Source organism: Eubalaena glacialis, chromosome 4 (assembly GCF_028564815.1).
Source record: "Eubalaena glacialis isolate mEubGla1 chromosome 4, mEubGla1.1.hap2.+ XY, whole genome shotgun sequence".
Classification (NCBI taxonomy): domain Eukaryota; kingdom Metazoa; phylum Chordata; class Mammalia; order Artiodactyla; family Balaenidae; genus Eubalaena; species Eubalaena glacialis.
In genome coordinates, this window is record NC_083719.1 from 113,858,152 (window position 1) to 114,001,989 (window position 143,838).

The 143,838-nt window shown below is 45.2% G+C and overlaps 2 protein-coding genes and 1 pseudogene across 6 annotated transcripts; 2 read left to right on the forward strand and 1 right to left on the reverse strand.

The window, feature by feature from the left end:
• Positions 1–40,487: 40,487 nt before the first annotated feature.
• SLC25A48 (solute carrier family 25 member 48) lies at positions 40,488–90,123 on the forward strand. Of its 5 annotated transcripts, XR_009700770.1 has the most exons (9): positions 40,488–40,667; positions 45,105–45,148; positions 48,609–48,680; positions 50,670–50,928; positions 66,066–66,323; positions 68,858–69,016; positions 85,120–85,249; positions 88,415–88,886; positions 90,065–90,123. XR_009700770.1 is itself a non-coding variant. In XM_061188203.1 (8 exons), the coding sequence occupies exons 1-8, from the start codon at positions 40,574–40,576 to the stop codon at positions 88,428–88,430; spliced, it is 1,032 nt and encodes a 343-aa protein (XP_061044186.1). In that variant the 5' UTR covers positions 40,488–40,573; the 3' UTR covers positions 88,431–89,507. The 5 variants fall into 5 exon arrangements, 4 of the variants coding, with proteins under 4 accessions (XP_061044186.1, XP_061044188.1, XP_061044185.1 ...); XM_061188203.1 differs by lacking the exon at positions 90,065–90,123 and having other exon boundaries at positions 88,415–89,507; XM_061188205.1 differs by lacking the exon at positions 90,065–90,123 and having other exon boundaries at positions 68,858–68,991; positions 88,415–89,507.
• Positions 90,124–105,932: 15,809 nt separating this feature from the next.
• On the reverse strand, positions 105,933–108,999 carry IL9 (interleukin 9). The gene is made up of 5 exons (XM_061188206.1): positions 108,886–108,999; positions 108,731–108,766; positions 108,613–108,645; positions 107,246–107,377; positions 105,933–106,043 (listed from the first exon to the last, which is right to left on the reverse strand). The coding sequence occupies exons 1-5, from the start codon at positions 108,997–108,999 to the stop codon at positions 105,933–105,935; spliced, it is 426 nt and encodes a 141-aa protein (XP_061044189.1).
• A 9,180-nt stretch (positions 109,000–118,179) lies between these two features.
• LOC133090566 (small ribosomal subunit protein uS2B-like) lies at positions 118,180–118,935 on the forward strand (annotated as a pseudogene).
• The last annotated feature ends 24,903 nt before the right edge of the window (positions 118,936–143,838 follow it).

Here is a 143,838-nt window from a genome sequence, read left to right on the forward strand (position 1 = left end):
GCCCAGATCTCAGAGAGGGCAACGTGTCCAGAGACCCCCAGACTTGGCAGCAGAACTGCTCTCTGCTGCTGACTTTAGTGTCCTTCCACCTAAACCACGAGACCCCTCCTGTGACCTGAGAGACTTGTGTGACTGAGGACACACCTACAGAGGAGGAAGCTGGCTCTCATGGGAATCAATGTCCTTGTGACCCCAGTATTTGCTGTCAGTGGTACTCAATAACAGTGGTTTCCTCAGCTGCTTTGATGCCCAGAGAAAGTTCCATAACACCTTTGGTACAGGTGTCCGTCTGGCCCTGCACAGCCCAGCCCCGGCACTACCCTGGCGGATCCTGGTCTCCTGATTGCCTGCCACAGCCCATTGCACAGAGATGCCAGGGTGGGGCAAGAAGGGAAAAGAGGAAAATCCTAGAAACCACCAGATTTACACCAACAAAAATGGGGAGTGGAGCAGGACAGTGTAGGGATGGGACAAGACTATTTTCTGGGCTTTTCCTGGTGGGAGGGGTGGGTCCTCCAGCCGGAGTTATAGCACACCCAGGTTCTGGCTCCATCTCTGGCACTGACCCATGTTGTCTTCGCATTCTTGGGCATATCAGAGTGCAAGTGCTGCCCTGACGAAGGGGTGCTCTTAGGGGTAGCAGAGAGGGACCTGGCCCGAGGGCTCTGAGCTCCTGTTCCCGTTTCAGCTAGCATTGTTCCACCTCTGTCTGATTATACAAGGGCGCCCACCTAAGATTGCTGTTGAGAGGATTCCACACCTGAAGCTGGTTGAAAGCTACCAGCTGGGTGGTCTGAGTGCTGCACGATGGCAGCAGACCTCTGCTCTCCAGAACCGAGTGTAAGAGCCAGGAGAAATAAGAAGTAAGGACAGTTCCTGCAGGAGGAAGAGACTTCTAAAGGGGGAGTGGGTCAGGGAAAGGGAGAGGAGGCGACAAAGAAGAACTGTGTGTCCACAGAGGCTGCTGACAGCCCTGATCACTGACTGGACTGGTGCCAAAGCTCTGGGAAGATTACCTGGCCTCAGCCCAAGGAAGACGTGGTCGTGATGCCCTGGACTTCCTCTTCAATTATCATAAGATGTGCTCTGGTGACAACATGTTGCTGAAAACCAGAAATGACCAGCAGAGAGGGCCTGCAGCCCAGGTATGTGGGACTTCTCCCAGCCTGGGCAGAGTGCAGTCTCCGTTCTGCAGGCTCCAGGCGCCATGCTGGAGGGAATGGTACAGTGTGGTTTTGCCTTTGTTGTGAACAATTTCAGAAGGCCCAGAGCAGAGCAAAGGCTGAAAATCAATTCTCTTCTCTTCCGAATCTCTGCGTAAGCATGCTAATTGAGCGGGCAGGGATCAGGAGTCTGTTTTTCTCTTTTAAATTTCTAACATTTCTCATTCATGTTTGCTCGACTTGAAGACAGCACTGTGTCGGGCCCGACACAGTGCTGTCTGGGTCTGTCTGTCTGTTGGTCCATCCACCTGAAGTTCTATGCTGCCTGTCCCCAAGCTTCTCGTGCTGTTAATAGCAGTTGGTACCTTCTGGGCAGTTTGACCATGTAAACTGGCTGTCTAAGGGATCCGTCGGTTGGTGTGTGAGCACAGAGGGAATTTTGTTTCCTTCCTCTTTCCAGGCACTTGGCTGCTCCTCCACATTTTCATTTGGGCAGATAGTCAGGAACATGGTGTGGATTTGCATCACGCTGTCATTTACAAGGACATATGGACTTGGACCTCGGACGAGTTACTTGTTTCTTTGGAGACTCAGTTTCCTCACCTGGAGAGATGCATTCCAGTTTATGGACTGCCTGGGAAAGGCCACAGGAGTGGAGAGCCTGAGCCCCATCACAGCTGAGCTGAGGTGTGGCCTGGCCCGGTCCCGAGGAGGCTGGCATTCCAGGGCACCTTCCAAGATCCCCGACTGTCAGGACAATGACGGGAGTCATTGCTGTTGTTCAAACATGAGTGATTATTACAGGTACTGCATCTCTCCACCCTGGCCACCCACAGGGGTCACCAGACAGGGCCAGAGCACAGGGGCCTGATATCCCTAAGTGACCCCTTTGCTCACTACACAACATCTGCTTCTCTTCCAAGAGGCCTGTAGGGCTGGGTATCTTATGGCTGATGAAGTAGCTGGTCCTTGTGGGCCTCTACCTGAGGGTTCAAGGTTTCTTGATTCACAGGCTCCTTGCAGGCATGGGTTTTCATGGTCTGGCTCCCACCAAACTTTCCCTTTGCCCTTATGTCTCTTTAACTCCCCAATGTGCCAAAAGTCTTGATGACAAAGCCCAACAATGTTTTTTCACTGGCCAGTCGATTGGCTATTATTTTATTTATTTATTTTTTTAAGATTTATTTTATTTATTGGTTGATTGATTGATTGCTATGTTGGGTCTTTGTTTCTGTGCTAGGGCTTTCTCTAGTTGCGGCAAGCAGGGGCCACTCTTCATCGCGGTGCGCGGGCCTCTCACTATCGTGGCTTCTCTTGTTGCAGAGCACAGGCTCCAGACGCGCAGGCTCAGTTGTGGCTCACGGGCCTAGTTGCTCCACGGCATGTGGGCTCACGGGCCTAGTTGCTCCACGGCATGTGGGATCTTCCCAGACCAGGGCTCGAACCCGTGTCCCCTGCATTAGCAGGCAGATTCTCAACCACTGCGCCACCAGGGAAGCCCCTGGCTATTCTTTCAGCTACTGTAAATTTGCAAAATTCCCTCTTCAATAGGTCCTTTTGGGCCTGGAGCCATTTTGAATGATAGCAAGTGGGAGAGGTGGAATATCAGAGAGAGAGAGAGAATGAATGAGGGGGACAGCTCTAGGGGTGGCGCCAGGGGCCCCTGAGCTACACATGCTCCCTTATCCTCCCTCTCTCTCCCTTTTTTACTTAAAAAATGGGACAAACCACAATGTAACAACCATAACAAAAATGTTGCTTTAATCACTCCTAATCCCATCAGTCAAGCAAATCAACTGATTTTAATTTTCGCTTCCAGAGCTGGTCTGTAAGTAGACATTTTTCTAAACAGCTGTAATTGGAACACAATTTTGCATTCTGTGTTCCCCTTCTCTGCTAAGCCTGGCCTCACATTGCTACACAGTCTTCATAAGTATCATTTTTAATGGCGCACTCAAATGTGGCCTCTGGAATTTACTTGCCGTCCCCATAAATGGCCATCACGTCATTACTTGTAAGAGCTAAAATTATCTGGGAAACAAGTATCTAGGTTATTCTATAATTTCTCAATGTAACTGAATTCTAGAAGTATCTGGCCTTAACATGCTTCTTTGGGAAGGCACATCGCTGTTCCAAGCCTGGAGCTGTTCTCCGTGCCTCCTGTGTAAATAGAAGGAGGCTCCAGCCCAGACCCCTTTGTCTGTCAAGGGCACAACCACAGGTCATTCTTTTCACGGTGAATTTTTTGAGTATGAATTCACCTTGATGGAAGAGAGATCTTCCATCAACATTATCATCATCATCATCATACTAAGAGCTGCCGTTTATTGAGCATTTACCCTGTGCCAGGCACTGTGTTTTACATCATTATTTTGTTTAATCCCATCACTTGCTACTGCTTTTATCCTCAGTTACAGATGAGCAAACTGAAGCTCAGGATGCTGAAGTGGTTTGTCCGAAGTCTAATAGCTCTCAAGTGTCAGAGGCCTTGTCCAGCCCCACACCCCCTGGGAGGCATCCCTCCAGGATGGGTGAGCCTTTGCACCATCTACCTCCTCACGTGAGGGCCTTTCATCCAGGGCAGAGTTTGTCTAGAGCTCCTAAGGTGGGCTGCGGGGCCCAGGGAACCTACTGTCTTAGTCCATTTTGGCTGCTATAACAAAATACCACAGACTTGTGGCTTCCAAACAACAGAAATTTATTTCTCACAGTTATGGAGGCTGGGAGGTCCATGACTTATGGCACTGGCAGATTCGGTGTCTAGTGAGGGCCTGCTTTGGTGTAACCTCACATGGCAGAAGGACAAGGGAACTGTCTAGAGTCCCTTTTGTAAGGGCACTAATCCCATCCTGAGAGCTCCACCCTCATGACTTAATCACCTCCCAAAGGCCGTACCTCCTAACATCACTTTGGGCATTAGGTTTCAACATATGAATTTGGGGGATGCAGACATTCAGTCTATAGCACTTACTATAATGAACCTTTCTCTAGAAGGGAAAGGAGACCTTCTCCCACCCCACAGGAGCTCTGGGCGGGATGGAGTGCCTGGTGAAGATAGAGCCGGGAGGCCATGTTTACTTTACAGAAATCGAGGCCCAGAGACGCCCAGAGCTGGGAAGGGCCTCACCCAAGGTCACAGGGTGAGTCACTGGCACAGCCAGCACCCACAGGAGCTGGATCTCCTGACTCTGTCCTCCTCACTGGGAAGTGATTTCAACAGACTACACCTCAAACTGAAGGAGAGGCTTTGGAATAGTCTAACCTCTCAGTTCTCAGAACATGCTGGTGCTGTCACATAGACAGTGCAGGGCAGGAACAGGAGAGAAGGCAGTGACTGGTGGCAAACAACATCGACTCAGATATGTCAGAAACACAACCCTGACTTGACTTGTCAGACTTACTACAAAAGCTCCAGCCGAAGGGATTGCCAAAAAGGTGGGACTCTTTGCTCTTTTGAGTCTTCCATAGGCAGCAAAACCCCCTGAGAGGGACCTTTACTATGACCACAACCTTTCCTGGGCAAAATTAAAGCTGCTATAGGAAGAGAGACAGCTTCATTCACTGATTCTTTCAACACTTATTTATTGAGAGTTTCTGTGCCAGGTAATGGGGATAATGGGGGAATAAGACCAGCTTCCGGTCCTTATGGAACATCCTTTTTGGTGGGGAGAATAAACTAGTAAACAGGATACTTCCTGAAGATAAGTGCTTTGAAGGAGGAGGGAGGTGTGGTGAGGACAGTGGGTGGAGGTGAGGGCAGGAAACCAACTTGGAGGGAGTTGTCAGGGATGGACGGCCCTTCTGGGGAAGAGGCATGTGTGCTGAGACCCAGCAGAAGCTGCTCAGATCTGGGGGCAGAACACTCAGGCTCTAAGGTGGGAAACAGCTGGGGGAGTTGCCGGAACAGAAAGAAGGGCAACGGGAAGAGATGTTATTTTAGGTTCAGCATTAGTGCTGTTTAGAGCAAAGAGAGAACCCGCTGGGATTCCTGGCCTGTCTCCCCTTCCTCAGTCATCCACCTGGGCTGTATTCCTCCCTTGCCTCTGTACGTCACTCCAGATTGTTCCCTCATGAGCTCTGTGTGCACGCTCCAAGGAGCAGTGTGTGGCTGGGCGCTAGTGCAGACAGTAGCCCTTCGAGATGCACTGCTCCCTCCAGATTCTCAGTTCTCTCAGTCTGATGGCTTGTGTACATCTCTGATTGCTGCCTCCTCATTAGAAGGTGTTAACAGATCAAAACAGCTTTTCCTGGACTTTGTAAAGTAATAAGTCATGTTATGTTTACCTTTTGGTTACTAGGCAGAGTGCTAGGGTTTGCAAAAAGCCTGCCTGTGGTTATTTAATTGGAGAAAGCTGCTCTTGTTAAGGACTCAGCTCAACAGCCATTAGTTCCGGGAGAGACAGCCCTGAACAGGCCGCGCCTACTCATTTGCTGGTTCCTGATGGACACTAACTGACTCCCAGATCTCACTGCCCGTGGGCAGGGCTGATCCAGGTGTGCCCTGCACTGAGGCTCTGCTGCTGGGGTCTGGGCCTGGCTCAGCACTGACTGAGGAGAACCCCTGCCATCCCATCTCCTCTTCTCCTGAGGCTACAGACAGGGCAGGAGAAGGGAGTGCCCTGGGGGCTAATAGTGGACCCCCACCCCCATGGCTCTGACTCTGTGCTGCCGCCTCAACAATGAGGCTCTCCCAGGTATAAACGATATGCCCCATCTGTGTCCCCTGTGGGATTCGAGGCCTTTAATGAAGCCCACAGTACACAGCCTCGTGTCTGCCAATTTTCTGGGTATGGTCTCATCTACTTCTTTTTTCTTTTTTTGCCTTGTTTCAGATTTTTTTTTTTTAATAGATCTTTATTGGAATTTAATTGCTTCATAATACCGTGTTAGTTTCTGTTGCACAACAAAGCGAATCAGCCATATGCATACACATATCCCCATATCCCCTCCCTCTTGAGCCTCCCTCCCATCCTCCCTATCCCACCCCTCTAGGTCATCGCAAAGCACCGAGCCAATCTCCCTGTGCTATGCTGCTGCTTCCCGCCAGCCAACTATTTTACATTCAGTAGTGTATATATGTCGATACTACTCTCACTTCTCCCCAACTTTACCCTCCCACCCCATGTCATCAAGTCCATTCTCTATGCCTACCTCTTTATTCCTGCCCTGCAACTAGGTTCATCAGTACCATTTTTCTTTTTTTTAGATTCCATATATATGCATTAGCATATGGTATTTGTTTTTCTCTTTCTGGCTTATTTCACTCTGTATGACAGACTCTAGGTCCATCCACCTCACTACAGATAACTCAATTTCGTTTCTCTTCATGGCTGAGTAATATTCCATTGTATATATGTGCCACATCTTCTTTATCCATTCATCTGTCGATGGACACTTAGGTTGCTCCCATGTGCTGGCTATTGTAAGTAGTGCTGCAATGAACATTGTGGTGCATAACTCTTTTTGAATTATGGTTTTCTCAGGGTATATGCCCAGTAGTGGGATTGCTGTATCATATGGTAGTTCTATTTTTAGTTTTTTAAGGAACCTCCATACGGTTTTCCATAGTGGTTGTATCAATTTACATTCCCACCAACAATGTAGGAGGGTTCCCTTTTCACCACACCCTTTCCAGCATTTATTGTTTCTAGCTTTTTTGATAATGGCCATTCTGATGGGCATGAGGTGATACCTCATTGCAGTTTTGATGAGCATTTCTCTAAAAATTAGTGATGTTGAGCATCTTTTCATGTGCCTCTTGGCCATCTGTATGTCTTCCTTGATGAAATGTCTATTTAGGTCTTCCACCCATTTTTTAAATGGACTGTTTGGTTTTTTGATATTGAGCTCCATGAGCTGTTTGTATACTTTGGAGGTTAATCCTTTGTCTGTTGTTTCATTTGCAAATATTTTCTCCCATTCTGAGAGTTGTCTTTTTGTCTTGTTTCTGGTTTCCTTTGCTGTGCAAAAGCTTTTAAGTTTAATTAAGTCCCATTTATTTATTTTTGTTTTTAGTTCTGTTACTCTAGGAGGTGGGTCAAAAAAGATCTTGCTGTGGTTTAGGTCAAGGAGTGTTTTTCCTATGTTTTCCTCTAAAAGTTTTATAGTGTCTGGTCTTATATTTAAGTCTTTAATCCATTTGGAGTTTATTTTTGTGTATGGTGTTAAGTAGTGTTCTAATTTCATTCTTTTACATGTAGTTGTCTAGTTTTCCCAGCACCACTTATTGAAGAGGCTGTCTTTTCTCCATTGTATGTTCTTGCCTCCTTTGTCATAAATTAGGTGATCGTATGTGCATGGGTTTACCTCTGGGCATTTATCCTGCAGCATTGATCTATATTCTGTTTTTGTGCCAGTACCATACTGTCTTGATTACTGTAGCTTTGTGGTATAGTTTGACGTTCGGAGCCTGATTCCTCCAACTCTGTTTTTCTTTCTCAAGATTGCTTTGGCTTTTCAGGGTCTTTTGTGTTTCCATACGAATTGTAAGATTTTTTGTTCTAATTCTGTGAAGAATGCCATTGGTAGTTTGATAGGGATTGCATTGAATCTGTAGATTTCTTTGGGCAGTATAGTCATTTTCACAATATTGATTCTTCCAATCCAAGAACATGGTATATTTCTCCATCTGTTTATGTCATCTTTGATATCTTTCATCAGTGTTTTATAGTTTTCTGAGTACAAGTCTTTCACCTCCTTAGGCAGGTTTATTCCTAGGTGTTTTATTCTTTTTGTTGCAATGGTAAATGGGAGTGTTTCCTTAATTTCTCTTTCTGATTTTTCATTTTTGATGTATAGGAATGCCAGAGATTTCTGGGCATTAATTTTGTATCCTGCAACCTTACCAAATTCATTGATTACCTCTAGTAGTTTTCTGGTAGCATCTTTAGGATTTTCTATGTATAGTATCATGTCATTGGCAAATAGTGACAGTTCTTCTTTTCCAATTTGTATTCCTTTTATTTCTTTTTCTTCTCTGACTGCCATGGCTAGGACTTCCAAAACTATGTTGAATAATAGTGGCGAGGGTGGACATCCTTGTCTTGTTCCTGATCCTAGTGGAAATGCTTTCAGTTTTTCACCATTGAGTATGTTGCTTGCTGTGGGTTTGTCATATATGGCATTTATTATGTTGAGGTAGGTTCCTCTATGCCCATTTTCTGGAGAGTTTTTATCATAAATGGGTATTGAATTTCACCAGAAGCTTTTTCTGCATCTATTGAGATGATCATATGGTTTTTATTCCTTAATTTGTTAATGTGGTGTATCACATTGATCGATTTGTGTATATTGAAGAATTCTTGCATCCCTGGGATAAATCCCACTTGATCATGGTGTATGATCCTTTTAATGTGCTGTTGGATTCTGTTTGCTAGTATTTTGTTCAGGATTTTTGCATCTATGTTCATCAATGATATTGGTCTATAATTTTCTTTTTTTGTGATATCTTTTTCTGGTTTTGGTATCAGGGTGATAGTGGCTTCGTAGAATGATTTTGGGAGTGTTTATCCCTTTGCAATTTTTTGGAAGAGTTTGAGAAGGATGGGTGTTAGCTCTTCTCTAAATGTTTGATAGAATTCACCTGTGAAGCCATCTGGTCCTGGACTTTTGTTTGTTGGAATATTTTTAATTACAGTTTCAATTTCATTACTTTTGATAGGTCTGTTTATATTTTCTAATTCTTCCTGGTTCAGTCTTGGAAAATTGTACCTTTCCAAGAATTTGTCCATTTCTTCATGGTTGTCCATTTTATTGGCATATAGTTGTTTGTAGTAGTGTCATATAATCCTTTGTATTTCTGCAGTGTCAGTTGTGATTTCTCCTTTTTCATTTCAAATTTTATTGATTTGCGTCCTCTCCCTTTTTTTCTTGATGAGTCTGGCTAAGGGCTTTTCAATTTTGTTTGTCTTCTCAAAGAACCCGCTTTTAGTTTTACTGATCTTTGCTACTGTTTTCTTCGTTACTATTTCATTTATTTCTGCTCTGATCTTTATGATTTCTTTCCTTCTACTGACTTTGGGTTTTCTTTGTTCTTCTTTTCTCTAGTTGTTTTAAGTGTAGGGTTAGATTGTTTATTTGAGATTTTTCTTGTTTCTTGAGGTGAGATTGAATTGCTATAAACTTCCCTCTTAGAACTGCTTTTGCTGTGTCTCATAGGTTTTGGGTCGTCGTGTTTTCTTTGTCATTTGTTTCTATGTATTTTTTAATTTCTACTTTGATTTCTTCAGTGATACCTTGGTTATTTAGTAGTGCACTGTTTAGCCTCCATGTATTTGAGTTTTTTACAGTTTTTTTCCTGTAATTGATTTCCAATCTCATAGCGTTGTGGTCAGACAAGATGCTTGACACGATTTCGATTTTCTTAAATTTTCCGAGGCTTAATTTATGACCCAAAATGTGATCTATCCTGGAGAGTGTTCCATGTGCACTTGAGAAGAAAGTGTATTCTGCCACTTTTGGGTGGAATGTTCTATAAATATCAATTAGATCTATCTGGTCTATTGTGTCATTTAAAACTTGTGTTTCCTTATTTATTTTCTGTTTGGATGATCTGTCCATTGGTGTAAGTAGGGTGTTAAAGTCCCCTACTATTATTGTGTTACTGTCAGTTTCTCCTTTCATGGTTGTTAGCATTTGCCTTATGTATTGAGGTGCTCCTATGTTGGGTGCATAAACATTTATAATTGTTATATCTTCTTCTTGGATTGATCCTTTGATCATTATGTAGTGTCCCTCCTTATCTCTTGTAACAGTCTTTATTTTAAAGTCTATTTTATCTGATATGAGTATTGCTATTCCAGCTTTCTTTTGATTTCTATTTGCATGGAATATCTTTTTCCATCCCCTCACTTTCAGTCTGTATGTGTCCCTAGGTCTAAAGTGGGTCTTGTAGACAGCATATATATGGGTCTTGTTTTTGTATCCATTCAGCCAGTCTGTGTCTTTTGGTTGGGGCATTTAATCCATTTACATTCAAGGTTATTATCAATATGTATGTCCCTATTACCATTTTCTTAATTGTTTTGGGTTTGTTTTTGTGTGTCTTTTTCTTGTGTTTCCCGCTTAGAGAAGTTCCTTTAGCATCTGTTGTAAAGCTGGTTTGGTGGTGCTGAATTCTCTTAGCTTTTGTTTGTCTGAAAAGCTTTTGACTTTTCCATCAAATCTGAATGAGATCCTTGCTGGGTAGAGTAATCTTGGTTGTTGGTTTTTCTCTTTCATCACTTTAAGTATATCCTGCCACTCCCTTCTGGCTTGCAGAGTTTCTGCTGAAAAATCAGCTGATAACCTTATGTGAATTCCTTTGTATGTTATTTTTTGTTTTTCCCTTGCTGCTTTTAATATTTTTTCCTTGAATTTAATTTTTGTAAGTTTGATTAATATGTGTCTTGGTGTGTTTTTCCTAGGGTTTATCCTGTATGGGACTTTCTGTGCTTCCTGGACTTGGGTGACTATTTCCTTTCCCATGTTAAGGAAGTTTTCCACTATAATCTCTTCAAGTATTTTTTCAGACCCTTTCTTTTTCTCTTCTTCTTCTGGGATCCCTATAATTCGAATGTTGGTGCATTTAGTGTTGTCCCAGAGGTCTCTGAGATTGTCTTCAATTCTTTTCATTCTTTTTTCTTTATTCTGCTCCTCGGCAGTTATTTCCACCATTTTGTTTTCCAGCTCACTTATTCATTCTTCTGCCTCTGTTATTCTGTTATTGATTCCTTCTAGTGTATTTTTCATTTCAGTTATTGTGTTGTTCATCTCAGTTTGTTTGTTCTTTAGTTCTTCTAGATCTTTGTTAAACATTTCTTGTATTTTCTCAATCCGTGCTTCCATTCTATTTCCAAGATTCTGGATCATCTTTACTATCATTACTCTGAATTCTTTTTCAGGTAGATTGCTTATTTCCTCTTCATTTATTTGGTCTTGTAGGTTTTTACCTTGCTCCTTCATCTGTGACATATTTTTTTGCCATCTCTTTTTTTTTTTTTTTTTTTTAATTAGTGGGATTATGTTCCTGTTTTACTGGTTGTTTTGCCTGAGGCTTCCGACACTGGAGTTTGTAGGCTACTGGGTAGAGCTGGCTCTTGGTGCTGAGATGAGGAACTCCGTGAGACCTCACTCTGATGAATATTCCTTGGGGTCTGAGGTTCTCTGTTAGTCCAGTGGTTCGGACTCTGAACTTCCACCGCAGGAGCTTCCACCTGACCCCCAGCTCACAAATCAAGATCCCGCAAGCCACGTGGGGTGGCAAAAAAAAAAAAAAAAGACCAATAACAAAGTAAAAAATAAAATTAGACTAGGAAACTAACAGATATGTTAGAAAGAATGTAAAAATAAAATATAGATGAATCAACAACTGGAAGGTAGGTCTTGGCTGTGGAGAGCGGGGCCTAAGCAAGGGCGAGGTTTGGGCGGTGGGTGAGGCCAATGCTTAGGACCCACAGGGCTGGAAAAGGCCCTTGGGGCTGTGGGGGGTGGGACTTAGGCTCAAGGAACAGAAGGGGCCCAGGCGTGCCCCCCACCCTGGTCTCAGATGGCAGGGGACCTCACCTGGGAGCCCATCAGGCTTCCTGAGCTCAAGAGGGTGGGGCAAACGCCCTCCTCTCCTGTCCTGCTCCTCCGGTCTGGGGTCTGGGAGGACCCCTCCCGCCTGCCTCTTCTGATCTCCCCGGCCTCCCTCCTATGCCTCCAGGTCCAATGTGGCTGGTGGGGGGTGGTGGTGGAAGGGGGGGCCTTGGAGGGCAGGGGACCAGCCTGGGAGCTCAGCAGGCTCCCCGGGCCCCAGTGAGCAGGGCAAACTCCCTCTGCTCCTCTTCTGCTCCTCCTGGATGGCCCCTCCCGCCTGCCACTCCAGATCTCCCGGCCTCCCTCCTATGCCCCCAAGACCCACGAGGCCTGGATGGGGCTTTGGAGGGAGGAAGCAGCTTGGGAGCTCAGTAGGCTCCCCTGCCCTAGTGGGCCAGGTGATTGCCCTCTGCTCCTCTCCTGCTCTTCCCAGAGAGTCCCTCCCACCTGCCTCTCCTGATCTCCCTGGCCTCAGGGGCGCTGATCTTGTCTGGCCTCCACTTCTCCTCTGCCCTTGGTCCCCCTACATCCTACCGGTTCACTGTGGGGTTCCTCCCATCTCCTTGGGGGTCAGAGTCCCCCACCAGTGGCCAGCAGGCGCCCTAGTTGTGAAGAGATGCTAACTCTGCGTCTTCCCACACTGCCATCTTCTCATCTACTTCTTATTCTAATTAAGCCTTTTATTTTGAGATCATTGTAGAGCCACATGCAGTTGTGACAAATAGTACAGAGAGATCCCACATAGCCTTTATCAAGCCTCCTCCAATGGTAACGTCTTGTAAAACTCTAATACAGTATCACAACCAGAATAGTGACCTTGATAGTCAAAATATAGACATAAGGATCCCCATGTTCCCCATAAGGATCCCTCGTGTTGCCTCTTTACAGCCACACCCTCTCCCCATCCCTCTACCCCTCCTTTACCATTTGCACAACCATTAAACTGTTCTCCATTTCTGTAATTTTGTCATTTCAAGAACATTATGTAAATGGACTCACGCAGAATGTACCTTTGGAAGTTGGCTTTTCCCACTCAGTGTAATTCTCTGGAGAGTCATGGTTGTTGTGTGTATCAATAGTTCCTTCCCTTTTATCATCAAGTAGTATCCGTGGTACGGATGGGCCTCTGTCTGCTTAACCTTTTACCCATTGAAGGACATCTGGGTTGTTTCCAGTTTTGTGCTACTCTGAATAAAGCTGCTATATACATTCATGTACAGGTGTTGGTGTGAACATAAGTCTTCATTTCTCTAGGATAAATGTCCAGATGTGAGATTGCTGGGTTCTGTGATAGTTGCATGTTTAGTTTTTTAAGAAACTGTTTTTTTGAGGGACTGTTCTATTTTACATTCTCACCGGCATTGTATGAGTGATTAAGTTTCTATATATTTTCTCCAGCATTTTGTGTTGTCACTATGTTTTATTTTAGCCATCTGATAGGTACACAGTGATATCTCATTGTGGTTTTAATTTACATTTCCCTAACAGGTAATGGTGTTAAACATCTTTTCATGTGCATATTGGCTATCTTCATATCCTGTTTGGTGAAATATCTTTTCTTGTCTTTTGTCCACTTTCTAATTGGATTGTTTGGTTTTCTTTTTACTGTTTGGTTTTGTAATTTGTTTACTTGCAAAGGATACTAGTCCTTTGTCAGATATGTGGTTTGCAAATATTTTCTCCCACTCTATAGCTTGTTTTTTCATTCTCTTAGCAAGGTGTTTTTCAGAGCAAAAGTTCTTAATTTTGATGAAGTCCAATTTATCAATTGTTCATTTTATGGATTGTGCTTTTGATGTTATATCTATGAACCCTTTCCTGGCCTTGAAGACTTTCTGTTTTTTTCTAAAAGTTTTATAGTTTTAAATTTTACATTTATGTTCATGATACACTTTGAGTTAATTTTCATATAAGAAGTGAGACTTAGGTCAAGGTTCATTTATTTTAACCCACAGATGTCCAGTTGTTCCAGCACCATTTGTTGAGAAGATTATCCCCTCTATTGATTTGCTTTTGCACTTTTGTCAAAAGTCAGCTGGGCATATATCTGTGGGTCTTTTTCTGGGTTCTTTTCTGTTTCATTGGTCTATGTGTGTCTCTACCAATACCACACAGTCTTGATTGCTGTAGTACATAGTAAGTCTTGAAATCAGGTAAAACGATTCTTCCCATTTTATTCTTTTTTCAAAGATTATTTTAGCTATTCTAGTTCCTTTGTCTTTCCATATAAATTTTAGAATAATCTTGCCTATATCTACAAATTATCTTGCTGGGGTTTTGATAGGAATTTGGGGTTCTGTCTTTTCATAAATAACTTTTCTGTAGCTAGCATATATTTTGTGTATTATTTTTAATAGGATGAAAAATTTTAAATTAGCAAAAAGAGAAACGATAACATCTACAAGTCTACCAATATATATACATCCTGCATAGTCTATTTCATAACCAAGCTGTCTTTCAGTTAATATATTATGACTCTTTTCCCATAGCAATATACACATTTCTATGTTATAATTTTAAATTGTTTCATAATATTTACCTGTGTGGATATAGCATCCTTTATCTGATCAATCCCCCATTGTTGGATATTTAGGGATTTTTCTTTTTTTAATTTATTTTTCATTTACTTTTTTCTGTTATAAACAACACTGTAATAAGTATCTTAAAGCCACATCTCTGAAAGTATCTTCAATTATTCCCGCAGGAAAAACTTCTTTGAGTAAGTAGCTGGTGTTGTCTAGACTCTTATGTTTTTCTGAACTTAGATGGAGATCCAGTTCCTGGAACTGAAGATAATTTGTTTATTTATTAGCTCAAAAAAGGATTGAGCATCAAACCGCTTTTCACCTCTGGCTTGCCTACCACCTCGGTTTCATCCTCTTGGAATGCCCCCACTGCCACCCCACTCAGGCTTGGATGGGAGAGGGGACAGATGAGAGATCCAAGTTCTCCACAACTCTCTGTTCTTAACATCTTCTTTGAGGCTCTCCCTGTAGTTCAGAGTTCTGTGTCCTATTTCTAACCCCAGATGTAAAACAGATGGGAAATGGATCCTGTGCTTTACTCTTAGATTTCCCCCATACCCTTGCATTTGCCCAGTGATTCTCTAAAGCTGGTTCTGCCTTTCCTGAAAAAGGTACACAGGGACTCATGGGCCCTGCTTCCACCTCCATTGTCACTTACAAGCCCCTCTCCCCAACCCTGAGTAGCGTGTGACTATTTTCAGAAAACTCTTTAAGGGCTTCAAAGAGTAATAGGATAGTTTTCTGGGGTGCTTGTTAAAATTCTTGAATATATTTAAGGGATTTACATTTTCAAAGAGAGAATGTTTTCTGTTTGATGTTGAGAAAAGATGTTTTTTCTTTCCTGTGAATTTAAATAATTTGCTTGACTTTCTAGTGGAAAGACCACAGTGTTCTTACATTCTGGATGTGGCATTTGTTAGACTGCTTAATGACTGACTGCAGGGAGAATGTGTGTGTAAATCATTTTGAAATATGTTTTCAAACCAATGGCCATCTGTAAGTTGTCAGCTTTAAAAAAAAAAAAAAGGCATCTTCCATGAATAGAGAAGTTTCATTTCTTTGAAAGAAATAGTCACACAAAAAATCATAGTAGTTTTAAATGATCTTTAATGATGACCCAAAAGGTGCCTTCCAGAAGAAATGGAATAAGTCTTCCCCCTTGTGGATAACTAGGAAAGTACCTATTTCTCCAACTAAAATTTACATGCAAGAGTTCTGAGGGAACTGTAGGGCATATGAATTTTTTTCCTTCTCATTTAAAAGTACATTTAAATAGTACATTTTATGTAAAATCTGTGTTGAAGTAACAAAATATCTCTGTAATGACTGATTGACTTTATGACTGGTATTTTAAAATACACACACAAAGTTAGTACAAAGGTTAATGTGAGATTGTATATATAATTTATACAATATTCCTTTCTATCTGTCTATGTATCTATGTATATATGTATCTATCTATCTGTCACTTTAGAGATTCCTGTCCCGCATCCTCAGAGCCATGGCATCCCTGTGGGACAGGTCACTCTTCATGTCCCCGTCTAGGTCTTGTAAGCTGAGAGGTTTAGGGTGCACCAGGAGGTTGTGGACTCACAGGAGAGGTAACAGTAATCATCACTGTCATCTGGTGGGGAGGTTACTATGTTCCAGGCACTATTCTTACCATTTATGACTGTTCTCTAAATTAATTCTTGTCACAAGCTTAGGCTGTTATTATCCCCATTTTACAGCTGAGGACTCTGAGACTCAGAGACGGCTAGAGACAAACTCCCTGCAGGGGACAGGGGACAGGGAAAGCACTAGAGCAGCTCTGGGCATTCAGGGAGGCAGAAGGAGGCCATTCTCTCTGTAATACAGTCTGAGAAAGGGGGACAGAAGAAGTATGAGGACGTGTTATAAGCTGAATTGTATCCCCCCAAATTCATATGTTAGAGCCCTAACCCCTAGTACCTTCAAATGTAATTTGGAGAGAGGGTCTTTAAAGAGATAATGAAGGCAAAATGAGGTCATTCAGAGGGGGCCTAATCCAATATGGCTGGTGTCCTTGTAAGAGGAGATTGGGACATGGACACGCGCAGAGGGAAAGTCGTGAAGACACAGGGAGAAGGGACCCATCTACAAGCCAAGGAGAAAGGCCTCAAAAGAAATCAACCCCGCCTCTACCTTGACTTCAGACTTCCAGCCTCGAGGACTGTGAGAAAATAAATTTGAGTGTTTAAGTCACCCAGTCTGTGGGATTGTATTATGGCAGCCCTAGAAGACTAATAGAGCACCGGGTGTGGCCACCCGGGAGGTTTCTTGGAGGAAGGCTACTGGCTTGCTCAGGTGGGAGTGGGGTTGCCGTGTGAGAGAAGGCACAGGGGGCAATGTGCCGGGTCTGTTAGGGGCAGCGCAAGTCCAGTGGGCCAGAGGGGGCACTTGCTTAGTGGAGAGAGGAAGCTAGATGGTGAAGGGCCTAGAATGCCAGACCAGAGAGTTTGGATTTGGTTTCCTAAGCAAGAGGGAGCCACCAAAGGTTTTTGAGCAAGGGAGTGATAGGATAAAATCCGAATTTTAGAAAGAGAAGTCTGGGAGCAGGTTAGGTTGGCAGGGGAGTGTCTGAGGTTGGGACCAGCTGAAAGAGGCTGCAGTTGCCTGGGGTGAGAGTTTTAAGGGTCTGAATGAGCATGACTGGGGAACAGGTCAGAAGTAGATCCCCAAGAAGCAGCAGTTCATAGGTGACATGGAGGCCCCACAGGAGGGATCCGCATGGCACTGTCTGATAGGTAAGAGATATGATGACCAGAGTGTAGGGGGAGGCAAGGGTCGGAGAAAGAGGAGGACTTGGGTAAGAGCCATAAACCCTTAGTGGCACCCGTCTGTTACTGTGACTGGTATGTATAAAAGTACGTCTTTGATTTGCCAGCATTGAAAAGCAGACAGTCCTTTTAGGTGAAATTTCGTCCTTCTGACAAACTTCTTATCTGAATTGGAAGAGGGGCTAGTTGAGCAGCTCATAGGGGGGGCCCAGCTGAAAGGGGAAATTAAACACGTCATCAGTCCTTTCAAAAAGAAATAAACAATGTTAAAGATACCAGGGGAGTTTCACACTCTTGAAAAGCTGCAGGTACTGTGGCATGCTCCTGCCCTGAGATGGTTTAGAGCAGGAACTTTATTGGAGCTTTTCCTGAAAAACAGTAGAAAGTAAGAAAATCCTGGGGGGAGAGAAGGAGGGAGACACCAGGAGCATGGGGGAGAGGGGAGAACACCCCCAAACGGTGGGAGGGAAGTTCTGCTCCTGGATGCACCCCAGGTGAGGGACTTAGGACCAAAGGCCTCAGTTTCTTCTGACAGAGTGACCTCAGGCCACCTAAGAGCAGCTTCAGGGTGATAAAGGTGTCACTTCTGGCAAGAGGAGGAAAACACAAAGGACAATTCTGACCGCCAAAGACACAAATGTGGTGGAGTATTTTTTCCAACAAAGAAAAATCAAGTTGGCAATTGAAACAGAATCCGCACTGTAGTTGAGCTCCAGGTTTTGAGCTGACATCTCACTGAGCATGGGCTACGCATGCAGGTCTCTGCACTCTGGGCCTTAGCTCTGCACCCCTCGCTCTGTTCCCTTAGCTGACCACTCCCGTCTTATCGAATCTCTGCTTTCTCCAAACTCCACCTGGACTTTAGCAACACAGGGACCATGTGTCCCTGCAAATCTGAATTTCAAACCGTTGCAAGACGGTCACATGGTCCCTGTTACACAGATGAGGCATGAGGCACAGGGAGGGCTGATGTCCCTCCCCGTCTAGACTGTAATCTGTCTGGGCAGAGACCACACTCTGCCTCCAGAGCAAGCACTAGAAGCACAGGCTCCGGAGTCAAGGGCCCTGGGCCGAGACGCTTAGCCACACTGACCTGGAGTGAGAATCTCCACAACTGCGCTCTGAGTCCCTGCCCCTGGGATTATGAGGGTTTTTAAAGTGCTTCCTCAGCACAGTGCCTGGTGCTGAGTCCTGGCTCTACCTGGATAAGTCAGTCCCCGTCTCTGGGCCTGATGATGCCCTGCTGGTCACGAGTGTGAGGATCCAGCGAGGATTCAGTGAGGCCAGGAAGGCCAACGCCTTGTGAACTGGCAGCAGCGCCCAGGGGGTGGGCCCAGGGATAGGGGCTCTGCTGACACTTGAGCTGCAGTTGGAGTACGCTCTGGCTTGTACAGTGAGTTAGATGCATCTTCTCCGGGGCTCTGTGTGGGCTGGGATGGCTGAGGGTTTGCCACAGAAATCCCGGAACCCCGGACTTGCACAGCAGCCATGGGGAGGTGGCTCTCTGAAAGTCACCTGAAATGTCTTACAGGTAAAAAGGGCATCAACCCCACAGAAAAGCCTGAGGGGCTGGCCTTAAACTGTCTATATTTATGGGTTAGGGCAAAGTCTAACATGTGTTATGAAACGAAGATAACAACTTGTGATACATGATTTCCTTTACGTAAAATTAGTTATCCTCATCCACATCGACAGATACACATGGACACAGGCCAGCCGGGAACCACATTCACCAAACCAGAAGGTACAAAGTGTAGTGTCTGTGTCTACAGCACAGACATTCTCACATCTCCTCCATGTTCTTTCCGCGTCTGATTACAACCTATGATACAGATATTTAAAGACTCATATTTTTATTGAAAGAAAATCTACCTTGTCCCAAGCAAAAATATCTATAAAATCATAGCTTTGATGTGATAATTATATTTTTTCTAATGTACATTAAATTAAATATATTTGCTATCAAAATAAGAACTGTTCCCCTGTGTGTCACCTGAAATCATTCTTCAATGGCAAAGTGATTAAGTACTTCAGCTTCGGAGTCTAACTGCCTAAGTTTGAATTCCAGCTCTGCCACTTAATACTAGCCATTGATTACTCAATACATTCTTAACCTTTTTAAACTTCATTTTCTTCTCTTTACATACCCGATAGGATTATTAAGTGGAAATAATCAATGAAAAATGATCAGCATGGTTCCTGGCATAGAATAACCATGCAAATAAATGTGACTATTGAAAATTGGTTCTCTTCATGCCGAAGTGTAACTAGTACTAGATTTGCCCTCCCACTGTGAACAAATAGGAAAGTGGATAAACCAGGAGACCACTATTTTAAGACAATGGAAAACAGAAAATGCAGGACAGTGATTCAGGCAAGAAAGGGAACAAAGGAGGTGAGCCCTAAAATCACCCCAGCTGTCCCCCTGAAGACCCTTTTTAAAATGCAGCAGGGAGGGGATACTCATTCAGAGCACAGTGCCTCAGTCTCTCTGAATCGAGAAGGCAGAGATGGATGTTCAAGAAAGATGAGATAACCAGAACTTGCATATGATTCCTTTTGTGTGATTTTAGGGGCAAGGCAAAAACCAAAGGGACAGATAACAGATCAGTGGTTAAATGGGGGTGAGGAGAAGGGGGTGCCTTCTACCAAGTGGTACAATGAGTGGTGGCCAGGAGGTACCAGGTGCCACCTCACAGGAGCCCAGTCTGCACCTGTCTTCCCAAGTCCACATTGAGCCGTGCCATGTTAGCATCTTGGAATCAGCCAGGTGGGAGTGTCTACACCAGGGAAATCAGCGGACACTCCCATCAGGGCTTGGTCGTGTTGTTTGTTTTTGAGAGCTGGTTTACCAGAATACCACCGGGCAAAAGGGATTTTGGGGGGGATGATTAAACTGTTCTGTGTGTTTTTTATTGAAGTATAGTTGATTTACAATGTTGTGTTAGTTTCAGGTGTACAGCAAAGTGATTCAGTTATACATACATGTATATCTTTTTTTTTTTTAGATTCTTTTTCCTTATAGGTTATTACAAAATATTGAGTGTAGTTTCCCGTGCTATACAGTAGGTCCTTGTTGGTTTTCTATTTTATATATAGTAATGTGTATATGTTAATCCCAAACTCCTAATTTATCCCTTCCCACCCTCCTTTCCCCTTTGGTAGCCATAAGTTTGTTTTCTACATCTGTGGGTCTATTTCTGTTTTGTAAATAAGTTCATTTGTATCTCTCTCTCTCTTTTTTTTTTAGATTCCACTTATAAGCAATATCATATGATACTTGTCTTTGTCTGACTTACTTAACTTAGTATGATAATCTCTTGGTCCTTCCATGTTGCTGCAAATGGCATTATTTCATTCTTTCTTATGGCTGAGTAGTACTCCATTGTATATATGTACCACATCTTCTTGATCCGTTCATCTGTCGATGGACATTTAGATTGCTTCCATGTCTTGGCTATTGTAAATAGTGCTGCAATGAACATTGGGGTGCATGTATCTTTTTGAATTATAGTTTTCTCTCGATATATGTCCAGGAGTGGGATTGCAGGATCATGTGGTAACTCTATTTTTAGTTTTTTAAGAAACCTCCATACTGTTCTCCATAGTGGCTGTACCAATTTACATTCCGACCAACAGTGTAGGAGGTGAACTGTTCTATATTTTGATTAAGGTCATGATTACATGTTGGTGTGCATTTGTCAAAATTCGTAGATCTGTACACTCAAAAGGGTATATTTTATTAACTAAAAAAGATATATATATATATAAAACTTGAAATATTTAGAAGTTAACATAAATTTATATGAAAATGCAAAGGACCTACAGTATGTTTTTATTTTTATATTTTAAAAATGTAGAATATTTTTTCAAATGACCAAAGCTGACAGACTCCTGTAGCTGATTTCAAGGAATATAGTAAATTTATAGCAATGGTTCACAACTGAAAGCTATTTTCCCCCCAGGGGACATCTGGCAATGCCTGGAGACATTTTCGGTTGTCGTAACTCAGGGGAAAGGGTGCTACTAGCACCCAGTGAGTAGAGGCCAGGGATGCTGTTAAACATCATACAATGCACAGAATAGCCCTCACAGCAAAGAATCATCTGGCTCAAGATGTCAGTAGTGCCAAGATCGAGAAACTCTGATCACAGTAATCAAGGTAGTGTGGTATGGATCAACAAAACAGAACAGAGAGTCCAGGATGTATGGACCCACACATCTATGACTGAGCTTTGACAAAGGTGCTGAAGTATTTCAATGGTGGAAAGGAAAATCTTTTCAACAAGTAGTGTTGGCGTAATGGATAGCCGAATGGAAAAATAAATCTTGATCCCCACCTCAAATCATGTCAATTAACTCAAAACAATCATAGATCAAAATATAAAAGCTAAAGCTATAGAGCTTCCAGAAGAAAACAGAAATAAATCTTCACAATCTTGGGATAGGCAAAGATTTCTTAGGATTCCAAAAGCACACATGAAAAAAAAATGGATTTCATCAAATTTAAAAACTTCTGTTCCCTAGAAAGACATTGTTAAGAAAATGAAAAGGCGAGACACAGCTTGGTAGAAAATATTCACGATACATATTTCTGACAAAAGACTTGTATCCAGCATATATAAAAGCTCTTACAACATAACAATAAGACATACAACCTTACAAAAAAGATTTTTTGAAAAGGAGTTTCCTTTTCTAGCATGATAGTGTAAGCTCACTATCGTTCATTCCTCCCATTGATTATGACTAAAGATTCTGAACAAGATACAAAAACCAACTACCTGAGAACTCTAAAAAGTAGATGAAACAGATTGTGGAGGAGAGTCAAAACTTGGACAAGTGATCCATGCAGGGGTAGTTTTACTAGGTTCCTTCTTTTTCCCTCTGTGTCTGTCTGTCTGTCTCTCTGCTTTGCCTAGAGGGCCAACTCCATGAGCACAGTAGCAAAAGCAACAGTGGAAGGAGGGGGACCCTGGAAGGACAGAGAGTGTGGGGGAAATCCAGGAGGAGAGAGAGCCAGAAAAGAGGTCCCTTAATTCTTCAAACCTGAATACAAGTGCTGACCTAACCCCTGAGCTACACATGAGTGGGACAGACCCAAACCAGCACAGCCAAGCTTTGAGAACCAAAATCAGGTTTAAACCGTGTGCATAAAAACTTTTTTAAATGAGTTGTATGATTTCAGGGACCCATATTTTTAGCCTAATCACTAAATAATGTAAGTTCAGGACAGACCCATACCACCACTACAAAACAGCAAAGGCTTAGAAAACTGAACTTAGATTTGAACCACTGCATACAGAAGGTAAGACAGAACTTGCAGCTTGAACCTAACAGAGTTGATTGCCTTCTAAAACAAAAACATCAACTGTCTCCAGAGGATGCTATACAGGACCCAAATCTACACAACATAATATTCACAGTGTCCAGGACATTTCAAAATTACCCAGCATACAAAGAACCAGAAAAATGTGGCCAGTTCTCAAGGGAAAAGACAAGAGATGCCAGCTTCAAGGTAACCCATGTGTTGGAATTATCAAAGACTTCAAAGAAGCTTTTATAACCATGCTCCATCAGGTTAAAAAAAAATTCAGAATGAATAAAAGGGGAGAAGTTCTCAGCAGAGAAATAAAAACTATAAAAAAGAACCAGATGGAAATATTAGAACTGAAAAATACAAAATCTGAAATTAAAAGTTCACTGGATGATTTCAACAGCAGACTGGTGTTGACCAGAGGAAAAACCTGTAAACTTGAAGAAATCAATAGAAATTACACAATCTGAGGAACAGAGAAAAAAGAAAATTAGAAAAAAAATGAGCAGAGTCCCAGGGATCTGTGGGAAAATATATATTTTAAAAATAACATATGTGTCATTGGAGTCCCAGAGGGAGAGGAGAAGTAAACTGGGGAAAAAATACTTGAAGAATATTTGGCCTAAAGCTTCCCAAATATGGTGAAAGACATAAATTGACATATTCAAGAGGCTCTACCAACTCCCAAAAGGGTAAGGATATGAAAAATAATCTATAGTGACAGCAGGTCATAGTTGCCTGGGGATGGACCTGGAGGGAGGGAGAGATTACAGAAGTGCTGGAGGAGATCTGGGGGGGATTGATAAAAATATTTGTTAACCTGACTGTGGTGATGGCTTCTCAGGTGTGGACATAAGTGAAAACTAATCAAATTGTACACTTTGAATAGATGCAGTTTATAGTACTTTAATGATAATAAAGTTGTTAAAATTGGCAAAAGATTTGGACGCTTGCAAATGAAGATACATAAATTGACAACGCGCACGTGAAAAGATGCTAAGTGTCATTAGTAATTAATGCAACTTAAAACCATAACGACATACCACTATATACCCACTAGAATGGCAAAAATTTTTAAATGATGGCAAGAATGTGAAGCAACTAGAATGTTCATACATTGCTGTTGAGAATGTAAAAATGGTACAACCATTTTGGAAACAGTGTGGCAGTGTCTTATTTAGTTAAACATGCACTTACCGTGTGATCAAGCTATGCGCATCCAAGGTATTTACCTAAGAGAAATGAAGACTATGCCCACATGAAGTCCTGTACCTATTCAGAGCATCTTTATAATGGAAATGACAGAAACGCCTCTACACAGATGACTGGATAAACACACTGTTATGCTATACGATGGTGTACTGCTCATCGATAAAAAGGAGCGAACAGTGCCACAACAGGGGTGAATCTTCAAATGTGGAATAAAAAGCTTCACACAAAAGAATGCGTATTGTGTGATTCCAAAATGAATCAGTAGCATCAAAAAGCAAATCAGTGGTTGCTTGGGGTTGGGAAGCAGAGAGAGGATTACCTGAAAAGAAGTACTTCTGTATATTAATTCTGGGGTTGTTACATTAGTGTATAGATTGATTGGTATTGGTGAACCATATACTTTTTAGTGTACGTAAAGTAGACCTTGATAAAGTTGATGGTTTAAAAGATGACTGTATAACATGAATTGAAATTAGGATAAAACTAAAGAGATCAAAACAATATGGTATTGGTACAAAGAGAGACAAAGAGAGGGACAGAACAATAAATTCGAGAAACTGACTTGTATTTGAAATAGTTAAGAACTTAGAATGTGGGTTTACTTTGGTATTTCAAATCAAGTTGGGGGAGAAATAAATTATTCATAAATGATGTTGAGTCAACTGACTAACCATTCAAAATATAAAGTAAAATTAGAGCCTTATCTATTATCACTTACAAAAAATAACTTCCACATGGATTTGAGAGTTAAGTCTATTAAAAGAGAAAAGCGGGCTTAAACGGCCCAGCAGTCCATGGGTCCCAGGGCAGAGAGATGGGGGAGCCCTGCCTGGGCCCCAGGGCATCCGCTGGGTCACGCTTTGCCTGGAATCCTGCACTGCGGAAGCCTGAGGTCCTGGAGATGCCCAGGCCTTGTGGCTCCCCCGTGGTAGGCTGGGGCTCTCCTGTCTTGAGCCCTCAGGCTAAAGACTAACTCTGAAGTCCTCTTCTCCAGCTGTCCTAGCGCTGAGGCTCAACTCTCCAATCTGTAAAATGGCCTAACAGTGATGCACTTTCTGACTTGAAAGTCTGTAGTGAGGACTGCATGTGGGAATCACCCAGCGGGTAGGACCCTTGGGAGGTGACGACAAATGCCAGTCTCTTCCCTCTGAGCAGGCGTACCAGACCTGGGAGAGAAGCCGGGGCTGCTGGCTCCATGGGAGAAAGCAGGCATTCGGCATAATCAGTCCTTCCACGGCCATCTCACTTCATGCTCACTAGTGACCAGGGAAGAACAACACAGGAGGGGCTGCTGAGATGGAGAGCAGAGACCCGGGTCTCGGCTGCATCCCCGAGGGGACTGAGGCCCCCAGGTAAGGAGACGTCCAGATGCCCTGGGCGGCAGAACAGGTCCTTGGGACTCCTCCTCACCTCCTGCCAGAGGCCCTGGGGGACTCCACGAGTCTCGGGGCACAAGTCCCTGAGCAAGCTCACTGGCCCCGTCGTGGAGAACTGATCTGATTCCAGAAGATGTCCGCCTTCCCTTTGTCCCCCGGAGTCTCTGGGGGAGAGCTGGATTAAGCTGAATTAAGAGGCAGGTGATGATCCCAGGTGTTGGGCGCTTGGGCAGGAGTCTCCATGGTAACAGAGCCATCTGGCTTTCTTGCCTGGCACCAGGCCTTGTGACTTCATGATGGAATCTTCTCTGACAGGCAGAGGGGGATTTGCTAGGGGGAAGAGGAGGTCAGGAGGAAGGCACCTGCTGAGGAGGCTCTGTCTTTTCAGCCCAACTCTGAAGATGAGACTTGATCTTGTCATGACTCGGGGCTACTGCTGACTCTGGAACGGCCTCTGGAGGCGGTGTCCCAGGGACAGCGCAAGCAGCATTGTGCACGTGCCATTTTGCCGAGCCCCTCTGGGGAATTGGAGGCACACCTGGCCTCCTTCAATCCAGGCCTGGCTGGTGAAGTGGAGCCAGGACCCAGGCGGGAAAGGCTGAGGTTCAGGAGAGCTGCTGGCCCACCACAGGGAGGTCCACGCTGGGCCAGCACTACCACATGGCAGGAAGGGTAAGGCCTAGGTGATCCCAGCCCACAGAGGGGGCTGCCGTCATGGCAATGGGCCTCTCCCCACAAGCTGCTCGCCAGGTGGGGCTGGGAGAATGCTGCCAGTCTTCATCCTTATGCCAGATCCCTTCATCCACGCAACCAGCCGTCCAGCCAACCTGCGTGAACTAGTGTCCTAGGGCTGCCGAAACAAGTCACCACAAACTGGGTGGCTTCACACAACGCAAATTTATTCTCTCACAGTTCTGAAGTCCAGGAGCCAAAATCAAGGTGTGGGCAGGGTTCCTTCTTCGGGGCTCAGAGGGGGAATTTGCTCCTTGCCTCTCTCCTGGCTTCTGATGGTTGCTGGCAATCCTTGGCATTTCTTGGCTTGTGGCAGCGTCGCTTCAGTCTCTGCCTCCATTGTCATGTGACATTCTCCCTGTGTCTGTGTCCAAATTTCCCTCATCTTATAAGGACACCAGTCATTGGATTTAGGGTCCACTCTAATCCAGGATGACCTCATCTTAACTGGGTTCCATCTGCAAAGAGCCTATTTCCAAATAAGGTCTCATTCACAGGTACCAGGGGTTAGGACCTCATTTCTTGTGGGGGACACAATTCAACCCACGATACCATGTAAGTCACAGTGAGAAGACCACAGGCTTCAGAGCAGGGCAGACTCGGGCTCAAACCCCGGCACTGCTACTAGTCTGTCTTGTCTCTTTAGCACAACAAATCTGGAAAGGCAAGTCTCTCCTCACAGGCCTCTTTAGGATTCCTGGAGAGAGAGGACTGCACAGCGCAGTGCCCATGGGGTGTCTGGGGAGTGGCAGAAACTCAGCAAAGGTGGCTTGAGCGAGACACGTGGAACTCAGAAGAGGGCCTGGTACCCACTCTCCAGGAAGTTGCAGTCAGTAGGACAGCAGGCATTTAGCAAGGGTTAAGACTTACGATGGGGACCGTGTGCTCAAGCTGCACACAGGAGTTGGGGTGAGCATGGACCACATGGCCTTTGGTGAGGGAGGGGCGCTCAAGGCCCAGAGTCCCCATCAAGGATCAAGAAGGCCACGGCCAGACCACAATAGGTCCCTCCTATTGGGAGGGTCCTCCAGTAGGGGCCCAGAGGCCACACATGTACCCCATGGACCCCACCATGTACCCATGGCCCTGATAGGCAAAGGTGGGGCATGGGCTGGCTTTTCACTGACAGGTGCTCTGGGTCCCTATGTTCCCTCAGGGCCTGGGAAGTAATTCCTCATTCTCCACCCCACCCTCCCCCCCCAAGAAATGGCTTCTCCCTCCTGTTGACATTGAGTCTGGCAAAGACTTTGTTCCTGGCCAAGCCCAGTTCAGTACTCTTTCTTTCTTCCTCTTTCCTTCCCTCCAACCTTCCTTTTATTTCTTCCAATATGTGGTATCTACTGTATGCCAGGGCTCTTCTAGGCTCCAGGGATATGGAAGACAGATGGGCCTTGCCTTGGTGGACTTTATAAATTGTAGGATGAAAGGCATTAATCAAGTAATCATGCAGATGAATGTTTCACAGCAGAGGAATGGGTGCCTTGAATGAGAGGAATCAGGATGGTGGGAGTCAATGGTAGAGTGATGCAACCAGACCAGGGGAGTACAGGAAGAGACCTTAAGCCAAGAGCTGGAGGAGAAGTCAGCTAGGAAGAAGGAGAGGGGAGAGATTCCAAGCAGGAGCATTAGCAAGTGCAAAGGCCCTGTGGCAAGAGGATGCTTGGCAAGTAAGAAGCACCTAGAGAAGGTCTATGTGGCTGGACTGGACAGAGTGAAGGGCATATGAGATGCACTGAGAGTCAGCAGACTAGACTGATCATTTGTTGGAAAAGTATAGGCTGAGTGCCTACAATGAGCCAGGAACACCAGACAAAGACCACCGCACACACGCTGCAGGCAGACCACTGACTAAGAAAAATGCTTCAGTGCAGAAGTGAAGGGCGAAGTGATCCGGAGTCACACGGGGGAGGCGGGGGCTGGAAAGGCTCCTCTGAGCTGAGAGTCTAAGAGAGTCTTTAGAGCACAGGCTCTAAAGTGGGACCTGCTTGGTGTGACTGAGGAAGGGCAAGAAGGCTGGTGTGTCCCGCGGGGAGCTTGCAGGTGAGGCTTGTGGGTAAGCCGACCCTGGATGGGAGCCACCCTGGGTTGTAACGAGGACAGCCACATTTGGAAAACCCCTCTGGCCTCCAGTGTAGGCAGGAGCTGGGGCGGGAGCTGAAGGGGCTGGGGGAGTTGGGTGCAGTGACAGATGGAACTCCCTTCTCTTCCCAGACATCCCAGAAGAGCTGCGAGGCTGAGCCCAGAGTCTTGCCCTCTCAGAGCCTCCTGCAGGAGGACGACCCAGAGCCCCCGTCCCGGCAACTGCAGGCCGCCGGTTCAAGGGGCAGTGAGCCCCGCAGCAACCTTGACCTCTCCCATGGGCCCCTGGTGGCCTTGGAGTACCTGCCCTTCTTCCGCACCTACGGGCAGCTCTTGGCTGAGGAGGAGTTGGCCCCGCGGCCCGAGGTTTGCAGGGACCGAGGAGGAGACCAGAGTATCAGACAGGAGGACTCAGAACCGCCCAGTGGCTTCTTCCCTCACTACTGCTCCAAGGAGGAGAGTTTTCCCAGCCTGGCCCTTCCTGGCAGGTGGTGTGCAGGCTCCCGTGACCCACCCACCAGGAGGGAGCTGCAGGCTTGCTGCTGCTGCAGGGTGACAGTCAGCGGCAGGTGTTCTGTGAGTTGGGGAGGCCACAGAGGGTGCAGGGGGCAGCACTGGGAGCCCTGGCAGACCTCTGTCCCGGGGCCCCGCACCCCAGGAGGCTTGACCAGGCCCCCGAGGTCGCTTGGGGCTCCTGGAGCAGCGTGTCGTTAGATAAGGGCACAGAGCCTGGAGGCAGGCTGCCTCAATCGCAGCTCGGCCACTTGCTCAGAGAGTGGCCTGGTGAATGTGTTTTAAGGCTCATGACCCTCAGTTTCCTTATAAAAGACAGAAAGTAGTAGTAGCTACTATTTGTTTAGTCCTTAGGCTCCCAGACAAATGATTCGTGTGTGTCATTTCATTTTTCCTAGTAATAGTCCTATGAGGTAGGTCTTGTTATTATTCCCATTTTATGGAATGAGCCTTGGAGAAGTTAAGCGACTTGGCCAAAGACACTGCTAGCAAGAGCAATCCTGGGATTTGAGCCAAAGCCCGTGCCCTCCAGAGTTACTAAAGCCACTGCAGCCCCACAAAGCTGGCAACTTGCCCTGTGACTGCAGGATGGAGGAGGTGGGATGAGTGGGCTCTAATCCCAGCTGGGAGCCCTGGGAGGGGCGAGTGACATCACATCACCGAGTGCTTCCCTTCTGTAGAAGGTACGGCCCTGCCTTCTTCCCCTACGCTGCTGTGGAGTGGAGGCACAGGCCAGTCCTGGGAGCCTGGCTGACCATCTTGTCTCCTGCTGACCCAGGCTGGCCCGGCAGGCCCAGACCTCATCTCTGGGCTCTCTCACTCACCGACTCGCTGCCCTATCCTGCTGGTCTCAGCAGGGCACTCCCGTGACAGCGGCCTGGATGCACCTGTCTCCAGCGACGTTGCCTTCGGGGGCCAGGCCCTTTGTGCTTCAGGATTCGTGCCTTACTACAGAACCCCTGAGGAGTGGCTGCACACGAGCCCTGGGCCTCCCGCCTGTCCACTTCGGAGCCAGGAGTCCACAGGGAAGCTGCCCACGCCTGGTGCAGCCTCCCTGTGAGGGAGCAGGAGCTGGGGGTGGCAGGAACCACCGGAGAACACCCCCCAGCGCCTGATGATCAGCACACAGGTGGTGAAATGGCTGGGGGTGAGGTTCCCAGAGCTCAGTTTGCCCTGGAACTGGAGCTGGCCTGGGACTGCAGCCTTCAGGCCTTCATTTTCCTTCCCGGCGGGAGGACCCCAAGCCCCGGCAGGCTCCCCTGTTGGGCTGGAAAGAAGACCCTGCACCCTGCTAGCCAGTGGCTCTACCCCGGGGTCTGACTCAGCAGAGGGAAGAGCTCAGCCTGTACCCTACGTTCAGCCCCACCCCCAGGAAGTGACCCTACCACCCCGGCTGCTCCCACTCATCTCTCCTAGCTGGGAAACCTGCCCAGTGGAGAGCAGCTGCCCCAAAAGTGCCTCCACAAAGCAGAGGGAGCAGGGCTGGCTGGACACCTGAGAGGCGCAGAGACCAGAGACGAGTTTGTAAATAAATCATTCCACTACAAGGGTTGGCGTTGGTGCACTAATTTGATGCTTTGAAGTAATACCTGTGGCTTCCGTTTATTGAGCATTTACTATGTACTAGGCACCTCACAGAGACCATCTCCATAATCCTTAGGGGCATACACTTGTGTCATCGCCATTCTACAGTTGAAAAAACAGGCTCAGAGAGGTTAAGTAACATGCCCAAGCTCACACAGCTCACCAACAGAGGAGCTGGGACTCACACCCAGGTCTGTCTAACCGGGGTGGGGGGGGGCCTGAGTGCTTGAGCACTTCCCCACATGCCCCTCCTCGGTGAGTCTTCACACGGCAAGGAGAGAGCCAGCTGCTGCCTGCCAGGCTCCCTTGGACCCACCCCCAGCTCTCCTTTCCTCACTGCCCCTCTGCCTTTCCTTCCCCAGCTTCCTGCTCTTCGGAGCAGCAGTCAGGACACGGCGACACAGCACACATCTGCCGAGGCCCTGCATTCTTGGACTCCGTGGACGTGCTGTCTGGTGCTCCAACTCCAGGTTCCCCCCACGCACCACAGCAGAGGGCCCTGAGGCTGAAGCACATGGGATGAGGACACATGGGTGTGTCCGCCCACCCCACCCACTCCTGGGACCGAGCACACGGACGTCAGCTTCTGTTTGAAACTGTCCTTGAGTGCCCAGTCATACACGTCATGTCCCACATTCACAGCCAGTCTGTCCTGCGGTGCTGATTCCATGACCCACACACCCCTGATGGCTGATTCCTGTTCCTGCACCAGGGGAATGACTGCACCTCCTCCCCACTCTTCCTGAGGATGAGGAAGTTGAGGAGGAGGGGAAAGAAATCAGTTGGTCACACTTCAGGTACATGGAAGAATTTCTTCTAAAAAAATCCAATTTTTGATATTTCCTGCGACTTCCCTTTGGGCTAGGGGACTTGGGGCTGGGAGTGTGATGGATGAAATCTAGGTGCCCTTGCTGGAAGACTCCTTGGCTTTGCTCTTGGAGTGGAGGAATTGGCCTGGTCCCTTGTGTGTTCCTCAGGGCCGAGTCTGGGCTGGGTCTGTGCTGGCTGGCATCCTTGAGCCCTCACTGCCCTCAAACAGTTGGGAGGTGTCTGGGTGTGAGTTAGAAACCAGGGGGGCCACTCTTTCTTTGTGCTCTCCGAGCTGGGTCCCAGGTACGGCTCCCTCGGTCCGTGTGTGGGGCTTGTAGAGCACAGGTAAGGCTGGGAGCCCTGCAGCCAAGTGCCAGGGCTGAAGAGACCCTGGAGCTTTTCAAGACTGAGAGCTCTCTTGAGGGAGTGGTTTGCAGGAAGGATCTGGGGCAGAGAGATCCTGGGTAAGGGGATGGGCTTATCTGCAAGAGCAATTTGCTTCTCATCCATCCAGCTGGCACTGGCGGGGAGCTGCTCTGTGCCGACACAGACATGAGCACACATGAGGACGCAGAGGCCGGAATAATGGTGAGGGTTAACTTTTGTTGAGTGTTTACTGTGCACCAACCACAGTGTTGAGCACTGTATATGACTTGACACATTGATTTTGACTTTGGTTAGGTACAGTTAGCAGCCCCATTTTACAGAGGAGGATGTCCAGCCACAGGGAGATTAAATGGCCAACCAAAGAATACAGAGCTGGAAAGCTTTAGAGCTAGGATCTAAACACTATCTAGCTCTGGAGTCCATGCTCTTAACTATTATGCTTGTATTAGATGTCTATTTCCATGTAATAAATTATCTCAAAACTTGGGGGCTTAACATAACAATAAACACAATTTCTCACAGCATTAAGGTTCAGGAATCTGGGAGCAGCTTGGCTGGGTGATTGTGGCTTGAGATCTCTCGTGAAGCTGCAGTTAAGGTGTTGGCCAGGGCTGCAGTCATCTGAAGGCTTGACTGGGCCTGGAGGATCTGCTTCCTCCCTCACACGGCTGGCAAATTGGTGCCGGCTCCTGGCAGGAGGCCTCAGCTCCTCACCTTGTGGGCCTCTCCACAAGGCTGCTTGAGCAGCCGCACAACATGGCAACTGGCTTCCCCAGAGCAAGTGATCCCAGAGACCAAGACAGAAGCTGTAATGCCTATTAACAACTGAGCCTCAGAAGTCACGTATTTTTACCTCTGCCATATTCTGTTGGCCACACAGGTGAGCTCTAATTCAGTATAGAAAGAGACCTCACAAGGGCATGAATGGTGAGAAGCATTGGGGACCATCCTGGAAGATGGGCTACCATGTGCTCTAATATAAGGTATAGTGCCAAATTCTGGGGATTCGTGGGGAGAGAGGGCTCATTCACCAAAGCAGGCCCTGGAGTTGGGGTGCGGCATCAGAGGGAAGTGACATTAACACTGTACTTGGGAGGGATGTGCTAAGATAACAGGGCTGTATCCCCAGAACCCAGCATTATGCCTAGTTCATGGGAGGTACTCAAGCATTCATTGTTGGATGAATGGATGAGGCATCAATAAAGACAGAAAAGGGGGCACATTCTGGTTTTATGGGGCCTAAACTTAGGGGAGGAGTGGAGGAAGGGGGATGGAAGCCACCTTGGTCATTCTGAGGCACCTTTGGAGGCTGCATGCAAGAGGAAAAGGGTGGAGCTCCTCAGGAGAAGGTGGAGAGGGGACTGGAAGAAGTGACAGGCAGGGGCAGATCCGGAGCTCGGCTGCTTTGCTGGGAGACCCGGCTGCAGCAGAACCATGTAAGGCATGGGGCAGTGGGCAATTTCCCTTCTGCACGGCCCTCCCCAGTGGACTTGTACCTCATTTAAGGCTGGTTCTCCTCAGCCTTCTCCCTGGCTACAGATTTGTCACTTAGGAAATCTCTATTTTGGAGAAAATTGAATCCACATGGTTTTGAGATTTTGTTCTTTTAAGTTTTTTCTTTGTACTTGCATCAAAAATGAGATGTCCTTGGAGTCCTTTAAATCTCCCCTCTCTTAAAAACAGGAAGTTGCTCTTTGCCATGTTCACACTGACCCTGGAGCAGAGAGCAGTGGTTTGGGGTGGGTTCCAAGCTGAGAGTTCTGTCACCCCGTCTCTTTCTTCGAGGTGTGGGGTCTTAAGTCTGGCCTTTCTTTTAATAGATGGAGAAACTGAAGTCCGGAAGGAAGAGTGCATCCAGAGACGCACAGCAAGTGGGAAGACCTGTGCTATCTCTGAGGACGGAACACGTTGCTGGTTCTCGTGCCCGCACCCCACCCTCACCCAGAGGCTGGTGAGTGTGCTGTGCGTGTGCTGGGGTGAGGGGAGTGAAGGGACACCACAGCCCTTCTGAGAGGCTGGACCAGCACAGGCCTCAGCCTCCCCAGGCAAGCCCACCAGGTTCCCACAGAGAGCAAGGCTGGTGTGCCAGGAGCCCAGGTCCGCCTCAGGGTGGGCCAGGGAGGTCTGTCCAGGTGAGATGCAGCTAGCCCCCAGATGGGTCCTCCGTCCACTCACAGGGGCAGCAGGAGGACTGGGGACCACAGATAGACAGCAGATGCCACCGCCCACAGAGTCACCTGGCCAGCCAGGGTCCTGGAGCTCAGACTCCAAGCCTTCAGCTTCCTCTCCCACAGCAGGCGAGCTCTTTTGGCTCCCGTGCTCTCTCCTGCCTGGGGTCACTCAGCTCTGCCCTCTGCCTGTGATGTGATGGATGTCCTCTCTACTGCCTCCGCAGGCCAAAATCCAGATCGTCTTTTTTAGGACCAGCTCCTTCCTGAGACTTCGGAGTCTGGCTCCTCTTCTTTTCAGCTCAGGCATGAGATGAGGTTTCCTGGTCTCCCTCGGAGTCCCGCAGCTGAAGTTTGAGCCGCCGGTGGAGGAGACTCGCCACACGGCGGCAGAGATGGGGCCGCCATTCCCGACACAGACTCCACTCTCACCATCCGAGTCACCAGCTCTCTGCACCCCAGGCAGTTCAGCACACAGCAGTGCTCAGCAGGGGCCGCTGGATGTGACCTCAGCAGCTGCGGTGGAGTCCCCCCGCCATCGCCCACCCCACGCCCCTCTTCTCCTGCGGAAATCCCTCAATCCCAGGTTTCCTGGTCCCTGACTTGCCCGGCCTCCGCTTGTCCTCAGCACAAGCCCGCTTATGCCCATCAGCTGAGAAGAAAAGGGCAGGCTTGCCTTGTTCTCAGATGTGCACAGAGCCATCTCAGCCCACAGGACCCTGGCAGGGAGGCAAGGACTGAGGGCAGCCCAGGGCGCTCCCCTTGATTCCCGAGACATCTGCTCCAGCAGCCCTAAGAATGTGAGCGTAGTTGGCAAAGGTTAATACCATCTCCCTGATGGTGGAGAAGCTGAGTCAGAGAAGTTAGGACATTTATGCACAGGGGCCAGGGCAGGGAGGGGGCAGGGCTCTGGGGAAAGTCACCTCCACTTTCTGAGGCTTGGCCAGGAGGCAGCACCTTGGTTATGAGCTGGGTCCTAGAGTCAAACAAAAGGTGTGAATCCTTAATCCTCCACTCACGGAGGTTTTGTGTGGTTTTGGAGAAATTGCTTAACCAACCTGAGCTTCATTCTTCTCACCTGAAAAGTGGGGAATTGCCTCACAGAATTCGATGAGCTAGTGTAGGAAGAATATATAGCACTGGCCCAGCTTGGAGCCCTGAGGTGGCAAAGAACCTGGTAAATCTGAGGCCTGGATGAGTCAAGGCAGGTGAAGAGATGGAGGTGTCACCTCTCCTTACTGGGGGCTCTCCCTCCAAGTACAGAGTCAGCTCCCAGGAAGCCTCAGATGGGTCCTCATCAAGGCCCTCAGAGGTCCGCTCTGGCACCCTCAGACTCCTCCTGAGCCTCCCGTGTCAGCGCCTCTTTCGTTGCCCAAGTGTATACTGGCTCTGACTCTGCCAGCCCAGTGCCAGGGAAACTGGGCCAGGAACCTCTTCTCCTGCTGCAGCCAAGCCTGTCCTTTCCTCCTGGGAGTTCCAAGTGCTGTGCAGCAGCGCCCTCTGCTGACATATCTTAAGAAGACACCCACAGCCAGCATCTCCATGGCCCAGAATTTTAGACTTCTCTGGACCCTGAGGAGACTCGTCTCTTCTCTACAAAAAGCAGAGGGGAAATTGAGCCCTGGACTGGCCCAAGGTGCCCAGTGAGCAGCAGCACCAGAAGCAGAGCCCAGGCAGCCCAGCCTCCCAGCAGCTGCTTTGTCCCCTCACTTCACAGCCACTCGCCTCTGTTACTTGACTTGGAGCATCAAATTGAATGGGCACTGGACCAAATACAGTCAGAACATGCTCTGAACAGACTCTCTCAAACAACTGTCAGTAAAAGAAGGAATCCTGCCCCAAATGAGAAACTCCAGTAGCACCTTCAAAATCACTCATCAGAGTCAGGGAAGGGACCCCAGAGCTCCCATTGTCTGAGGCCAGCACAGGAGTGATGCAGCAGGTACAAACACCCAAAGAAGAAAAACAAGACATGCATGTGTCCCACTTCATTCATTCATTTGCACTCAATCATTAGTCATTGCCGTTCATCTGCTCTGCAGCAGAGGCTTAGAATGCAGTGGCAGTGGACAAGGCGGACAGCTCCTACCCTCCTGGGCCTCCCAGGCATTGCACAGACTGACCAACATGGTGAGGGCTGGAAGGAGAAGCAGGGGGCCTCGAGAGGGGCAATGAGAGAGCCCTCTCTGCAGAGGATGTTTCAGCTTAGTCCTGGGGGAGGTAGAGCTGGCCTTGAGGATGGCAAGAGGAGGGAGCTGCAAGCAGAGGGAGCGATCAGTGCAAAGGCCCTGAGCTGGAAAAGCATCTGGAACTTTTGAGGGCCTGCAAGGAGCCGGGCTTCTGTGACACGCCAAGAAAGACCCTGGTCTCTTCTGCTCTGCCTTGTATCTGGACTCCCTCTTTGACTGCCAGCAGTCAGCAGGCCCTTCAGACTTGGTCTCCATGGCCTCCCTTTTTAAGGCCCGCTGAGCAGGGATGTCCACCAGGCCTCTGCCAGGCTGTGCAGGTCCAGAGGAGAATAAGGCAGTTCCCTCTTCTCAGTGTGTCCACAGTCCTGACGGGAAGACAGACTATAATCCATAGAGCGTGACGGCAGTGCTATGCATATGCCTGGAATGTTCTGGAAATACAGTTGAAAGATAGCAGATCCAGCATGGAGTGGGCCGTGAGTGCTTCAAGGAAGGCCTATCAGGAGAAGCTGTCTGAGTTGAGTTTCAAAGGAGTAAGGTGTAGGGGTTAGCTAGAGAAGAAGTGGGGAAAAGGGGGTTCCCAGCAAGGCAACATGTGGGCGGGCACACATGTGAAAAGCATGTGGGGCGTGGAGGACATACCACCCAGCTGGGGCTTTGGCCTGAGGGGAGGGCTGGGGTGGTAGGAGGTGAGAAGTGGAAAGGCAGCCGGACCCAGGCCCACAGACCCTCACATGCCAAGCTAAGGAAGTGGAGTTAGACTCAAGACCATGGGGAGTCATTGGAAGTCTGTCAGCCGGGGAGCAGGACCAGATTGAAGGTTTCAGAAGCTCACTGTGGCAGCTGCTGGAGGGACAGAGGATTGGGGCAGAGGGGCCCAGGGGCTTCTGTCCACCATGATCCAGGCAGGCAGAGGCACAGGGCTGGGCTGAGCCACACTGGGAGACGTCAGAGAGGGATGGATGTCGGGGCCGGGGAGGAGATGGACCCTGGACTTCACGGCTGATGGGATGAGACCTTGGGGGAGAGAGCAGAATCGAGGGTGATGCCCAGCATCTGGTTTGGGTGGCCAGCTGGGTGGGGCACTGGAGGGATAGTTAGAGAGTTAGTTAAACAGAGAGTCCATAAAAGGATGTGCTGAGTTAGAGATGACATGGGGCCATCCAAGTAGAGGAGTTGAGTAGAGGAGAGACAGGTAGGAGATGAGGTGTCGAGCTTGTGATCTGAGAGGTGACGGGTATGGCTGGGAGAGGGTCCAGGTGAGGGCCCTGAGAGTCCCCAAACGGAACGAGGGGCAGGAAGTGAGTACCGAGGACAGAGAGAAAGAGAGAGAGCGCAGTAGTCAGGGAGGCCGCCCCACCGGGTGAGGGCAAGCTTCCAGAAGACAGAGGAGAGCAGGGAGCAGGGCAGTGTCTCTGCCATGGGGTGTCAGGTGGGAGCAACTGGCCCAGGTGTAGCAAGTGGGGGACCTGGGCTTGGCCAAGGAGGTGGAGCCATGCGGCTGGAGAGACTCAGGGTGCAGCCAGGGGGCTGCAGGCCCGGGGGGAGTGGGGGGCCTTCCCTGACTGCTGACTGACACTTGACTCCCCTCAGTGCTCTCACAGCCGCCCCCATGTGGCATCTCAGGCAAATGGTCCCCTCTCTGCCAGAGACCTTCCCAAGAGCAGAGACTGACACAGACTAGGTACTTGGGAAACTGTTTACCTGAAAGGGCAAATGAGAAATGGGAAGTGGGCCACTCATTATCAAAGACTGTCAGCATCGCCCATCTGCTTATCCCCACTGCAGTGGAAGATGCTCTGGGGGTTACCTTTGGGGAAGGAGCTGAAGAAGAAAGGAAATTGGGTTTCTTTCTGACGCTAGCAACCCAGGGAGTTGATCTCTCTGTGCCTCAGTTGCTTTACCTGCTCTCTCCCAAGGGTGGAATACGAGTGTGCACGGCAGCGCTACAAATGCTGCCCCAAAGCAGGGAAGCCAGGAGCAAGTAGCAGCTCAGAGCCCTCCCCAGAGTCAGCATTCTGCTGGGTCTAGGATTCTCTGGCCAGGCCGTTGGCTGCCACGAGACCTGGGTCCTCCCCCTACCTCCGTCGTTGGTGTGCCTGCTGGGCAGATCTGTGGCCCACATTTGGGAATGGAGCACAGAGGTTCCTTCTGGAAAGGAGCCCACACCCTCCGCTCTGCTGCAGCTCATTAGCAGTTCAAGCAGCCGCTTTCTGGGCCCGGGAGGCTGTCCCAGGGCTCCGGAGCCTCTGCCTGCCAACTCAAGACTTTCTTACTTGGTGCCAACACAGGACTGAGGGAACGACAATCCGCCTGGCACCCTCTGGGTGGTCCTCCAAAAGAGCAGGCAGGCCTTGGTGAACTGGCAGGCTCTCCACCTGTGGACCGGCTTCAAGGTGAGTTCACACGATGACCACTCTTTGGAGACCTTTCATTTCTCATAACTGTCCTGGCACACGTCCCAAGCATGTCAGGGCACAGCATGGTGTGGGGGGAGAGGTGCTACTGGTAGCCCCACTCCTCTCGGCCCTTTTCGGATCAAGCCTCAGTGGCAAACTTTGTCTTGCTTTGGAAGAAGGAGCCCTGGGCAGCTGCCACACCATGATGGTCTTGATGATGTGACATAAATGTGCCAGTGGGAGAGGCCCAGCAGAGGCCCCTTCCTTCAGACATTACCCCTCACCATTTTTTGCAATCCCAGGTGCTAAGGCTGGGTCCCTGCTGGAAACTAGCAGGACACTGAGGTACACCAGTCCTCCCCTTCTTGGAGGGAGGCCAGGGAGCTCTCACTGGACCAAAAGCACCTCCACGTAGCCAGGTCACATTTCCCAGTAAGCATGGACCTCCAGCTGGGACCTGGCTGGGTGCAGGGCTGCCTACAGAGAGGGAGTCTGAGAGAGAGGTGACCACCCCTCTGCTTTCCGGGATGGCTCAGGCTGAGCCTGGGCCTGGAGGGAGCTGGGCCCCTGCAGAGTCAGACATGACCCTGGCCCTCCAGGTCTTGCTTGCTCTGGGGCCAGGGCCTGGGACATGGCTGGAATGGCAATAAGCATCACTGCCTGGGGGTGGGACAGGGAAGAGAGAGCCCATGGCTGATGGAGATCAGCACAGGCTCAGGGAGACACGAGCACCCCATGAAGCACCATTTCAGGACAAGGGGCTGGATAGGAAAGTGGAGGGCGGGGTGAGAAGTGTGTGGAGAGAGGTCAAGAGCAAAACTGTCCCTAGAATTCCTCCACCAGCTCACAGCTGGGGGGCATGAGACCCCCTGACTGGTTAGGGTCTCATTAAACCTCCCTGAGTCTCCTACGAGCCACCTCGTCTCTATTTTACAGGTGTACACAGTTAGGGTTCTACCAGAGAAACAGAACCAGAGGGAGATTCTATGTTACATAATTGTAGGGTCTGGCTGGGCAAGTGTGAAATCTGGAGGGCAGGCTGGCAGGCTGGAAATGCTCATTCCACAGGTGGCATTTCTTCCTCAGGGAAACCTCCATTTTGCTCTAAAGGCTTTCAGCTGATTGGATGAAGCTCACCCAGATTATCAAGGATAAGCTCCCAGACTTAAAATCAGTTGGCCGTCACCTCCACAGAATCCCTTCCCGGCAACACCTAGATGAGTGTTTGATCAAATCACTGGGTACCGTCACCCAGCCAAGTTGACACATAAAAGTGACCATCGCTGGGATGACCCCCAGTGCCTGCTCACAGCTACTGTGAGGGGGAGTGAGGAAGTAAGACTGTGCACAGACTCTGGCTTGAAAACATCCTCAGGGCAAGGCAGCTCTGGCTCTGTGTGCTTGTCTGGAGCGTGCGGGCAGTGCGTTTGCGGGCTGGTCGGAAGTGTTTGAGCCAAGGAGGCTGAGCTGGGTTTGGGTCTGCCTGTCTGCAGGGTGTGGGGGCCGGCTCAGAGAGCCCTGGGGGCATTGTGGGTGGGGCATCAGCGGCTTCGGGGAGCTTCAAGGCAGGCACTTCCAGAGGCACAATGTGCTGCCTGGCCACCCAGACCTCACGCCCAGGCAGCTCTCAGAGGAAATTTCCAGGCTAGCCTCATCCCTCCTGAAAGCCTGGCCAGGGGCAGGCTGAGAGTTTTCAGGGCTCTGGAAATTCCCACCTGGCCCGGGTGCTCTCAGCAGGGGGCTGTGTGCCCTCAGCCGGGGGTGCTGCAGGACCTTCAAGTATGGGTGGGGTCTCCCCTGGGCTCTCCACTGTGGCAGCCAGGTCTTCTGGGAATAAGCTCAAATCTGTCCTCACACAGCTAAACCTATAACTCAGGTGCGACAACTTTCATCTCCTAATCTGGACCAGTTTTCTAAAAGGTTAAAATCTGTGTGTCATACAATCATTTCCCTAGGAATGGGGATAATAATAACACCCATCTCACAGGGCTGCTGTGAGGAGTAAGTCCAGGTACAGTGAAGGGGGCCCGATTTCAGTGCCCAGGAAATGTTGAACATTATGAAGAGCGAGTACTTATTTAGCGCTGATTTGGAGCCTGCCCCTGGGCTAGGTGCTTTCCACACATTATTTCAGTAATTCAGGAAGAGATAGGGTTTTGAAACCGGGGGGCTGGATAAAGGTGTGGAGTGCAGGCGGGAGAAGAGCCCCTGACCACTAAAGTTGTTATGGAAAATTGTGTGTCCTTTGTATTTTATAGCGAAACTGTCCATGGCTTTCAATCAGCTCAAAGAATTGAGAACTGCTGGTTTAGTTGATAGTTGGATATTCAATTATAATTATTTCAGCTCTGTTTTAGCTTAAAAGAGGATGTGTCCACCCAGCTAAATAATCCTATCACAGAGAGACCTTGGTGTTTGTAATCAAATACTTCTGGACCTCGGATAAAGCCTTCCTCTGTACCTCTTGTCATGAACTTTGAAAAATGTCCCTGAAATCATTTCCAGTGTCTCGGAGGAGATGTGAAGAACTACCATAACTACCGGTGGACACTCCCTCGCCCGGCCCGCGCGCTGCGCCTTTAAGGTCTACTGGGGGCGTGATGTCAGCTGCCCGCGGGCGCTTGGAGCGGGACCCGGGCGGCCCGCGCGCTTCGGCGATTCCGAGCCATTCCGAACCCGACGTGGAGGAGGACCTGCCGGGAGCTCCGCGTCCCTGACTTGGCCCGACCGGCGCGCTCGCCCGTGGGCCATGACCAGCAGACCCTGAATGGGCACCGACCCGGCTCCGGGAACGCGAGGCTCCGCGGCCCCGGCCATGGGCAACTTCCAGCTGGAAGACTTTGTGGCGGGCTGGATCGGAGGTGAGCGCATCCCCGCATGGGAGGGACCCCCAGAGGTGAGTGCGCTGACGGGACAGCCCGGCCCGAGAGGAAGAGAGCGAGCCAGCCGGGAGTTGCGCAGGCGGAGTTGCCACGCCGTGCCGGGTCAGGGAGCTCCGCGCCCGGGCGCTGCCCACACGCGCCCTAGGTGCGCGCTGCCCGCCGCCCGGCTGGTCTTGCCGCTCCTCGCCTGCTGCCGCGACCCCGGGGGAGATTCATCCCGAGCCTGCGATTTGCCTCAAAGTTTGGGTCCGCGGAACTTGATCCTGTAATGATTAAACCGCTGGTCAAAGCGGACAGCCAATGGAACGTCCCGGCGAGTACACACCCTTCGGCGCCCTGGTGCACACCTGAGTCTGGGGACTCTGGGCTCACAGGAACTCGTGTGTGAGGGTGGCGTTTGACCGCCGCCCGCCCCCGCGCGCGGGATGCGGAGCCCGGCCTGGCGGTCAGGCCGACCCTTGTGGCGTCGGGCTGCGGGGAGCGGAGCGCAGAGCTGGGAGCCCAGCACCGGCTGCAGGTGTCCGCTGCCAGATAGGAGGAACCCTTCACGTTTTCAGCACAGCCAACTGTCACGCCTCTCCTCGGGCACTGTTGGGCCCGCCGGTCCCTTCCTACCACTCTTGGAGCCGCTCTCTGCTGAGCCTGGGGTGTGTTTGCTTGGGCGATAGTCGCATCCATTGCCTTGCTGCTCCATTCTTCTCTTTCCAATAGGTCTATCCCTCCTCTTTGCTCAGCTATTGGGGGGGGACGGGGTTGAGGGACTTTGCTTATTGTCAGATATAGCCTTTCTTTTGGCTCCATCTAAGAGGACCATCAGAAAAGAGCTGTTGGCGAATGCAGCCCCTCCCCAAAGTGAAATCCTGAGACACTCAGGTAGAGGCTATGGCTAGCGTGTTTGTGCCCCACCAAGTGTTCTAGGTATGGAGACCAGGAGATTTGTAGGAAAGGAAAAAAAAACAAAAAAAGTAACTAACCAGCTAGGATCCCGGGTGGTTCCCCTTCTGGTGGCACCCTCCCACCTCCTAGCAGGAGTCCATGTCTGTCCCCCACAGGTGACAGGTGGCTGCAGGGCCCCTGCTTCTCACCCTCCCAAGCAAAGGTGATTCCTCTCACTGGGGGCAGTTCTTTTGCACAGGCTCCCTTGGGTAGGGCTGAGACCTGCCTCTCCTAACTTTGCCAGTCAGGGGGCTGTGCCCAGGGATCTACCAGGCACATCCAGACCCTCTTTGGACAACCTTTCAGCCATTCGGAGGGAGAGGCTTTCCTCGGCTGCCCTTTAAATAGTCAGACCAACTTCAGTAGGGCTGCCAGGGGCTTGGTTTGAGAAATGTCCTGGAGGGTAAGACTGTCAGAGTAGCTCAAAATCTCTGATGACACAGAGACCCTCCCCAACTCACACAGCAAGTAGTGGGTTGTCCTTTATTCTGCGATTGCCCTTACTTTGTTGATGTCAACATGGTTTTGTTTGTTTTTGTTTTTGCTTCCATGAAATGAACATGAATATATAGTAGCAGTGAATACTTCATAAGTGTCAGGTGCTGTTTAAATGCTACATGGATACTTTTAAAGCAACTTTATTGAGGTTATTTTACATATCATAAAATCCACTCATTTCAAGTGTACAATTTAGTGATTTTTAGTAATTTTACCAAGTGGTGCAACCATTACCATAAACTAGTTTTAGAACATTTCATCCCCCGGTAAGATCCCTCATGCCCATTTACAATTAAACCCCATCCCCTCCCTCTCTCTCTGGGCAACCACTTTCAGGCTCTATAAATTAACATTTTCTGGACACTTTATATAAACAGAATCATACAATATGTGGTCTCATGTCTATGTATATTTCTTTATAGCTCTATGAGGTAGCTACTATCATTACATGCCCATTTGACAGATGAGGAAATGGATACTCAGAGAAATTCAATGACTTGCCCAAAACCATACATCTAGGATGAACACTAGGATTCCAACCCAGACAGTCTGGTACCAGGGCCATTTTAAGCCCTGTACTCATCTTTAGCTGTTTTCTCTCTCAATGACCTGCCATGATAAACTTTCACCATTACATCCTTCACATTTTGTTTGAAATTTTACCGGTCTGTAATATCCCAAGGTCTGGAAACCACTGACCTGATAATTCTGTTTCTTATCTTGTATCCCTGCTTTCAGATGGGTGGACTAATGAGTATGCAGGGAGATAATGGCCCAAGGCTGGGTCTGGGGCTGCTGCCCTGGGCTGAGGAATGCAGCCAGAGCCTGAGGACCAGAGATCCTTCCTTCCCCTGAAGGGAGGAGTTCCTGTAGAGTGAATGGCCTGGCTTTCCGCTGCCCACCATCTTTCTGCCTCTGCCCCGTTCTGTGGGAAGGAGGGGTTGAGAGGGGCCTAGAGGTTCTAGACCAAGGGAACATTTGTTCTGGAATAGCTGGTTTCTCTGCCCTGTAGATATGTAATATTCCAGGACCCCTGATCTGCCCTACCTGGTGCAGTCACTCCTGCTAGCAGAGACACTTCCTTCCTCATCAGCGCGATGGGGAATTGGTCTCAGAAGGATGGCTCCTGTTTCAATCTCACAATCACTGCCTTCTGTGGCATGGCCTCAGGGCTGTCTTGCTTGCCTCCAAAATCGTTCTGGCCTTCTGAATGTGTGTGTGGATGGGCATTTTTCATTGAAAAGATCCAGAGTATCCATCACCTTTTCAAAGAGGCCTTCTTAAGAAAAAAATCAATAGGGATGGCAGCCCCTTTTGAGCATCCTGTACGTGCCAAGCTCTGCTGGTACTTTACATTTTTTACTTCATTTCATTCTTAAAATGGAACCGTGAGGTAGGTGCTAATATTATTCCCACTACACATGCTAAAAGGGAGGTGTAGAAAAGCTAAATAACCTGCAGGTACCTGAAAAGTTTCTGGGTTTTCTCTTCATACCCTCCCTCTTTTTTTGAGGTGAAATTCACATAACATAAAATTAATCATTTGAAAGTATACAATTCAGTGACATTTAGTACAGTCACAGTGTTGTGCAACCATCTATCTAGTTCCAAAGCATTTTTCTCATGCCCAGAGAAGTTTCTGGACCCATTAAGCAGGTACTGCCATTTCCCCTCCTCCAAACCCTGGCGGTCACTAATCTGCTTTCTGTCTCTATGGATTTACCTATTCTGGATAATTCATATAAATGGAATCATACAATATGTGACCTTTTTTGTCTGGCCTCTTTCACTTTGCATAATGTTTTCCACATTCATCTACACTGCAGCATGTATCAGTACTTCATTCCTATTTATGTCTAGTAATATTCCATTGTACGGATATACCACATTTTATTTAGCCATTCATCCAGCAGTGGACATTGGGCTGTTTTTACCTTTTGGCTTTTTTGAATAGTGCTGCTATAAACATGTGTGTATATGTACTTGTTTGAGTGCCTGTTTGCAGTTCTTTTAGGTATATTTCTAACAGTGGAATCGCTGGGTTATAGGGTAATCCTATGTTTAACTTTGTAATAAGCCAAACTGTTTTCCACGGCAGCTGCACCATTTCACATTTCCACCAGCAATATATACGAGTTCCAATTTCTCTATATCATCACGAATACTTGTTATTTTCCTTTTCTTTCTTTTTTTTTTTTTATTATAGCCATCCTAGTGGGTGTGAAGCAGAATCTCACCGTGCTTTTGACTTGCATTTCCCTAATGACCAATGATGTTGAGCATCTTTTCATGTACTTGGCCGTTTGTATATCTTCTTTGGAAAAATGTCTATTCAAGTCCTTTACCCTTAAAACAATTTTTTTTTCTTTTTAGTTGTTAGAGTTCTTTACATATTCTGGATATTTGACCCTTATCAAATATTCGATTTGCAAATATTCCCCCCCGCCCCTTCTGTAGGTTTCTTTACTTTCTTGAGAGTGTTCTTTTATGCACAAATGTTTTTAATTTTTATGACATCCAATTTTTCTTTTGTTGCTTGTACTTTTGTTGTCATATATAAGAATCTGTTGCAAATCTACATTCGTGGAGATTTCCCCCTATATTTTAGCATATGATTTCTATAGTTGCAGTGCTTCCATTTAGGTCTTTAGTTTCTTTTGAGTTAACTTTTGTATATAGTATGAGGTAGAGGTCTATTTATTCTTTTGCATGTGGGTAGCCAGTTATCCCAGCACCTTTACCTCCCTTTTCTTAGGGTACTTGTTTCTTGAGGCAGGACCCAGGTTTTACTCCATTTTCTTTGCCTTCCTCCATGCGTGAGCCTGTGCCTAACACACTGGGGGGGGGGTCCCCTCTGGTGACTGGGCATTGACTGAATAAGTGAATGTAAGTGTCTGAGTCCTCTGTTCTGCCCTAAGAGCCAGCCAGTACAAGCGAGGAGTCCAGGGACTGAGTAACCAGGAAGTCCTCTTTGATCCACAGGTGCAGCGAGCGTCATCGTCGGCCACCCTCTGGACACAGTCAAGGTACAGTAGCCGTGTTGCCATTACCTTTTGGAAAGGGGCCTGGAGTGAGTCTGACTCCGGGAATGTGCCTGCTGTTTCTGACCCCCAGAAGGCCACCAGCGCAGGGCAGGCTCTCTGTGCCAGTCCACGGGGGCGGAGCGCTAGGAGGCCCGGTTGGAATGCTCCCCCCTCCTTGCTGGGCAGTGATTTTGTTTTTGTGAAGCTCCATTTCTGCCTCCAGGCTCTCATGAGCTGCAGGGGAGGGGTGGGGCACTGTGAGTGCTCTCCTGCAAGCCTCTATTGAGCGAAGGAACCAGAATCTGGGCCCATAATCTAAGGTTGGGCCATTGGAAAAGATACTCCAGGCACAGAGAACGGCATGGGCAAAGACAGTGAGGTGGGGACACCTCCAGGGGGCCATGCTTCAGAAGGGCCAACATGGCCACTTCTGCTGATGCATCAGGTTTCTGAAAGCAGCTACAGATCAGAATCCAGGAGAGGTAGGTCGGCACTCAATCCTTGGAGGCCTTGAACTTCAGGTTAGGACTCTAGACTTAGGTTGGGAATGGGAAGCCGTTATAACTTGACGGAGCCAGCAAAGCCACCTGGCATTGGGATCATCCACGCTTCTTGTTCTACACATGTGGAAACTGGCCCAGAAAGGGGAAGGGTGTCACCTCAGGTCATACAACAAATCGAAGCCTTGAGGAGTGAGATGTTACAAAGGGACATTCTTTGGGTCCACCCCTACCCCTGCCACCTGTCCCCATGGCGAGCAGCACTCGCAGCTGTACCCTGAGAACGTGGCCACAGATAGTGTCTCCTCACCCTGACTTCCACGTTTGTATCTAACGCTCTGCCAGGATCGTGCACAAAGAGGGCCTCCCAGGCCCTTCTCCAGTGGCCACTGTGGTCCGCTTTCTCCCCATCTTCCTCCCTGCGTGACCGTGGGCCCCTCCTCAGTCAGAGCCCAGGCCTGCTCTCTTCTTGATGGGGAGGTCAGCCTATGTGTCTAAATAGTTAAAGGTATTTCCTGGCTCCTCACATCCCTCACACAAGCCCAGCCTTTTGCTCATACATCAAATGCATCTTGGATGCTTTCTCTGTGCAGGCACTGTGGGGCTGGCAGGGCAGCAGTGGTGGACAAAGCAAGTCCAGTCCTTGCCCCGGCAGGCCTAACAGCCACATTTCTGACCCAGGCAACCAGTGTCTCTCCCTGGTAGAGCATCCTTCCCTCACCTGCAGCTTGGTTAGGGGATGGTAGAGCTTGTTGGAACCCCCATCCTCATCCCCTGCCCCTGGCACAGGCAAGCCTGGCCACTCTTTGCCTGGCCACATGTCACCTGTAAAGACCAGGACTCTCCTTCTTTTCTCCACTCTGCCCGCTGAGCCTCTGCAGGGAACCTTTCCTGATACATAAATTCTTGTCTCTGTTCAGCCTGAGAACCTCTCTGCTGAGGGTCCCAGCCTAAAGATGCTGGCTTACATGGCTGGCCTCTGGGTCCAGCCCGGGGCTGTGGCCTGGGGCCCTTGTTTCTCTACAGAACATCCCCCTTCATTCTGGCTGGTATTTTCTGTAGAGTTTCTGTTCACTGAGAAAGGTCTGGGTAAGAGCCTCAGAGTCAGAATAACCTGGAGTCCAGTTCCAGCCTCCCACATACTCTCCTGTGCCTAGGGCACAGCACTTAACCTCCCCAAGCCTCGGTTTCTTCGTCTGTAAAATGGGCAAAGAACACCTCCCTGGTGGGGCTGTCTTGAGGATTGTCAAGTGGCAGTGAGGATAGAGCAGTGAGCGATCCCCTCCTGTCCTGAAGAATACACACATTGGAGTGTGGGGAGGCAGATGAGTGACTTGTTCCTGGTTCCCAGGCTCGCCCCTGGGAGAGCCAAGCTAGAAGGATCCGGGCTGCTGACCTGGGTCAAAGACTCATTCCCTGCCCGCAGCTGCCTCACCACAGGTGGGAGAGCCAGCACTGGCTACTTGGTGGCAGTAGAGCTGGGGTCAGGATTCACTGCTGGCTCCCGGCACAGCTGGTGCATTTAAAGTTTATGTCTGATGCAATGTGACCAGGGTTTTCTACTCAGGGCTCAGCTCTCTATAGCCCAGCTAGAGCACTGTAAGAGAATAAATTTGCATTGTTTTAAGTCACTGAATTTATCATAATTTGTTACAGCAGCAATCGAAACATATACAGGGAATCAGCTTTCTTCATCTGTGAAGTGGGGATAGTATCCATGCCTCAGAGCATTTGTGGGATTCTGTGAGATAAGTTCCATAAGATTTCCAGTGTTTTCCCAAGTATGCAGTTGGTGCATACTAAATGCTAGCTCCTGTTGCAATTGGAGGCCTTAGAGGCTTGAGCTGTGCTGCTGACCTCGGTGGCAGCTTCCTCAAGAACTGACAGACTTTTGCTCTGGTCTAGACCCAGAGTGAAGTGTGCCCTGGGCTCTTCTGTGGCTTTTCTCAGACCCTCTGCCTGTCTACGGATGCCCCCAGTCACCAGAGCCAGCCTCCATTAGAGGATGCCACAGTTTCACCCTCCGGTCCCTCAGTTAGCCAGTGCAAAGGGCCGAGTGCCACGGCCACGCTCGGCTCCGGGGACGAGAGGGAAATACAAGACGACCCTGCCCCAGAGGGGGAGCCCGAATAAACCCTAAGTAAACAGACGAACAGATCACATCATTGCAGCATTTAAGGTCAGACCCAAAAGATGAGCAGAAGCTGGAGAAAGAGCCTTCCAGGGGAGGAACGCAGGTGGAACGTTCTGGAAGTGAGAAAAAACTGATGCTCCAGGGTCCAGGAATGTGCCGTGTGGCAGGCACAACGGATGCGGAGGAAATGACATGTGGGTGGGGAAAGCCACTCTTCTGGGTGCTGGTTAAGGGTGGAATTTATTCTGAGTTTGGTGGGAGGCCACTGGAGAGCTTGAAACAGCAGTGACAAACATTCATCGTTGTTTGGAAAAGATTAGTCTGACTGTTGTGTAGACACAGGTAAAGGAGTTGGGGTGGGGGAAGCAGGAGGCCAGCGAGGAGCCCAGCCCATCATTAGGGTGAGAGATGCAGGGGTTCTGGAGATGAGAAGAGCAGGTTGCTCCTGGGAGTATTTAGGAAGGCAGAGTGACGGACAGCAGGTGGGCCAGAGCCACGGGTTAGCTTTTTGTACTCAAGATGCAGCAGCATCATATGTCCCCACACAAGCATTGTTTTTGCACAACAAACTGGCCGTTGTTCTTCTCTCAGACCAAGGGGACTCCTGCTGCATTTAGCAAGGTGAGAACGGGACTTGCAGGGAGGCGGTGCAGGTAGAGGACGCAAGGCCAGCCAGGCCGGGACTGAAGTCCAGGCCTCCTTCCTGACGGGGTCGCTGGGGCAAGGGCTTCCCTTCTCTGGGCTTCAGTGCTGGGAGCCCAGAGCCGTGAGGGAGGTGGGGATGTAACCTGTCTCCGGCTGGCCCTCACGCCCTTGCCTTTCTCCGCAGGCTCGCCTGCAGGCCGGCACTGGCTACGGGAGCACGCTTAGCTGCATCCGCACTGTGTACAGGAGGGAGAGTGTAAGTGCTCCCGGGGTGGGGTCTCCTCCTGGGGACAGAGGTCACAGCCCTCACGCGGCACGCCCAGCAGGAGGCCTGTTCATTCCGTTCATCACCTTCGGCTCAATTTTCTCTCTTCATCTCACACCACTCCTCCAATATTATGTGTTACCTAAACTTAACCCTGCCCCCAAGTGGGATGTTATTGAGGAAAAAAACTGGTTTTGTGTCACCTCTCTGGAGAAATTCGGAGGCATTTAGAACCACAATGTGGAAAATTCCTACAAAAACAGGATGACCTGCCAGGTTTTCAAAACCAAATGTGTGGCGGTAAACCATGTGTTCACAGGCTCCCTTTCTCCCAGCATGGGGTGGAGGGTGTGGGGGGCAGGCTCTTCTGATCCCAGACACCCGGAACGGGCTTGTACCACAGGTCACTCCAGACCATGGGACCCAGGGGTTTTCTCTGCAAAGGGGAAATTCTGAATAACATTTTGTAGAAGAAGCATCAGGTGACCGTCTTGAGAATGAGTATGTGCTTTTGGAAGACTTTCCAAGGCTCCTCCTTGGGGAATTTAAAATAAATTTTAAAATTTAGGATGAAATGACCTGTTGGTTTAAAGAAATAGTCAGGTGTAAGCCCTGTGGCAGCCCTGGGCTTTTCCTTGAGTCACTGGAAATGTGGCCCCGTTATTGATTGCTGTCCCCCCCAGGCTCCATCCTAGGAAGTGCCCTGGAGCTCGGGAGCCTCCTGCCTGCACCTGGAGGTTCTTCTCTTGCGACAAAATATGTGTTGTGTCCTGGTGTTGTTCTGACTCTCTTGATCGTCTACTTTAAAATCAGGGTGAGCGCTGTAAACCCAGCACTCGTTGTTCCGGGGTAATGTTGTCCGATTCCTGCGTCCCCTGAATGACAGCTGTTGAGCCTCCTTTTTGGCACATGTTCTCCGCAGTGTCTGCCAGCCAGCATCTCCACTCTGGGGTTTCTGTGGGGACTGTGGGCGTTCCTCTGAGACACAGCAGCTCAGAGCTAAGTGATGTCTCAAGTTATCTGAGGGACCTTGTTGTAGAGGAAGAGGCTGAAGCATGGTGCGTGCGTGCATATGTGTTTGCGTGCACATGTGTGTGTGGACGCCTGTGTGAGGAGGTGTCCTGCCCCTTGCAAATAGGGGGCATGCATTCAGGTCAGGATTAGTGGGTTTGAGTACAGCCTGGAGTTTTTACAATGGCTTCTCGGTGCTTTTTCATCTTTGGTGCCATGTGTGCTGCACTGACTCCTCGGAAGAGCCTGTGGAATTTTCCAGTTTCAGTGGAGCATCTGTGGTGTTTGCTGAGAACGCGGTGTGTATGGACAGAAGCCTCTTCATGCTCTTCATCCGGGGACTCCCCCTCTGGCTTTTTTCCAATAGACTCCCATGCTCGGGGCACCCAGCTACATGCTGGCCCAGGTGCCCCTGGGGTGCTGTGGGACCCTTCTTACCCCCTCACTACAGGCTTAGCGCATTATATTTTAATTGCCTGTCAGTTTGTCTGTCTGGGTCCCCCCTCCCCTGCCCCCAGACTGTGAGCTCAGTGAGGGTGGAGAGTGTGTCTTTCTTGTTGTCCTCCAGGGCCTGGCACATGCCCAGAGAATGCTTTTGTTGGAGTGACACATGAGGGAAGAGTGTGTGGTGCTTGGTAAGCCCACTACCCACTGGGGCTCCATGGGCTGCCCTCGGCCACAGCCCAAGAACACTGCCACTCCAGTGACAAATGCAGGTTCCAGGCCCAGCCCATCACGGCTCAGGAACCAAAGCTTCATGCAGAGGCCGGTTCCTCCTCGGGTTAAGGATGCTCTCGCCCTCCCCTGTCTCTTCTCTCACATCAGCATCCTCTTTTATTCTTTCCACCAACGTACTGGTTTCCTTTTCCTATGGTGTCTCCCCCGCCAGCCCGCAGGCTCCAGGAGGGCAAGGTCTCTGCCAAGGGCAGCATAGGCCCTCATGCCTCCTCCCCCTGGGTCTCCCCACAGGTGTTTGGCTTCTTCAAGGGCATGGCCTTCCCCCTCGCCAGCATCGCTGTCTACAACTCAGTGGTGTTTGGGGTCTTCAGCAACACACAGAGGTTCCTCAGCCACCACCGGTGCCAGGAGCCCGAGGCCGGCTCACCCCGCGTGCTGTCCGACCTGCTCCTGGCCAGCATGGTGGCTGGCGTGGTCTCTGTTGGGCTGGGTGCGCCCGTGGACCTCATCAAGATCCGGCTGCAGATGCAAACCCAGCCATTTCGGGAAGGTAAGCAGCCAGGGGAGGTGGCCTGGTGTCTGGGGACCTGTGACCCATTCCTGGTTTCCCAGATCTGGGATTTGGTTAATAATCTTTTTATGGAGCAGGGCATCTATGTTGAATCATTTTATCTATAGTGGTAACTCTCACTGGTTAAGGATTTTCTACGCGCCCGGCGCTTGCAAAGAGCCCTGCATGGGTTCTCTTAATTCGTCTTCAGCACAATTCTCTGAGGCAGGTGCTGTGATTTTTTCCATTTTACAGATGAGAAAACTGAAGTTCCCAGAGGTTAAGATACTTATTCAAGGACACACAATTAATGACTGGCCAGTCAGGACCAGCTACATAATTTGCAGCCCCCCAGGATGAAATGAAAATGCGATCTCTTGATCACAAATTAGTAAGAATTTTAAAAGGGCAACAGCAGAGCATTGTCAAGTGAGGGGCCCTGTGTGACTGCCCAGGTCTCAGACCCACACCTGCCTCCCACACACCAGGGAGTGCAGCCAGGGAGGCCTCAAGCTGGACTGGCTGCAGGGCCATGAAGCGGGCCGCCCCTCCCTCACCCTTGATGTTCCATTAGAGCTTCATTTCTTATGTGCTACGTAGCTACTCCTGCGCCGCGAGCTGGAGCTGTCATCTCCTCCCTGCTGGGAAAGAGGTTTCTGACTCTTCTCCTGGAGCAGTTTTGATAAAGGAGGAGGGAAAGAATGGGAAGGCACTTGCTGTGCAGAGTAGAAAGTGCCAGCTCCAGAGGAAGGATGAGCTGGGGGTCTTAGACAAATTTTAATACCTTGGCGTTTGGTCCTTGGCTCTCATTTTACTCTGTCTCCTCAGGGAAGATACTATCCCTTCCTGGGCCTCAGTCTCCTTTTCCGTATAATGGAAGGATTGCATCCCAGGTCCTTCCTGTCACCTCAGATACATACCTGACAGATCTCATGGGTAAGACCCCTCTCCTTGGCAGCCTTCTGAATGGCCTCCATGTGAACCCTCTGCCCACAGAGGCAGGGGGTCGGCTCTGCCCCATGGCTGAAGCCCCAAAAGCTCACTCAGGAGCATCCCAGGCCAGTGCCTCTCCTGCCCCCAACCCAGGTTCCTCGAGTCAGCCTGCACTCCCTGCTCAGCCGGGGAGGTGTCTAGGGCAGGTCTGCACACACTCTGAGCACAATGCTGATGCCCCTCACAGGGGTCCCTGCTACCCCAAGAACATGAGTCACACCTGCTGGATGCTCGCGGTCACTGTCAGCATGCGGGGAGATGCAGGGCAACAAACGGGTTGGCTCACCCGGAGGGTCACAGAGCGTACTCCCATGGGGGCCGCCCAGGGAGATACAGGGCAGGCAGATCCTCACCTCCATCTACCTGACATACTGAATCGTGTCTTGGTACAGCTCAGTTTGACCAAGGGGTCACACCTCTGAGAAGAGATTGAAGCTCGCTGATCTGGTCCTATCCCAGAGGCAAAAGCAAAGATGCAGAGAAATGAAGGCCATCATGGACAGGCCTAGAACCCAGGAGTCCTGGCCCCCAGGCTGGTTTTTTGTGCTATCCTGTCTACTTCCACAAAGCTGTGTTAGTCTAGGGTGCAGAGGAAATCTCTCCATAGGCCTTAAAGCTCTTTGGGGTCCAGATGTTGCAAGAGTCTTGGTGATGAGGCTCCTGGGGGCAGCCCCACCTCCTTCACAACCAGGGCGCCTTGTCCATGGAAGGGGAGGAGAGAGGGGTAGGCATGCTTGTGTACGTGTGAGGGGGCCCTCAGCCAGCCTAGACACCAAGGAAGGTGTTTCTCAATAAATGCCGGGACATTTGGAGGCAAGTTAATTGGTAAACTTTCTCCACAGTGTTTGCTTCCATTCTCTGTTCTGTCCTCACCCACCTACACTTTTCCTGCAGAGGGTTCTAGAATGGTGGCTGACTTGGCAGGCTAAGGGCTGAGCTACAGGGGTCCTGAGGCCAGACTAGAAGCCTCCGGAGACTGGAGGAAGGATAGGAGCAGAACAGCCAGACCCAAGAAAGCCCCCAACGCTGGGCGTGCAGGAGCCTCACTTTTAGGGAGCTGAGCAGCCTCCGTTAGCAGCTGCCAAAGTTGCTAAGTGTTCATCGTGTCCTGACACTGTGTTAAGTGCTGTATGTGCATCATCTCATTTAATATCCACCCGACAGTGGGAGGTCAGCATGACTGTTAGCCCTGTTCATTTACCCAACACACCATAATTATGTACCTGCTGTGTGCCAGGCACAGGGCTAGGTGCTGGGGACACAGCGATGAACAAAAGACTCCATCTCTCTTGTAGTGCTCTGTCCAGCAGACGGGCAGACAGGAATTGGGCCACTCCAAATAGGGTGGGTGGCAGGGAGTGGGTTGGGCTCTCAGCCAGGCTGGGGGTCAGGAAGGGCTCTGGGGCAGGTGGTGGGAGGGGTGGAAGGAGAGCGTGGACGTCAGGACTGTGCACCTAGTTAGGGCAGCACTGAGGGCCACCCATGCCTGCTCTCCTGGGCCATGGGAGCCTGAGGCACAGCCCACCTGGGCTGGGACTCTCTAGAACTGCCCGTCCAGGAAGTCGGGACCCTTCTGGAGCCTTGTTTCCTGGATAAGCCCTCTGAGCAAGGAGAACATGGGGATGGTGTGCCCTCCCTGTCCTCCAGCATCTCAGGGCGGGAGGCGGTTCCTTGACCCTACTCCTGTACAGACGGGACCATGGCCTCAGGCTGTAAGTTCATCTGCATGGTGCCAGAAGGAAACCGGTTCTTAAGTAAACCGCTTGAGGCAGCAACAGAAAATAAAAATGTGTTTGTTCTGTCTTCCCCAGTGTGCCAGGAAGCTGACCTTTGGGGAGCTCAGGGAAGGCTCTTAATAAGAGACCAAGGGAGGTCCTGCACACAGATTTTTCTCAGCCCTGCAAAGCTCGAAGTCATTAGCACCTGATCGCAGGGGCTTAGCTGGCAGTGCAAACACAAAACGGTTGACCTGAGTGGGCGGAGGGAAGGTAGAAACCAAGACTGGAGGGTCCGCCTCAGCTGTGCCCCTAGAGCCTCTGATCTGGACTAACCCAGAATAGTCACAGCCATGGGGGCTGAGGAGCCAGTATTTACTTAGCCCTTACCATGTGCCAAGCACTGTGCGAAGAACTTAGTGTGTGTTTAATCTTCACAACAACCCAATTCCTAGACATTTACAAAGGGGAGACTGAGGCACAGAGATTCCATCACCTGCCTGAGGTCTGCCCTAGTGGAAGGTGGAGCTGGGATACAGACCCAGGCAACTGACTCAGAGCCCGCTGATGCTGTTTCTGCTTCTGCCCCAGGGTTTTGTAGAAGCTGAGGCTACAACAACTTTGGTAATATCTGGGTCTTTGCACAAAATCATCATGTACAAAACCAGCTGCAAACTTTGAGGGAGGAAAGGGGACTTGGAACATGTCTCCAAAATGACATTGTTCAAGTAGTGGGCATAGCTTGTGGGCTCCGAGGGATGGGTCTGAGTCCTGTGGCTTTGGGCAGCTCCGCTCTGCATGGCCCACTCTTCCTTACCTTCCCCTGTCCCCCCAGATGCATGGGGAAAGGGCTTTGGCGACTACAGGTGCTGGTCAGGATCGACTATTGGGGATAAAGCATGGGTGGCAGGCAGTGGGTCACCAGGCAGTACTTTCTGCCAGGAATCTCTCCAGAAGATGAGGAAGGATGTGGTTATCTTTCACTTGTTCCTCGGGAACCCTCTAGGCCAGAGATAGAAAACTCAAAGACTCACTGGGACCAGGGAGGTAACATAAGTAAGCACGGCTACCTGGAAAATGTACCCTTTTCCATTTTTTGGACACCTACAGCCCTCCTAACCTGTGTTTCGTTTTTCCTCTTTTTATTGAAACACAGAACATACTTCACTTTCCATATCACTCTGCTGTTAGAAACACAGCAGTTCAAGCATATGTGTCAGCCTTGGTGCTGGGAAGGCAAGTCGGGAGTGGTACACACGGTTGCAAGCTGCCCAGATCCTGTCGGAGGGGTGGCTGCAACCCTGCTCCGGCTGACTGTTGCCACGTGGCCTGGATCTTCTGCTTTTTAAGAGAAGGCAGAAAGCTAGATTTTCCCAGGGTCTTCCAATTGGAAATTGTCAGATAATTCAAGTAAAAACAAAACCAAACACAAACCAACGTAACACCATGCAGCCCAAAGCATTGTGTGGGCTGGACAGTGTGGGGCTGCGGTTGGCTGCGAGCTTGTGGTCTCTGCTCTGAGTCAGGCCCGCTCTCCCTGATAACTGGGCTGAGATGGGTAATTGCAGGCTACCCTGTGCAGGGCTTGTGGGATTGCTCATGGCTTGTGGCTTTACCCCACAATTGCCAGTCCACTTCCCGGGTGGTGACAACGGGCTATGAGAGACTAAGCCACGTACTGAAGGCAGGTGCCAGAGGCCTCTGGCTTCCCTGCTTTGGGGCATGTGTCAAGTAGAAAGGAGGCCATGGCGAGGTGAGAACTCAGCTCATCTGGTTGGAGACGTGCAAATATAAAGCCACTGAGTTCATCCTGACTGTCTGAATGTGGAGGGAGAAAGCGCCCATCCACCCAAATACAGTCACCGTTAACACATTAATATGTTTCCTTTTCCTGTTCTATGTGCATGGATTAAATGTTTTAAGAGGTTGTACTTATGTTATATAGACAGTTTCATATCCTGTTCTTAATTCAATGTAAAACAGAAGCATCTTCCATGTTACTAAAATAGAATTATAAAATTAAAATAGATGGATAATATTTAAAATAGATGTACAATATTCCATCAAATAAACACACGCACACACACACACATTTTGAGAGGGATGATACAGTATAGTAAGAATTCAGTTCCTGGAGTTAGGCCACCTGCTTCTAATCTTACCTCCACCTGTTGTTGCCAAGCCTCAGTTTACTCATCTGCATAAAAGGCGTAACAGGAGTAGCTCCTTCATAACTGGGATGGGATGGGATAACATGTAACACAGGAAGATCTTACACAATGTCTGGTACATTGAAAACACGAAATAAATGTTAGCTATGCAATTAAACTTATTATTTAGAAGTCTTCCTACTAGTGAACATTTAGGTTGTTTACAGTTCTTCCTCTTCTAAAAATAGTGATGTGATCAGCAAATTTGTCCATAAAGAGTTGCCTTCATTTACAGTCATTTCCCTAAATGTGTGGGCTCTTTGATTCGTGACTGGGTCAAAGACTACAGTCATTTTTAAGATTCTTGGTACGTATTGTGAAATTTGTTAAACAGAGGGGTTTTACCAAATTACATAGGCAGTTGCTAAAGTTTAAAGGGAGGGTCCGTTTGGCGCTGCCTACCAGTACATGCTAGACGGCAGTTATCCTCATGAAAACTCTTCCAGCTTCACGGAGGTTTTCTCCTGGGGCCTCTGTCACTTGGCCTGAATTCATTCAGATCTGGCCTTGACAGTAAGGTGCCTGTGAAGGTGCCGTTTTCAAGTTATCATAACCCTTCGCCCAGGCATGAGCCTCACTAGGCCCCCTGCTGGGCTCGAGCTGGAATTCAGGGGTGAGGTCCCTCTGCTGCCTGGGCCAAGTCACATCCTGGAGCCCGGTGGCCAATGGCACTCACTCCTCCCCCATCTGGGAGCTTTCAGGTCTGTGTTTTCATTAAGAGCCTAATTAATGTGCAGATCACAAAGCCCTCAACACCACAGGAGGCCAGAGTTCGGGGAATCAGAGGAGGACTCAGCATTAACTCTGTGCTGACCATCATAGTAGTTTCACCAGGCCCAGTTGGAGGCAAAGGGCTGAGGGTTACACTTGATTGAATTCACTCTTTGATTCATTCATTCACTAGCATTTCCCGAGGCCCTGCTCTGAGCCAAGCAGAGTAGGTAAATCAGGTATCAGACACGCACAGCCCCTGCCTTCATGGAGCACTCAGTCTGGTGGGGAATCAGGTGTGCACCAGAATGAGAAGGGCCCCAGGAAGGCTGTGGAACCTCAGAATCTGGCTCTGCAGACCGGGAAGGCTCCAGAGAGGAAGTGGCTATTGATTGGATGTTTGAATACTGGCTAGGATTTGGAGGTGGGGATGTAGGGAGGGAGAGGTGTTTCAGACTGAGAAACGATGTAAGGAAAGAGTCAGTGGCAGGGGACTTCCCTGGTGGTCCAGTGGTTAAGACTTCACCTTCCAGTGCAGGGGGTGTGGGTTCGATCCCTGGTCAGGGAGCTAAGATCCCACATGTCTTGCAACCAAAAAGCCAAAACATAAAACAGAAGCAATATTGTAACAAATACAATAAAGGCTTTAAAACTGGTCCACATTCGACGTGAGAGAGTGGCATGGACTTATATATACTACCAAATGTAAAATAGACAGCTAGTGGGAAGCAGCCACATAGCACAGGAAGATCAGCTCGGTGCTCTGTGACCACCTAGAAGGGTGGGATAGGGAGGGTGGAAGGGAGATGCAAGAGGGAGAAGATATGGGGATATATGTATATGTATAGCTGATTCACTTTGTTATAAAGCAGAAACTAACACACCATTGTAAAGCAATTATACTGCAATAAAGATGCTAACAAAAAAATGGTCCACATTAAAAAAAAAATCTTAAAAAAAAAAAAGAGTCAGTGGCAGGAAAGGCAAGCATGTGGCAGGATGAGGGGGGAGGGGTGGAAGATGCAGGGTCAGTTGTGAAGAGCTTGGATTTTTAGCCGAGTATGGGTTTCCTTTCTATTCTGCAGGCAGAGGAGCGTCTTGGACAGCAGCATGACCTGAGCAAAGCTGTGTGGTAGGAAGTGAACCTGGCCTTCAGAAGGGATGGAAGGGGGTGGGAATAGTAGAGGTGAGGAGGCTGATTTGGAGGCTTCTCCACAGACCAGGCAAGAGGCTGGGAACGCCGGACCCAGGGCCGTGGGCTTTGGGAGTAGAGGGGAACGGCAGATGGAAAAGGCATTGATGATGTAGAACCAACAGGCCAAGCAGGAGAGAGGAAAGTGTCGAAAATGCCCCAGGATTTCAAAGTTGGGTGGCGATGAGGGAGGTGGTACCTCCCACGCAGGGAATTAACCAGCAGATGAAGCACGCAAGACAGAGCTTGGCGCGGAGCGGGTGAGCACACATACTCATTGTTGCTGCTGCTGGTTTGGACCCTGGCTGGAGGGGTAGGCTCGAGTGAGAACGTGGGGACTTGACCTTGGTTCCTGTTGAGGGAGGGACTGCAAATGGAATGTCAGGGCTGGAGGTTTAGACAGGGGTGTGACAGACATAGAAGTGACAGCTGAAGTCATGGCGTTAGATGCAAATGCCAAGGTGAGCTGCAATAACCACCAGGGTAGATGTCAATGAGAAAACGCTGTAAAGGAGTTTGGGAGGGAGCTATACTGATGCTAATAGCTGTAGTTAACAAGTATTGCGCCCCAGCCATGTGCTCTGTGCTAACACAAATCCCGTGATTCAGTCACCACAGCAACTCTATGAAATCCGCACTGTCATTCTCTGTTTGACAGGTGGGGAAACTGAGGCTGGGCTTAAATGACTTGTCCATGCTCCCTGGGCTGTTCCGCCCCGGACCGTGCGGCTCCACACCCTGGGAACACAGTCCTGAGAGACTCATGTCACCAGCGTGGGGAAGGAGAGGGAAGAAGGGAGAGTTGCTGAAGTCAGGGTGACAGTGGGGACGGAGACCAATGGGTAAAGAAGGAAAAAGACTTTCTTTTCCAAGTTGGGAGGGGAGAAGGAAAGAGACAATTGTGAGAGAATTTTGAGGCAAGAGGAGGGAAGTTGAGGAAGCCTGACTCTACCATACTTAAGATAATCTGATGGAACGAAAGGGACAGAGTGTGGCCAGGATTCGAGGAGGAGAAGGTCCTAATATCTGGACATGCCGAGAGGAGACAAGCTGGACTGGATGGTAACAGTGGGAGTGCCAGCTGAGGGGTGATCTGGGCAAGTAAGATCATCAGCCACACACCTGAACACAAAGCCCGTTTGAGCTCAAGAATCTGCATGATGGCAAAATGGGGTGAAACCATTTCTCCCTGGATCTTCTGAAATGTCTGGCTGAGAAGGTCAACAACTGTGCCTCAGAGGCCCTGACTACATCAGTTTGTCTCTTTGGCAACACAGTTTTATTGCTCCCATAAAGATGTGTGGCTGCCAAGAAGCATACTTATCTCCAGGCAGGTTAGCCTTTTGATAGAGTGGACTTTCTAAGAATTTCCCAGTTCAGGGCAGGAATTAATGATGCTAAGCTCCGTAAAGAGATACACATTGCTCCATTCAGTTCCTAAAGAAGGAAGCCTCTGGGAAGGCAGGAACCCTTGGAATGTGATAAGGGGCACAAAAAAACCTGGAGACTAGCCAGGACCATACAGTTGGGGCCTTCTTCTCAAGTAGGCTGTGTGCCAGTGGGAAGTGAGGGCTGGAGCAATGGCAACCCAAAAGTGGAGGGAGGAGGTTTGTGAAGAGGCCAGGCATATAGCCATGCAGTTCAAGAGGCGCCCTTGAGTTCTGGACAGTGTGACTGAATATTTTTCAAACTGTGGTCCCACATAGCTTGCCAAGATTAATGAAGGTGTACACAACATAACACACCATTGTGTAAGTTACATACAGTGGGGACACATCCATCTGTTCTTTCAATCAATTGACAAGGGCAAATATTGTCCTGATTTCTAGACTTGACACTAGTGTTGGTAGTTCTCAGAGCTGGGTCGGTATCTACAATCTTTCCACAGCAGGCTTGGCAGGTCATGGCAGGTGACAGCAGGGCATGACTGCCTGAGATTAGCAGGTCCAGCACTTCCGGAATCTGAAGTCACATCAGGGCAAGGTAATAAAGACAGGAACGATAACTATTTCCCTCAAGTAAAGTACATTTGCACAACACATATTTTAGTAAAGTACATTTGCCAACATTCTCAATTAATTTTCACAAAAGCCAAATGATGTGGACAGGCCACTGATTCTTCGCCTTTTGTGTATGATGAGGAAACTGCAGCCCAGTGTGGTTGAGTCCTTTGCACCAGGTTGTACAGTAAATAGCAACTGAGCAACAGAGCAAATCCCAGCTGCTCCTAATCCAGGGCTCTTTCTACTAAACCATCTGCCTATCATGGACTCTTTAGAAACAGGAACTGGGCCAGAGCTTTCCAGTTGGTAATACCCTGGGGAAGTGAACTGAGGGGTCCCTCAGCTTGTTCAAACCCAAACCACAGAGGTTATACCCAACCTGTTTGTTGGAGGATGTCCATCCACATTACTGGATGCTTCCATAGCATCTTCGACAAGTGTGGCAGCTTATGATTTGGAAGTTTCTTTTAGCGTCTAGTCTCTGGCACAAGGACCAGACAGGGCTGGGCTTGGAGGAATGCCGAACACAGGAGGTGAAGCTTTGGGAGGCCCCAGTGCTAGAGCTGCCGATCAGATGCTCAAGTGTTCACTGAATGGATGTTGAGGCACATAAGGCCCACAGTGTCAGGCACAAGGCCACAGTGTCTGGGACAGGCCACAGTGTGTGATCCCTATCATCAGGAAACTCACTGAACCGGTTAAGGCAAAACAACATACTCAGAAAACAGCAGCAGCCAGGACAGACCATGATAGGGGGTACAGCCTTGGCATGGACTAGGGGTCCCAGCTTTTTCTACGAGTACCTTTTAAATATATAAAATGGAGTCCAACCCATAGAATAGCTGTTTACTTTGTGTCCAGAGATTAAGAAAACACATATGACAAGAAGCTACCATGGATCATCAGTGTATTTAAGTAATTGTTATTGTGTTCCCACAATAGTACCTACACATATGAGAAAAATGGCCAGACATGTATGTGAGATATTTTAGGAATTCTGTCAATCTATAATGCTTGTGGATTGGTGGGTCCCTTGAAATAACCCCATGCTGCCCCCTTCCATTTGAGAGCCTGCTGGCCCAGAGGCATTCGAGCACAGAACACTTGGTGAGCCTGCACATCGCTAACTGGGGACCAGCAGGGCCTCATCAGTGGGTGGCGGACTTGTTAAGGATTTTCTGGAGAAAGTGACCTGTTGAGAAATGATGTTGTATTTCCACCCCACCCTAACATAGGCACACAGAGGAGGACTGGTGGCGCTCTCCCTTCCAGAGAGGCTCCTGAGGCCTGGGCCCTCCTTACCTCAGTGGATCAGTGACCAGTCACTGTGTTTCAGCTGACTTTCCTGTTTCCAAGGTCATGACCCACTGAAGAAATTGAACAGCATTGCCTGAAAAAGGAAAGAAGTGAAACGTGTTCGTGTTTGTGTCTGGGAAGGGTACAGCGGGATGCAGTGGCAGGACCCTGGGTTCTGAGAAGAGGGGCACTAGTGGCAGATCTGTGGGGACCTCAGCCTGCATCTGGGCCAGTGCAGCCTCTCTGAGGTAGGAGGACACCCCCCAAGGAGTGGCTGCATGTGTACCTGTTAGAACTGGCCAAACCTGGACACCCGCACTTGCTGCAGAGCTCCCTGCAGAGGCACCTGCCTACAGAGGGACCTCCTGGCCCAGGCAGGAGCCAGCAAGCAAGGCACCAGACACTGCTGCTGAGCGGTGGAGCCAGACGGCCACAGTGTGTGGTCCGAGGAGCGATGGCGGGGACTGAGCTGGACAAGGCAGGGGAGCCCGGAGGAAGGGTCTTTTTAGAACTATGTAGGCCTTCCTAAGCTCCTAGGTGAAGGTTAGGAGCAGGGTGGGGGGCAATTTTATCAACTTTGAACATCCTGCTCGTCTTGGTGTAGGGTGCTTGAGTTGACCCTAAATGAATTTGGGAAAACAAAGAAAACCACAGGCATCCTGAGTGTAACTCTACCTATCATAGTAAAAGGTTCTTGATTTAGAGAGTATAGCAAAAAATGGCCTTAATGGTAAAGTGATAAGAAATAATCATGATAAGAAATAATCAAAATTTGATTCATCATCTTATCCTCATTTCAGAACAAAAAATTCTCATTAGAGAAACTAAATACATTTCATTCTAGAAGGAAATATACCTAATATGAACCCTTCACTTGCATGTGTACACCCCAAGCCAAAGCCCTGAAGGTTCCAGAACAACAGGCTGAGGGGCAGTGGTTCAGTGGAGCAGGGTGCCTACTTCCTTCCTTGGGTTCCTTGCACAAAGACAAATCCACATGTATCAGTTGTGCATATTTCCAAGAGCTGCTTGCCAGCAACCTCCCAAGTCAGTTCTTAAGGGTCACCAAAATTTGTTCTACACAGACTAAATTTGGTCCACTGCTAGAGTTACCAGAAGCTCTGATTCGGCGCTTTTCTAAGTCTAGCTGCCAAGGCTCCTGGGCAACTCCTTCCCCAGCTGAGCCACAGAGCATCTTGTGGTCTGAGCAGCTGATCAGAATCCCAGCGGTCTTCTGCCTTGTGGTCCCTCATGAATTGTCCATACCACTATTGCTAAAGTAGGTGGGCCCACAACAACTGTCACCCAAAAGAGATTTACTTCTCAGTGAGTGACACGTCATTGATGTCACAGAATCCTTTTGCCTTGAAAAGCAGGAGAGGCTAGGTAGGCTTCTTTGCTCTACCTGAGTGACCAAAACAGTTTATTTCAAGTCTAAGACGTCATTTTCTCAGTAGGATATGGTGTCTGGTGCATGCCATGGTCAAAACTCACCAACTGTGCACTTACAAGCTACACCTTTTATGGAATGTAAATTATACCTCAGTTAAAAAACAAACTAATAAAAACAGGCAGAGGAGGCCAGAGGAGAAGACAGGGGCTCTTAAGAGTGATTGGTCTTCATGGGAAAAAAGGTGAGACTTAAGAACAGGGAAGAAGTCCAGCCAAGAATGTATCATCTCAATGTAATAACAAGGACACATCAAACAAGCCTCAGATAAGGAAAGTTCTATTAACAAGAAAGGGGGCGGTGTAGTCTTGAAAAATGGCAGTGTCATAAAAAAAACAAAGAAAGGCTGTGGAAATGCTCCAAATGAAAGGAAGCTAAAGAGACATGACAACTAAATATAATACCCGATAGACTGGATCCTGTCCTGGGGGTTGGGGAGGAACACTCTAAAGGTCAGCATGAGATCACAGGAAGGTATGAGCATAGGCAGTACATTAGATACAAGTATTGTCCATGTAGATTATGAACCCGGCTGTTGTCCCACAGTATGTAGAATGGTATCCCGAGTCTTACGAAACACAGACTGAAGTATTTAGGGGTAAAGGGCCATTTTGTATGTAACTCACCCTGAAATGGGTCAGAGAATAAAATTATGTATGCATGTGTGTGCAAAAGAATTTCCTTATTGCTTATTTTGGGAGAAAAAGAATGAAGGTACAGATTTGGTTCTGGTTTGGGTCTTGATGTCAAGGCCAGTTCTCGTTTGGCCAAGTGTTTTTCCAATTTTATCAGATTCTCTCGTTCTATCAGTGACTCCTGAAAGCCACATTGTACCCGCAGCTGATTCGTGAAAACCCTGACTCCAGGTCAGGTCACTGTTACCTGGAGATGAACATGGCCCAGGCAAAGTTTAGGCATTGGGACAAAGGCATCTGTTCAGTTTAATTGCACACACGTGTTTGAGTGAAAAGTGGGGGGGTGGGGTGGGAGAAGAGGGGGAGGGAGGGAGAGAGCACACAAACCGTAAAACAAATATGGTAAAATGTTAACAATAGGTGAATCTGGGTAAAGGTGTTCTGTGTACAGTTTTCCTTTTTTGTACTTTTTTTTTTGCAAATTTGAAATTATTTCCAAATAAAAAGTTTCTTTAAAAATATTGGGGATGAGGGAGCTGGAAGGAGTTTCAAGGGCTTCACAGTATCAACTTGTGTCCAGAAGGCCTTGGCCACCAGTTCAGACTCGTGTCAGTATTCCAGGTCACCATGACAATTCTATTGCTGTAATAATTGTAAATGGATCATTTTCAAGCAATAAAAGCTAGATCGCTTATGTTACAACCCTAGGAGAATGTGAGAGAATTTCCTTATTGCTTATCCTGAAAAGAAAAGGAAAAAAGTACAGGGTTTTTGTTGACAAAGTCAGTTGGAGGTTGGACAAGTTTTTTTTTCAACATCTGTCCCCCAGACAAGCAGAATGTTATCAGGACATTCTCTTTCAATCAGTAACTTCTGAAAGCTACATCATACCCACAGTTGATTCATGAAAACCTTGACTCCTGGGACAGATCACTGTTACTTTGACATGAGCATGGCCCAGGCAAAGTTTATATGTTGGGACAATTAACATCTATGTGGGCTAATGTCAAAATTTCCCAGGATGACCCTGGTGGTATCATAGTGGATTTGGGAGAGAAAGGGGTGTTCAGTGACCTCTCAGTAGACTCTCAAAGACCACAGTGTCTGATCTTGCTCTGAGCCCAGAGGGCCCGGTGCCCCTAAAAGTGGCCACCACCCCTGCTCACTCCCTGCTATAGACTATAGAATGGGACTCAGCCTCCTGCCCACGCTGTAGTTGGCCTAATGCACGTGGCCAGGATGCCTCTGTTCCCCCAACACAGAAAGAAAATACAGGATTAGTTTGTTCAAGCATACTTTCCAGGCAAATAGGAACCTCCCCCTGGACCTCGTCTACTTCCGGGTTGAGTGAAAAGGACAGGTTGTACTTTACTCCTAAATCTCCGGTTTGGACTGTGGCATCATGAAGCTGAGTATTTTTTCCTAACCTTCATTTGATAAAGATGGGGCTATGTAGGGGGCTTGGATGTTCACCTATATAACAAAAGTGATCTGTCTTTTAGCCAGCATGTGTAAAACCCCATTGAGAGGGTGCTTACAGGGAATTAAACCCAGTTGGCAAAATACACATGTGGTCACAAGCAAGATTCATTCTTTTTCTGTCCTGGCCATGTCATGTTAGTTCTTCAAGAAGGGAAAGTTGAGAACATGAGTCTGCTTTATCTACACTGGGACTAGGAGGTCTCTCTGGCCATGAGTCAAAGCTGTGCTAAAAGGTCCGTAGCAGAGTAGACAGGCATCAGACAGGGAGATGCAAGAAGCCCGATGGAAGAATTAGAGGGACAGACAGAGTCACTACTTGCTGGCTACACACATCCTGTAAAGAAGTTACTGATATAACAACTGATGATCTGCCAGCAGAGACCCCAGAGGTCAGCTAAGGAGACAGCACCCTGTGCCCCTGGACTTTGAGGGGCCAATGGCACCAGTACTGCCCTACAGCTGTTTCAGGGCACAGCCTGGCCAGGGCTGGAGAGAGTCAGTGAGAACATGTCCAGCCCTCCAGCCAGTGCATCCTGCACCCAACTCACACCAGTCAACTTGGTCTCAGTAATAATCTGGTGATAACATTGCACCCCTACAGTGTTCCTAGCACCATGCTGAGCTCTTTATAGGTATTACCTTGTTTATACTCACAACAGCCTGTTCTCTTTTTTATTTAAAAAATACAATTTTCCAACTTTATTGAGATACAGTTGACATATAGCCTTGTGTAAGTTTCGGGTGCACAATGTGATGAATTGGTACACGTATGTATAGTGAAATGATTACCAAGATAAGGTCAGTTTACACATCCATCACCTCACATAGTTACCATTTTGTGTGTGTATGTGGTGAGAATGTTTAAGATCTGCTCTCTTAGCAACTTTCAAGTATACAATACAGTATTGGCCTGTCCCCTTTTCAAAGGTAAGGAAACAAAGGCTAAAAAGGTGCCTACCAAGGTCAGAAAGTTGGTAAGCAGGGCCAGGATTTGGAACCAGGACAGTCTGGGTCCAAATCTCATACACTTTTTACCACACTATGCACGAGTACACACACACACACACACACACAGTGTGTTGGATTTTCCAGCCTCTGCTTCAAGAAGGAGCTTGGTATGCCTCAGCATATTTGATCCAAGGCATCGTGCAGTCACATCTACTCAAAAAGACATAGTGATGGTTGACCGAGAACCTCTGGGCATTCTAAGGCAACAGGTGCTTTATCACCTGGCTGGGATTTTGTCCAGTCTGGCTGCACATGCTGGCAGGAGTTCCCTGTTGGGACTTCAGAATCCCCATTTGAGCTGCCAAGATGGTCAGAAGTTTTGGTAAAAATCAATTGGTGACGTGAGTGGGAACTGTCAATGGGCTGGGCTGACTCCAATGCCAGACAATGGTCATTCTCTTGCCCCCAGGTCACTTGCCATCTTTTTGCCCTGTCTTCGCAGCCAACCTCGGTTTGAAGCCCAGGGTGGCTGCTCTTGGGGAGCAGCCAGCCTACCAGGGGCCTGTGCATTGCATCATAACCATCGTGCGTACTGAAGGCCTGGCAGGGCTGTACCGGGGCGCCAGTGCCATGCTGCTGCGGGACGTCCCTGGCTACTGCCTCTACTTCATCCCCTACGTGTTCCTGAGTGACTGGATTACGCCTGAGGCCCACACAGGCCCCAGCCCCTGTGCTGTGTGGCTGGCGGGCGGCATGGCAGGTAAGGGCGGCATGGCCGATCACTGCCCCCGTGCTGACCACGGCAGCGAGACAGCTGGGGAGCCTACCATGCCCTTCTCAGCCCTGGGGAAGGGCAGGGTTCATCCAGCCACTCATCCAACAATTCTTTGTTAAGTACCTGCTATGGCCAGACCTAGCCAGGCAGACGAAGGGCTAGGAATGGGGAATGGTCCCCCCTCTTTCTCCCATCCCCTTCTCTCTGAGTCCCTATTTGGGCTCTTACAGCTTTCAGCTGGAACGCATATTTTGAGCACTTACTCTGTGTCAGGTATCACTGAGCTTTGAAAAGAAAATCTGTTATCATGGCTCACCTTTTTTGAATACTGGCACCCTGCAAACCTTTCCAATGTGAGATTTTCATTAGCCCCAGAAGGTAGGAATCAGTCTCCCCATTTTTCAGGTGAGAAAACAGGTTCAGCGTGACCAACTCAAGGTCACACAGCTAATGTAGACAGTATAGTAGGGACTCTGCAGTCAGAAAGATCCAAGTTCAAATCCACACTTAGTCATTTTGTGACCATGGACTGGTTACTTAACCTCCTTACTCAGAACCCACGCTGCATCCCCATTTCACTTTGGGTAAAAGTCAATGACCTTGCAATGGTTTCAAGACCATCAGCATTCCAGCTGCCTGTTACCCTTCCGCACTCATTTTTTTGCTACCGTCCCCTTACTTTGCTCTGCTCCAGCCACACTGGTCTCTTTCCTGCAACTTGACCGTGCCTGTCTCTCTCCCCACCACAGGGCCTTTGCACTTGCTATTCCCACTGCTTGGATTTAGCAATGCATAGGTCACCAGGGACTTTGACAAGACCCATTTTGATGAAGAGAAGGGTGTGAAAACCTGATTGAAGTGGGATCAAGAGAGAATGGGATGAAAGAAATTGGAGAACCCAAGTACAAACAACACTTCTGAGAGATTTGAAAGCGCTGTATTGGGAAAGAAAGAAACACAGCTATAGTCAGAGAGGGGTACGGAAGTCAGGAGAGGATTGCTTCTCAAGAAGGCGGATAACTGATGGGAACATACTGTACAGCACAGGGAACTCTATCTAATGCACGGTGGTAACCTAAATGGGAGGGAAGTCCAAAAGGGAGGGGATGTCTGTATGTGTATGGCTGATTCATTTTGTTGTGCAGTGGAGGCTAACACAACATTGTAAAGCAACCAAACTCCAATAAAAATTAAAAAAAAAAAAGGCAGATAACATGGTATGTTTGATGCTGATGGGAAAGATCCACTGGAGAGAAGAAAATTGTCATTCCTCCTCCTCATCATCATCTAATCAGCTGTGCTTGAAACTTAGGAAACACATAACAGAGCCCACATCTTAGCCACCAGACCCCAGTGTTCCCGTTCCCCCCCTTGTGCCTGAGGCCTGGCCTGTGCCAGCTCCCAGTAAGTGCTCAATAAGTACTTCTTGACTGAGAAGGTAAACAGGCCCCAGCTGCTTTCATTTCTGGTGAGAGCAGATGCGTGTGGCCTAGCAGTCAAACCTGGTTTTGTAATACCCTCTCCCATGGGCTGAGAACAGGGGAGTGTGCCAGGGGAGCACCTGGGCTGACTCCAGGGAAAGCGGCCCCATTTATCCTGGTAGAAGGCAGGAGGGAGGAGAGGTCCAGAGGGCTCCCAGAGGACCAAGGGCAGGAGGCTGGGATGGGCAGGGGGCTGGGGACAGGCTAAGGCCTCTTTTGGGAGCCGCTGGGCAGCAGTTACAAAACCTTGCAAACCAGCTGCCTTGGACTTTGGCATCGGTTTGTTTTTCTCTCCCAATCAAAGAATGTGCCAATTTCTCTGTTTATACAATAACCTGGCGTTGTTTTCTTAGAGTCCTTTAAAGTCACAAAAGTACTCAAACCAGGACACCTGAACTTATCCAATGGAGATGACCCAGTGGCACATGGTCCTAAGGCTTCTATCCCACATCACTGGAAAAGATAAGAGGTTTTTAAAGACCTGCCCCTGCTCTTCTCTGCAATCCCTAAGCTGACCCTTCCTTGGCAAGCAGGCTATCTGAAAGTGTTTGTTTAGCATCTTCATGTTCAGAGTAAATCCTGCCTCTGGGGAGCTGCCAGCCTTCAGCCTCAGGCCTCACCCTGGTCTCCCTCCCCTGTGCCCGGAAAGTACTATGGGGCCTGTTCCTGTTCCTCCAATAAAAGCTGCTAATAAAGCCTTCTGCTTAGGAAACACTAGCGATGGACCTGGCACTGTGCTAAATGCTTCACATGCATCAGGTTATTTGTCCTCATAGCAACCCCATGAAGATAGGTACTGCTGGTTCATTTTACAGAAGACAAACCCAAGGCCTAGAGGTGGCAGGAGACTTCTGCGAAGTCCCACAGCAAGTGGCGAGGGAGGATCAAGAACCCCCTTCATAGGTCCTGACCTTGAGCTCTTTCCACGTCCCCCAGCAGCATATTAAGCCTCTGAATGGTGGAAATCTGCAGGGAGCCAGGTCCCCTCCAGACCCCAACCAGCCAGCCCCTGATACCTATTTGTCTGTCTCTTAACAGGAGCAATTTCTTGGGGGACAGCAACTCCTATGGATGTCGTGAAGAGTCGACTGCAAGCTGACGGGGTTTATGTAAACAAATACAAAGGTGTCCTGGACTGTATCTCCCAGAGTTACCAGAAGGAAGGTCTTAAAGTAAGCCCCACAGCAGTCATGCAGGGTCAGTGTCAGTCCCTGGAAGGTAGGGTCAGAGATTTTGGAAGATGTGAGACTACAGAGAAGGGAATCAGGAAACCGAGGTGCTGGCAGTTAAATTATGAAACACTTGTTTCATCCAGTCATTGCCCCGGGCTGGAGGAAGAAGTGGGCGTGCACCCAGCTGATGGGTTCAGAGAGGACCGGTAACCTACCTGAGGTCACACAGCTGGTATGCGGCAGAGCCAGGGTCTGGACCCACATCTGTGTTACCGAAGCTTGCCTCCTCATCCAGAAAGGCTAGGAACTCCTTCCTCACTCCCTGCTCAGCACCTCAGCCTCACCCCTCCTATAAGTGGGAATTCCCAGAACCACCTCAATCATCACATCTTGCAGGTTCCAATTCCCTGATCTGTCTTCTGCTTTCCACCCCACACAAGTCCAGACCCCATCACCTCTGGTCTCGGCTATTGAGGCAGCCTCCAGCCTGGCCTTGTCTTCCTTCTCCCAAACCTAAAGGGCTTTTCCTAAACCCAAGCCTCTACTTACCTCTAAACTATCTCAGAATAAAGATCAGGTTTCCACATCTAGTGTCCAAAGTTATAAACATCCCCATCTATCTTGCCTCCCACTATACCCCCTAGTACCCTCATGCTTGCTCTTCCTCGAATGGGCCGCTGGCTTTCTTGGCATGCCTCTTAGAGTCAGCAGACTTGAGTGCAAAGCCAGGCCTGGCTACTTGTGAACTGGGGGAATCCAGGCAAGCTTCCCCTCTTGGGGCCTCAATTTCTCCAATGATAATCACCCCTACCATGAACAGCAGAGATATTTGTAGGTTAAATTAAATTAGGCATATAAAAAGTGCTCAGTTTAATGTATAACACATAGAGAACATTTAGAAAGAGTCATCTGTTTATCATTAGCATTAGTATTAGTAGTTTTATTAGCGTTAATGTTACTACTGACCTCTGGGCCTTATCTCACGTGACTGCCTCATCCCAAGCCCTCCATTCCTTACTAACTGCCACTCCAGTGTGTCCAAACTTCTGTTTTTTTGCTCCAATGGAGTGCCAGAGCTTCTCCTCTGGAAACCTGGACTTCCACAAAGGCTCTCTCATCTGTGTGTGACCTCCCAAGTCAGTGTTCTCAGGCTGCTCCTGGACTACAGCCAAGAGTGGCTGGAGCCAATTCACAGGCTACTGCAGGTTTCGCTGCCAGTACTGAGGTCTGTCTGCCTATTAGCTGATGCACAGGTGGGCAAGACTCCTCTTGGGTCCCTTGGTGTATAGTGCTGGATCCCACAACTCCCACAGAGGCACTTTTGTTCATGGATGGATGCTGAATTTTTGTTGTTGAAGTGAGGACAAAATAAGGGACATTTTGGGCTGCCATGATGCTAGTGTCACTCTCCCCATGTATTTACCTTTTGTGAGATTTTTACAATATCTCTTCATACAGCTTCAAGTTACTGTCTAGTGATATTTTATTTCAGCCTGCAGGGCTCTCTTGAGCATTTCTTACAGTGTAGATCTAGTGGTGATGAACTCCTCCAGCTTTTGTTTATCTGGTAATGTCTTGATTTCTCTCTCACTCTTGAAGGATAGTTTTTCTGGATATAGAATCCTTTGTTGACAGTTTTGGTGTTTTTCTTTCAGCACTTTGGATATATTCGCCCATTGCCTCCTGGCTGCTAAAGTTTCTGATGAGTAATCTGTGGAAAGTCTTATAGAGGATACTTTCTATCTGCTTTCAAGAGTCTCTCTTTGTCTTTCAAAAGTTTATTATAATGTGTCTTCTTGTAGTTCTCTTTGAGTTCATCTTACTTGGAGTTAATTGAGCTTCTTTGATGTTTGTATTCATGTCTTTCATCATGTTTGGGAAGTTTTTGGCCCTATTACTTCAAATATTGTCTCTCTCTCTCTCTCTCTCTCTCTCTCTCTCTCTCTCTCCCCCTTGGACTCCCACAATGAATATGTTGCTCTGTTTGATAGTTTCCCACAAGTCCCTTAGGCTCTGTTTACTTATCTTCAATGTTTTTTCTTCCTCTCAGACTCAATAATTTCTCTTGTCCTATCTTTAAGTTTGCTGATTCTTTCCTCTGCCTGTTCAAATAAACCTTTGAATCATTCTAGTAAATTTTTCATTTCAGTTATTCATTCATTCATTCAGTGCTTTTCAGCTCCAGAATTTGTTTGCTTTCTTTCTGGGTTTTCTATTTCTTTATTGATATTTCTATTTTGTTCACATATCATTTTCTTGACTCTCTTCACATCTTTCTTTAGTTTTTCAAGCATCTTCAAGAAGGATATTTTAAAGTCTTTGTCAAGTAGATATGCTATCAGGTCTTTTTCCGGGACATTTTATTTTGATTTTTTTTCTTTGAGTAGACCATACTTTCCTGTTTCTTATATGCCTTGTGATTTTTTATTGAAAACTAGACATTTGAATCTAATAATGTGGTAACTCTGGAAATCCAATTCTCCCTCTTCCCCAGGGTGTGGTGGGTTTTGTTATTGTTTTTGATTGTTGTAGGCTATCTCTGTGCCAATGATCAACCTGAGGTGTAAACTTAAGGTTTTCTCAATGTTTTTCTGAGCCTGTGCCTTTCCCTGGGCCTACGCAGTCACTTTCTAATTTTCCTCATACATGCAGTTGCTTTTGAATGTCCTAGTCTTTAATGTCTGGCTCCCAAAAGAGGAAAAAGAGAGAAATGAAGGAAAGGGAAAAGGGCACCATCCCTTTAAATTCCCTGGAAGTCACTTCAGCCAGTGAACAAGGGGGTTGCAAGATGGAGGGGGAGGTTAAACAAGAATGAATGCCCTCCTCTTTGCACCTCATGATCAGAAACAGCAATCAGTGACCAGAACACAGGTGTCCAGTATCTGGAGGACAAGGTTCTCATTGCCCACCCTGGTTCCCACAAGCTGTGTGCAGGTTACTCCAGGAACATGTGCATAGATGCCTGCCAAAGGGCTTGGGATGGGGGATGGGTAGCTGCTACTGTGCTAAATGCTGACATTGACTGAAATTAACCACTGCCCAAACCCTCCCCTGGAAGTTGGAAGCCTTCAGTAAACTCCAGAGTTCTAAAGTAGTTACATCAGACAAATTCTGTCTGTGTAATAGTTATCTAGGTGAGGAGACAGAGTCCTGGTATTTTCTACTCTGCCATGTTCCTAGAATTCTCACCTCAGTTGTTTTTTTTTCTTTTCCAGTTTTACTGAGATATAATGGACATACAGTACTGTAGATGTTTAAGGTGTACAGCATAATGATTTGACTTACATATATCATGAAATGATGACCACAATAAGTTTAGTGAACATCTATCACCTCATATAGATGCAACTTAAAGAAATAGAAAAATACTTTTTTCCTTGTGATGAGAACTCAGGATCTACTCTCTTAACCACTTTCATACATAATGTACAGCAGTGTTCATTATATTTATCATGTTGTACATCCCCTCCCACCACCCCTCACTTCTGGTAACCACAAATCTGATCTCTTTTTCTCTATTTGTTTGTTTTAGAAGTATAATTGACCTACAACACTTTGTTAGTTCCTGGTACACAACATAGTGATTTGATGTTCCTATGCATTTCAAAATGATCACCATGATAAGTCTAGTTACCGTCTGTCACCATACAAAGATATTACATAATTATTGACTATATTCCTCACACAATACATTTTCGTACCCATTACTCATTTAGTTTGTAACTGCAAGTTTGTACCTGTTAATTTCCCTCACCTATTTCTCTCCTCCTCAACATCCTTCCCCTTTGGCAACAACCTGTTTGTTCTCTGTATCTATGACTCTGTTTCTGGTTAGTTATGTTTGTTCGTTTTGTTTTTTAGACTCCACATATAAGTGAAATCATACAGTATTTGTCTTTCTCTGACTTATTTCACTTAGCATAATACCTTCTAGGTCCTTCCATGTTTTCACAAATGTCAACATTTAATTCAGTCTTGGCTATTGTAAATAATGCTGCAATGAACATAGGAGTGCATGTATCTTTTCTAATTAGTGTATTTATTTTCTTTAGGTAAATACCCAGGAGTGGAATTGCTGGATTGTATGGTAGTTCTATTTTTAATTTTTTTTGAGGAACCTCCATACTATTTTCCATAGTGCTGCACCAATTTACATTCCCACCAACAGTGTGCAAGGGTTTCCTTTTCTCCACATCCTCACCAACACATGTTATTTCTTGTCTTTTTGATAATAGCCATTCTGACTGGTGTGAGGTGCTATCTCATTGTGGTTTTGATTTGCATTTCCCTGATGATTAGTGATTTTGAGCATCTTTTCATGTGCGTGTTGGCCATCTGTATGTCTTCTTTGGAAAAATGTCTTTGCAGGTCCTCTGCCCATTTTTTAACTGGGTTGTTTGGTTTTTTGATGTTGAGTTATATGAGTTCTTTGTATATTTTGGATATTAACCCCTTATCAGATATATCATTTGCAAATATCTTCTGTCATTCAGTAGGCAGCGTTTTCATTTTGCTGGTAGTTTCCTTCACTGTGAAAAAGCTTTTTAGTTTGATATAGTCCCATTTGTTTATTTTTGCTTTTGTTTCCCTTACCTGAGGAGACTGATCTCAAAAAATATTGCTAAGACTGATGTCAAAGAATGTATAGCCTATGTTTTCTTCTAGAAGTTTTATGGTTTCAGGTCTTACGTTTAAGTCTTTAATCCACTTTGCATTTATATAGGGTGTGAGAAAGTAGTCCAGTTTTTCCAACACCATTATTGAAGAGGCTGTATTTTCCCCATTGTATATTCTTGTCTCCTTTGTCATAGATCAATTGCCCATATAAGCATGGGTTCATCTCTGGGTCCTCTATTCTGTTCCATTGATCTATGTGGCTGTTTTTGTGCCAGTATCATACTGTTTTGATTACTGTAGCTTTGTAGTATAGTTTGAAATCAGGGAGCATGGTACCTCTAGCTTTGTTCTTTGTTCTTAAGATTGTTTTGGCTATTCGGGGTCTTTTGTTTTTCCATCCAAATTTTAGAATTATTTGTTCTAGTTCCATGAAAAATGCCATTGATATTTTGATAGGGGTTGCATTTCATCTGTAGATTGCCTTGGGGAGTATGGTCTTTTTAATAATATTAATTCTTCCAATCCATGAGCATGGTATATCTTTCCAACTGTTTGTGTCATCTTCAGTGTCTTTCATTGATGTCTTATAGTTTACCAAGTACCTTTTACCTCCTTAGTTAATTTATTCCTAGGTATTTTTTATGCAATTGTAAATGGGACTGTTTTCTTAATTTCTCTTTCTGATAGTTCATTGTTAGCAACAAATTTCTGTGTATTAATTTTGCATCCTGAAACTTTACTAAATTCATTGAAGAGTTCTGGTAGTTTTTTGGGGGCATCTTTAGGATTTCCTATGTATAGTATCATGTCATCTGCAAACAGTGACAGTTTTACTTCTTCTTTTCCAATTCAGATTCCTTTTATTTCTTTTTCTTCTCTGATTGCTGTGGCTAGGACTCCCAATACTATGCTAAATAAAAGTGGCAAGAGTGGATACCCTCATCTTGTTCCTGATCTTAGAGGAAATGCTTTCAGCTTTTCACCATTGATTAAGAAGTTAGCTGTGGGCTTGTCATATATGGCCTTTATTATTTTTATCATAAATAGATGTTGAATCAATTGTCTTTTGTATTTTTTTAGCAGAAGCACAGTTTGTGATTCAACCAATAAATACAGAGTGACACATAAGAGAGATTCAAAAGAGATGCTCAGTTTTTTTGTTTGTTTGTTTGTTTGTTTTTTTATTGCATTTTTTTGGTCTACCTCTTTTATTAACAATTTTTTGGGTGAAATTAACCCACTTTATTACATGTATATGTAGTTCATTCACTTTTTTTTTTTTTTTAATTAATTAATTAATTTATTTTTGGCTGTGCTGGGTCTTCGTTTCTGTGTGAGGGCTTTCTCTAGTTGCAGCAAGCGGGGGCCACTCTTCATCGCGGTGCGCGGGCCTCTCACCATCGCGACCTCTCTTGTTGCGGAGCACAGGCTCCAGACGCGCAGGCTCAGCAGTTGTGGCTCACGGGCCTAGTTGCTCCGCGGCATGTGGGATCTTCCCAGGCCAGGGGTCGAACCCGTGTCCCCTGCATTAGCAGGCAGATTCTCAACCACTGCGCCACCAGGGAAGCCCACATTCACTTTTATTTCTTTGTATAAATATATTATTTATCCATTTTACTATTAATAGACATTTGGGTTTTTTGTTTTGTTTTTTATTTATTTTTTATTGAAGTATCGTTGATATTCAATGTTCTGTTTTGTTTCCCCAGTTTGGGACCATTACAGACCATACTTTTAAGAACATTCTTGTACATATATCCTGGTGTATATGAGCATGAATTTCTTTTTTTTTTTTTTTTTTTTTTATTTCTGAGATATACATTTTAAAGTAATAACTAGGATTATGACTTATAACATTGTACCAGAACATATAAGATTTTTAGAAATTTCATGTAATGTCTGAAACATTTATATTAACATATTTCCATACAAATAACCCAATGAAAGTTTAGTATTAGTTGTTTTGTTTGTTTGTTTATACTGCAGGTTCTTATTAGTCATCAATTTTATACACATCAGTGTATACATGTCAATCCCAATCGCCCAATTCAGCACACCACTATCCCCACCCCACCGCAGTTTTCCCCCCTTGGTGTCCATATGTCTGTTCTCTACATCTGTGTCTCAACTTCTGCCCTGCAAACCGGCTCATCTGTACCATTTTTCTAGGTTCCACATACATGCGTTAATATACAATATTTGTTTTTCTCTTTCTGACTTACTTCACTCTGTATGACAGTCTCTAGATTCATCCATGTCTCAACAAATGACTCAATTTCGTTCCTTTTTATGGCTGAGTAATATTCCATTGTATATATGTACCACAACTTCTTTATCCATTCGTCTGTTGATGGGCATTTAGGTTGCTTCCATGACCTGGCTATTGTAAATAGTGCTGCAATGAACATTCGGGTGCATGTGTCTTTTTGAATTACGGTTTTCTCTGGGTATATGCCCAGTAGTGAGATTGCTGGGTCATATGGTAATTCTAGTTTTAGTTTTTTAAGGAACCTCCATACTGTTCTCCATAGTGGCTGTATCAATTTACATTCCCACCAACAGTGCAAGAGGGTTCCCTTTTCTCCACACCCTCTCCAGCATTTGTTGTTTGTAGATTTTCTGATGATGCCCATTCTAATTGGTGTGAGGTGATACCTCATTGTAGTTTTGATTTGCATTTCTCTAATGATTAGTGATGTTGAGCATCTTTTCATGTGCTTCTTGGCCGTCTGTATGTCTTCTTTGGAGAAATGTCTATTTAGGTCTTCTGCCCATTTTTGGATTGGGGTGTTTGTTTCTTTAATATTGAGCTGAATGAGCTGTTTATATATTTTGGAGATTAATCCTTTGTCCGTTGATTCGTTTGCAAATATTTTCTCCCATTCTGAGGGTTGTCTTTTCGTCTTCTTTATGGTTTCCTTTGCTGTGCAAAAGCTTTTAAGTTTCATTAGGTCCCATTTGTTTATTTTTGTTTTTATTTCCATTACTCTAGGAGGTGGATCAAAAAAGATCTTGCTGTGATTTATGTCAAAGAGTGTTCTTCCTATGTTTTCCTCTAAGAGTTTTATAGTGTCCAGTCTTACATTTAGGTCTGTAATCCATTTTGAGTTTATTTTTGTGTATGGTGTTAGGGAGTATTCTAATTTCATTCTTTTACATGTAGCTGTCCAGTTTTCCCAGCACCACTTATTGAAGAGACCGTCTTTTCTCCATTGTATATCCTTGCCTCCTTTGTCATAGATTAGTTGACCATAGGTGCATGGGTTTATCTCTGGGCTTTCTATCTTGTTCCATTGATCTATGTTTCTGTTTTTGTGCCAGTACCATATTGTCTTGATTACTGTAGCTTTGTAGTATAGTCTGAAGTCAGGGAGTCTGATTCCTCCAGCTCCGTTTTTTTCCCTCAAGACTGCTTTGGCTATTCGGGGTCTTTTGTGTCTCCATACAAATTTTAAGATGATTTTTTCTAGCTCCGTAAAAAATGCCATTGGTAATTTGATAGGGATTGCATTGAATCTGTAGATTGCTTTGGGTAGTATCGTCATTTTCACAATGTTGATTCTTCCAATCCAAGAACATGGTATATCTCTCCATCTGTTGGTATCATCTTTAATTTCTTTCATCAGTGTCTTATAGTTTTCTGCATACAGGTCTTTTGTCTCCCTAGGTAGGTTTATTCCTAGGTATTTTATTCTTTTTGTTGCAATGGTAAATGGGAGCGTTTCCATAATTTCTCTTTCAGATTTTTCATCATTAGTGTATAGGAATGCAAGAGATTTCTGTGCATTAATTTTGTATCCTGCAACTTTACCATATTCATTAATTAGCTCTAGCAGTTTTCTGGTGGCAGTTTTAGGATTCTCTATGTATAGTATCATGTCATCTGCAAACAGTGACAGTTTTACTTCTTCTTTTCCAATTTGTATTCCTTTTATTTCTTTTTCTTCTCTGATTGCCGTGGCTAGGACTTCCAGAACTATGTTGAATAATAGTGGTGAGAGTGGACATCCTTGTCTCGTTCCTGATCTTAAAGGAAATGCTTTCAGTTTTTCACCGATGAGAATGATGTTTGCTGTGGGTTTGTCATATATGGCCTTCATTATGTTGAGGTAGGTTCCCTCTATGCCTACTTTCTGGAGAGTTTTTATCATAAATGGGTGTTGAATTTTGTCAAAAGCTTTTTCTGCATCTATTGAGATGATCATATGGTTTTTATTCTTCAATTTGTTAATATGGTGTATCACATTGATTGATTTGCGTATATTGAAGAATCCTTGCATCCCTGGGATAAATCCCACCTGATCGTGGTGTATGATCCTTTTAATGTGTTGTTGGATTCTGTTTGCTAGTATTTTGTTGAGGATTTTTGCATCTATATTCATCAGTGATATTGGTCTGTAATTTTCTTTTTTTGTAGTGTCTTTGTCTGGTTTTGGTATCAGGGTGATGGTGGCCTCATAGAATGAGTTTGGGAGTGTTCCTTCCTCTGCAATTTTTTGGAAGAGTTTGAGAAGGATAGGTGTTAGCTCTTCTCTAAATGTTTGATAGAATTCACCTGTGAAGCCATCTGGTCCTGGACTTTTGTTTGTTGGAAGATTTTTAATCACAGTTTCAATTTCATTACTTGTGATTGGTCTGTTCATATTTTCTGCTTCTTCCTGGTTCAGTCTTGGAAGGTTATACCTTTCTAAGAATTTGTCCATTTCTTCCAGGTTGTCCATTTTATTGGCATAAAGTTGCTTGTAGTAGTCTCTTAGGATGCTTTGTATTTCTGCGGTGTCTGTTGTAACTTCTCCTTTTTCATTTCTGATTTTATTGATTTGAGTCCTCTCCCTCTTTTTCTTGATGAGTCTGGCTAATGGCTTATCAATTTTGTTTATCTTCTCAAAGAACCAGCTTTTAGTTTTATTGATCTTTTCTATTGTTTTCTTTGTTTCTATTTCATTTATTTCTGCTCTGATCTTTATGATTTCTTTCCTTCTGCTAACTTTGGGTTTTGTTTGTTCTTCTTTCTCTAGTTTCTTTAGGTGTAAGGTTAGATTGTTTACTTGAGATTTTTCTTGTTTCTTTAGGTAGGCTTGTATAGCTATAAACTTCCCTCTTAGAACTGCTTTTGCAGCATCCCATAGGTTTTGGGTTGTCGTGTTTTCATTGTCATTTGTCTCTAGGTATTTTTTGATTTCCTCTTTGATTTCTTCAGTAATCTCTTGGTTATTTAGTAACGTATTGTTTAGCCTCCATGTGTTTGTGTTTTTTATGCTTTTTCCCCTGTAATTCATTTCTAATCTCATAGCGTTGTGGTCAGAAAAGATGCTTGATATGATTTCAATATTCTTAAATTTACTGAGGCTTGATTTGTGACCCAAGATGTGATCTATCCTGGAGAATGTTCCGTGCGCACTTGAGAAGAACGTGTAATCTGCTGTTTTTGGATGGAATGTCCTATAAATATCAATTAAATCTATCTGGTCTATTGTGTCATTTAAAGCTTCTGTTTCCTTATTTATTTTCATTTTGGATGATCTGTCCATTGGTGTAAGTGAGGTGTTAAAGTCCCCCACTATTATTGTGTTACTGTCAATTTCCTCTTTTATAGCTGTTAGCAATTGCCTTATGTAATGAGGTGCTCCTATGTTGGGTGCATATATATTTATAATTGTTATATCTTCTTCTTGGATTGATTCCTTGATCATTATGTAGTGTCCTTCCTTGTCTCTTGTAACATTCTTTATTTTAAAGTCTATTTTATCTGATATGAGTATAGCTACTCCAGCTTTCTTTTGATTTCCATTTGCATGGAATATCTTTTTCCATCCCCTCACTTTCAGTCTGTATGTGTCCCTAGGTCTCAAGTGGGTCTCTTGTAGACAGCATATATATGGGTCTTGTTTTTGTATCCATTCAGCAAGCCTGTGTCTTTTGGCTGGAGCATTTAATCCATTCACGTTTAAGGTAATTATCGATATGTATGTTCCTATGACCATTTTCTTAATTGTTTTGGGTTTGTTTTTGTAGGTCCTTTTCTTCTCTTGTGTTTTCCACTTAGAGAAGTTCCTTTAACATTTGTTGTAGAGCTGGTTTGGTGGTGCTGAATTCTCTTAGCTTTTGCTTGTCTGTAAAGCTTTTGATTTCTCCATCAAATCTAAATGAGATCCTTGCCGGGTAGAGTAATCTTGGTTGTAGGTTCTTCCCTTTCATCACTTGAAGTATATCATGCCACTCCCTTCTGGCTTGCAGAGTTTCTGCTGACAAATCAGCTGTTAACCTTATGGGAGTTCCCTTGTATGTTATTTGTCGTTTTTCCCTTGCTGCTTTCAATAATTTTTCTTTGTCTTTAATTGTTGCCACTTTGATTACTATGTGTCTCGGCGTGCTTCTCCTTGGGTTTATCCTGTATGGGACTCTCTGGCTATTTCCTTTCCCATGTTAGGGAAGTTTTTGACTATAATCTCTTCAAATATTTTCTCTGGTCCTTTCTCTCTCTCTTCTCCTTCTGGGACCCCTATAATGCGAATGTTGTTGCGTTTAATGTTGTCCCAGAGGTCTCTTAGGCTGTCTTCATTTCTTTTCATTCTTTTTTCTTTAGTCTGTTCCACAGCAGTGAATTCCACCATTCTGTCTTCCAGGTCACTTATCCGTTCTTCTGCCTCAGTTATTCTACTATTGATTCCTTCTAGTGTAGTTTTCATTTCAGTTATTGTATTGGTCATCTCTGTTTGTTTGTTCTTTAATTCTTCTAGGTCTTTGTTAATCATTTCTTGCATCTTCTCAATCTTTGCCTCCATTCTTATTCCAAGATCCTGGATCATCTTCACTATCATTATTCTGAATTCTTTTTCTGGAAGGTTGCCTATTTCCACTTCACTTAGTTGTTTTTCTGGGGTTTTTTCTTGTTCCTTCATCTGGTATATAGCCCTCTGCCTTTTCATCTTGTGTATCTTTCTGTAAATGTGGTTTCTGTTCCACAGGCTGCAGGACTGTTGTTTTTCTTGCTTCTGCTGTCTGCCCTCTGGTGGTTGAGGCTATCTAAGAGGCTTGATGGGAGGCTCTGGAGGTGGGTAGAGCTGACTGTTGCTGTGGCGGTCAGAGCTCTGTAAAACTTTAATCCACTTGACTGTTGCTGGGTGGGGCTGGGTTCCCTCCCTGTTGGTTGTTTTGCCTGAGGCAACCCAACACTGGAGCCTACCCGGGCTCTTTGGTGGGGCTAATGGCAGACTCTGGGAGGGCTCACGCCAAGGAGTACTTCCCAGAACCTCCGCTGCCAGTGTCCTTGTCCCCACGGTGAAACAGAGCCAGCCCCCGCCTCTGCAGGAGACCCCCCAACACCAGCAGTTATGTCTGGTTCAGTCTCCCCCAGGGTCACTGCTCCTTCCCCTGGGTCCCGATGCACACACTATTTTGTGTACGCCCTCCAAGAGTGGGTTCTCTGTTTCCCCCAGTCCTGTCGAAGTCCTGCAATCAATTCCCACTAGGCTTCAAAGTCTGATTCTCTATGAATTCCTCCTCCCGTTGCCGGACCCCCAGGTTGGGAAGCCTGACGTGGGGCTCAGAACTTTCACTCCAGTGGGTGGACTTCTGTGGTATAAGTGCTCACCAGTCTGTGAGTCACCCACCCAGCAGTTATGGGATTTGATTTTACTCTGATTGCGCCCCTCCTACCGTCTCACTGTGGCTTCTCCTCTGTCCTTGGACGTGGGGTATCCTCCTTGGTGAAGTCCAGTGTCTTCCTGTCGATGATTGTCCAGCAGCCAGTTGTGATTCTGGTGCTCTCGCAAGAGGGAGAGCATGAATTTCTTTAGAGTATATATCAGATGCTCAGTTTTTATTTGAGATTTTTTTTTTCTATTTCCCCAAATATTAATGTATCATTTTTCCAAAAAGTGCTGTAGAAGCAAAATATATTGCAGATATTATTTCCTCCAAAAATTTACTGTGTTCTGTTAAAAGCAAAGTCCTAGAAAACAACTGAAGTCAGATGATTGATTTCTTAACCTCAAAAGTGTCTGACCCACAGTTTATATTCAGAGACAGGTTTTAAGCAGAGATAGCAATATTCAACTTGATTAACCACATCATTGACTGAAATTATTTTTTATTAGTTGCTTAAAAAATTTGTAGTATGTGAACATAGGAAGCTTCAAAAGGTATAAGAGGATATACTGTCTAAATGTCCCTCCTGTGACCCCCTGCCAGTCTTTTCTCAAAGGCAATCACTGTTATAAGTTTCTTGTGATATATTTTCAAAGTATTCACAGCCTATGCAAGCATATATGTGTGTGTGTATATTTATGTATGTTTGTATATGTGTTTGCATATAAACATACATAGCAACATGATTAAAAAAATAATCTTATACAGCTCTGGAAGGTTGGGTGGTCTCACAGTCAGATCCCCAGCAGCAGCAGGTGGAGCACCTTTTCCCAAGGCCGAGGGATGGCTCCAATCCTAGTGAGCTTGAGTGCTGGCTTTGTGGAGTACCCATTCCCAAACAGTTTTACTGCAGCTCACTGAGGCTGCAACCTATTCTCACTTCCCTATGGAAGAAGAACTCAGTGATAGTAAAGAATTGGAAAGGAGTCAAATAACGGCAATGGTACCCAATTTTAGTAGCCCCTTGTAACTCAGTGATTACCAGTAAAGCAGTCTTTATGGTAGGGGAACTAGTAAGTCCATGGACTTCTGGGGCATTCCCAAGTCAGAACGGAAGAAAGGTGGGGTAGTTTTGGATCCATTCTCTGCCTGCTGCGAGGATCGTCCTAAACCACATGGGCCATGGCTCACACTTGGAGAGCTGTCATCTGCAATAAGGAGGCTGGAGGAGTGACTTGATGTCCTCTAGCTCCACAGAGGTGACTGTTGTGAGGGGGTTTGTGACAGTGGGATAAGACTGGATGACTCTAAGGAGAGATGGAGGGGACCATTTGTAAGTAGGCACCAGTGTTGGTTACTCTTTGGTTCTGCCACTTGGGGGATCTGAAGGCCTCCCTCCACTCTAGGAATCCCCCACTACCACAACCACCACCAGGATGCTTTCAGCCCAGAGACCATTCTTTTTTCACATCAAGGAGTTCGTTCGTTCATGCATTCATTCATTCATTCACTCATTCATTCATCTGCCTGCCCATCCATCCATTGATTCATTTAATAAGATTTATAGAGGATCCTCTAGGCCAAGCACCGTGCAGATGCTAGGGATTCAGATGTGAGCCGCACACACAGCCCTGCTGTCACTACTCTGACTGGGACTATTAATGAAGGGACAGACAAGTCATAGGTGATTGGAGGATGGTGTGAGAAGTGCTGTGATGGCAGAGATACTGAGGGCACAGAAGACAGCGGGCCATAATCCTACTTGGGGTGGCCATGGCAGGACTACCAGAGGGTATAACCGAGTCTGGGGAGGATTCCAGCAGAGGGGACCAGAAGAGGCTCAGTGGTGAGAGAGAGCTGGCCTGTTAGGAGGAATGAATGGCAGGCCAATATACTGCCCACAGTGTCAAGTGTAAGAGGCAGCTCAGAGCAGTGCAAGGAGAGAGCATGTGGGTCCTGGCAGGCCAGGGAAGGGTATGGACTTGACCTTGGGAAGTGGGGAGCCATTGAGGATTCATGAGGAAAGACTCTGTCTACTGTTTTTGTGTTCCAAAAGCCAAGGTGATAGCCAGTAGCTCTGCACTATTTTTGCCATCTTTGGGCCTCACAGCAGAGCAGGCCATAGCTAGGGGGAGGTCACCTCTGGCTGCCTGAAGTGGCCCATGGCTCCTGCACGGCCCAGTGCCATGGGAGAGGAGGATCACATTCCAAGCTGCGTCCTGCCTGGCTTGCCTCGCCTTGCAGAGCCAAACCCCGGTGCACACGGGAGCCTCTGTGTGCACCCGGCATGGAATTTTCCTCTCAGAGCCTGACCCAGTTCCTTGCTGCTATTCAGTCACCCTGGCTGAGCCTGTGGAATTCCAGAAAGGTTAGACATTACAGAGGAGTACTAATGTTACAAGGAGCCCTCTTGCCCCCTACCTGAATTGCTCCAGGGTTTGGCTGGGCCACTTGCTCACCTCTGGGGATCTTAAGCTCCCTTCCCTGGGGCCAAGGCTCCCTCACCCACCAAGGTACACTGAGGCCCTTCTCTCTCCTTCCTGACAAAGCTGCATGTCCCAGGCTGCCACGAGTGCCATGGTGCAGGCACCTCTCCTGAAGGGATGTCTGTCACCTGATGTCCTGGCCCATGACAGTGGCCTGCACCTACCCTGACATCACAGTGTCCAACAACTAAGAAAACTGGGGACATGCAAGGGATTTCTACCTTCTGAAAATTATAGTACCAGGTCTAGTCCGTAAACAGTAAATTATACAGGCATCAATAAACAAGTTTACATCTTATACCTGACAGTTCTCAGGTCATTCACACTTGGGTAGTGATTTACCTTCAGACATGTGATCTCTTCCCAGAGAAGACATTTAATGACAGCTCCTCCCCATCCCACCCCTCACCAAGGCCTTTATTTATTCTCATCATGTTCTAGGTTATACTGTAGTTACTCCTGAATGGGGCTTATCTTCCCTAGTAGCTTATAAACTTCCCAAGGGCTGGAACCACGTCACAGAGATCAGTGTCTACCCAGCACCAGGCAGGAAGATTCAGGGGGGAAGGGAAGCATCTTACCATATTCCTTAGGGGTGAAGACAAATACAGTCTTCTTGTATTAAAGGCCGGGTTTAGGCCACTGGTACTAATACTCCTCAGCACTCATACTAATGACCAAAGTGGAGTGCTACTCTGTATGAAGTGGTGACTACTGATGATAAGGATGGTGGTGTGACTGTCAACAGTTAAGGAGTGCTTTACTGCCTGACAGGCACTGTGAAAATGCCTTTAAAAGCAACGTCTCATCTATTCCCTCAAAAACTGTAGGAGGTCAATAGTATTATTACCCCCATTTGACAGTTGGGAAAATTGACTTCTAGAGACTTTGCTATTTTCCCAAGTAACACAGCTACTAACTGGCAAACTGTACCTGGACTCCAGGTATGTCATCTTGAGCAGGGCCTGAGTTCCCCCTACCGTGCCCCTTTGGGGACGTCCTGTGAAGCACCTGTCACAGTTGTTGGTCATGGCCGGGTGCTCTACCCCTGCAAAGCATGTGGAGCTCTGACTTGCAGAGTCCCGAGAACCGAGCATGTGTGCGCATGCTCACGAGAGAGAGCAACAATTAAGCGAGTGTATGTGGTGTTCGCGGGACTCACCTGTTGGCGCATAGCATGTAGCGCATGCGTACCGGGCCTGCGAAGGAACGCGCCTTCGGAAGTGACGTGGCTGAGGTCGGGGGCGTGGCTGGGGTGTGTGTGTGCTGACGGGGGAGGGTCTCCACCTTCCCGGTCCTTTGGGCTCTGTAGGGTCCAGCCTGGGACAGGGGGCTGCGTGGGTGGGCAGCAGCGCCGGCCCTGGCTCTGTCCTCGGTGGCAGCCCTGCGGAAGGTGCAGGTCAGTGCCCTGTGATAACGCCGCCTCCTGCCAAAGGTGTTTTTCAGAGGCATCACGGTCAATGCCGTGCGGGGCTTCCCCATGAGCGCGGCCATGTTCCTTGGGTACGAGCTCTCGCTGCAGGCGATCCGCGGGGACCACGTGGCGACCAGCCCCTGAGCGCAAGGTCAGTGCACCTCCTTCCCAGCCAGTTGTGCCCTCCTGGAGCTTAAAACTTTCTTCTTTGAGGTGAAAATGGTGTGGCCTTTTGGAATATCCCTCTGTCATTTGTTTCCTGTTTAATCTGTGTTAATTCTGGGCTAGAATTGCCACCCGTCTTGTCATCAAAAAGCCCTTCTGAAATGCCCACCTGTGGCTGGTGGTGAGCTGGACGCTCAGTAACTGAGGTCGGCACAGAACTTACCTGTTTATAGTGAGCTCACCTATCTGTTTCCCATTCAGTAGCTTCAACAGCCCTTGGAGAGACGCGTGTTTAGCTTCACTGTACGATTTAAATAACCCAGGCTCAAGACTGAGGACTTGAACCAGGGTGCCCACCGCCTGTTACACAGGCACCATCCCCCCACCTCCCTACTGAACTCAGTCTAGGTCTGAGGACAGGCTCCCAGAGCTTTAGAGGACAGCCTCTGCTATACCATCCCTGCCTCCCTCACCCTCTCCTTTTCCTGTTCTCATTGTAGAAAGGTCACTGCAGCCAAAGGGATCTAAAAACAGAAATCTGAACAAGTGACTCCCTTGCTCCAGTGTCCTCAATGGCTTCCCATTGCCCTCTAGGTTAAGTGTCAGTCCTTAACAACCTCGTTCTCACCAGCATCTTGGACATACCATCCTCACTCTCGCCTCTGGGTCTTTGTGCATGCCGCCCTTGCCTGACACCCTCTTCTCAGGCCTTCCTCTTGTTTTTGGCCTCACCAACTCCTCTTTGTTGTCCAGGCCTTGGTGTAGAGGTCTCCTCCTCCAGGAAGCCTGCCCTGATGTCTCAGCCAGGAGGAGGTGTGCCTGCTGTAGGCTCTGCTCTGTCCCTACCACATGCCCATGCATTATAACTGCCTGCCGACTTTCCTCACTCCCCAGCCAGCACGAAGGTTCCAGGAGAGCTATAACTATGTTTTCACCTCTGTATCACTAGTGCTTCTCACGAAGCCTGGCACACAAATGGCCACTCAGAAACACCGTTGAGTAGATGGATGATCAACTTCCAATATCCCTTCAATTCCTCCCCTTCTTTTCCTCCCTTGTTTCTCCTTCTCTAGCCCCAAACTAGTTGTTTGCAGAGCTCAGAAGACAAAGTGGGATGAGTCACTGAATTTTCTAGAAAACAAGAGACCATTTTGCTTCAGTCGTGGTGACTGCAAATTCTCTCAAAAAGGATTGTCTTCATCAGGAAGGTCTAGCCAACCTCCCTGTTGACTGCCCTGGGGCATCAGAGTCTGGCTAGGATGCATGGATGGGGCCAGACCCTAGAGCCAAGGGAAGGGCAGGATTGATCAGGCTCATGAGAGTGAGCCCAGGCCCAGCCCTGGACGCTGGCTTTAAATCACATGCTTTAGCTTTTCACTAAAGCACCTATATCCACAGCTTTCTGGCTTTTTGCCCTCTCTTACAAAAGGAAAAGGGCAGCAACACATTTTGCATAATTAAATATCCTGCGTAAAGAGTCACTGAACTTGGGTTATATCCAGGACAGGGAAGAGAAGTCTGGTTCTTAAAGCTGTGCTCAGATACTGGCCACATCCACCTTTTAACAGATGAAAGTGACTTTTAAAAAATTCTATCATAAAATCAATTTTTATTGTAGGAAAAAATAGAAAATACAAATAAACAAAAAGAACAAAATAAAAATACCTGTAATCTCATGACCTTGTTAATATTCTTCCAACTTTTTTATCCCCCAAATGGGATCCAACTTTACTCAGTATTTTATAACTCACTCCTCCCATTTACTAGTTCAGGACCATTTTTCCATGTCATTAAATCTTCAGCTGCAAAGCGGTTTTAATGCCAAGGCTTCACAGATCCCAGAGTCGCTGGACGCTTGCCTGAGCCATGGCACCCTGCTGCTTGTGGCCACCCTGGTGATTGGCTACTTCAGGAGGAAAGAAGGCGTTTCTAGCAAGCCCAATCCTGATTGTCCTGGATTTGGCCTTTCAGAGCAGTGCCCCAGCTGGAAGCTTTTCCTTCTGAAAGTGCTCTGATAGGACAAGGGGCACAGATGTCTGTGTGCCTTTTCTCTGCTGGGGTGGTGAGGGGGCTGGTGCCTCTCAGGTGGAGGAGGGCATTCCCAGTGACTCTTCTGGAGCCTCATCTTGAACAAGCCTCACCCAAGGAGTTCAACTTCCTGCTCTAATCCAAGAACACCAAAGCCCTTTAATGAGTCCTGGATCTGAATTTATCAAGTAGCGCTGAAATCTCGGGCAGGTCATGCCCCAGGCAGCAGTAAAACCCACTCTTTGAAGACAAGGCAGCCAGTGCCCGCCTCGTAACCTAGACTGAGGACAGAGTGGGATGAGGTAGTTAGAGAATTAGGGAGCCTAAAAAGTGGTGGGATGCTGTCTATCTCGATTCCTGGGCACAGGTGGTGGGAACGGCGTGGAATTGTTTCCAGGTGCCTGCAGGGAATAGAGTCCAGCCCCAAGCAGCTCCAGCCCCCTGCCAACCACCAGATACAGAGCTCTCCCCCCGCCCCCCACTCCCACGAAGTCCTGGGAAGGAAGAGCACTTCCCTCTCACTCATCCACTCAGTTATCTCGCTCCCAGATCACACATATGAGTGACCCAAGGATCATTTGAAACCCAGTAAATACCGCACAAGGTGGTGGTTTTGTGATGTGGTTAGTTTTGTCTGTTCACATGGAGAAACCAGGATCAGACTGTACGAGGAAGATGACCTTTGGTGGTAGAAGTGGGGTCCCAACCACTGCTCAGCGGTCAGCGCTTGTGAATCCAAGCACTGACCTGAATTCACAGGTCCGAGGCCTGTGAATCCAACTGCACCATCCCTACCGGCCCGCCAGCATCCCCTGCCCCCAGAACTTTCCTGGAATGATGCTGGTCCGCCCTCTGCTGTGACATTCAAACTTCATTGGCCCACTTTCAACTTCAGGAAAATTCATTTTCAAGGCAGGAAGATACATGTTTTCCTACAATATCTTTTATCGAACTTTTACAAATAACCCCGGACAACCTCATAGCCTTTCCCCAGTCTGTTCTCATGGCGATACTTTGCCCAGTGTTGCTTCACAAAAACAGTTTTCAGATGGGTTGACTCCTGCATCTCGCTGACTGATAACCCCAGTTAGATGAAAGTCTTACCTTTCCTCTTTCTTCCCAGAGCCAGCATCACCTGACCAGGGCCTCATTCTGCTACAGCTGATGCTGATGGCGGCGTCTCTAGAACCTGTGGTAGCGAATTTACTGAAGAGAAAGAATGCCTCCCCGCCGACCCTCAGCCACCCGGTCTTACCTCCGGAATCCCTGCTTTCCCAGTTGCAAGCACTCTTCCTCACCTCTGGGCTGGGGCCGCTGAGCTCCTGCCTTGGAAGGACCTTTGATTCATGACCATCTATTTCAGATCCTCACTGGCACCTGATATCAAGCAGGGTCAAATAGACCCTGCCCCCAAGACTGCTGTAAACTCGCTGGGAATTCACAGAGGAGCTGGAGTTGTCTCTGAGTTCCAAAATAAAAACATTTCTATATCAGATGCTTCCGCCTGGCTTCCAAGAGACTGGCCACCCTCATTCTTCCCTCTGCTTAGACCCCTGTGGATGTCACCGGCCCAGAGAGGAGCCCTCTCGACACAGGTGAGGAGAGGAACTCAGATGGCAAGCTTGCTCCTTTTTCCCCAGCTGCCTCAGGTGGGCAGGGCGGCGGGGAAGCCTTGTAGCAGGTTTCTCTTCCCCGGACAGTGGCATGCGCGGCTGCAGCATCTCCGGGATGGCAGCATTGAGCGCAGGTCGGGTGGGCGTTCTCTGGGCCTTATTTTCACATGGAGGACAAAACAGAACAAAATGAACTCTTTGTCCACAGTCTGATTTCCATTATGATGTCATTAATCTAAATTTTACTTCTCCCTGGGACCACGTGGGGAGGCCACTGCTCTTTTGCTGTTATGTGTCCATGATGTCACTGCCACTTCCACGCCCCCAAGAGTGTCCCTAAGCAGTCATACAGCCCCTTCCTCGTGAGCTGAACGCAGCTCCCGAATCCTTCTCAACACAGTGCCCTGGGAAGCCGCCACCAGCCAGCGTGATGCATCTATTCCTGGCTTAGATCCTGGTGGGGAAAATATCCTTAGATTCCCCACCACCACCCTTTTTTTCCCCCTTGAAAGGGCCTTCCTTGATTTTTCCACTGCCTCCCATCCCCCCTGAGTGATTTGGAGAATGTCTCTGAAAATCCCCTCCCCCAACAGACCCAGCATCAGCACAAAGCATGGCTCTGGCACCAAGTTGAAAGTGTTCAGTCTCCTCAACTTATGCTGTTACTGTAGCAAAGGGTTCCCTGCTTGAAATAAAACCCTCAGTATGGTCTCCTTGATTTTTCTCCTTTACTACCCCTGGCACTGCGGGGTCCCCGGGCAGCTCTATAGGCTGCGGTCTAAACTCTTCATCCCGCCAGCAGCAGGATGTTCGCTCATTCCTTCAGTAATCAAACATTTTTGAGCATTTACTACATGCAGACGCTGTCCTTGATGTTGGGGACAGCCATGAAGGGCCCCTGTGGTACTTCCATTCTGGCGTATTAGAGACGGTTCTGTTTACGTGAGAGATGGGTCTGCATGCATTGCTGGGCCCGGCAGGCACTATGGATGCTGGTGAAGAGAGGCTGACTAGCATCTGGTTCATTCCCGGGGGAACCTGAGGTGTTTTGTATAACACAACCCAGAACATGTTTCTTAAGTCCTCCTCAGCTAGACCATTTCCTGGCGCTGCTGCTGGTTGCCAGTTTGTTCAGAAGAGTGTTGTATTCACGAGGCCAGGTGGGGTCTTCTGCTGGGTGCTCCTGATGAGCTGAGATCCACAACAACCTTCTTCAGGTGTCAGAACCTATCCCAGGTTCTTCTGATCATCTTGGCTCCTCTGCATGATTGAAGGAGGTAAGTTAACATGGAAATATGATGCTGGCCGTATATTAAGTGCAAAAATGAAGTGGAAGGGTAAAAAGTGTGATGTTACTCCTTTAAAAATATATATGTTGGGGCTTCCCTGGTGGCGCAGTGATTAAGAATCCGCCTGCCAATGCAGGGGACACGGGTTCGAGCCCTGGCCCAGGAAGACCCCACATGCCGCGGAGCAACTAAGCCTGTGTGCCACAACTACTGAGCCTGCATGCCACAACTACTGAGCCCGTGAGCCACAACTACTGAAGCCTGCGTGCCTAGAGCCCATGCTCCGCAACAAGAGAAGGCACCGTGAAGCCCACACACTGCAACGAAGAGTAGCCCCCTCTCGCCGCAACTAAAGAAAGCCCGCGCACAGCAACACAACACAGCCAAAAATAAAAATTAATTAATTAAAAAATATATATATGTTATATAAATATATTCTAATTATGCATAATTATATAGATATTGAAAAGAATCTGGAAGGATACACACCAAACTTAATAGTGGCTATTTTGGGAATATGGAATTGGGGGAAGGCTTTCAATTTCTACTTTGATGATGATGGTGATTTCTCTGTGCACCACTATAGTGTTGCAATCTTTTACGGTGAGCATATATTGATTTTAGAATTTTTAAAAATAAAGGCACATCTATTTGCAGAGCTGGGTACCATGCTGGGCACTTATTTCTCAGGCTCCCGCTGGCTCAGCTGCACAGGCCAACTTCAGGCTCTAAGTAACAGCCCTTCCTCTGCCTGCCCTGCCCACCCCCGTGCCAGTTATACACAGCCTGCAGCACACTTTCTGTGCACACACACACACACACACAGAGGAACACCTGGACAGCAAAAGGATGGGCCTCAACCTTAATGAAGGCACTCGACCCCAACCCAGACAAACCTCATGTGTAGCCAGTACTGGGAGGGGTCAACCAGCAATGGCCCCACTTCCTGTTAGATTCTCCTGGAGGAGATAATCTTGTGGAATAATTGGGACCAACAGTTTGGGGGTTTTCCTTAGTCCACACGTCATACACTCAACCCAAAAGATGTGTGTTGAATCTGACTCTGTACCAGGTGCTTGTGCTAGGCATGCTGGGTGACCATGGCAGGGATCCTGCCCTCAGGAAGCTTAGTACAGGCTGATCTGTGTCATCATCAGGAATATGTTTACAAATGGAATTCCATTTTTTTTTCTTTTTTTTTTGGCTGAGCCTTGCGGCATGTGGGATCTTAGTTCCCCGACCAGGGATCAAACCCGTGCCCCCTGCATTGGGACCGCAGAGTCTTAAGCACCGGACTGCCAGGGAAGTCCCAGAATTCCATTTTTCAGAGAGGCTGAAGACAGAACAGAATTTCACGCTAAGCACCAGGTTTGGTGCCTGTATCCTGGTCTTAAAGAACTTCAGATTTGCCCTTTTGCCTTACTGGGGAACGGCGAAAAGAATACCAATAACCATTATTCTACAGCAGAGTTTCTCCACAGCAGTCCTTTCACTCTGTAAAATTACGGAGGACCGCAAGGAATTTTTGTTTATGTAGATTATAACATTTACAGAAATTAAAACAGAATTTTTACAATGTTGTGTTAGTTTCAGGTGTACAGCAAAGTGAATCAGTTATATGAATACATATATCCACTCTTTTAGATTCTTTTTCCATATAGGTCATTACAGAGTATTGAGTTCCCTGTGCTATACAGTAGGTCCTTATTAGTTTTCAATTTTATATATAGTAGTGTGTATATGTCAATCCCTATCTCCCAATTTATTCCTCCCCCGCTTCCCCCCGGTAACCATAAGTTTGTTTTCTACATCTGTAACTCTATTTCTCTTTTGTAAATAAGTTCATTTGTACTATTTTTTTAGATTCCACATATAAGTGATATCATGTGATATTTGTCTTTCTCTGTCTGACTTATCAGTACTTCACTCAGTATTACAATCTCTAGGTCCATCCATGTTACTGCAGATGGCATTATTTCGTTCTTTTTTGTGGCTGAGTAATATTCCAGTGTATGTGTGCACCACATCTTCTTTATCCACTCCTCTGTCAATGGACATTTAGATTGCTTCCATGTCTTGGCTATTGTAAACAGCACTGCAGTTGGGGTGCATGTTTCCTTTTGAACCATGTTTTTTTCCCAGATATATGGCCAGTAGTGGGATTGCTGGGTCATATGGTAGTTCTATTTTTAGTTTTTTAAGGAACCTCCATGCTGTTCTCCATAGTGGTTGTACCAATTTACATTCCCACCAACAATGCAGGAGGGTCCCCTTTTCTCCACACCCTCTCCAGCATTTATTGTTTGTAGACTTTTGAAGATGACCATTCTGACTGGTGTGAGGTGATACCTCATTGGTTTTGATTTGCATTTCTCTGATAATTAGTGATGCTGAGCATCTTTTGGCCATCTGTAAAAACTGAGAATTTTTAAAGTATTTGTTTAAAGTATAATAAGCCCATTACATTTTAGCACACATATTTTAATGAAAACAGTTATTCTTTCCAAACAAAAATAAATAATGAGAAAAGTTGCACTGTTTTACAGTTTTACAAATCTCCTAATGTCTGGCTTAAACAGAGGACAGTTGGATTCCCATATTTGCTTCTGCTTTCGGTCGGTTGCGATATCCCTTGCCATGTAGTTTTCTGAAAACTCCATTGTACACTTGTGATAATATGAGACTTAAAAAAGGCAGATAATATCTTGGTGTCATATGAAAATAGTTTTGAGCACGGGTCTCCCTTTGAGAACTCCTGCTCTACAGAACAAAATCAGTCACCCAAAAGCACTCTCGGCTGATGAACTGTAGAATCTCCACTAGGTGGCAGCAGAGGTCAACTAAATGCACCGCAGGTCGGTGCTTCTGGTACCTCGTGACATTGGTTTCAGTGGTTAGAGCATCTGGGCCCCATGACACTTCTCTTCCTGTTTTTTGGGGTTTCATCATCTCCGTTGTTGTCATTGTTCTTTTACTTCTCTGTGGTGGAACTAACTTCAGACCAGGGAGACCTTGCCTTGGGTTCCAGCTCCAGGTCTGTAATCCGCTACCTGCATGAACTTGGCAAGATTTGGCCCTCCTGGACCTCAGTTTCCTCATCTGTAAAATGGCCACACTGGGTGGACCTCCCTTACCTATCTTCCAGGGATTCAGTAAGACTCTATTGCTAAAGCGGTTTTCTAAACTGTGAAGTGCTAAACATAGGGGTCAGAGGAACGTGGTGGAGGTTGGGTACTCTGTGATTTTTCCTGTTTCGGTTTCAGGCTGTCTTCCTCTCTCTGAGTCTGGGTTGTTGGCATTTTTCATGGGATGACACAGAGTGGCTGCGTCGGTGGTCCCTGAGCCTTGTCTCTGCCTCTAAAACTCTGACTTCTACAGATGCTCGGCTCCTAGGCCTCTGGACCCCCAAGTAGACCTCCAATATACGTGCTTGGGGTGGGGTGGATGCAGATGCTGATGTGACCTTTCTGATGCCCAGGATATCTGTCGAGTCATTGATTCAAGTCCTCCAGGGTTCTGACTCCCAGTGCCTCTCTCTGACAGGCTGATATCAATGAAGGTTCCAGGAAACATTTGGTCAAGCAGAGGAGTCCAGCCCGTGAGCACCTGGGAGCCGGAAAAACCATCCAGAGAATGTCTGCTTTTTCCGGCTGCTGGTGGAGAGTGGGGAGAGGCCAGCATGCTCTGGGCCCAGTCACCCTCACCAGTCACAGGACCCACCCCTAACTGCCTTGTGCCGGGTGTCGCTCCCCTCCACACCTGTAGATTATGAAGACACCACTGTGTCGAACCCAGCACTTGGCACTCCTTGTGTGCTTTACTGGTGTTTGTTGATTGACTCAGCCACATCCTCAGGTGTACAAAAAATAAAAGAAGCTTGCTTTTTTTTTTTAATTTAGTTTTTTTCAAGCTTCCATTCTACCTGGTGGCAGAAAAAGTAATTTTGCCATTTCAGATGTAAAACTCAGAAATTCCAAGTTAAATACAGCCAGTTCAGGATTTTCTCCTTATTCTCCCTCTCCTGGGGTGACTTTAGATTCTCAGGGTTTGGGGTATAGGGAGAGGCTTCTTGCTCTTGGGAGATGCTCCATCCTATGCTAGCATTCTTCCTGTCTAGTCCTGGGGCATGGCCTTCCCTCCATGGTGGCTTCTGTGGAAGCATCTTCATTCCCATCTGGTCCTGGCCACATGGTCCCTGCCTGCCATATCTGCCAACCCTGAGGCCCCTCTGGCCTTACCGTGCTCCATGACACATCCATGCCCCTCTCTGTCCTATGGGAAAAGCCTTGCCTTCCACACTGGAACTACTCAAGGGCCTGCATCAGGCCCACCTTCCTGGGGCTCCCTATGCCACACCATGTAATGGGTGGCAGGAGACAGTTTCTTTTCCGATTGTCATCTCCCGGGGCACACAGGACATGTGGCTCAGGAGCCCTCCCTTCTCAGGTCCTCAAGCCTCCCTGGAGTTCTGCCACCACCACTCCAAGCTCAGCTGGGGGAGAGGCACTCACCAGTGTCTGCTATCATCTTCTCTAACTTCTCTTCCAAGGTCCATAGGCTATTACTTCCTCCCCCTAGAGCTAGGAGCTCTACCTTTGGAAATTCAAAAGCCAAGAATTAACATCTATATTAATAAGTAAAGGACAGTCACTTCAGTCGTTGCACAAAAAGCGTTTGACAAACTCCAATACTTGTTCATGATAAAAACACTGAATGAACTGAGAACAGAAGAGAGCTTCCTCAACCTGATACAGGGCATCTACAAAAAGTCCACAGCCAACATCAAACTTATAGTGAAAGGATAGGTGCTTTCCTACTAAGATCAGGAACAAGACTCTGGCCACTTCTATCCAACATTGCACTGGATGTTGTAGCCAGGGTAATTAGGCAAGAAAATGAAATATAAGGCATCCACATTGGAAAGGAGAACTAAGCTACTTCTATTTACAGATGATATGATCTGGTATATAGAAAATCCTAAGGAATCCACTAAAACCTATTAGAACAAATAAACAAGTTCAACAAGGTTTCAGGATATAAGATCAACCTACAAAAATCAATTGTACTTCTATATCTTAGCAATGAACATACCAGAAATGAAATTAAGAAAACAATTCTGTTTACAATTGTATTTGAATAATGAAATATTTAGGCACATTTTAATAAAAGTACAGGATTTTTATACTAAAAACTACAAAACCTTACTGAAAGAAATTTTAAAAGATCTAAATAAATAGAAAGATACTCTATGTCATGGATCAGAAGACTAAATATTGTTAAGATAGCAGTACTTCCCAAATTGACATACAGATTTAATGCAATCTCTCTCAAAATCCCAGATACCTTTAAAAAAAAAAAACAAAAACAAAACGCTAATCTTAAAACTCATATGGAAATGCAAAGGACCCAGAGTAGCCAAAACAATTTTGATATGTAAGAGTCAAGTTGGAGGACCCACTCTTGCCTATGACAAGGTTACAGTGATCAAGACAGCGTGGTGCTGGCATAAGGATAGACTCATAGAGCAACAGGATAAAATTGAGAGTCCAGAAATAAACCCTTATATTCATGGTCAGTTGGTTTTTGATGTGGATGCCAAGATAATTCAATGGAGAAAGAATAGTCTTTTCAACAAATGGTGTTGGGACAACTGAGTATCCACATGCCAGAAGAGTGAAGTTGGAACCTTATCTCACACCATATATGAAAATTAACCCAAGACGGATCATAGACCTAGATGTAAGAGGTAAAACTATGAAACTCATAGAAGAAAACATACAAATAAATCTTTGTGACCTTGGGTTAGGCAAAGATTTCTTAGAATACCAAAAGTGTAAGTGACAAAATAGAAAATAGACAAATTGGATGATAACTTAAAACTTTTGTGCTACCAATACCATGAAGAAAAGGAAAAAGACAACCCACAAAATGGGAGAAAATATTTGCAAATCTTATATCAAATAAGAGACTTTTATCCAGAAGTACAAAGAACTCTTACAACTCAACTATAAAAAGACAAATAACTCAATTTAAAAATGGGCAAAGGCAGGGCAGACAGCAGAAGCAAGAAGAACTGCAGTCCTGCAGCCTGTGGAACAAAAACCACATTCACAGAAAGAGAGACAAGATGAAAAGGCAGAGGGCTGTGTACCAGATGAAGGAACAAGAAAAAACCCCAGAAAAACAACTAAATGAAGTGGAGATAGGCAACCTTCCAGAAAAAGAATTCAGAATAATGATAGTGAAGATGATCCAGGACCTTGAAAAAAGAATGGAGGCAAAGATCCAGAAGATGCAAGAAATGTTTAACAAAGACCTAGAAGAATTAACAAACAAACAGAGATGAACAATACAATAACTGAAATGAAAACTACACTAGAAGGAATCAATAGCAGAATAACTGAGGCAGAAGAACAGATAAGTGACCTGGAAGACAGAATGGTGGAATTCACTGCTGTGGAACAGAATAAAGAAAAAAGAATGAAAAGAAATGAAGACAGCCTAAGAGACCTCTGGGACAACATTAAACGCAACAACATTCGCATTATAGGGGTCCCAGAAGGAGAACAGAGAGAGAAAGGACCTGAGAAAATATTTGAAGAGATTATAGTCGAAAACTTCCCTAACATGGGAAAGGAAATAGCCACCCAAATCCAGGAAGTGCAGAGAGTCCCATACAGGATAAACCCAAGGAGAAACACGCTGAGACACATAGTAATCAAATTGGCAAAAATTAAAGACAAAGAAAAATTATTAAAAGCAGCAAGGGAAAAACGACAAATAACATACAAGGGAACTCCCATAAGGTTAACAGCTGATTTCTCAGCAGAAACTCTACAAGCCAGAAGGGAGTGGCATGATATACTTAAAGTGATGAAAGGGAAGAACCTACAACCAAGATTACTCTACCCAGCAAGGATCTCATTCAGATTCGACAGAGAAATTAAAATGTTTACAGACAAGCAAAAGCTAAGAGAATTCAGCACCACCAAACCAGCTGTACAACAAATGCTAAAGGAACTTCTCTAAGTGGGAAACACAAGAGAAGAAAAGACCTACAAAAACAAACCCAAAACAATTAAGAAAATGGTCATAGGAACATACAAATAAATCATTGCCTTAAACGTGAATGGATTAAATGCTCCAACCAAAAGACACAGGCTTGCTGAATGGATACAAAAACAAGACCCATATATATGCTGTCGACAAGAGACCCACTTCAGACCTAGGGACACATTCAGACTGAAAGTGAGGGGATGGAAAAAGATATTCCATGCAAATGGAAATCAAAAGAAAGCTGGAGTAGCAATACTCATATCAGATAAAACAGACTTTAAAATAAAGAATGTTACAAGAGACAAGGAAGGACACTACATAATGATCAAGGGATCAATCCAAGAAGAAGATATAACAATTATAAATATATATGCTCCCAACATAGGAGCACCTCAATACATAAGGCAACTGCTAACAGCTGTAAAAGAGGAAAGAGACAGTGACACAATAATAGTGGGGGACTTTAACACCTCACTTACACCAATGGACAGATCATCCAAAATGAAAATAAATAAGGAAACAGAAGCTTTAAATGACACAATAGACCAGATAGATTTAATTGATATTTATAGGACATTCCATCCCAAAACAGCAGATTACAGTTTCTTCTCAAGTGCACATGGAACGTTCTCCAGGATAGATCACATCTTGGGTCACAAATCAAGCCTCAGTAAATTTAAGAAAACTGAAATCATATCAAGCATCTTTTCTGACCACACACTATGAGATTAGAAATGAATTACAGGGAAAAAAACATTAAAAACACAAACACATGGAGGCTAAACAATACATTACTAAATAACCAAGCGATCACTGAAGAAATCAAAGAGGAAATAAAAAAATACCTAGAGACAAATGACAATGAAAACACAACGACCCAAAACCTATGGGAGGCAGCAAAAGCAGTTCTAAGAGGGAAGTTTATAGCTATACAAGCCTACCTCAAGAAACAAGAAAAATCTCAAATAAACAATCTAACCTTACACCTAAAGGAACTAGAGAAAGAAGAACAAACAAAACCCAAAGTTAGGAGAAGGAAAGAAATCATAAAGATCAGAGCAGAAATAAATAGAAACAAAGAAAACAATAGAAAAGATCAATAAAATTAAAAGCTGGTTCTTTGAGAAGATAAACAAAATTGATAAACCATTAGCCAGACTCATCAAGAAAAAGAGGGAGAGGAGTCAAATCAATAAAATTAGAAATGAAAAAGGAGAAGTTACAACAGACACAGCAGAAATACAAAGTATCCTAAGAGACTACTACAAGCAACTCTATGCCAATAAAATGGACAACCTGGAAGAAATGGACAAATTCTTAGAAAGGTATAACCTTCCGAGACTGAACCAGGAAGAAATAGAAAATATGAACAGACCAATCACAAGTAATGAAATTGAAACTGTGATTAAAAATCTTCCAACAAACAAAAGTCCAGGACCAGATGGCTTCACAGGTGAATTCTGTCAAACATTTAGAGAAGAGCTAACACCCATCCTTCTCAAACTCTTCCAAAAAATTGTGGAGGAAGGAACACTCCCAAACTCATTCTATGAGGACACCATCACCCTGATACCAAAACCAGACAAAGATACTACAAAAAAAGAAAATTACAGACCAATATCACGGATGAATATAGATGCAAAAATCCTCAACAAAATACTAGCAAACAGAATCAAACAACACATTAAAAGGATCATACACCACGATCAAGTGGGATTTATCCCAGGGATGCAAGGATTCTTCAATATACGCAAATCAATCAATGGGATACACCATATTAACAAATTGAAGAATAAAAACCGTATGATCATCTCAATAGATGCAGAGAAAGCTTTTGACAAAATTCAACACCCATTTATGATAAAAACTCTCCAGAAAGTGAGCATAGAGGGAACCTACCTCAACATAATAAAGGTCATATATGACAAACCCACAGCAAACATCATTCTCAATGGTGAAAAACTGAAAGCATTTCCTCTAAGATCAGGAACAAGACAAGGATGTCCACTCTCACCACTATTATTCAACATAGTTTTGGAAGTCCTAGCCACAGCAATCAGAGAAGAAAAAGAAATAAAAGGAATCCAAATCGGAAAAGAAGAAGTAAAACTGTCACTGTTTGCAGATGTCATGATACTATATATAGAGAATCCTAAAGATGCTACCAGAAAACTACTAGAGCTAATCAATGAATCTGGCAAAGTTGCAGGATAGGAAATTAATGCACAGAAATCTCTTGCATTCCTATACACTAATGACGAAAAATCTGAAAGAGAAATTAAGGAAACACTCCCATTTACCATTGCAAAAAAAAGAATAAAATACCTAGGAATAAACCTACCTAGGGAGACAAAAGACCTGTATGCAGAAAGCTATAAGACACTGATAAAAGAAATTAAAGATAATACCAACAGATGGAGAGATATACCATGTTCCTGGATTGGAAGAATCAATATTGTGAAAATGACTCTACTACCCAAAGCAATCTACAGATTCAATGCAATACCTATCAAATTACCAATGGCATTTTTTACAGAACTAGAACAAAAAAATCTTAAAATTTGTATGGAGAGGCTTCCTTGGTGGCACAGTGGTTGAGAATCTGCCTGCTAATGCAGGGGACACGGGTTCGAGCCCTGGTCTGGGAAGATCCCACATGCCGCAGAGCAACTACGCCCGTGAGCCACAATCACTGAGCCTGTGCGTCTGGAGCCTGTGCTCCGCAACAAGAGAGGCCATGATAGTGAGAGGCCCACGCACTGCAATGAAGAGTGGCCCCCACTTGCCGCAACTGGAGAAAGCCCTCGCACAGAAACGAAGACCCAACACAGCCAAAAATAAATAAATTAATTAATTTAAAAAAAAAATTTTGTATGGAGACGAAAAAGACCGTGAATAGCCAAAGCAGTCTTGAGGGGAAAAAAGGGAGCTGGAGGAATCAGACTCCCTGACTTCAGACTATACTATAAGGCTACAGTAATCAAGACAATATGGTACTGGCACAAAAACAGAAACATAGATCAATGGAACAAGATAGAAAGCCCAGAGATAAACCCACGCACCTATGGTCAACTAATCTATGACAAAGGAGGCAAGGATATACAATGGAGAAAAGACAGTCTCTCCAATAAGTGGTGCTGGGAAAACTGGACAGCTACATGTAAAAGAATGAAATTAGAACATTCCCTAACACCATACACAAAAATAAACTCAAAATGTATTAGAGACCTAAATGTAAGACCGGACACTATAAAACTCTTAGAGGAAAACATAGGAAGAACACTCTTCGACATAAATCACAGCAAGATCTTTTTTGATCCACCTCCTAGAGTAATGGAAATAAAAGCAAAAATAAACAAATGGGACCTAATGGGACCTCAAAGCTTTGCACAGCAAAGGAAACCATAAAGAAGACGAAAAGACAACCCTCAGAATGGGAGAAAATATTTGCAAACGAATCAAGGGACAAAGGATTAATCTCCAAAATATATAAACAGCTCATGCAGCTCAATATTAAAAAAAACAACCCAATCCAAAAATGGGCACAAGACCTAAATAGACATTTCTCCAAAGAAGACATACAGATGGCCAAGAAACACATGAAAGGATGCTCAACATCACTAATCATTAGAGAAATGCAAATCAAAACTACAATGAGGTATCACCTCACACCAGTTAGAATGGGCATCATCAGAAAATCTACAAACAACAAATGCTGGAGAGGGTGTGGAGAAAAGGGAACCTTTTTGCACTGTTGGTGGGAATGTAAATTGATACAGCCACTATGGAGAACAGTATGGAGGTTCCTTACAAAACTAAAAATAGAATTACCATATGATCCATCAATCCCACTACTGGGCATATACCCAGAGAAAACCATAATTCAAAAAGACACATGCACCCCAATGTTCATTGCAACACTATTTACAATAGCCAGGTCATGGAAGCAATATAAATGCCCATCGACAGATGAATGGATAAAGAAGTTGTGGTACATATATACAATGGAATATTACTCAGCCATAAAAAGGAACGAAATTGGGTCATTTGTTGAGACGTGGATGGATCTAGAGACTGTCATACAGAGTGAAGTAAGTCAGAAAGAGAAAAACAAATATCGTATATTAACGCATATATGTGGAACCTAGAAAAATGGTACAGATGAACCTGTTTGCAGGGCAGAAAATGAGACACAGATGTAGAGAACAAACGTATGGACACCAAGTGGGGAAAGCGGTGGGGTGGTGGTGGTGGTGTGATGAATTGGCAGATTGGGATTGACATGTATACACTGATGTGTATAAAATTGATGACTAATAAGAACCTGCTGTATAAAAAAATAAATAAAATAAAATTCAAAAATTAAAAAAAAATGGGCAAAGTATTTGAATAGATATTTCTATACAAGTGGCCAATGAGCACATGAAAAGATGCATCACTAGTTATAAGGGAAAAGCAAATCAAACCTACCACGAGATACCACCTTATACCCACTAGGATGGCTATAATCAAAAGGACAGATAATAACAAATGATGACAAAGAAGTGGAGAAATTGGAACCCTCATACATTGCTGGGTAGAAATGTAAAATGGTGCAGCCACTTTGGAAAACAGTTTGGCAGTTCCTCAAAATTTAAACAGCATTACCTTATGACCTAGCAATTCCACTCATAGGTATATACCCAAGAGAAATGAAAACATGTTCACACAAAAAACCTTTATATGAATGTTCATAGCAGCATTATTCATAATAGCCAAAGAGTGGAATCAACACAAATGTCTATCAACTGATGAATGGATAAATAAAATGCAGTATATCCATGCAAAGGAATATTATTTGGCTATAAGAAGAAATGAAGTAGAACTTCCCTGGTGGTCAGTGGTTAAGACTCTGTACTTCCACTGCATGTGATGTGGGTTCGATCCCTGGTGGGGGAACTAAGATCCCACATGCTGCACGGCATGGCCAAGATAATAATAATAATAAAATAAAAATTAAAAAATAAAAAGAAATGAAGTACTGATACATGCTACAACATAATGAACCTTGAAAGCATCATGGTAAGTCAAAGATGCCAGTCCCAGAAGAACATATCATATTCCAGTTAGAGGAAAAATCCAGAAGAGACAAATTTATACAGTAGAGACAGAAAGTAGATTATTAGTTGATTAGGCTGGGGGAAGGGAGGATAGGGAATGGCTGCTAATGTGTACAGGGTTTCTTTTGCGGGTGATGAAAATGTTCTGAAATCAGATTGTGGTGATGGTTGCACAGCCCTGTGAATATACTCAAATCCACTGAGTTGTACACTTTCAATGGGTGAATGGTCTTTGCATTTCTGCTGAGTGCTCCCTTTGCAGAGGAAGAAAGGTGTTGGTCTGGGATGAATGAGGAGGGGAGCAGGGTAGGAAAGGAATTGCAGGGCTGAGACTGCACAGTATCTTCCTGCCTCAAATGGGATGGATGGGCAGAGAGGGAGAGACAGACAGATGGATGTGGACTGGTCAGCTTTCAGGCCAGAAGCATCTGGGCTTGGCTTTGGCCAGTGACATTGTGCCCTGACCTGGAATCTCCTGGGCACAACTCTGCTGGGGGCCTGGCAACCTGGACAAGGCAGCCAGGTTGTTGAGACTGACTGTGTTGAGAGCCGACACCCTCCTGTGGGTCAGATTTAAGAATGTAGCTCTTGAGTCAGTTACCTGAGCTGGAATCTTGGCTTTTCCACTTGTGAGCAGTGTGCCCCTGGCAAGTAATGTAACCATGTAAACTTTCTGGGCCTCGTTTTCCTCATCTGTGCACTAGGCATAATTGCAGACAATAATTCTACACCTACCCCATGGGCTTGTTGTAAAGATCCAACTAGATATTGAACAAAACATCATTAACTGAGTGCCTGGTACACAGCAAACAATAAATGTTAGTCCTTCTTTTTCTTCTTTCTCCAAGGTGACTTCTAGATAAATCTCAGCTCCTCTGGCACAGGAAGGAGAGCAATGACAGGGCACCTCATCACAGGCAGGCCCTGAGAATCCTGCTTTGAACTGGCTGCAGGGGTGCATCCAGTGGGTAATGCCACCTTTGCAGAAAAGCCAAGGGAAACCGCCAAGCTCTGCTGGTGACTAAGCTGTGACAGTGAGTTGCAGCTTATCTCTCTGCCCATCTTCTCCGGCAGCTGATTGCATCCCCAGGTTGTGTTCTGAAACCATCACCAACCACCAGCGTCTGTCCTTGTTGTGATGCCCGTGTGGGGTGAGCATTGCTGAGGGGGCGGCTTCCAAGGCTGCAGGCTGTAAACCATGTTGTATAATGCGGCACAGCTCTGCGTCTGGGGCCAGTCATTCAGAAAACCTGGATGGAGGAGAGGAGAGGAGAGGAAAGGAGAGGAGAAGGCCCTGCTGCCATGACCTGGATGCCACGGAGGGCTGTCCAGTGAGCCACAGAGGTCTCCGGCCCTCCTGGAGGTGCCCAGTGCAAAGAGAGGGCCCCCCTTTCTGTAAGTGGGGCCAGAGCTAAAGAAATGCCCACAAATCCCTTATCATAATGTTGAAATCCAAGCAGCTCTGAAAGCCCAAGATTTGTTGAGACTCATTTGGTTGCCAAAGCTGACTACCTCACGCGATTGCTCCTCTGTTTTTTGCAGACTATTAATGTGTTTAATTACAGGATCCTGCCCCAGGCCCTGCTATGGAGGTTGTGTAATGCATGAAGTGTGAATTATGTATTCTCTTTCTAAACAGCTAAACAGTTTGAATTCTGAAAGCTCTCTCGCCCCCAGGTTTTTGGAAAATAGAATGTGGGCCCATATTATTACGAATCTTTTTTTACCGTCAGGCTGTAGTCAGCGGGAACACAACACAGACACGATATACACAGAGTAAGAAAAGAGCAGAATGGAGAGAGCAAAGAGTTTGGAATCAGAGATAGCTGGGGTTGGATCCCTACTCTAACTCTTACCACCCGTGGCACCTTGGGAAGGTCACTTAACGTTTCTGAGCCTTAATTTCCTCATCTGTAAAACAGAAATAATAATACCTACCTCCTACGGTTTATTAGGAGATTAAATGAGATAATGCATGCTTAGTATGTATAGAGTAAGGGCTTAATAATTACATGATTAATATTAATAAATAATAGTAAATGTGTTATTTGACAGACCATTTTCTCAGCGCTTTGTCCATGGGAATCCACAGGCCAGCTAGGGAGCCGGCACAGCAGCCACGGCCGGACCCTGCATTCGACCCACCCTGCAGGGCAGGCCTCCGGTGCTGGGAGCTGGGTGCCAAGAGGGAGGGCACTGAGGACACTTAGGGGTCAGACTCTGAGTCTCAGGGAGGAAATAATATAGGAGATGCTGGGAGATACTCATAAAAACAGTAATAGCTGGAGCACGAATTCTCATGCTATGAGAGGTCCTGAGGAAACCTCCTCGACAGAACTTATACCCCACTCCCACCCCCCTGCCACGTGATGTTTTCCCTTTTCTCGGGAAGCCGATGGGTCAACAGACTATGACTGTTGTCTGTCTGTATGGAGGTCTGTGTCCCCTGCAACATGCCTGATGGCCTTCAGCACTGAGGGAAGACAAAGTTTAAACCAGTGAGCAGAAAGCCTCTGAACTTAGAGATCCAGCTTGTTGCCCTTTGATAGACATGTCACCGTCAGTTAATCACTGAGAAACTTGGCTCTTTCTGTCAAAACTAAGACTAAAATAATTATGATTGGATGTACCCATGGACCCACCATTTCTGCACCAAATAATAAAACACTCCCCTGACCTAGGCCCCCTTTGCTAAAACTCCTCCACTTCCCCTGTGCGGGAGGGGCATGGCTGCAGGTGGAGGGCGAATTTCGTGCCACCCCCGTCACTAATGGAGCTGCACAGCTACAGGGACCACACTGCCCATATCATCAGAGAACCTCACCTCTGGCCAAGGCCTGTTTGCTGTGCAGGTCACATGGATATTTCTTGACATTGTAACCGACAGAAGTGCCTTTGAGCAAATCCCTTTGAGGAATCCTGGCTCTGGGTGCTCTGAACTTTATGTATTATTGACATCAAAAGTACCAAAGGATGGTCTAGCCCCATAGGGAAAAGCAATTTTAATTTTACCAGTACCTAGAAAAATACTGCCCTTAGTAGATTCCTCTAAACCAGCAGCCCCCAGCCTTTTTGGCACCAGGGACAAGTTTCGTGGTAGACGATATCCCCACGGACGGGAGTGTGTGTGGGGGGCTGGGGGATGGTTCAGGCAGTAATGCGAGCGATGGGGAGCGATGGGGAGCGATGGGGAGTGATGGGGAGCGGCAGATGAAGCTTCGCTCGCCTGCCGCTCACTTCCTGCTGTGCGGCCCTGTTCCTAACAGCCCCAGACACGGTTCACGAGGCTTCAAGTCTGTGTTGAGGATAACGAGTCTTACTGTTATTACAGGAGTATTTGACCCATCAGCCCATTGACAGACTTGTAGCTTTCTTTGTTCTGAGCATCAAGGAACAAATAAGCACCTAGAGACCAGACTGAGTTTTTTTCCAAGATCTGTTTATTCCAAAATAAAGACATAAAATTTTAAACAAACTATTAAAGCTGATTTTGACTTAGCATGGCTTATTTGATTTTTTTAATTGCAACCACTTAAAGAGGAGGCTTTCTAAATTCAATAAATAGAATAAATAACATTTCAGCTTCACACTCTGCCTCTCATCCTTTCTTTCTGGAAACTTTCCAGGAGAGTCTTCAGAAATGTCATCATATTGCCTGCTGTGGTTTGGTTGCATGGCTGTTCACAGGAGAAAGACTGTTGGGATAAAAGTTGACAAAGGCAGAGTGACTAAAACAGTATGGAACCCAGCAGCCCCAGGAACCACCCTGCCCAGAGCCTGGTGAGTGGACGGGGGGGGGATGGTCAGTGGGGATGGGGGTGTGCTGGCAGTGGGGGACTTGAGGCATGGAGCAAATGGATGGGGAGTCGCTAACATTTTGTGTAGGCGGCATAGGTGGTTGACTTTGAAGTAGGATTTCAGGGGTCTGCTTGCGACACACACACACACACACACACACACACACACACACACATATCAAGTGGCCCTAAATCTCTAAATCTCCTCATTAGAGGAAACCTTCTTGGGGTGCTTTGAGGCTTAAAATTTTGTTATTGTTCTTTCTGGCTGTCCTTCCAAGGTCATTTTATAGTACAATGGCTAACAGCGGGATTTAGGGGTCCCAGAGACCAGAGTTCAAACCTCAGCGCTGCCGCTTATTAAATATGCAGCCTTGGGCAAATCAGTTAACCTCACTGAGCCTCAGTTTCCTCCTCTACAATGTGAGGGTGGTAAATCTGACAATTGTCATTAAGGTAAGTATTCAATGAAACAGTATATATAAAGCATTTAGAGCTGCATGCTGTTGACGGCAGAAACCCCCGCAGTTCAGTAGCTGAGTGAGGAGGGGCCCTCACATGGTGACGGTGATGAAAAAAGTTCACTCCCTCCCCTCTCCTCCAGCGACCAGGGTGTATGCTCAAGAAGAGGACGCGCTGATGGACATTTAGGGCAGATGACAAGCTTCCACCTGGATGTGGATGTGGCTTCCTTTAAACACCTCCTTGGCCAATGGAAAGAAAACTTTAACTTACAGGCCAGAATATCCACTCGGCAAACTGAATCTCTAAGATAATTTAGAACTGTACGGGTTACAGCCCTGATTCTCTAGATTTTAGCTTCTAATTACAATCAGGCTAGATTCTTTCATTATTCAAGAGGTGGAGAGAAGTAAAAGCCAACATAAGGGTGAGTGTTTTTTAAAGTGAGAGGGAACAATGAACCATCCGGGCAGATCTCACTTTAATTCTCTTGCTCTGATTAAATTTCTTATATGTCCCTAATCAACCTTGAACTACCAGTTCCAACCTTATCACCCTTTCTCATTCAGATGGAGTTGGCATTGACATTCACACAAAAATAACTAACCAGAGCACATCACAGATAAAAACACACTCACTCCACACTTGTTGTTCTGGAGAGCTTCAACTGTTTTCTTCACCCGATTGAAAATCAGCGGGAAACTTGTTTTCACTGTGGTGTTGGTCATCTGCGACAGACCCTCTTGTAAGCATGCTGTGGTGCAGTTGTCCTGGTAAATAACAAGGATTTAGGAAAAGAAACACTCAGAGGACAGCTTTGAGTAGGAATCACAAAGAGAATGCTTTTAGAGGCTATTTTAATTTAACCAATGTAATCTAAACTTGCATTGTTTTTTAGACAGGTCCCTTGCCAGGCTAGGAAATGACCTTCAATATTTCAAGGTAAGGCCCTTTTCCCACAGTGACACTCCCTGAAGATTTCCAGTATGTTGCACCCCAGGGAACATGAGGCCTGTGGACCCCAGGAAACAGCCAGTGCTGAGTCTACTTTTCAAAGGATGCTCCCTTGTTCCAAGTCTTGTCATAGTGAGTTTGAAAGTACAGAGAAAGGAAAAGCCTTTTCACACCAGCCTGATGGGATATGCCAGTTGAATACTGCCATTGTTTCAGCAGTAGCTAAAACCATGGATTAAAAACTAAGGGAATGGGCTGGGCCATAAATGTGTGGTTCCTCCTCAGAAGTCATAATATGCTCTTGTCATCTAATAGATGGACTGTGGTAGGGTGTGACACCTGACCTCAGCTGTGGTGAAAAGCTCAGGTTCTCCCAGGCCTGGCTTGTGAGAGAGTCAAGCACAACAGCACCTTGGGTAGGTGCTGCTTCCTCACCTTAACCAGGAAATTCCTGCCACGCTTCCTCTCTGCCAAAGTGGGGCATGACTCCCTGGAAACCCTTTTCACTTTCCCTCCACCCACAATCTCAGACACCCTATCCTCCTGGAAGGCAGGCTTCAAACCTTGCAATAGCCACTCTAAATCAGCTAAACAGAAGGATAGGGAGGGAGGTAGGGAGAAGGCAAAGTATGTAGAGAGTTTAGGCCAGAGGAAGGACAAAAGGATGTCATTTTATTTACATTGTTTTGCAACCCTAGAGATACCAGCAAATGGATTAGAAAACAGTGTGATATGAACTATATCATTTGTTATATTCTCAGTCCCAGTTTGATTTAATTGGGCACATGGCCACTAATCTAAAAACACATTCAAGATTCTTTTTTAAATATCGAAAAGTGTTCAGACTTCTCAAGGAGACTAAATGCAAAGAAATGTATATATCAATAGCATAGAATTTCAAGATTTTGAAAGGTTTTTAAAATTGTTACTAATCTGTAACAATTATAACTAAGTAACAGTTTCTTATTTCAGATATCAAATAGAACAATTAATTTTGACTTAAAGGCTTTAAAAAAACATGATCAAGATTATTTTCTTTTACTATACTTACAGAAGGAATGGGCAGACACAAACAATCAGTTACCTGCGAAAGAGAAATTTCACAGTGAAGATTCCAGATGTGAAAACTAAAATTAGTTTGGAAAGATCTTAGAAGAGCATTTACTCACATTGGTGCTGCAGCTGCAGTTTGAAGGTGGATGTTTCTAAAAAAGTAAGTGGAGAAACAAGAACCCATGGTGAGTGGTGCATTTTTCATCCTCTTATATTTCACTTAAATTTTCAATAATTGCCTTTCCCGCTGGCGCCCCCCTCTGCAGATTACCTGCAGGTTGTTGATGAGGTACTCGACATCCTTGATCCCTGTCAAGGTCAAACACCTCTGGCTGGCCGCGGAGCAGAGGAGCAGGGCAGAGGCAAGGACCACGGCCAGGAGCATCTTGACAAGGGGCTGGAGCTTGGCCTTCAAATGCCTTCAAATCAAGTTGTATTTAAAGCTGCCCTGCAAACATGGGAAAACCCTGACGTCAAACTGATACCAATGCCCACTTTTTCTCTGTAAATTTGGGCCACTTGACATTGAAACAATATTTGCGTGTATATATATCTCAAACTGAGTCACTTGGCAAAGACTATGTTACATTGTCCCACAAAATACCATTCCTCAGAAAAGACACTTTTCAAAAAGTTGGGTATCAAGATGCTGCAGGAAAGGTTAAAGATCTTAAAACAATAATTTTTTTTAAGGCAGAGATTCTGGTTGTGAGAGTGAAAATACTTTCCATGAAAGCCCAGGTCTGTATTTTCCCCTTTTTACTTTATTGGAAATGCTGATATAATAGCCAGTCACTGGTATTCTGACGAAGGAGGGCAGGGAGGATGAGAAATAGTGCAGGAGAGCGGTTCTGTCATCAGGGTTTTTGCAAGCTCAGTCTCATCATTGCTACCTCAATCTTACTATACTTTACTCCCAAATCTTAAACTTGTCTTCCATGCTTGGGGCCAGATTCCCTACCTCACACAAATGCTTCCTGGAACAAGTGACTGAAGGAGGAAGTCTTCAACTTAAGCACAAGAATGCAGCAACAGTGCCCGTTAAAACTGGCCTGGAGGATTCCTTAGTGTCTTTAGGGAACTTACATAGCACTGTGCAACATCCAGTAAAAACTCCATGCTCAAAATAAGATAATAGTTAACATTTATTGAGTACTTATTACATACCAGTCACAATTCTAAGCACTTTGTGGGAATTAAACCATGTAATGTGTACAGTCATCAAATGAGGTCTGTACTAATTTGTCATCCCCATTTTTTTACCTTTTAAAACGCTGTCTGCACCTTAGCTTCTTGGTTCTTTGGAGAAGCTGTTCTAATCCCTATGAGCCAGGAAGCAGTCTTACTGTAGCCCTATGAAGGAAGTAGTATAATTATCCTCATTATTTTATTTTATAGCTGTGGAAACTGAGGCACAGAGAGGCAAACAATTTGCCCAAAGCCACACAGCCAGAAAGCAACAAAATTTGTATTCAAACCCAGAAGTCTGACTCCCAGGTTCAGTCCTTAATATTCTGGCTTTCCTGCTTCTCTGTGTGTTTTTTGTCTGCCTCTTCCATCAGGATATATACCTCTTGTGGGTCTACTTCACCCCTGTATCCTTAGCACTTGGGAAGGTGCCTGGGGAACAGTGGGCCATCACTAAATCCTTGTTAGGTCAAATCATTAATGTGAAAAGTTTTTGAAATAGTAAGAAATGTGCACATAAACTGAGATTTTATAAGATTTCAGACCTAGTTTCTAGGGTACATATTTGGAGGTGTGTGCACTTAAGAAAATATTTCTTCTACATAATAGAGACTGAAAAGGCACTTTGCTTGGCACTTTGTGCTGTAGTGGCCAATGGGGACAAACCCGTAAGATTTCTCACCACTACTCTTACTACTGTAAGAGCGTGTGACATTATTGCTTTTCTCGTTGCACGTTGTTCCTTACGAGCGACGATGGTTCATTGGTGTTTGGTGGCTCTATGTGGCCGCACTATCTTGGTGGCAAACAAGGTAAAAAGAAATTGGCTTTCTGCTTAATTCCCCAAATCCTCCCGCATCTCTAACTTCCAGGCCTGTCCTCTGCAGGCACTAAGAAGAAGGTTCAAAGGCTTCCCAGCCTATGGCAAACACTTTTATTACCGAGTCCAGTATCTATGCCCTTTCCTTGATGGTAGAACCCTGATTAGTTCATGGTGGCAATGTGCCCAGCCAAACATTCACTTTTTCAGCCTCTCTTGCTGCTATAGGCGACCATGTGACATGTTCTGATCAATGCAATGTCTGTATAATTCTTTTGCTTTCTTGGTAGTAGGAGATAAAAGTAGCTGAAACCTGCCCTTACCCCTTATTCCAGTTTGGGCATGGATGTGATGGCAGGAGCTTCAGCAGCAATCTTATAACCATGAAGGAATGGAAAAGAGAATTGCAGCAATAGCAGCACTAACACTTTACATAAATAGAAAATAATCATAAAAAACAATAAAAATAAAACCATGAAAACAACACCAGAAAGTAACAATAAGAATAGAAGAGTGATACTAAATTCTAGCTAGATATCACTGCCTACTGAAGACCCTGAGCCTTGAAACTCAGTAAAAATGGAAAGCTGTTATAGAAATGGAAACTACCATGTGCTGGAGAGATGTTAAAAGATATGTGAGGGTCAGATTGAACCTTTTTCCCTGACATCATTGGAAGATTTAAAAGAGACTTGAAAGGGCAGTCATCTCACTGTGTGAATCAACATTATTTAATGCTGTGTGTATGAACCATGGAAATCATGCCACACAGCATCAGGTGTGCCTCTCACACTGAGGAAGACCCCTCTTACTGCACAGATGGGGGCTGTACCCAGAAAGATGAATGGATTTGGCCAAAGCCGTATCTCTAGTTAATGGTGGGGGATAGTATAGTGTTGTGATTAAGACCAGGAAGCCTGAGAACAGACTGCCTGGGTTCAGATCTTGCTTCTATCGTTTGTTAGACACATGGCCTTGGGTGGATGTCTTGACCTCTCCAAGCTTCCATCTCCTGACCGTAAAACACCAATGAGTGTGGAAAATGGGGATAGGGTTGTTATATAAGGCCTATCTCAGAGAATTCTTGTAAAGATTAAAAGAAATGTTTATGCAGCGTGTAATGCAGATTAAGTAGCCTCAGTTTGAAATTTGACAGGGCAATGTAGTCTAGCTTAGGACTCAACAAACTGTAACCTACTTGGCCAGATTCAGTGTAAGCCCTGGAAGCTAAGAATGGTTTTTAATCCTTTCGAAGTGTTATTAAAAAATAATTAACAGATAAAAATAAAGAAGAATGTGTTACAGAGACCATATATAGCCTGTGATGTCTAAAATATTGACTATCTGACCCTTTACCAAAAAGGGTAGTTCACATACCGCATTCCTCATTTTCAGAAGATACCATCTGTTATCTCCCACTCCTGGGAAGGGCACAGCTAGGAGCTGGTGGCTCACGTGTCTCTTCTCCCATTGTCCTTCTGTTATTCAGGTCAGCCCTCCATACAGAGGGGAAGGGAGTGGGGGCCCTGGAATCTTCGGCTGCCTGATTCTCTGAAGGGCTGGAGGCCCATCATTTGCTGCAGCTGTCTGTGGAATGAGCTTGATGGTCCCACGAGCAAAAAATCTTCTCTTCGTGTAGCCATGACCCACCATCAGTGGTATCTAAAGTAGGCCCTGGTTTACTGGGAACAGTTTTGCATATTGAAGTCAGAAGAAAAGTGGGTGAACTAACATCCTTTTCTTCCTGGGCCAAATCCTGGCCTGACCAGCTAGCCTTGGGTCACCCACCCTCCTACCTACCCCCTAAGAGCTGGTGGTGCTGGGGAAAGGTGATCAGTGGACATTGGTGCTCCTTGGGCAGGTTATCTAGCCTTTCCAAGCATCATTGTACCATCAACACTCACCCACACAGGAATCTGGGGCAGATCACCTAGGCCTACCTCACGGAGAGATAGGAGTGTTCCATTCGGAATACTTCTTCAGGAATGGGCCACGTTTCCATTTGGAAATTTGGTCTGGTCTGATCCAGTCTCTGCTCATACTCTGCTTTCCCCTCACCTACCACCCTCCAGTCCTGTTGGTTTCTTTCTATATCCAGCCTCCAGGCCGTTGCTCTTGCTGAGCTCTGCCTGGAATATTCTTTCTCAGCTCTTCCATGTATGGCCCGTTCTCATCCTTCAGATTTCAACTCAAAAGCCACCTCCTCCACGAAGCCCTCCATGACCATAGTAGTCTTTGCAATCTGCATGATTCTGTCTTAGGGTCTATTCCTCCTTGTGGGCTGTAAGTTCCATGAGAGCCAATACGATGACTGACTCTTGTTCATTTGTATTCCCAGGGTGCAGTCTATATTAAGTATTTAGGAATTACTGGTTAAAGGAATGAATGATGAATACATTTAATCTTGTAAAAGCTTATTAAATTTATATTATTTACGAAATGACCAATACATGTTCTCCGTGGACCAGTAACAAAAAAAGAGCAAATATAACATTTTAAAAACCTGAGCCAGGACAGTGATTCAGCAATGAACAAAATAAACCTTCCTGTTGTGTAGTCCCTTGAGAAATTTGAAGTACTTTTTAATCTCTTCTTCTGTTCAATTCTCATTGAACTACATGAGGAAGGCATGTCAGGTGTGGGAACTCCAGCTCTGTAAAGGATGAAACAGAGAGAGAGAGAGGTGACTATTCTTAACAATTCTTTCCCATCTCCCCACCCACTCAGTTATAAAAAAGAAAAGAATTAAAAGTACTTAAATGGTAGCTCTGCAGTTCAAAACACCATTAAACAGCAGATGTTTATCTATGCAAAGTCTACAGTTTTTGAAGTTTAGCTTCTAGGATTTCTTTCAGTATCAAAATGTACATATGCAAGTGATCTCTTACAGAGGAAATACACCAAGCTCAGAAATTAATTACTCACCTATTTTATCAAGAAGATCAGAGAGTAAGATGCTTACCAAGATTTAGCATAGATTACATATTTTACAATAAATGACAAAAGACTATACTCAACCATTTATTTTGTTATAAAGATAAAGTTTGACATTTTTGTTTTGTGATAAAAACCCATGTGTCATGGATTATTTCTCTGGGAATAAAACAAAATGGTTATTTGTTCTAGGAAGCCACAGCGCAAAATGATACACCCCAAAAAAGGCACTCAGTTTCTAAGTAAAACCCATTCTATTTTCTTCTGTAAACAACCAAGAGATAACTAGTTATGAGAATCCTCAAGCACTAATTTCTTAATCAGATAGTTATTTCTAAGTTAGTATTTCCCAATCAAGTGTGATGGGGCAAACCCCACTGGATGTGCTGTCATCCCTTTAGGGGCTTCTCCCCCAAGGAGGTGATTTCTAGCTGGGTGCCCAGCACCCTCCCCTTGCATCCATCCCTTCTAAGGAAATTCTGGGTCCCATGGACACAGAGCCCACTGCTCCCAGACTGGCCCCTATGCAGTTTCCAGAGCTCCGAGACCAGCATCCTCTCTTCCCTCCCCTCCCCTCTTCTCCTCTGCACTGTTGGTGAATAACAATCCAGGCTATCTTTGTCGATGGAATTTTCACACCCTCCTATCGACACAGCCCATCATTACCTGAAACCTGCCCCTACATTAGTTAAAGACTATGGGACCCCCTTTGCTGTGGCTAGTTTACTAGTGTCCATCTAATTAAGAAAGGATAAGAACTCCTGTTCTGGGTCCCATTGGGGAAGGCACTAGAATTTGTTGAACCCTTACTACATACAAGGCGACATGTTAAGCACTTTATGTATATTATCTGACTCAGGCCTCTTGACAATCTTTATTAGCCCCATTTTATAGATGTGGAAATTGAAGCTCAGAGAGGCTGAGAGTCACCTTAGTCACACAGCTGGCAGTGTGAACTGGATTTATCTGCTTAGCTGGACTCTCCGATTCGTCCCAATGACATGTCTACTTATATTGGTGCTATTGTACCATGACCTTTCATTTCTGTGGCTCTTCTGTATATCTAAATATATGGTTGGGAATATCTGCCTGCTTCTTATTACTTGTCATTTTCAAAAGTGCCTTAGATGGCTTCAAACATTTATAGCTCTAGATTGGTTTTAGAATCCTTTTGATAAGTTTCCTCCCCCAAAAAATCATATTAGGATTTTAATTGGGATTGTGTTCAATATAAACTGAATTTAGGAAAAAATGATGTCTTTGAAATATTGAATCTCTCCATCCAGGATGATGATATGTCTCTATATATTCAAGCCTTTTTTATTTCCCTCAATTCAATTTTATATTTCTTTTTTCATACAGGTTTTGCAGAGTTTTGTGAAGTTTATTCCTAGGTCTACCTATTTATTCAACAGTATTTATTGAGAACTTATTATATCCTGAGCATTGTTCTAGGCCTCTGGGGATAAAGCAGTGAGCAAAACAAAGTACCTCATCTTGGGAAGCCTACATTCTAGAAAGCAGAGAAAGACAATAAACAAACAAATATCTTGGTAATATGTCAGGTGGTCATAAGTGCCATGAAAATCAAAAGCAGGTGAGGAAATAGTGAGTGGTAGAAGGTGGGAGTTATGTTCTTTAAGGTGGTCAGTGATTTTGATCAGTATTAAATCTCTGATACAGTGATTTGAGTAGAGGTCCACAGAAAGTGGGTGAGTGCGTCAGGCAGATATCTTGGAGAATATTTCAGGCAGCGAGAATAGAAAGCTCAAGGGCCCTGAGGGTAGAGTGTGTCTGCCATGCAGGAGGAACAGCATGGAGGCTAGTGTTTCTATAGCAGAGTGATTAAAGAAAGAATGGAAACATTGGGGTCAGAGAGGGGCCAGAAAGCAAATCAAATAGAGCATGATAGGCAGTGAGGAGGACTTGAGATTTTACTCGAAATAAGGTGGGCGCCATCAGAGAGCTTTGAACAGAGGAATAACATGATCTGACCTATATTTTAGGTCATGAAGAATAGCTGCTGCATGGAGAATAGCTGGGACACAAGAGTGGAAGACTTGATCGCCTTTTACAGTTAGATCTGATAGGCTGCTATTGAGATGGTCTATATAAGAGCTGTTGGTGGCTTGGACCAAAGTGGTATCAATAGTGGTAGACAGATAATTCAGAATCTGGATGTATTTTTAAAGTAGAGCCAATAGATATGCTGGTGGGCTGGCTAAATGATGAGAGAGAAAGAGAAGAGTCATTAACTGACATAAGGAAGACTGCAGAAGAAACAGGTATTGGAGTGGAGGAGTTGAGATGGGGTGAATTTTGTTTTGGACCTGTTTAGTTTGAGATGCCTATTAAGCATCCAGGGGCCATGTTGAGTAGGTAGTTGGGTAAAAAGGGTAAAGAAAGAGATGAAGTGTTTTCTATTTTAACAGCTATTGAGTGCAGGGTTACATTTTCTAACTGGTTATTGCTAATATTATAGGTATAGAAGTTAGCTTTTGCTATGTAGCAAAAGACCACAACACCTTAGTGGCATGCCACAATAATCGTTAATTTCACATATATTTATGGGCTTCAGGTGGGCTTGACTGAACAGCTCTGCTGATCTTGTCTGGGCTCACTTATATATCTGCAGGTTTGCAGTAGTTGGTTAATCTAGGTTGGGCCTGGCTTCCACATACCTGAGACCGTTGGGATAATCCCATGTAAAAGTTCTTCTCATGGTAGTGGAAGACATGTAGGAATAAAGCCCAATGCTTAGTTTCATCTCAGGCCTCTGCTTGCATCACTTCTGCCTACATGCCAGTACCAAAGCAAGTCATATGGCTGATCAATCAGTAAAGCAGGGCACCTTGCCCATGGTGAGAGGAGATGTAGCAGTTACATGGCAAAGAGCATGGATATGGGGAGGAGGGAGGAACTAGGCCAAGTGATGCAATCCAACACAAGAGAAAAATGATTAATGTTTGTATCTTTATCTTATACCCACCAACTACTGAACCCTCTTATTAGTTTTAATGATTTTCAATGGATTCTCTTGGTTTTGTTCCTTAAGTAGATGTCCTCATCTGAAAATAATAATCCTCTAGTCCAGGGATCAGCAAATTTTTCTTAAATGTCCAGCTAGTGGATATTTCAGACTTCGTAGGCCATATGGTCTCTGTCCCAACTCTTCAACTCTGTTGCTGTAGCAGGGAAGTAGCTAGAGACATTACATACATTAACGCCTCTGGCTTTGTCCCAATAAAACTTTATTTAAAAATAAACAAGCAGCCAGCCCGTTTTCTGACCCCTGCTGCTATAATCAATTTCTTTAGAATACTATGTCTTGTTTCCTTTTGTTGTTGTTATTTCACAGCTAGAATTAAGGAAATGCCATTGTTGTCATAGCAAGCCTTGTGGCCATTTTCTTCACTTGACTGGGAATACTTTCAGTGTTTTCCATTTAAATATCATGTTTGCTATTGATTTCATCATAAAGAATAGTTTTGTATTTCTAGTTTACTAAGTTTTTATTAGACATGTCTCTCAATTTTACAGAGTGTCTTTTTAAGTTCCTGTCAGGACCGTGAGTTTTATCTTTTCACTTATTCATGTGATAAATTATTTTAATAGATTACCAAATGTTGAATCATCCTTACATTCCTTGAATAAAATCTATTTGGTCATGCTACATTACCATTTTAACACATTGCTGGATTCAACTTGCTATTCCTTTATTTTGAATTTTTTATTTGTAATGCACACTGGGAGGTCTTCCTAGGCTCAATCAAACATTCAACTAAATGTGGACTCAGCTAAACATTCAGACTCACAAGACTATCCTAGGTCACACTCAGTACCTGCCTCTTCTGAAGGGTAGAGGATGGGCATAATTTGCAGGAAGGCAGCATTGATTGCTTCTCTCCATGGGAGCGGTCATCCAGGAGTCGTTCCTTTAGCCCTCCCCGTGAGATGGCTCAGGTGTGAAGTAGCAAGACTCCCACTGCAAGGGAGTAGGATGGTGGTGGCTTAAAGGCCTTGTGCCCCATAGGAGCCAGTATCTCTTGGAAAAGTTCCAATGGTGGGGGGGCTTCCAAGTCCCCTGCATTCAAGGGAGCCCAAGGCTGTGATGTCCCCATGAGGAATTTATGGTTCATTGGTAGTCCTCCCAGTCCAGACACACTTTGCCAATCAGGCCCAGTTGATATTTCACCTTCATCTGGTTTTCAGGGAAACAGAACTAAAAAATTAATGGAAAGGCCCAATTCTCTTTTGGAAGGGGAAACTGTTGTGTTAATACATTACATGCATCATCTACATCCATAAGTTCATTCTTAATTTTCCCTTTTTTGCACTTTCTTTTTCAGGTTTTGGTCAGGATTATGCTATCCTCATAAAGTGCATTGGAAGCTTTCCATCTTTTTCTATACTTTGTAAGAGTTTAATCAGCCTGAGAATTTTCAGTGTTCCGTCACGCTCCATGGAAAGCAGGGGATTTATCTTGTTCATTTCCACAAACCCAGTGACAACAGTGCCTGGGACACAGCAATTAGATTATTTGCTGTCCTTTCTGTTCTACCTAGAGAGGGGTCTGTGGCATTGTTCTGGGTTCCTGTCGTAACTTAAAGGGAAACTTTCACAATGTCTGGAGCCCTTGAGGTCCTGCAAATGAAGGAGGGTATGTCCTCAAATTCCTAGCAGCAGGAACCCACTGAGGTGGCACCAACCTTGACTTCCAAATGGAACGGTACATTTACACAAGAAAAAGTAATGGTATCTACATCATAAATCTGAAGAGAACCGGGAGAAGCTTCTGCTGGCAGCTCATGCCATTGTTGCCTTTGAAAATCCTGCTGGTGTCGTGTCATATCCTCCAGGACTACTGGCCAGTGGGCTGTGCTGAAGTCTGCTGCAGCCAGTGGGGCCACTCCTATTGCTGGACACTTCACTCCTGGAAACTTCACTAACCAGATCCAGGCAGCCTTCTGGGAACTGCAACTTCCGGTGGTTACTGATCCCAGGGCCTGCCCCGCACGTCTCTGGGTAAAGCACACTCTCCTCTGCGCCGTGTGGACGTTGCCGTCTCACACATGGGCAAGGGCACTCACTCAGTGCATCTGATGCGCCGGATGCCGGCCGGGGAAGTTCTGCGCCTGCGCGGCGCCATCTCCCGTGAACACCCGCGGAAAGTCACACCTGCTCTACTTCTACAGAGACCCTGAAAAGATGGTAAAGGGAGAGCTGGCTACAGCTGAAAAGGTTGAGAGCACGGAGGAACTTCAGGGTGAACGGACTGCTCCAGCTCCCGAATTTACGGCCCCTCAACCGGAGGTGGCAGGCTTGGCTGCAGGCGCAGGGGCCCTCTGCCCTCTTCGGCGACTCCCCGCTGAAGACTAGTCAGCCCGCCTCCCAGGACAGCACTGCAGCCAGTGGGTAGGGACATCCGCCAAGTCGCCTTAAGCTGTTCTTCCGCAGACTCTTAAACAGAAAATGCAAATAAGGTTGACGGAAAACAACCGTTTCTTTAAAAAAAAAAAAAAGCATTGCTGAACGAATTAAGTTCTCGTAAGAACTTGTCCATAAAATCTGGTTCTGATGACTTTAGGAGGTTAACTCTGGCATTTTCTGTTTTTTTAATCTTTTTAGTGCTCTATTAGGTTTTTCACTTATTGATTTTTTTTTTTTATTGCACATTTTCCTAGAAGATGATCCCAGATTTTTGCTAACAAAGTAGTGATATTGTGCATTTTGCCCACATTTTCTCTTTGGTGAAACTTGTAGGAAAGTTGTATAGTTGATTATTTTCAGAGAATCAAGTTATGCTTTCATTTATCAATACTGTGTATGATTTTTCTTATTCTAATTTAGCATTTTTGCTAAATTATAAATTATTGCCTTTATTAATTCCTTCTTACCTGATTTAGATTATTTTATTGTTCCTCTGCTAGCTCCTTAAGTCACATGTTTGCTTCATTTTTTAAACAGATAGTAGCTCCAGTTATTGAGTACACTATTACATGTATTATCTCACTGAATCCTCATAACACCCCATAAGGCCTCATAAGAAGTCTTTAGCATAGTGGTTATGAGTGCAGACTCGAGCTACGGTTGCTGCCGTTTGTAACTTGTGCATGTGACTTCTCTGTGCTCCTATTTCTTCACCTGTAAAATGGGATAATCATATAATCTACATTATAGGCCTGTTAGGGGAGATAAATTCATACACATAAAGCCCCTAGAACCGTGTCTGGCACATAATTTGCACCATGGAAGTAGTTGATATTATTATTTAAAGATGAGGAATTGAAGCTTTATAAAGTTAAGTAACTTGCCCAGGATCACATAGTTATTACTAGATAAGAAGCCAGTCTTTTGAACACAGTCAGCAGCCTTGTGTAGATTTTGGGATGTGGTTTGCTTGTTCTCATTAATTTCTCTTTTTTTTTAAAGGAATTCCTTTATTTATTTATTTTTATTTATTTATTTATTTATTTATTATTTTTGGCTGTGTTGGGTCTTCGTTTCTGTGGGAGGGCTTTCTCTAGCTGCGGCAAGCGGGGGCCACTCTTCATCGCGGTGCGCGGGCCTCTCACTATCGCGGCCTCTCTTGTTGCGGAGCACAGGCTCCAGACGCGCAGGCTCAGTAATTGTGGCTCACGGGCCCAGTTGCTCCGCGGCATGTGGGATCGTCCCAGACCAGGGCTAGAACCCGTGTCCCCTGCATTGGCAGGCAGATTCTCAACCACTGCGCCACCAGGGAAGCCCCTCATTAATTTCTTAATAGTCTATAATTTCAGTTTTTTTCTTACTTCATGAAGTTTCTATTGGTTTCTTCCTCTGAATGAAACCTTTTTGTTTCTTCCTATCCACGTGATCTTCATCCTTGGAACTCAGAAATTTCACCAGAATTTGTCTAGTTGTGGCTATTCTTTTTACTCCTGACCAGCAAATAGCCCATTTGATTTTAAGATCATAATCTTTCTTCCAGTTAAAATCTTTTCTATTAGTTTTTTGATCATCAATCTTCATTTTTGTCCTCCTATAATTCCTATTGTACATATTTTGAAATGTCTTAAACTTATTTTTCATGGCTTTGTTTTTCCCTTAAATTTCTTACCATTGTTTTTACTCCTGATTTCTGGGGGAACTTTTGGATTGGGTCCTTTAATTCCCAATTCAATTATTTGCAGAATCCAATCTGTTGTTTAACCGCCTCTATTGAGGGTTTTTTCCCCACCAATGAATATTTTAACTTAAAATTTTCAATGTGCATTCCAAATAGTATGTAATAAGCTCATGAAGCCCATCATGCACCATTTTTATAAAAATGATTAATTAAGAATTCCACCAAAGCTTTTATTTCCATTAAAGTTCTTTGACCCTGGATACAGCCATCTAACTTCTCTTTCTCCAAAACCTGATACCCACTGTCAGACCCTAAACCAATTTATTTGGTTCAGGCTCACTCTCCCCCATACCTTGCTTCAGCATCTTTCCATCTTCTTTTTTGATCTTTAATAAAGTTTTAATTTTAGAACAGTTTAAGGTTTACAACACAGTTGTGAATATAGTACAGAAAGTTCTCATATACCCCACATCTAGTTTCCCCAGCTATTAACATCGTACATTTGTTACTTATGTACATGGTACATTTGTTACAATTGATGAACCAATATTGATACATTATTATTAACTGAAGTCCTTACCTTATTCAGATTCTCTTAGTTTTTCCTTTATGTCCTTGTTCTGTTCCAGGATCCCATCCAGGACACCACATTACGTTTAGTCGTTATGTCTCTTTAGGCTCTCCTTGGCTGTGACAATTTCTCAGACTTTCCTTGTTTTTGATGACCTTGACAGTTTTGAGAAATACTGGTCAAGCATTTTGTAGCGAATGTCCCTCAGTTGAGATTTGCCTGATGGTTTTCTCATGATTAAACTGAGGTTGTGTGTTTTGGGAGGAAGACCACAGAAGTCAAGTGTTATTTTTGTCACATCATATCAAAGGTACATACATCATCATGACTTATCCCTACTGATGTTGACCTTGATCATCTGGCTGAGGTAACATTTGTCAGGTTTCTTACTGTTGATTATTCTTTTCTCCTTTTTCCATACTGTACTCTGTAGAAGGAAGTCACCATACATAGCCCACACATAAGGAGCAGGAAGCTATGTTCCATTTTCTTGAGGGCTGAGTATCTACATAAATTATTTGGAACTCTTTTGCATGGGAGATTTGTCTCCTCATTTATTTATATCAGTATGGACTCATGAATATTTATTTTACACTTTGGGTTACAATCCAATACTGCCTTATTTATTTTGTTGCTCAAATTGTTCCAGCTTTAGCCACTTTGGAGATGTTTAAATTGTCTTCTCTGTCCCTTTTGACCCTATCATTGTGGCTTTTTTCGTTTTTTGAGCACTGTATTACTTTCTGGTACTATAAGATATTCCAGGCTCATCTTGTCTATTTGCTTCCCCAGTCCTAGAATCAGCCATCTCTCCAAAGAGTGCGGATTCCTTTTATTGGGGAATGGTATTAGAAAGCAAGATGGAAGCTAGCTGTGTTCATTGCTGCTGGGGTTTTGTTTTTTTTCTTTTCAGTTGTGCAATTGTATTTTTTATCTTCAAGAATTGTTACATATTATTTGCTTTCCTAACAGCCTGCTCTTGCTTTATTGATACAATGTAAGAATAAGAATTGTTAAAAATATATACACAGGAAGTGGGGGAGGGAGAAGCTCTTTTATTAAGGCTTTTCATTCAGTATTATTTACTCTGAATGTTCCATTAAACCGCTGAGTATTTTTATATATTTGGTAATTTTTTGCTCTGCTGATGCATATGGACAGTTGTTCAGAAAGATAATCAGTATGGGCAGCTGAGATGGGTCCCAACAGAGACTATGTAAGCCAATGTAATTTCTTTCAGTCCTTAACAAACATAGAAGACAAATTTAGATGTATAATTTTTCTTTAGCAGCTTAGAGATTGAATAGTTTGTTCAGGACAGGGATGGTGCTGTAAGCAGTGCTAAGCTGCTTGGGTGGAATTTCATGTTAGCTCAAGAGCAAGGTCTCCTTCTTGTCTTGGAAGTTGGATGTCAGCTAGCACAGAGCCTCCCTCTAGGTGACATCTTGGCCATCACAGAGTCTTCCTCCACCCAGAGGACAAGCCCTGTCCTCAGCAGCCTCAAGGATGCAGATTTTAAGCAAGGTTACTGGATTCCACTCCCCTTGGTCTCTAGTACCTGCTCTAGGTACTTTAGGTAAAAGACTCAAAACAAAAAAATATTGAACTTTGTCTCTGCTCACTCCTTTTTTTTTTAAAACATCTTTATTGGAGTATAATTGCTTTACAATGGTGTGTTAGTTTCTGCTTTATAACAAAGTGAATCAGTTATATATCCCCATATCTCCACCCTCTTGCATCTCCCTCCCACCCTCCCTATCCCACCCCTCTAGGTGGTCACAAAGCACTGAGCTGATCTCCCTGTGCTATGCGGCTGCTTCCTACCAGCTATCTGTTTTACATTTGGTAGTGTGTATATGTCCATGCCACTCTCTCACTTCATCCCAGCTTACCCTTCCCCCTCCCCGTGTCCTCAAGTCCATTCTCTACGTCTGCGTCTCTATTCCTGTCCTGACCCTAGGTTCGTCAGAACCTTTTTTTAGATTCCATATATATGTGTTAGCATATGGTATTTGTTTTTCTCTTTCCGACTTACTTCACTCTGTATGACAGACTCTAGGTCCATCCACCTCACTACAAATAACTCAATTTCGTTTCTTTTTATGGCTGAGTAATATTCCATTGTATATATGTGCCACATCTTCTTTATCCATTCATCTGTCGATGGACACTTAGGTTGCTTCCATGTCCTGGCTATTGTAAACAGAGCTGCAATGAACATTGTGGTACATGACTCTTTTTGAATTATGGTTTTCTCAGGGTATATGCCCAGTAGTGGGATTGCTGGGTCGTATGGTAGTTCTATTTTTAGTTTTTTAAGGAACCTCCATACTGTTCTCCATAGTGGCTGTATCAATTTACATTCCCACCAACAGTCTGCCCGCTCCATTTATAGTAACCTGCTCTATCTCTAGCTCCCTGAGGGGGTACAATGGCAATCCCTTCAGTTACCCCAGGTGAACGTCCTCTCATGGTGGGATGTCTGACCAGCCCTCCCTTACTCCACTCCTACCTGGGCCATTCCAACTGAAACCTCATAAAATGACAAGTTTGGCATATTAGTTATTTACTGCTGGGCAACAAATTACTCCAAAACTTAGCAGCTTAAAACAACACACATTTATTATCTTGCAGTTTCCGTCTGTAAGGAATCTGGGCATGGCTTAGCTGGGTCCCCTACTTCAAGGTCTCTCACAAGGTTGCAATCAAATGTCAACAAAGGCCGTGTGGTCTCATCCAAAGGCTCAGTTGGGGGAAGGATCTGCTTTCAAGCCCACATGGTTTGGGCAGGAATCAGTTCCTCTGATTGGACTGAGGACTTTGATTCCTGTCTTGTTGGAGGCTGCTGTCAGTTCCTTGTCACATGGGTCTCTCCGGTATAGCAGCTGGCTTCACCAAAGTGACCAATAGAGAGCATCTGCTAACAAAACAAAAGTCACGATCTTTTATAACCTAATCACAGAAATGACACCCCATCACTAGGTCCAGCTCTCACTCAAGGGGAAAGGATTATACAAGAACACGAATACCAGGAGATGGGGATCAGTGGGGTCATCTTAGAAGTTGGCCTACCACGTGTAAGGATGGACCCTACTCTAGTCTCCAGTTGGGGTACATAATTTTTTATCTGGTATGGTTGGGTTGTTTCTGTGGGACTCTGGGGAAGAATGCACATTAAAAAAGTGGGCTTAAAACATTTATCTTAGTCCTGGATATGAAGAACTTTATTTTTTATATGCTGAGTTTGAAATTATGGAAAGAGCTTCAGGTGAACATTTTCATTCTGTTGTTTACTTAACAATAATTCTTTTAGCATTTTCTGTAAACCAGCTTTTAATTTAGATATTCTGTGTACATTATCTCACTTTAAACCTCACACCAACTGTTTGTGGAAGGCATTACTACCTGGAATTTTGGGGTGAGAAAGTTGAGGTATAGAGAATTGAAGTAACTTTCCAATGTCTGGGCATCCCAATACCCTAAGCAGCTCCCTACCAGCCCCAGGATTGGCTGACTCATCCAGCTGCAGTCTCCATCTCAAAGGGGACAGGGCTCTGTGTATCAGCACTTGAGGATTGTAGTAGAATCCACTTCCTATGCACCCCCTCAGATCTGTTAACTCTATGTAATTGGCCCCATATGCAAACGATTGGCCTCTGTCTCAGTTTCCACCTCTCTATCCTGCTCCCTTGGATGGAATGCATCAAAATGACTGTCTCCTTGGTTCCTGATTCAGTCTCATAATCATGGCAAGCCCTGCTCCTCCTCCACGGCTAGTGACAGGTCCTAGAAACCCAGCCCAGCTTAGAGGGCAGGTTTCTCACTACTCACCCCACAACCCACTGGATTACTTAGACCTCCAGTGTCACTAAGCTAGTGAGAGGCAGAGCCAGGATTCAACCCATGCTCTTTGTATTATCTCATTCTGTCTCTCAGGTTGACCATTAAAGTAAACAGTTCAAACTCAATCACTGTTTGTATTGTCCTTTCCATAGTCTAGATAGTATTAACTTGATTAAACAGGTAAAATGGAATAGAGGAACTTAATAAAACTGCTACTGTGGCCACAGTCACAATTACAAGTGAAGGTCAGGGTAGGGGTAGCAGGCACCATGAACTCAGAGCAATGGTGGGGAGAAGCATCAGGCCACAGGCACCATGCACATCCCAGGGGTTTATTTCACGGCTCCTTTTGGTGTAAAAAAAGGCACCATCTCTGGCTACATTTCTGCTGTTTCCAGAATGCCTGGGACACCAAGCATGGGAGCCAGCAGAGGCCTCACCCACAAAACCATGTGCTTTAGTGTCTGCCTAAAAGAATGAAAGACTAATGTGTTTTCCAAGTTGATTTCAGAAAAAAAGATAAGCAAAGCAAAGAAAGAAAGTCACCTTGCTCTTCATGACACTGCATAAGAGGCAGACTGGAGATCCTGTGCAGTACCTCTAAAAGTTCTCAGTAACAGCGGGGGATCTCCAATAGCCAGTGTTCACTTCAGTCATCCTGATGGGGTTTCAGTTTGGCTCAAAGAGTGCAGAAATTGCTGAATAGAGTATCATCTTCGTTAACAATGGTTACACGATTTTATGAAGTTTTGCTACTAATGGTCCTTTTAGATAAGGTATTTGTTTTATTCATTCCAACTTGTCCTTATTATCCGTCTAAGGAAGCATTGTGGGTCTGAGGTAGGGTCAGGGTCAGCATCAGAGTGTGGGTAGGGTCTTTTTATAGGCTTGTCCCCCTGGGAATGTTTGATTCAGTTGCACACTCCCTTTTTCTGGAAGCCTGCTCCTCTTGTGGCCCCAGTGACAGCACATGCTCTTAACTTTCTTCTACCTCATGCACTACCTCTCAGTGTCCTTTGCTGGCTCCTGGCCCCGTCCAGCCTCTCTGTACTAGATTGCCCCAGCACTTGGTTCTGGGCTCTCAGCGCTTTTCTACATGACTTAGATGCTCTCCTTCATTCCTGGCTTTACCCCATCCACATGCTGGTTTCTCTCAGTTGTATCTCCAGCACTGGCAGTTTCAGTGAGCTCTACACTTGTGTTACAAGTGTAATATATTTAAATATGTCTAGATTGCATTTCCCTCTGAATAATCATATCACCATTTCCCATAATCCCTTGGCCGTAGCAATGTGACTGGAAAGAATTTTTGTATCCTTCAATTATGTTAGAATTCTGTATATAGGGAGAAGATTCTCCCTGCCCCCACCCCATCTCTGCTGTCTGGGCTGTGATGCTTGCTTCCCAGGGCAGGAGAAGAATGGACCAGGATGAATGAAAGTTGGAAGCCCACCTCTTCTGGTACCAAGGGCTTGTTGGGAAAAGAAGGTGGGGCAGAAGAGGCAGACAATGAGAGTTTTTCTTCAGTCTACTTTGTAGGCTAAGAGAGGAGATCGTCTCCCATCTGGGCCTGATGCCAGCTTGGGTGATGGGAGGCAGATGGTGGACAAACATATCAGAGTAAAATCAGTGGTATGGCATGGTCAGGCAGAGACAGGGCTGGGTGATCACTCTCTAAAGCTATCCTCAGTTCCCATGTGATGAGGATGGGACTCAGAAATGCCCACATGTTCCCAAAGTGTCCGTGGACCATGGCTGGGTAAAGAGCTAGTAAACATTCATAGGGCCACAGTGTGCGTTTGGGTCAGGAGCTGGGTGGAGAATATGGCAGGCACCCAGAGGGCTGTACAGGGCCAGCTGACAAGAGGCTGAATCACCCAGGGAGTCCCAGAGCCTTAACCGAGCTCTCACCAGCCATAGGCTGCCAGTTTCAGCAGTGAACACCAGCAGGGCAAGCAGTGACCAGGGCCATGCAAACAAGGTGCACTGCTGCAGAATCCAGAGGTGGTAGAGGACACCAAAAGGAACAAAGACTCCTGCCAGGCACTGCTGGGTGTGCACCATGGGTGCCCAGCATCTTGGGGGAGAGAGGAGTGATGGGATGGAAATCTGAGAGGTTGAACCTGTTTAAATTCTTCCCTCAGTTGAAGAATAGCAGACTGGGCTGACTCTAGTTCTCTTCCTCCACCTGCCCCCATCCCTCAGTGGGTCAGGAATCTTGAGGAAGATGTAAGAGGCTATGATCTCTTCACACTTCTGAGTTATACTTAATAGAATCAAAAATTTCCTCAACTCATATGTCTGACTGTTTGACACCTAACGTGCATCTTAGGTTAACTTTGCCGAAATTGAATTCTTGACCCCTCTCCTAAAAATAACCTAGCCCACTCCCCGATTTCCCTCCCTCAGTCAGTGACAGCGCTGTACCCCATGGGTTTAAGGATCAGCATTGATTTCTCCTTTCCCCTCGCCTCTCACATCTAATCCATCAGTAAGTCCTGCCAGCTCTTCATCCAGGCATATCCTAAACCCACTTCTTTCTTTCTCCACCATAACTATTATCCCTACAAAGATTATTTCAATATCTTGCCCCCTGTTCTCACTCCTGAGGCTGCTTCCTGCCCATATGGTGCATTACGTGTGATAGAAAAATATACGCCTTTCTCCAGGCGAACGTAGGCCCATGCTGGACACAGGGCTTGGTGAGTGGTGCAAAAGCTGGATTTCAAGCCCACTCACTTACTCTGCCTGCCTTCCTTGCATAGCATCCAACCTACATAAACAGAACCAGCACCCCTCCTCACTCCTAAGCTTCTCCCTATGATCCATTACCCACCAGCTGCCAGAGGGATCTTTTAAAAACATGAATCGGATATCACTGCCCTGGAAGACCCTCACTGTCTTCCCCAAACCCTTAGCACAGAGTTTCAGCTCCCCCCACCACCTGCTACCCCGTGACCCACGGTGTCCTGCATGCTGGGACCCCTGCTTCCTTCTTCAGCCTCATCACGCTCACTCGTGGTCACTCTCTCTCTTTCCCTCCTACACGATGCCAGTCCGTTCTTTGTGCTCCTGATGTTCCCTCATGCTGGGAAATGCAGGCTGGCTCCTTGTCATCCAGGTTCAAGCTCAAATGTCACCTCCTCAGTAAGGATTTTTCTAAATGCCCCTATTCATACCGCCCTCCTCCCACACCCTTTATCATATTACCTGTTTTGTTTTCTTGAGAGCATTTACCAACCTCTAAAATCATCTTTTTAATGAAAACATTTCCTCTCTCTCTCTCAAGAATAAAAGTTCCAAAAGCAGGGACCATATCTGTCTGGTCCACCTCTGTTTTCAGAGTCTTGAACAATGAATAGCACATATTTGTTGAATGAACACTTGAATTAAAGAATGAATGGTGAAGATGTATGTGGTGCTATTGTAGGTGTTTCATAAAAAGACTGCACTGCTGACCGGCAAAGTCAAGTCTTTAGTGTTTCTTTGAGAGGCAGTGACGTGGCCCTCGACACACACAGAGGGGAGAATAAGCACAAGAAACCAGTGATCAGTTTGCTGGACAGTGAACCGTACACTCATAAGTTTTTCAATAATAAATGACATGGCAAGTTGATATCAGCGCCATTGGCGAATCTTAACAAAAGTCATGCTTATATAAAGTTTTATCAGTATTTCAAAAGTTCAGAAATAATTATTATAATGTACTCTACATGGAATATAAAACCGTTGATGGAAACTATTGATGTCTAGATTACCATATGAGTTAAGGCAAAGATTTCTTACCTAAAGAAAAACTTATTTTAACAAATAATTCACATAGTATATTCTATTTTGCTAATTTGATGAGGGTGCGAGTGAAATCTCCCCACCCCTTCCTTTTTATAATGTCTAAATTATATAACATGGTAAAGGATGCCCTTCAGTTCTGTGTTTATGATATTAAGGAATCTTTTGGGGTGTTGTCTTTCATTACTGAATTTAAAACTAGAAAAGAGCAAGTTTGAAAGTGTCTGGGTACTTTTACAAAGCCATGCAAAACATTCTCCTGATGACCATCTTATTTTCTGACTCTGAAACTTATTTTTTCACCTTTTGTCTTCATCCTGGTTGTGGTTTAAAAAGTCTGATCACAAAGAATGATAATAACACATACTAAACAATAATTCAAATAGAATAATCTTAACATCTATTCATCATCAAGTGCTCAAGTTTTCTAAAACATTATTCATTGTGTTACTAAATCCAGGAACCGCCCATTTTCACACAGTTTATTCTACAGCCTTTGTAAATGAATATTACTACTTGTGACTGAGACCTGTCGTAACCAGTTCATGGAACTACTACAATTAGGGCATTTATCAAGAGTCACCATCTTCTGTTACCTTATTTGTTCCTAATGTTCAGTCCTCCAAAGATGGGCTTGTCGTCTGAGGCTCTGACTTGAGGTTTCTCTTCTCACAGTTTCTTCTGTTCAATTTAGGAGAAGCAGTAGTGGCATAGCAGACTAGGTTTCATGGCATTTATTGAGATTACTGTAAGATACGAGTTATTAATATACGCTCTGTTGAACAGTAGAAGAAACAATTGATTTTTACTTGAAACCCACTCTACTTTTCTTCTTCTTTCCTCTTTCTCCCCCTTATTACCTGCTTTCTTCCCTCCCTCCCTCCCTCCCTTCCTTCCTTCCTTCCTTCCTGTGTATACTGAGTTTCAACTATGCATTGAACCCAGTGTGAAGTAGCTACATGTGAACACATTTATAAAAGACCTTATTCTGTGCCTGGAACACAGTAGATGTTCCATTGGCAAAAGAATAGAATCAAGTACATGGTTTCTACCTTTGATCCTGGCATGATCGAATCTTTTATTTGGAGTTACCTAAGCACAAATCAATTAGTTTAAATTCTCTTATCATATCACAGAATCTTTGGCAAATGATCCTTCATCTTTTGCTTAAATAAATGAATTTTGCCATGATGCAGTATGGTATGGAAAAAGACCTGTACTTCATTTAGAAAGTGTTGAATAATTAACAAGATAGAGTATATAAAGCACTGTGCAGTAGAAAATGTGTTGGAATGGAAATCAATAGATCTGATTTCAAGTCCAAATTTTGTCCCCAGTGTGCTGTGTAACCTTGAGTCTATCACTCCCTCTGTGTGAACCTCACTTTCCCCATTTGAAAAATTAGAGGATGTATTACTCAGGATTCTTTTAATCAAAAGTGACAGAAATCCAGCTAAAACTAATTCAGGCAAAAAAGAGAATTTTTCAAGTCAGACATCTTCAGGCATGGCTGAATCTGGGAATCAGACAGCATTGTTGGAACACTGTCCTTCTCTCTGCTCTGCTTATCTCTGTGTTGGCCTTACCTCTCCTCCTGCAGATGGACTTCCACTATGGGCTCAAAGGAAGGAGCCACTGTAACCTCACGTTTGCACCATCCCAACTTATTAACTAGAGGAAAGGACTCCTATTTCCCAAGATCTGTATACCAATCTGAGGAAATCTGAGAATGGTCTGCTTTGGTCACATGGCTATCCTTTGGCCCTATCTCTGTTGCTAAGGGGAGTAGGTACTATCCTTGTTCGCATACAGATCACACGTCTACCACTGAAATTGGTTTTGGGGAGGGATCTTCTTGGTTGCCACCTGGTGTCTGTTTTCTGGCCACAGAAAAGAGCTGGAAAGACTTGGGGTGGCACAAGTGTGCTCTCAGCCTTCCCAGGCAATCTGTTTCTCCAAGCCTCTGATAGATGAGGAGACACTGAACCAGAGAGACATTTCTCCTTTAAAGTAAACTATGGCGCATTTGCTTTGCTCGTTTCTCTGCCCTGTCCTAGTGGATGGTAGTAAGTTTGGTTGCGTACTAGGAGGGTTTCTATTTCCCAAAGAGATGAGGTACTCGCCAAAAGTGAAATGGCTAGACTGCGATGAAGTCTGGGCTAAAACTCATACCTACCTTCTCCCGTCCAGTGTCCTCTCCACACCACCATGCTTTTTCTTTGCTCAAGCAGGTAATACTGATTTACCACTTGGTGCCTGAGGTCATGGGCTACTCTAGTTTGGAGGCAGATGACAAGTTAATTCCTCCTGGGCCCAACTTGAAAATCTTCTTATTAGTTTATATGATTTGCATTCCTAGAACATAGGCATTTTTGGAGCATCCTGGTTGACAAGCTCAATCAAATATCACTGCCTTTGACTAAGATGTATAGAATGAATGACTATGTTGAATTACAGGACCTTTTGCAAGAAATGCAATCAGTCATTTCCAAGCACACACAAAAGCAAGACATGGAATGTGCACTGAGGGGCTCAGAGGACAGCAGTTAACGTTTAGGAACCTCAATTTCCTCACCTATAAAATGGGAGAGTTACACTAAGTGACTTCTAAGGTCCTCCAGAAGTCTGTGAATATATGATTCAAGGCTTATTGGAGTCTCTTTCAGACTTTAGACCCATGGGGCAGAGTTTATTTTAATAAGTAGAGCAGCTATGTGCTGGAGATGCTTGGGGTGCAGGGGTTGTGAGTGTTTGGCCTACTTGACTCTATCTCCAGGGAATTGGCAGTCAAAGTCCTGCCCCCAAACACAGAGGCCTGGCTTGTTGATTCCTGAAACATCACCACTGGCACTTCATTCATTTTATTTCTGGCTTTGATCTCTCCAAAAGGGCATATAACAACTTTGGAAGAGGCAGTTTATTTAAGCTGTAATCAGAGGCTTTCCTGTGTGCTAGTTTTGAAAGTAAGAAGAGTGAGGGTTCCGGGCATGAGAAGAGGGGATTTAAGGTGATGAGGGGCATGCCATTAGGAGACCAGGGCACCAAAGCCACACTCTAAACATTTGACAGCTTTGTAGGGGCTCAGTCTCATAAAGGACACCTGTCTTTAGATTGTAAGTGTGGTCAACACAGAGCATATGTGTCACTCACACTTTGACCTCAGGAAAACACTTGTGGTCAAGAAAAAAGTGCCAAGAGTGAAGCCCTCTTCCTTCGCCAAGCCTTCTCTGAGCAATCTGCTCAACTGCGATGTGGTAAGAAGACAGGAAGAACCAAGTGAAGTTAACTGAGGTCACTGGCTGGCCCAAGGTCGCCATGGCACTCTGTTGATAGTCAACACGTCATTTCACTTTTTTCTCATGCTAATAAGCAAGGCAACAATAGACTTTCTAAGGCTTAAATGACATATTGTAAATGTCAGCCTGCTGCTTGGGCTCCTCTTTCATTTTCTGTTCTATTACAAAGGTGTCAAAAGCCAGTGAGATTTTAAATCCATTAGGCCTTCTACTGCTACCTGATGTTTAAAGTGATGTATAAGTACATGTAATTATGGTACTCTTTTTTTAAAACACATTTCAAGATGTTCAAATGAAAGGTATTATTTAATACTTAATTTCTGAAAAATATAAAATGTGTAATGATTATATGCTGTCCTTAGCCTAAAATGAGAAGTTCTGTCTGTAATTCTGTCTTAGTACTTGTGCTGTTTTTTGTTGGAGTAGGGGTGGGGGAGTGGTAGTGACAGGTTATACCAACCTATCTATATATAGGCTTGCTCTGTCTATCCATCCATCTACCCATCTTCTGTCTACTGGAACAATTTTGTGAGATGACAAGACATTCATTTACTCATGCCTTTACAATTATGCTTTGAGTACTTACTATGTGCCAGGCGCTATTCTAAGTAGTGAGGATACAGCAGTGAATAAAACAGGCGAAAATCGCTGCCTGCCTGGAGCTTACATTCCAGTGGGAGCAATCGGTAAGCAGAACATATAGTATATTACACAGTGGTTAGTACTAAGGAGAAAATAAAGCGGGTGACATTTGAGTAAAGCCCTGAAGGAGAAGAGGGAGTAAGCCCTGTGGATATCTATGGAAAGAGCATTCTAGATAGAGGGCAAAGTGAATAGCAAAGGCCCTGAGGCAAGAGTATACTGGGAGGGTTTGAGGAATAGAGTAGAGTGAGGGACGGACTGAGGAGGAGGTAGTAGATGAAGTCAAAGGGATGGGGTGGCAGACAGCAGACTGCAGGGAGGCTTCTTAGGTCCTTATAAGGATTGCCTTTACTCTGAGTGGAAGGACACCATTAGAGGGTTTCAAGCAGAGGAGTGACATGGCTGACCTGACATTCTCATAGGAGTCCTCTGGCTACCGCATTAAGAATACATCGCAGCAGCAAGAGCAGAGGCAGGGAGGCCGTTAGGGGCCACCAAACACTCAGGAGAGATGGTGGTGGCCTGGATCAGGATTGTGGCAGTCAGGGTGAGGAGAGGTATTCAGATTCTGGACATGTTTTGAAGTTAGAGCTGAGATTTGCTGACAGATTTTACGGAAAGAAAAGAGAGAATTCTAAAGTTTTGGGCTTGAACTGAAAACATGGTGTTGCTATTTACTGAGATAGGAAAACAGCAAGAGAAGCAGGTTTTGAAGAAGAGGATCTAGAGGTCACTCTGGGCACAAATTTGAGATGACTATCGGAAATCCAAGTCCAAGAGAGAACTGTATATAAAAGTCTGGGGTTCAAGAGAGAGGGGAGGACCGGAGATCTAGACATGGGAGTCAATAACATGTAGATTGAGCTTAAAGTCAGGAGAAGGGGTGACGTCACGAAGAGAATCAGCATAAATAGAGAAAAAAGTGCTCCCAGAACTGAGCCGGGGCAGAGGTCGAGGAGCTGGGAGAGGGGGCGGCCAAGGAGAGGAGTGGCCATGTTAACGCAAGTTCACGTGCCCCACACACAGTGAGGCCACACAAACTGAAATGTTGGAGTTTGGAGCAGAGAAAGGCTTATGGCAAGGCCATGCAAGGGGAGGAGGTGGCTCACGCCCTGAAAAGCCTCGAGCTCCCCGAAGGGTCAGCAAAGCATTTTTAAAGGCCAGGAGATGGGGGATGGGGGTCACAGGGTAAGTGATCAGCTTGTGCACAGTTCTCTCATTGGCTGATGGTGAGGCAGCAGGGTGCTGTCACAGGGGTTAACATTATCAGTGCTTAGGCTCCAGGAGGCCTGGGGCTATGTGCTCATGGTCTCCAAGTAGTTCTTCCATTTGGTGGTGGTGGTGTGGGGATTCACATCCACAAAACAACTCAGGAAATTTGCATCAAATACTGTTATCTAGGCACTTCAGAGAGGAGCTAAAGCAGAGGATATAGGGGAAGGCCTGTCCTGGGAAGGCCCCATAGGGTCCTGTTCGTTTACAGCCAGAGGAACCAAGGGAAAACCAGAGACTGCATCCATAGTCTTTGCCATGGAATAGGACATAATTAAATAGTGTACTCAAAACATCATTATACGTTATTGTCCTATATTTAGAAAAGTGTCTGTGATTTGGGTTGGGAGTAGGACAAACCAAAGCTAAAAGAACAGGCTAATGTGATGTCTTCTGGTCAGAGAAAGGTGATGCCTTCCCATCATTTTTCCTGCTTTACAAGAGGCTGCATACCAAAGTTTAAAATTTGAAGCATTTGTTTTAAAAACTATTTGGGGATTTTTTTTTCTGCATAATTCAGGAGTAAAGTCATTATAATTCTCAACATATTTCTATGGAGTATTAGCCAAAAATTTTTAAATTAAATTTAGGCTATTTGAAAATAGGTTTTATACAACGTCCAGAATATAGGGCAATCTGAGTTTGTGAAAAGGAACTTTTACTCAAATCCTTTTCCTTTTATGGATAATGTTCTAACTCTATGTTGAGAACATTTAGGAAAAGTGCTAGGGATGCCATGAATATTGCATAAGAAATGCTGTGATTTATTAATGTTTTTAGCATAATTTTCTAGGTAGTTAATTCAAGGAAATGTAACTGAATTATACTCAGAAGTCAGTGAAGTAGTTGCACATCATCACTGTCACTTGTCAAAGGTAACATATATATGGCATTCTACAAGCTTGATATTTGTTATTTTTTCTGGATTCAAAATGAAAACTGTTCCAAAGGGAAATACATCAATATAATAAGAGTTTGACTCGGTTCTCCTCTAAAGTACCCATACAATTTTTCTGCTAGAAAGAACGAGTCACTTTCAGGATATGACTCAACAGCAACTTGCTCTTAATGAAACACACTTCATTCAATAGTGGATGCTGTCATGATTTCCTTTCAAAGATTTGAAAAGTTCCCTAAAGGCAAGAAGGTGTGATCGATGTTGATAAAGGAATATGAGTAACAGAATTTTCTCTGAAGAGAAAACGTCTTTTATTAAACATAAGGGCAAAAATGCTCAACAAGGATTTGAGGATCTAAAATATACTCTTTCACTATGATTTGACCCAAACTGAATACATATTCTGTGAATCACCATCAAGGGAAGAAAATAGCTCCAATTCTCACACATGAGATCTGCTCCCCGCTTCTGCAGGAAAATCGTTCCCCCTAAGCCCAAAGCTTTGTGCCTTCTCAAAAGCCTGGACTCTCCTCAAAGACCATCTTAGAGAGCACACCACGCCACGTGCTGGGTACACATGTGGTCCGGAAAGTGGTTTCACTTCGATTTTTATTTGACATGTATTGCACACCTCACCCCATTTTTGTAAGGCTCAGATAAGAATACTCATTTGAAAGATTTAAAGATGTAACTCTCTCTCTAAGTGTTGAGCTTCATAATTTTACTCAACAGGGGGAGTCCACACAGGGAAATGTAAAAACCAGACATGCTGTGTTCTGTTTGAATGTCTACTGATGCAATAGTTTAATTAATACCACCATCTAGGAGCCTTGGTGGTAGGTGCGTGATCAGCAGTGATGTGAGCAGTAGTGAACATCATTGTCGTGAGCATCTGGCTGTGTTGCACAGATGACTGTGTGGCTCAGTTTGTTCTTGCTCTGTTCTCTGTCCTGCACTGGTTACCATCGGTGTTGAGTGGCGAACTCTGTTGATGTCTATGAGCCTGTTTTTTCAGTGTCTCCTTATTACCTTGGTAACAAAGAGCTGCCCTATTTCTGTTTGGGTACTTGATTGGTGTGTTCACTGCCAGTCTACTGCTATGCTGTGGCATTTAAAATATTACTTCCCCTAAATATTAGAGTATGTTTTTCTATTTCCTCTGACAATTGTTCTACTTTTATGATCTGATGTAATTGACTGGCAATATAGTATATCCCTTATGATAATGAATAATAATCTCTTTTTAAAAAAAGCCTACTTTGGAGCATTTTCTTTCTAAAACCAGTAAGTCAAATTAAACTATTGTGTAGTTAATTTCCAATCTTAAGATGTGTTGTTTTTCAAAGATTTTAAATTAACATAGGAAAACGTCATAAACAAGAAAATTTAATACACTGAAAGTGTTTACTGCTCTATATAAGGAAAATATTTCAGCGTTAAATTTTTCTTCTTGTTAAAAAAGCTAAGACATTTTCATTCTTGCTAATGACTACTTTTTGAAATGCTCTAGAAATGGCTGATCACCAGGACAGCTATAAAACATGACCTACTAACCTACTTTTATCAAATGATTTGAAATGGCTGACCCTGTTTCTCTCTATAATCCCGGATTAGTGCTGACAATCAAATTAATAATATACATTTTGCCTTTCATAAATAAAGTGACTGCAGAAAATTATCTCTAAATTAACGAAGTATTTCTATGAAATGTTTAAACATAGCAATAAATTAGTTTCTCTTTAAAACAAAGTATATTTGCAGAATCATTTACTTGAGTTATAGCTTTTAAAACCAGGTAATCTACAAAGTTGAACATAATTCAAAGTTATACTTTATTTTAAAGACTTTGCATTATAAAAGCTTGACTAGAAAAGCATTAGTGAAAAGCAACAGGTTCAAAATTATTTTTCTTCTCTGTTTTAAGAAATGATAAGTTCAGATCCATGAGCCGGTACAAAACAAGGCTACCTTACACCAGATAGGACATGGTGTTTATGAAATCTTGAGCTCCATGCAATCCCCTTGATTTTATTCACTTTTCAAAACAGGATAGTGGCTTTGAATCAGTATTGTCAGTGATGACTAACCCTGACCCATTTAGAAATGCTCATTTCATAATTCCCTCTTTTTACAGGGGCTTCATACTGTGTTTGAATACAGTAAAAACAGCAGCAAGTTCTTCCACATTTAGGGACACACTAACTGGCATTTCTGATTTTAAAATTAAAAGCCTTAATTTTTACTTTACTAATTTTACCTTTACTAATTTCCTTTGGGGAAAGCTTAATCTAAAGGAATATGAAGTGAAATCAAAAAGTCTTAACCTAGTTAGAAAATAGCTTATATATCTTTTTTTTTTATTTTTATTTTAAACATCTCCACTGAAGTACAATTGCTCTACAATGGTGTGCCAGCTTCCGCCCCACAACAAAGTGAATCAGCCATACATACACACATGCCCCCACATCTCTTCCCTCCCGCATCTCCCTCCCTCCCATCCCCCCCACCCCACCCCTCTAGGTGGTCACAAAGCACCGAGCCGATCTCCCTGTGCCACGCGGCTGCCCCCCACCAGCCATCCACCCTACATTCGGTAGTGTATATATGTCCATGACACCCCCCCACCCCGTCACATCTCACCCCTCCCCCTCCCCATATCCTCAAGTCCATTCTCTAGTAGGTCTGTGTCTTTATTCCCATCTTGCCACTAGGTTCTTCATGACCTTTTTTTTTTTTTTCCTTAGATTCCATATATATGTGTTAGCATACTGTATTTCTTTTTCTCTTTCTGACTTACTTCACTCTGTATGACAGACTCTAACTCCATCCACCTCATTACAAACACCTCCATTTCATTTCTTTTTATGGCTGAGTAATATTCCATTGTATATATGTGCCACATCTTCTTTATCCATTCATCCGATGATGGACAACTAGGTTGCTTCCATGTCCTGGCTATTGTAAACAGAGCTGCAATGAATATTTTGGTACATGACTCTTTCTGAATTATGGTTTTCTCAGGGTATATGCCCAGTAGTGGGATTGCTGGGTCGTATGGTAGTTCTATTTTTAGTTTTTTAAGGAACCTCCATACTGTTCTCCATAGTGGCTGTATCAATTTACATTCCCACCAACAGTGCAAGAGTGTTCCCTTTTCTCCACACCCTCTCCAGCATTTATTGTTTCTAGATTTTTTGATGATGGCCATTCTGACCGGTGTGAGATGATACCTCATTGTAGTTTTGATTTGCATTTCTCTAATGATTAATGATGTTGAGCATTCTTTCATGTGTCTGTTGGCAATCTGTATATCTTCTTTGGAGAAATGTCTATTTAGGTCTTCTGCCCATTTTTGTTTTTTTGTTATTGAGCTGCATGAGCTGCTTGTAAATCTTGGAGATTAATCCTTTGTCAGTTGCTTCATTTGCAAATATTTTCTCCCATTCTGAGGGTTGTCTTTTGGTCTTGTTTATGGTTTCCTTTGCTGTGCAAAAGCTTTTAAGTTTCATTAGGTCCCATTTGTTTATTTGTGTTTTAATTTCCATTTCTCTAGGAGCTGGGTCAAAAAGGATCTTGCTGTGATTTATGTCACAGAGTGTTCTGCCTATGTTTTCCTCTAAGAGTTTGATAGTGTCTGGCCTTACACTTAGGTCTTTAATCCATTTTGAGTTTATTTTTGTGTATGGTGTCAGGGAGTGTTCTAATTTCATACTTTTACATGTACCTGTCCAATTTTCCCAGCACCACTTATTGAAGAGGCTGTCTTTTCTCCACTGTATATGCTTGCCTCCTTTATCAAAGATAAGGTGACCATATGTGCGTGGGCTTATCTCTGGGCTTTCTATCCTGTTCCATTGATCTATATTTCTGTTTTTGTGCCAGTACCAAACTGTCTTGATTACTGTAGCTTTGTAATATAGTCTGAAGTCAGGGAGCCTGATTCCTCCAGCTCCATTTTTCGTTCTCAAGATTGCTTTGGCTATTCAGGGTCTTTTGTGTTTCCACACAAATTGTGAAATTTTTTGTTCTAGTTCTGTGAAAAATGCCAGTGGTAGTTTGATAGGGATTGCATTGAATCTGTAGATTGCTTTGGGTAGCAGAGTCATTTTCACAATGTTGATTCTTCCAATCCAAGAACATGGTATATCTCTCCATCTATTTGTATCATCTTTAATTTCTTTCATCAGTGTCCTATAATTTTCTGCATACAGGTCTTTTGTCTCCTTAGGTAGGTTTATTCCTAGATATTTTATTCTTTTTGTTGCAATGGTAAACGGGAGTGTTTTCTTAATTTCACTTTCAGATTTTTCATCATTAGTATACAGGAATGCAAGAGATTTCTGTGCATTAATTTTGTATCCTGCTACTTTACCAAATTCATTGATTAGCTCTAGAAGTTTTCTGGTAGCATCTTTTGGATTCTCTATGTATAGTATCATGTCATCTGCAAACAGTGACAGCTTTACTTCTTCTTTTCCGATTTGGATTCCTTTTATTTCTTTTTCTTCTCTGATTGCTGTGGCTAACACTTCCAAAACTATGTTGAATAATAGTGGTGAGAGTGGGCAACCTTGTCTTGTTCCTGATCTTAGTGGAAATAGTTTCAGTTTTTCACCATTGAGGACAATGTTGGCTGTGGGTTTGTCATATATGGCCTTTATTATGTTGAGGAAAGTTCCCTCTATGCCTACTTTCTGCAGGACTTTTATCATAAATGGGTGTTGAATTTTGTCGAAAGCTTTCTCTGCATCTATTGAGATGATCATATGGTTTTTCTCCTTCAATTTGTTAATATGATGTATCACGTTGATTGATTTGCGTATATTGAAGAATCCTTGCATTCCTGGAATAAACCCCACTTGATCATGGTGTATAATCCTTTTAATGTGCTGTTGGATTCTGTTTGCTAGTATTTTGTTGAGGATTTTTGCATCTATGTTCATCAGTGATATTGGCCTGTAGTTTTCTTTCTTTGTGACATCTTTGTCTGGTTTTGGTATCAGGGTGATGGTGGCCTCGTAGAATGAGTTGGGGAGTGTTCCTCCCTCTGCAATATTTTGGAAGAGTTTGAGAAGGATAGGTGTTAGCTCTTCTCTAAATGTTTGATAGAATTCGCCTGTGAAGCCATCTGGTCCTGGGCTTTTGTGTGTTGGAAGCTTTTTAATCACAGTTTCAATTTCAGTGCTTGTGATTGGTCTGTTCATATTTTCTATTTCTTCCTGGTTCAGTCTTGGCAGGTTGTGCATTTCTAAGAATCTGTCCATTTCTTCCAGGTTGTCCATTTTATTGGCATAGAGTTGCTTGTAGTAATCTCTTATGATCGTTTGTATTTCTGCAGTGTCAGTGGTTACTTCTCCTTTTTCATTTCTAATTCTATTGATTTGAGTCTTCTCCCTTTTTCTCTTGATGAGTCTGGCTAATGGTTTATCAATTTTGTTTATCTTCTCAAAGAACCAGCTTTTAGTTTCATTGATTTTTGCTATTGTTTCCTTCATTTCTTTTTCATTTATTTCTGATCTGATCTTTATGATTTCTTTCCTTCTGCTAGCTTTGGGGTTTTTTTGTTCTTCTTTCTCTAATTGCTTTAGGTGCAAGGTTAGGTTGTTTATTCGAGATGTTTCCTGTTTCTTGATGTAGGCTTGTATTGCTATAAACTTCCCTCTTAGAACTGCTTTTGCTGCATCCCATAGGTTTTGGATCGTCGTGTCTCCATTGTCATTTGTTTCTAGGTATTTTTTGATTTCCCCTTTGATTTCTTCAGTGATCACTTCGTTATTAAGTAGTGTATTGTGTAGCCTCCATGTGTTTGTATTTTTTACAGATCTTTTCCTGTAATTGATATCTAGTCTCATAGCGTTGTGGTCGGAAAAGATACTTGATACGATTTCAATTTTTTAAAATTTACCAAGGCTTGATTTGTGACCCAAGATATGATCTATCCTGGAGAATGTTCCATGAGAACTTGAGAAAAATGTGTATTCTGTTGTTTTTGTGTGGAATGTCCTATAAATATCAATTAAGTCCATCTTGTTTAATGTACCATTTAAAGCTTGTGTTTCCTTATTTATTTTCATTTTGGATGATCTGTCCATTGGTGAAAGTGGGGTGTTAAAGTCCCCTACTATGATTGTGTTGCTGTCGATTTCCCCTTTTATGGCTGTTAGTATTTGCCTTATGTATTGAGGTGCTCCTATGTTGGGTGCATAAATATTTACAATTGTTATACCTTCCTCTTGGATCGATCCCTTGATCATTATATATTGTCCTTCTTTGTCTCTTGTAATAGTCTTTATTTTAAAGTCTATTTTGTCTGATATGAGAATTGCTACTCCAGCTTTCTTTTGATTTCCATTTGCATGGAATATCTTTTTCCATCCCCTCACTTTCAGTCTGTATGTGTCTCTAGGTCTGAAGTGGGTCTCTTGCAGACAGCATATATATGGGTCTTGTTTTTGTATCCATTCAGCCAGTCTGTGTCTTTTGGTGGGAGCATTTAATCCATTTACATTTAAGGTAATTATCAATATGTATGTTCCTATTCCCATTTTCTTAAATGTTTTGGGTTTGTTATTGTAGGTGTTTTCCTTCTCTTGTGTTTCTTGCCTAGAGAAGTTCCTTTAGCATTTGTTGTAAAGCTGGTTTGGTGGTGCTGAACTCTCTCAGCTTTTGCTTGTCTGTAAAGGTTTTAATTTCTCCATCAAATCTGAATGAGATCCTTGCTGGGTAGAGTAATCTTGGTTGTAGGTTTTTCTCCTTCATCACTTTAAGTATATCCTGCCACTCCCTTCTGGCTTGCAGAGTTTCTGCTGAAAGATCAGCTGTTAACCTTATGGGGATGCCCTTGTGTGTTATTTGTTGTTTTTCCCTTGCTGCTTTTAATATGTTTTCTTTATATTTAATTTTGGATAGTTTGGTTAATATGTGTCTTGGTGTGTTTCTCCTTGGATTTATCCTGTATGGGACTCTCTGTGCTTCCAGGACTTGATTAACTATTTCCTTTCCCATATTAGGGAAGTTTTCAACTATAATCTCTTCAAATATTTTCTCAGTCCCTTTCTTTTTCTCTTCTTCTTCTGGGACCCCTATAATTCGAATGTTGGTGCGTTTAATGTTGTCCCAGAGGTCTCTCTGACTGTCCTCAGTTCTTTTCATTCTTTTTTCTTTATTCTGCTCTGCAGTAGTTATTTCCACCATTTTATCTTCCAGGTCACTTATCCGTTCTTCTGCCTCAGTTATTCTGCTATTGATCCCATCTAGAGTATTTTTAATTTCATTTATTGTGCTTTTCATTGTTGCTTGGTTCCTCTTTAGTTCTTTACGTCCTTGTTAAATGTTTCTTGCATTTTGTCTATTCTATTTCCAAGATTTTGGATCATCCTTACTATCATTATTCTGAATTCTTTTTCAGGTAGACTACCTATTTCCTCTTTATTTGTTAGGTCTGCTGTGTTTTGACCCTGCTCCTTCATCTGCTGTGTGTTTTTCTGTCGTCTCATTTTGCTTATCTTACTGTGTTTGGGGTCTCCTTTTCACAGGCTGCAGGTTCGTAGTTCCCGTTGTTTTTGGTATCTGTCCCCAGTGGCTAAGGTTGGTTCAGTGGGTTGTGTAGGTTTCCTGGTGGAGGGGACTAGTGCCTGTGTTCTGGTGGATGAGGCTGGATGTTGTCTTTCTGGTGGGCTCATCCACGTCTGGTGGTGTGTTTTGGGGTGTCTGTGGCCTTATTATGATTTTAGGCAGCCTCTCTGTTAATGGATGGGGCTGTGTTCCTGTCTTGCTAGTTGTTTGGCATAGGGTGTCCAGCACTGTAGCTTGCTGGTCGTTGAGTGAAGCTGGGTCTTGATGTTGAGATGGAGATCTCTGAGAGATTTTCGCTGTTTGGTATTACGTGGAGCTGGGAGGTCTCTTGTGGACCAGTGTCCTGAAGTTGGCTCTCCCACTTCAGAGGCACAGCCCTGATGCCTGGCTGGAGAACCAAGAGCCTTTCATCCACACGGCTCAGAATAAAAGGGAGAAAAAATGGAAAGAAAGAAAGAAAGAGGATAAAATAAAATAAAATAAAGCAATTATAATAAAAAATAAGAAAAAAAATTATTAAGAATAAATTTATTAAGAAAAATTTTTTTTAATTTTTAAAAATAGATTTATTAATTTTTTATACTAAAAATAAGAAAAAAATTATTAAGAAAAAAATTTTTTAATTTTTTAAAATAAAAAATATGAAAAAACTTATTAAAAATTTTTTTTTAATTTTTTAAAAATAGAAAATAAGGAAAAAATTATTAAGAAAACATTTATTAGGGAAAAAAAATTTTTTTTAAGTAAAAAAAAAAAAAAAACAAAAACGGACGGACCTAACCCTAGGACTAACGGTGAGAGCAAAGCTATACAGACAAAATCTCACCCAGAAGCATACACATATACACTCACAAAAAAAGGAAAAGGGGAAAAGTTAATATATCCTGCTCCCAAAGTCCACCTCCTAAATTTGGGATGATTCGTTGTCTATTCTGGTATTCAACAGATGCAGGCACATCAAGTTGTTTGTGGAGCTTTAATCCGCTGCTTCTGAGGCTGCTGGGAGAGATTTCCCTTTCTCTTCTTTGTTCGTACAGCTCCCGGGGTTCAGCTTTGGATTTGGACCCGCCTCTGCATGTAGGTCGCCTGAGGGCGTCTGTTCCCCGCCCAGACAGAACGGGGTTAAAGGAGCAGCTGATTCGGGGGCTCTGGCTCACTCAGGCGGGGGGAGGGAGCGGTAAGGAGGAGGCGGGGCGAGCCTGCGGCGGCAGAAGCCGGCGTGACGTTGCAGCAGCCTGAGGCGCGCCGTATGCTCTCCCGGGGAAGTTGTCCCCAGATTACGGGAGCC

Coding starts and splice junctions, on each gene's coding strand:
- SLC25A48 (XM_061188202.1), top strand. CDS start 40,574: ATGGGCACCGACCCGGCTCCGGGAACGCGAGGCTCCGCGGCCCCGGCC. Junction 45,149..48,608: donor ACCCTCTGGACACAGTCAAG/GTACAGTAGCCG, acceptor CTTTCTCCGCAG/GCTCGCCTGCAGGCCGGCAC. Junction 48,681..50,669: donor CTGTGTACAGGAGGGAGAGT/GTAAGTGCTCCC, acceptor GTCTCCCCACAG/GTGTTTGGCTTCTTCAAGGG.
- IL9 (XM_061188206.1), bottom strand. CDS start 108,999: ATGCTCCTGGCCGTGGTCCTTGCCTCTGCCCTGCTCCTCTGCTCCGCG. Junction 108,767..108,885: donor ACCTCATCAACAACCTGCAG/GTAATCTGCAGA, acceptor TTACTTTTTTAG/AAACATCCACCTTCAAACTG. Junction 108,646..108,730: donor ACTGCAGCTGCAGCACCAAT/GTGAGTAAATGC, acceptor TCTCTTTCGCAG/GTAACTGATTGTTTGTGTCT.